The sequence below is a fragment of the Salminus brasiliensis genome, chromosome 10 (genome assembly GCF_030463535.1).
Source record: "Salminus brasiliensis chromosome 10, fSalBra1.hap2, whole genome shotgun sequence".
NCBI lineage: Eukaryota > Metazoa > Chordata > Actinopteri > Characiformes > Bryconidae > Salminus > Salminus brasiliensis.
In genome coordinates, this window is record NC_132887.1 from 10494318 (window position 1) to 10638496 (window position 144179).

The 144179-nt window shown below is 40.5% G+C and overlaps 1 protein-coding gene across 4 annotated transcripts; it reads right to left on the reverse strand.

Moving 5' to 3' along the window:
* Positions 1-52090: 52090 nt before the first annotated feature.
* esrrb (estrogen-related receptor beta) lies at positions 52091-92712 on the reverse strand. Of its 4 annotated transcripts, XM_072690295.1 has the most exons (7): positions 92291-92705; positions 84849-84965; positions 73307-73417; positions 72686-72712; positions 71158-71319; positions 55838-56107; positions 52091-52335 (listed from the first exon to the last, which is right to left on the reverse strand). In XM_072690295.1, the coding sequence occupies exons 1-7, from the start codon at positions 92697-92699 to the stop codon at positions 52091-52093; spliced, it is 1341 nt and encodes a 446-aa protein (XP_072546396.1). In that variant the 5' UTR covers positions 92700-92705. The 4 variants fall into 4 exon arrangements, with proteins under 4 accessions (XP_072546396.1, XP_072546393.1, XP_072546395.1 ...); XM_072690292.1 differs by lacking the exon at positions 72686-72712 and having other exon boundaries at positions 92291-92712; XM_072690294.1 differs by lacking the exon at positions 72686-72712 and having other exon boundaries at positions 71158-71311; positions 73278-73417.
* Positions 92713-144179: the final 51467 nt, after the last annotated feature.

Sequence of the window (144179 nt, forward strand, 5' to 3'; positions counted from 1 at the left end):
AGATGTGATGTCATTTCCAGGGGCGTGACCCAGCAGTTTCAAAATCAGAAGCAGAATAATAAATCAATTTCCCCTTTTAACACTCTACAGCTACAGCTACAGTTTAATGAAGGGTTTAAATGGTATACATTTCATACAGGCTGATGTGAACTAAACCAGAAAGTCCACAAACGCATTGTCTGCCTTATTATTAATTCTTAGTCAAAATGATTTTGTAAGAGGTAAATTTTGGAAAATACCGTTCCAGTGGGATAGCAAATTATGGAGTTACTCCTTCTAAAATTGTATTGGACTTAATATGACATATTTTATACTAATATATTTTAGTAGCCAACCAGATAATAATAGATAGATAGAATATGTGTTTTGTATCTATTTGAGAGACACAGGCCCATGTTCTTTAAATTATTACTAATATTATTATGTTTTTAAATATTGTGCATTGTGGTTAATAGAGTTGATGGTTTTGGAACTGACATTTTATGTTTTCAAGTTTGTTTGTAATCATTTGTGTTATTGAGTTTGTTTTATGGCACCAAATGAGATCATTTATGAGTTAATTTTAAGACCTGTATTCATTCTTGTGAGGTTATATGTCATGATAAATAAGACACACTGCATATTTTGTAGGTTTCAGTGTTTGAACTATAAATAAATAAATAAATAAAATAATTGTAAAATAAAATTAAAATAAAATTGACATTAGGTAATGTCAGCCTCTGATCCTGTTTAAAGCAAAAAAAAAATTAATGTTCTGAATATACCAAAAACAAAAGCAAACGATTAGATGATGTTAAAAAATGTATAATTTAATCTGTATTTGCCATTTTTTCATTATAATATTTAAATAGTCTTGTTGTTATATATGGCTTTGCAATCATAGTAAAAAAATGACAGAGAACATACATTCCCAATCTCACTTTACCAATCTTCCCCCTACTAATATCACAAGTATATTATTATATTACTAGTATATTGTTGGTGTCACACAAAAATATCCAACATGGCAACTTTACAGTAGAAAGCAAAAATCTTCTTAACTCTAAATTTGAAATTTGTCACAATATGAAAAACAATGTCAAAATGTGAAAGAAGGCAAAATGGAGATGACAAGGTTTTTGTGTGAAAGTGTCAATAATAGAAAATTCAACATAGTACTGCTACTACTTTTAGCAGTGCAGACATTCCCTGCACTGGTAGAATATTTGGATAAGGAATAGGCTGAAACTGTTCAATCAGTCCATCAGTTCAATTGTACTCTGTGGTCTCCGGTCCAAATGCTATTGTGCGACATACACAAACAACACAGATTTGATATAAAGCACCTCTATCATGAGACAACCGCATCTGGTCCAAGCATGATAGCACACCTGGACAGTATTCGGATGTATGGTAAACATTCTGTATTTTCACAGCTTCAACACACACACACACACACACACACACACACTGCAGTGCTGAGAGAAAGCTCGTCGCCCCCCTCGCCCTCTAGTCCCAGCTCACACAGGAGCAGTCTAAACAACCCCCAGAAACGACATCGCGCGCTGGCTACCAGCCTGTTCAGGACATGATGTGTTTGTGGTGTATGTTTGATTATGTGTGCATTGCTGCAGCCTTGAGCAGCAACCCTGGCCAAGAGTCACAGAGCTGGATCTGTATTTACGACAGATATCAAGAACTGCAGTAACCAAAACCTGCTGCCAGCCAGTGCTCGCTCTTCTCCAGGTAAGCCTAAGGTCTTCATCCTGAAGAAAACACACAAACTAATACAACATCTGTGCTATTGATACAATGTGCATCGAAAGTTTGGGAACATCTATCATTTCTAAAAGTTTTTAAAATAAATGAGCATTTCTGTCAGTCTGCTGACCCTAATTAATGTTTTCACTATGAATCCATTCATCCATCCATGTGTTTACACAGTGTATAGGACCACAGTTGTTCGTTCAAATGATACAGTTTTTCCCCCAACATGTTAAAGACTAATTAGGTTTACTTGTATTCATATTCTTATATGTAAGGAGTTTTTACCTTAATAATGGCACAAATAACAATATACAATGTACAATAGCTTGAAAAAGAAATGTATAGAAAAGGCAAAAAAGATTTTGATAAATATAAAGCTGAACATTTTAAAAGATCCTTAGATTATTAGCATTATCATGGTTTAGTAACAATACCAAAATAATATACATACAAAAATAAACATACAAAAATATGAGTATGTTTATATAAGAGTATGAATATATAAGTTTTATAAAATAATTTATTTCTAATTTTAACCCATGGCCAATTACCAAATCCCCATTTATATCACTAGCAATGTCCCCAACACTAGGAGGGAGAAGACTAGCACATGTCTCCTCCTACACATCAAGCCAGACACTGCATCTTTTTAAACTGCCGTTGAAGCAGCTTCTCCAGGAGGAAAGCATGGCTCCCCAGTATACTGATCACTCAAACCAAATTTGAAGGTGATCAGTGATGCACATGACCACATTATTCTTGTATTGACTGAGCCCGCTACAATGACCAACTAACTAACAACTAACTAACCAGGTCTGAACAGCTATGTGCTTTGGTAATCATTTGTGATCGGATCACCTGGGACACATGTTAATACCAGCTGTGAACGAGGCCTCTGAATCCAGCTGCTGCTGACAAGCAGCATGACCCAGGATTCAAATTAGCGGCCCTCAGATCATAGTGGCAGCGCCATAGTCCACGGGACCACTCAGAGAGCCTATCATGACAGTTTTTAAGGTGTCTCCAAACATGTAATGGACCGTGTTCTTCAGACACTGATACCTAATCTTTGGAAATATGTAGTGAATGAGCAACAGATAATTGGCATTTGAAACATGGGCCTACACTGTAAAAACTAAGTAGGTTCTTTAAGAGCTTCTAGGGACTCCTCCAAGAACTCAAATGTTCCTTAAAGCTCTTAGAGATGGCTGTAATGTGGATTCTCCAGTGTGAAATCTGGTTCCTCAAAGACCTCACTTGAAATAAGACTCCTAGAGAATTTTAGGCTACTATATTATGACTATGAAGAACATTGCTCTCACTGAAATGAATGTTAGGTCTTTGCAAGGGCTTTTATCCTTAAAAATAGGTTCTTCGAATAACCTTTTTGACTGTACCTTATAACACCCTAAGAGGTTCCTCCACAGTGTCAAATGAAATATTATTTTCCTGTTAACAGTGAAGTAGGAAAATGGAACACATAATATTCCTGGATAGAAATATTCTCACAATGTCCAACAGGCATCAGTATACCCAACATGCCAAAAAGGCTTCTTTGGAGCCATGCTTCAGCAGGACCACTTTCAAACCACATAAATAACCTTTCAATTCAATTTAAAGTAAAGATTGGTCTCAAATCAATTGAAACCACTCAACTGAAAGGTTCTTCAGGGAAACAACAATGTTATTCTAGTGGCTCTTAAGAACCCTTCGTGGCACCTTTTTTTTTAACAGTATAGCCAGGCACAGGAACTATTAGCCTCATCTGTCTTTTCAAGCCATGTTCTTCTCAGTCAGTCAGTGTGTTCGTATGACACAGCGAGCCATAAGGCCCTGATGGCGTCCTACATACTGCTTAGCCTGTCATCTCCACCAATCAACAAGTCTGCAGTCGTAGAGCTGTCTGGGTTGCCTCCATCACCCAGTGTCAGCCCGCCGCTGAGGCTCAGGTGCTGTGGTCACTGTCTCGTCTGGTTAAACGCAGCCGATTGCATCTGAAAGGAAGGAGAAAGTAGCGTTAGCGCCACACAGCCAGAGCTGCTCTCCTTCAGCGCCTCCTCAACACCTCCCCAAAGCCCAGCTCTCTCTTTCTTCATGTCTGGCAGGTTTGTAATGGAGATAATTGTACAATAAAAGCTATTCTCTAAATCATTTCCCCTCTGTCCATACAAGATTGATCACGGAACTGATTCTTCCGACCACCGTAATTTTCATATTTAATGAGCGTGACTCCAAAACTATTACACTAATTAGTCAAATCTCACATATCGTTAATGATGCTCGCAGTAATTAATATTGTATTTAATTAAAAAATGACCCATTTCAGTGGCTTGCACGCAAGCAGACAGGCAGGCATTGCTGGCTGAGTAGCTTGCCTGGGGGTGTAGTGTGTGTGTGTGTGTGTGTGTGTGTGTGTTGAATGGGGAGGGGAATCTGAGGGAGAGAATATGATGAAGAATGAGGTGGGATGAGGGGTTAGCTCTGCTCATTTCTTGATTTTCTGCATTGCCTTTACAAATCTCCACTACCATTTGGAGCTTTTCTTCAATTTCCAGAAATGATAATTGGGCCTTTTTAGGAGTTACCTGTGCAGGTCAAAAACATGGCATCTGCACGGCAAATGTAGGTTTAACTGAAAGTGAATAGCAAATGCAGATTACCCAAAACACAGACCTAAAAGTGAACGCTTTGGGTCGATTACACTCTATAATTAAGGCCCACTGACAGCCGTGTTCCTCTAGATTGTCAACTGGCCAGCGGCCTCGGCCTGTCTTAACCTGTCTCATGTACCTGAGAGACCTCTCATCGAAGCTTGTGAAGATGCTGCACAGATCCCCCCTCAGCCTGAGCAGTTGGCCCGTCTGATTAATGGGACCCCCCCTCTCTCTCCACAGAGCACAGACTGGAAAATCTCCAGTTTACACAAGAATTGCCTGAAAAATGAGATCTGTGACTACATTCTTTTCATTAGCGGCCTACGCTAGCGTGGTGCTCACGAGAGAGCAGCAGCCTCCTAATGATCTGCCGTGCCGCAGCCCCAACAGCTGTTAACAGCTCTGCTGATTACCACCCACATTCATGCCACAAACAAACCCACTCATTCCATTTAGACAACAATTAGAGAGAGGGAAACAAAGTTGGTAAACTTGAGGCGCTCAAGGCAGGGGTGGAAGAGAGAGCGTGAGAGAGAGAGAGAGAGAGAGAGAGAGAGGTGGAGGGGATTGAGACGGAGAAAGAATTAATAAACACAAACACTCCATAATTACAATGCCAGCTGTACATCCTTCTGAGGAAAAACGTCACGTTCCAGATGGAATATCAGGATTCTGGCAATGCTATTTGTTTACATTTCAACAGGAATGAATCTGTTAGCTTAAAGACTTCAGGGTTTATTTGCGAAATGCTGAGAACACGATTATGAAACTGTAATCTAAAAATTAATGCAATGTAAGACTAACATATAGTGACATACCATAGAAAAAGAAGTTTCCCCCTCCTGTGCAGATCCTGCACAGGCAGCGAGACCCCACTGCTGAACTGCTGTTCTAATAGCGATATTTCTATTAATACTCAGGTGGGCCTAAAACCACCCTACTTTCATCTTATTATTTTTATTTTTATAACTGTATCAATATAAACATACACTGATCAGCCATAGCATTAGTACCACCTGCCTAATACTGGGTAGGTCCTTCTACCCATGAAGCATGGACTCCACCAGACCTTTAAGGGCATCCTGAAGTATGTGGCACCAAGACATTAGCAGCAGATCCTTTAAAATTCTGTAAGTTGTGAGGTAGGGCCTCCGTGGATAGAATCAATGAGCTCCCCCATAGCACTAGCTATGCTTCTGACACTAGGAGGGTAACACGTCTTCTCAGATACATGCCAAGCCAGCCACTGCCTCTTACAGAAGTGCCGACACACACTAAGGAAAACGCGGGATCCCCTGCTCAGTCGCATCAGCTAACAGACACCTGTGTTGGCCAACATCCCACCCGGAGAAGTCTTGGCCAATTGTGCTCTCTCTGACTCTGGCTGCTGATGGCAAAGCAGCATGGCTCGAGATTCAAACTCATGACCCCTGGGCCATAGTGGCAGCGACAATTAACATTAACGCCAATCCAAAAATATGTTCCTGCCTCTTTAGACAACCTGAAGTTTAATGCACCAAAAACCAATTCACTTTTCAGCCTAACAAAGGTTTCATGGGAAAAATACTCCAAAACAACTTGGACAAAAATATTGTTTTCCATCTCCTGTAAAGTTGCAGTTTCTGAGATAGGAGGTTTTTCAGTGATGGTGACTACATGTTACATAGCTATAAAAATGTGTGTTTAAGGTATAACTAAGCTAGTAATATTAAACGCAGTGTTAAAAGGTGGACACACACCCCGATCTGCTTCCTGCTCATTCACTGCATAACGTTTACAGTGTTGCGTTCAAAATGGAAAATTACTGCTTTTTACAAAATAAATTAAATACTGACATATGGTGGCATACCACACCAAAAGACGTTGTGCCCTCCTGCCACCCAGTGTTGACCCTCTACAAGCAGTGAGACCCTGCTGTTCAGTTCTTTTATCTCAATACAATTTCACCATTGTTTAAACCTATGGCTGCATCAGCACAGCACAGCACAGTACAGTACAGTGCCTGAGAATAGTGTGTGTGGATGGGGGACCTAGGGCACCTCATTTTATCTTTATTTATGTCCTCCACAGTGGAGCTGAGGGTGCTGCTTATGTGTGTATATGTGTGTGTGATCTAGGCGATGCACTCAACAATGTAATTGGGGTGATGAAAAATTATCGTGATTGTGGGGGGAGGGGTGAGGGCACCCCTTCCTCCTCTCTCCCTGCCTCCCTCACCCCTTCCTTCCTCTTTTTCACCCCCCACCCACCACCACCTCTTTCATACTCTACACTATACCCCCCTTCCCCCCTCTACAGTCCTCCCCCCCAGCAGCACTGGACTAGCAATAATATCTCTGGGCCCATCTGTCACCATCTAATGTGACAAAGTTTTTATCGCGTGTATTAAGGCGGCCAGATTAAAAAGTAAATACGGCAATCTCGCCTGGGCCCCTTTGGCTGCTGGGTTATGGCGCATTTCACGGTGGCCTGAGCACCTCATCAGCGGCCCCGCCTGCGGCCACCCTGGCAGGCGAAACAAACAGGGCCCGAGGGAGAGGGACTCCTGTTTAGGGGGAGGGGGGGCTGGGGTGGGTTGGAGCGGGTTGGAGCAGGGTTAAGGAGATGTTAAAGGATACCATTAATGTTATATGTCTTCCTCCCCCAGAGGCAGGCACATGCAGCAGCAGCAGCCGAGGCAGAACCTTTTTTTTCTCTCTACAGTGCTTCTCTTAGCCTTTTGTCGCTGGATACTGCTGGGCAATATATGGTTTACACTGGTATGCTGACACTGGGAGAGTAACTTTCAGCTTTAGCACTACTGATAGCTAACAAGCATTCAATTCATGATAATTTATTAGTTATAAGATATTCCTATTTCTGTTAAGTAGTGGTAATTCTTAACATGTTTATTCATTTATTACAATTTGTTTCATGTACATGGTGTCCAAGACCAGACAGTTAGTTCACTGTAGGACCAATTCTAAAAATGGGGGGCCTAAAAGACATCCAACTCTTCAATTATCCTTCATTCTTCTTTTTTTTGTATAAAAATGTTAATAATAATGTCTAATTTGAAAGCTGCTGCACTAACATAGGAAAATGTGTAAATTGTATTGCAACACATTTGCTAATGCTTTTTAAGTTAACAGTGCATGACTATATAGAGCATTTAGTAATGAATACGTTTATGCCAATCCAATAAGATGTTCCTGCCCTTTTGAGAACCCGAGGCAGGTGTTCATATGCTGCAGTCTATAGAAGTTCTTCCCAGCAGCAGCTCAAAGCTTGGGACAAAACCGCAACACACAAAGTAAAAAACAATATCACTGCCACACAAACAGCTTATATTTTTGCCATTTCTCAATTTTTGACTTTTTTAGTTTGAATCTGGAAGTTGTTCTTCACATTGTGTACATTAATTGTCTAACATGTCCAGTGCTGTGTAAGCTAGTGGCAACTGCTGTTATTAATGCTGTGGATTCAGTGTAAACAAATCTACTTCTGTACAGTGAAATATCTGGTTGGTGCTTGTTCATGATTATATAATAAAAAACTTGGAATCTCTAGTACTATTTTAGGTTAGTAAAGGTTTGGTCATGTTGTGGAGAAAACCACAGGCAAAGGAAAACACAGGCCATCTTAGATTAAGTGCTTTAGGTGAATGAATATAAACAGGTTGATGGGTTTTTTTGAAGTTCGATTCATTTGAATATATATATATATATATATATATATATATATATATATATATATATATATATATATGACAGTGCACTGGCTACAACCAACACATATGGCTTCATAAGTAATGCAAATAATATTGGATAATGATGATAAATATGGTGATATATTAACACACGGCTAAAAATAGACCTGTTAAAGCAACAGTTCAAATTTAGCTGATCAGCCAGATAATGTTTGGTGTCTGGAGTTAGTTTTTTGTAATTATTGCTAACTTAAAATCTTTTAGTAATTTATTTAGTAATAAAAAATGTGCCGCTAAATTGTAACAATACTCCAATGCCCCACTGTCCTGCATTTTCAGGTCAACTGTTGATAAAAAGCAGATGTGTTACTTTCTCCCTCTTTTTCTTCCTCCTTAACGGTCTCTGCTTCATTAGAGGCTGCAGAATTTACTAGGTTATGCTTGTATTGACTGTGTCAAGCCTGCAAGCTCACACGAATCAAGCACAACAGGTCCCCAAGATCTGCACCCTGGCTTATAAGGGAACGTCTGCATTTCACACTTTGTTGGACGAGTTCCCCCGAGTGCCTCCAGAAGCTGTATTGCTCAGGTTATCATGGGTGGCTTCTCTTCACCTGTCCTCCTGCCTCGCGGCGGGCTGCTTTTCTCCTCCATTTCCTCCGGCTCTGCTTAGTGGATCCGATCAAAGCTCCTCTGCTCCATCTGTGCTGCAGGAGCAAGCTGAGCATCTCTTGATGAAGTTTTGGCAGATGGAGGAAGTGAATGGAGAGTGCCTCTTGTATTGGATGGCTGCAATGGCTCATTGGGGTTCCTATGAGGAGATATTAGCACATGTGTTCAACACGTCTGTGCTCATACCTCAAGCTTAGAAACGTTAGCACACAGAGTGCACTGGCTATATCTAACAAACCAACACATATGGCTTTATAGGTAATTCAAATAATCTGTCGGATGATGATGATGATGTTATATATGGTGGTATATTTTAAAAGAGTGCAACAAACACACGGCTAAAAACAGACCTGATTAAAGCAACAGTTCAAATTTAGCTGATCAGCCAGATAATGATTGCTATCTGGAGTTTGTCTTTATAGTTTTTAAATGGAGTTAATAGACTAACATAGCTATGAAGTGAAGCTTATATACACTAATTAGCATTGTGTGACACGTCTAAATCATCACATGTCCTCACAAAGAGGCCCTAGAATGGAAAAGTATGTATTTGGCATAGTTGAATAATGAGATTTCAGTACATGGAAGTGACATACCATGCATAAACCTGCATAAACAAAGACTACAACTACTTTGTGACTACAGCTTTGTGTTATGCCAGTAGCTGGGAAAGTGACACTGGATGTTTTGAGCGAGGAAGCGAAAGCACAGGAAATGAGCAGGTATTCATGCTAGGCTAAAAGCTAACCAGATCCGAGCTGCATTCCAGATAAGGCCATTCAGCTAGCCAACAGGATAGTAGTGCTGGTATGACCCACAATGGCAAGAATAATGACAGAAAATTACAAGTTTGCTAACGAGTAGCACATGTCTACCCTTTTTATATTATATTATTTTATTTATTCAATAATTGCTCTTTGGGTGTAACTGGGACCCAGAGATCACAAAGTCATTCCACCCCATGTACCACATGTAATGCTAATGGCAATAAAGTGTCCTTTATCCTTGATCCTTATCCTTTAGACATGCAAATTCTCACAAACCGTCTAAGCAGACATCAGAGAACAGTAATATTATGAATAAATGCCTTCTGTGGCAACTTTAAGTGATCTCAAATAGACTTGCATATGTAGTTTATGACACAGTATATACAGCTATCTGTAAAAAAAAAAAGACAAAATTATATTGCACTAAAACCATTTTAATCATTTAGGTGCAAGACTGCATTAATCAAAATGGACCTCTTGATATTTTATATGTATAACTGGGATATACAGTAATTTATATATATATATATATATATATATATATATATATATATATATATATATATATATATATATAAGATACATAAGATTTAGGCTCCTATTAGACATATTAGACATTAAAAGCTCCTTATCTGGGCAGTAAGTGTTTATTTCCTCAGTAAGACACTAATATTAGGATAAATACTAATAACATTCATACAAAAAGTTGTTGGTTTACCTTACTGCATTCATTAAAACATCTCCAAAGCTCTCCTCATGGTCATGGTCCGAGTCTAGTATTATTAATAGTGATCATCCAACACCTGGATTGGTAAATCGGTGCTTAATGATGGTAAATCAAGTGAACTGCTGATTGAATTGAACAGATCAATTCCACTGGAGAAACCTGGAAGCTTTGTTCTTCAGACTAGCTCACAAGATCTCAAATGCTTTCTTCAGAATGAGAAGTTTGTGTTCCTTTATATTGTATTTATATTGTATTTATGTTTATATTCATCTGTTCTAATTGTGTCTGGAGTTTCTACAGTAATACAGATCAATAGTTTTAAATAATGTGTTTAGGTGCCTGAAACATCTGCATAGCACTGTATGTCAACCCCAATCTGTTTCAAGCAGCAAAAACACTAGAAGTTAGGTCTAACAATTTTCTAGAAGCTTTCCAAACCAACTACTTTATTATATTGTGTTGAATCTTAGTCAAAGGGTATTTTTTCAGAACCAGTTTACGATTATACTCTGCTTTGTGGTAACCCTATTACAACAAATGTAAAGTATTGTTCAGCTTGGAGCGAACCGGTTGAGCATTTTGTTCTATTTCTGAATTCTGGTCAACATTAAAAATCTCTCAAACACAACATTTCCAACTCCAGCTGTTTGGGTTGAAAGCTGAATGGGAGAAAATTGCACATTAGTTGGCACAACTCCAGCATCCGTTCTGTGTCTAAGCCAAGGGATAAGTAAACAGTTCAGTAGCACTGTCGCACACTTCCGTCATCTGAGAGGTGTAAATAATAATCTCTGCTACTTTTGGCAGGGCTACAGTCGGGTCTTCAGCATGCTGCTTCCGGCTGCTTGGTGGGACCACTGGGGCTCCTCGGAGCTGTGGCATGGTGACAGGCTGCTGTGGCTGACAGGCCGCTATCTCCACAAGCCTCCAGTGGGAGAGGCTGAACATGTGTAGCTGTCTCCCTGCCTGTCATTAGAGAGGTGGCTAATGGAAAAGACTCTGCAGCTCCCGATTCACAATTAGCTCTGCAGGAGGCTGGGTGTGACAGGCATGAGGCCAGAGCAGGGCAGAGAGGAGCACTCAGGCCAAGCACGGTGTCAGCACCAACACTGTCCAGCTACAGATCCCAGCAGATGCCCAGGAAATGGAGACTGGATCCTGAGCTGACCTGTCAGGGTGTAGAACTGCAGGAAAAATATTATATATATATATATATATATATATATACACACACACACATGCACACACACACACATACATGGGCCATAACTATTTGGTCCTCTTCCGTATGTGTGTATTTGCAGTTTGAGAATGTTTCTTATCTAAGGGTATGCCTTTTAAGAGTGAAGTAGTAAGTTGTATGATGTGTATTGTTCCAGAAAATAAAGGCCACCCACTGAGCTGAAAAGGCCACAGAAAAAAAAACACTTAGAAGTCAAATCAGCCAAAAGAAGCCCAGGAGGAAAGGTCAAGACTAGGATTCAAGTGAGCATGCTATTGAAGCCAGGAAAGAGGACCCTGGATTTGTAGGACAAAAAATCAATCTGAACTTAAACTATGGCCTTTCAGACATTTTTTTTCTTTATGCTGTTTTCTTTAGTTTCTGTGAGTGTATACTGTGAGTCCTCATCTTTCATTTGACCAAGAAACGGATAGGTGTCTCGTACTGTTTGAGGTCAGTTAGCTCAGCATCTTCTCTAAAGCTGTTAAGTCTGGGGCAGTTTGAGACAGGTTGTTTAGTTGGCTGTACAAATGCTGAGACATGAGACATGACATGATGTTTAGCCTGGTGTCCTGATGCTGTGCAGAGCTTCTAAACTGAATAACATACCACATTGCTGGCTGTTCTTACAGACATGATATCTGGAGCTGCATAAACGACTATTTTAATAGCTGAAAAATCTACAGATTACTGAAACAAATAATCCATGATTTAGATTAATGAAATTATAAATTGCTTAATTACCAAATTACCTGCATGCAGCTACCAGCTTTTAAACTCAGCTTGAGTTTTTTTTATGTATTTTTTAAATAACAATGAAGTCAATAAAGATGAACAACATATTCAAAAATGTACTTTTTTAATGCACTTTTCTGCTCATATAATAGTTTAATTAAACTGATATAAGAATGTGCAAAGTAGCAGCAGTAATATATGACAAGAAAAACAAGTATCCCATAATTATTTTGGATTAGCAAAAAAAAAAAAAAAAGGACACAAATGTGAGATACTAATTTTAGTGTATTTTATTTTGTGTTACTGCTTCATTTATATATATATATATATATATATATATATATATATATATATATATATATATATATATATTATTAGTGACTTTTGTTTGGACACAGTCTGCCTGGAGCCACAATATCATCAAACCTCTTCCGCTCGCTCTTTATCTGTAACCAGCAAGCTAATTGGGTCCCCATGCTCCGTTTACATGACAAACCGCTGCTCCATTGTATTTTCACTGCAGCTCTGCATCAAAGTTGAGGGAATTATTACTATAAAAATAACAGCAGCAGTAAAACTTTATTCCACACTGTTATGGTTAAACTTTGGTGATTAATCTGTGGTTCATGTGCTTTCTCAACCATACTTAACGCGAGAAACACAACTAACCGACAATTAAATTAGCTGCCAACTAATTGCTCAACAGTTGTGTTTCTAGAACAATCTCATCTGTTAGATACAATAAATGTGGTTTTAATGTTGGCTATCTATTAACCAGCATGTATTGTTTATATGTGGGAATACTAGTGTCTTGCTAGTGACAGGCTGTTACTGCAGGAACTCCGATATCATCACCAGGCTTAGGCAACTCCTGTGCAAGTTAGGTCACTTGTTTCTTGAGCATGAGTTTAGGCTACTCTACCATACTGTGACAATACAGGATTGATTTCATGTAATCAGAGCCCTAAGGAATCTGGAATTCTTATGCCAATAACACAGACGCTTTGCCTTTGTGATCCCACTGCAAGGTAATCATCCATCACTACTAAATGAGCAATTGAGCCTTAATTACCTCTCACATTAATGTAAATATGCAGGCCAAGCGGGATTCTTCTTTTTGAGTGGGACAGACAAAGCTAAGGGGTTTAGGAGCAATGAAGCTACCACTGGACCACCTACAGAAGGACTAAAGCAACAGAGACTGCAGAGCAGATCAAATGAAATGGTCTGACATCCTGACGTTGCTAGATCAGTACTTTTACACTGGTTGTGATGACCAGTCAAAATACGATAGCTGCTTTTCTCACTGTTAATTGTCCTTTTTGTGGCCTTTCACGCTCCACTTCCTCACCTGGAAATTCGGTTTGTAACTGACCACTGAAAAAGCTGATTATTTGATATCCTTATTAGTTCGCAATGCAAATATACAAAACTGTCATGTTAGACAAGGTCAACTGTGGCTGCCCCTCTCTCCTCTCCTGCATGGCAATTAAGTGAGACCCAAGGGAGAGTTCTGCTTTTTTTGTTGAGAGAGAGAGAAAGTGGCAGCATCAACCGTGACTGTTACCTGTACCCTCTTTCTCACATACTAACATGAGGGAATTAGAAGCTGGATTATTCGACATCTCCATAAATTGATCTGCATCTAAAACACCCGACAAACTACGTATTATGTGATCCCCCTTTCTTTAGAAACATACCGTGTCTGATTTAATTAACACTTCAATTAGCAGTACTAATAATGGGTGGTACAAACCCACTGCAAGAGGGCAAACATTCAGCATTTTTTTCTCATTATGAAACATAGGGATACGTTATTACGGAAATTAAAATTAGGCATCATTAGCACACAAAGCTGTCAGCAAGACAAACCGTTTAAATTGTACACGGATCATGTTTCCTAAAATTAGCCATGCGCTGTGCATTATATTATATTTAACACCTTATGTCAAACTGTATTTACCTTGGCATAGATTCAGAGGTGAGAGTCAAGAGATGGTTACTCAGCAAACTTACCAGTATTGCATATGTTTTCCAGCTTAACCAGCTTTTCCAGCACATTGACCATCAGAAAACCAGCCTCCAACAAAAGCTAGTTTTGTGCTGGATTTTTCTGCAAGGTGGTCTCCTCCTTCAAAATGCAACAAACTCGGCATGCAACAAAGTGGAAATTTGGGGGAAGAAACAGGGATCTGTGCTAGGCTAAAAGCTAGGATAATGTTTACTGGGGCTAGCTATTAGTCTCTTCTCTCTAACCACCATAGCCGAACCAAACTGAAGCTAAACACTCATCAGAAGAGAAAGCATTGGCTAATTTGTTTAGTAGTCTTGATAAACCCAACCTGGGGGGGTGGGGGGTGACAAGGCTAAAAGCTAACCTGGCTACAATAGTTGCAGTTTGCTAACAGCACCTCACACTGAGAGGACACAACAAGAGGAGACTACACTATTTGGAAATATCTAATATTAATAATGTTACAGTGTTAAAATTATGGTAGAATTTGTTGGATCTGTGTGACGTTGCAGTGACGTAAACCAGCCAAGATAAGCAGTGCTTATCTTTTATTTTTTCCACAAGCCTTCCGCATAAGAAAAAACAGTGTGTTTTATTCAGAGGCAAAATAACAGGGTTGTAAATAGGCTTCAGAGACATCTGGACATTTTGTTGCTCCAACCAAAGTCACATACTTACTACTGATACATCAAAGAACAACTTCAGTACTGAATAAATGCATTAGCTATAAATTATTAGATAAAAATGTCTGTAATTGTTTATATTCAATCATGCAGGGATGAAATATTTTGAATGAAATCCAACAGTAATTTTCTCTTAGTCTTCAGGCAATTAAACCGTTTCAAAATCTTAAATTATGAGACAGTAACTGAGTACAGTCTACACCTGTATGACAATTACAAACGATGTATATTGTCAGAGAATCCACATATGTATTGTGTATGTATGCACTGAGTTTGTGTTTATCGTTGCTTGAGGGTATTTCTCTTTTTATTCATGAGTTTTCGCTGAGCAGAAGCCAGAGAAGACAAACGCGTGGCCTGGTGCAGGGTAGCCAGGCGGCCAGCCTGCACCTCAACTTTGATACTCTTTAGAATAATTGCATATCAGCACACGGTATCACTGCTGCACTCTCCAAACACACACTTATGCATGGCGCAAACCCTACTGTTTGCATAAGCCCATTTATTATGAGTGATAGCGCTGCCTTCGCTGACATTTCGTAAACTGGAAGCACCTAATCTTGTTTGGGCCTGATGCTTATTAAAATACGGGTGTGGGGAGGAAGCCATGCCACTGGCTGTTCTCCCCCCATGTCCTGATAGGCCCAGCGCCGCTTCCTGTTCAAAATAAATACATTTGTCTTGTTTGCGCCGCGCGTCCCTGTCCGTGTCTGAGGTGAGAAGGGTGTCTGTGGCTGCCTGGTTCAATCACATGATTTATGAATGTGCCCACTTCTTTCCTGCCGCTGAAACACTGCCAGTTCTGCGAGGGTTAACAACACGGCCAGACTGGAGAACACTTCGGGCGGCCAGACTGGAGAACACTGTTAAATCCAATGTTTATGTTTTAAACAGTATTCTGTAACACTTATTTTTGGAAGTGTCCATATATTCAGTTGAGCTTTTTCTCTCCTTGAAGACAGATTGCAGAAGGCTTGACCAAATGAACCTAAAATAAACACTATTGCTAACCTAACACCACCACGTTTTAATCAGTACATAAAAGATACCCAATGCTGCCTTTATTGTTGGATGCATTCTTATATCTTTGGGGTGAGTGTGCACATATATTCAGGATAAAATTTAGATTGTTAAGGGTTCATTATTGAGTGTCTTTGGTGTGAAGTGTATCCCCAGTTATTTTCCAGTCCAAGCTAGACACCAACAACATAAATCCACAAACATTCAGCTTTGTTAGGTGACATTCTTGACTTATTAAAGTGCAGCATTGGTAACTTATGTTATAAAAAGAAAGACGATTAAGGGTAGAAATACAGCAGCTGTTTTTTTGCTTCAAATGAAGGGTTTAAAAACAACCAGACAGTGTTTGTTTGACTCGTTTAATTTCTTTATAGAATCAAAACCTGTTCTTCTATGGCATCACTAAGAAATATGAGTGTGAAGAACTTTTAAATTAGTAAATAACCTTTTTAAGGTTTAAAGAAGTCCATGTAAAGTTCTTCACACTTACATCTCTTGCAAAAATGGTTCTTTATGAGTCCAAAAATTGTTCTTATATGGTATCACTCTGAAATGTGAGTGTAAGGATCCTTTTAAACTGGCAAAGAACATTTTAAAGGTTTAAAGAAGACAATTTTTAAAGGTTTTTTGCTCTCAAAGCTCCTTCATAGAAATGGTTCTTTGTGGAACCGGAAATTATTTTTCTATGGAATCACTAAGATATGTGAGTGTAAAGAACCTTTATATTGTCAATGTAAATGTTCTTTATTAATGTAAAGGTTCCTCACACTCATAGGTCCTTTACAAAAGAGGTTCTTAATGGAACCAAAAATAATTTGTCTATGGCATCATTGAGAAATGCAGATGTAAAGAACTTTTAAATAGCTAAAAACTTAAAGACCTTGAAAGGTTAAAAAGGTTACCTATTTAAAGGTTCTTCACAAAAATGAGAAATGCAAGAGTGAAGAACCTTTTAAAGGTTTAAAGAAGTCGGTGTAAAGGTTTCTTACCTATTTAAAGGTTCTCTATTACAAAAACGGTTCTTTATGATGCCAGAAAATTTGTCTATGCAATCATTCAAAGAACCTAAACACTGTGCCATATTTAAAGCCTTCAGAAGCTAAACACTTGGGATTTACAATACAGCCAGCCCTATCCTCCAGACTCCAGCACTGTCAGTGGCACAGGATGCCTGTCAGCCTTGGAGGAGCAGGAGGAGGACAAAAGCAGACAGGTACAGGCTAGTGGGAGGGGTAGCTGATGAGGACAGGTGGAGGGGGAGTGTTTAGGAAATAATTGAATTCTACAATGGCTGGCAGATATCTGAATGTGACTTTGCAGGGCTTCCGATCCTTTATCCCTCTCACAGTCTGCGTATCGACAGGTAAAAACAACAGTCATTATCCGTTAATTACATTAACATTTTATCAGCGGCTTTGGGGAGGGGGTGGGGTGAGAGATAGCTGTCAGTCAGCTGTTTGAAAAGGTTTGAAAAGAGAAAAGGTGGAAAATGAGGGAAGATCGTCTGGGCTGGACCCAAGAGAAAAGGTCAGTTAGGATTTTGCGGATTAAATAAAACTGACCACCACAAGTGGAGATGAGAGTTGCACTATAGACTATAATAAAAGTATGATCTCAGTTATTTACTCGGTCCTACCATCAAGTACCTTAAACACACACAGTCTGTGATTCCGTATGTAAGAGCTCAAGTTAAGCAGTTTGGTCAATTTCACAAAAAGGAATTGTAATAATTGTATTATTAGTATTATACTATATAAAGCAATTAACTGTACATTTGTACAACTCATCCCATGTATTGGATGGAGCATCATCAATTCAGAGAACACAGTTCCACTGTTCCACAGCTCAAAGCTCGAGAGGCTGTTTACCCCACTATCCCACACCTGACATTAGGGAAGAGAGTCATATTCTATTATACTTTTCTGTAGGGACAAGACAAGCTCTATGTGTGTGTGTGTGTGTGTGTGTGTGTGTGTGCATTTGCACAACTGTGTCAGCAATGGGTGCAACTTAAAGTAGTTGTATGCAATCATTAGAAGAGGTGTCCACAAATATTTGGACATATGTTTATTTGTAACCTAAATATAGTATAGTATTTCTAATTTGTCCCTGAACTGCTCTTTCACATGGTGTAAGTTTTGTAATAAGAATGTAGTAAATATTCATATTATCCTTGTGATATTTGAAGCATAGCCATAATCACATAGACATCATTTTAAAAAATGGAGAAAAAATAAAAAGCAAAAATACAAATGTGTTAAAATTAGTAGAATGTAGAATTTTTGTGTAACAAAAATTAAGACAATAAAAATAACATAATAATAGTAAAACATCAAGGCCCAATCACCAAATATCTCTGTCACCCCAAACTCACCCAGACCCACTAGAGGCCCCAATGTATTTGCCCTGACTACACTGTGCTCTCTGCACTCTCTCTCTCACTCAGCTGCCCCTGGCAGGCCTCATGTGGCCCACTGGGGCTAACAGGGGCCAGGCACCTCAGGTGAAACCCATGGGCCTGCATGGGCCATTGTTGCCCTGACCCTTGTCCCACAAGCAAAGGAAATGACTAATGACTTCTTGCTGCCTTTTTTTTAACTGCATCATACAGCTTGCACTGTATGAGGTGCGTGCAGTTATATCACATCAAAACACAGCAACTTTCCCATAAAATTTACCACATTTAAAGACTGCTTGGGAACAAAATGTTGTTAGACAATGTTTTTTAATTCTTTTCTACTGATATTACAATTTTACAACAGTGTAGCAAAGCAGCAAAGACACCCAGGCTTCTACCACGACAGAAACCTTACCCATATGTTACGGACAGGTGCCACGTTTATTCAACTAATTTATTTATATATTTTAGAGTTCATACGATGTACTCTGCTCAATGTCAAAGCCTGTATCCTGCTGCTCACAGATGAAGGCAGAGCTTTAGGTGACTGGTCACTTGCAGTTTGAGCTGTACGGCCCAATCCTGTCCTTCGCCTCAATGACCAAGTGCTCGCTGCTGGCCCTGCCCGTATTTCCTCATTATGGCGCTCATATGTTTTATTTATGCACTCTGTAGTGTGTCCAGTTCTGCCAACACTACCCTGGGCACGGGCGCTGGTGGCAGTGCCAGAGGATGGAGGACAAGAGCGGCAGATGCCAGCTCACTCGATAAAGAAGTTGGCCGCGAGGCAAAAGCTGTGAGTGTTTGATCAGGGCCAGGCTATGCCCACGGAGCTTTGGTCCAGATCCACGCGTGCTCCCAATCCCTCAATCATATTATAAGGGTCCACTATCCAGGGACGTAACCTCTTCGCCCACTGCAGTCATGGGGGCTGTTTATTGATTGGGATCTGCCCCCATAACTTAATATTTCACCTGCTTATTTCCCTGATGGACGCAGCCTCCTGTCACTCCAGCCAGAGGAGGATCAATGCGAATGTTGTCCCAGCAGGAAAAGGACCGGGCTGGGGTCGGCAGCTGACTGACAGGGCTCCAGTCTCTGGCTGGCAGCTGGACAGCCAGCCAGCGGTCAATGAACAAAACCACAGAGCTACGGACATGGCAGCTTTTTCAAGACAAGAAATTACTGGCGCCTTAGAGAACAGAGAACAGCTTTTTTTTTGGACTGAGAAATGTAAAATGACAACAGAATACAGCGGCAGTATAGCATCTGGACAGGGAGAGGTTAAAGAATGAGCCTATGGAGAGAGGGGGTGGGGGTGGGAGGGTACTTGACCACATAGTCTTGATACACAAAAATGCAAAGGACCATTGCTGACAAAGAAAGAGTACGAAAGAAAGAGATATCAAGTGTAGTAATCAAAATGAAAAATGGGCCCCCGGCTACTTTAAACAAGAGCTAATTTATCACCAGAAAGTATGGATAAGTAGCCGAGTTGTTGCCGTTCAGTAAGTACCCGTTCTGCACCAAATTATTCCACCCCTGCTTGCGTGCAACCATAAATCATACACTTCCACACATCTTTTCCCATTAGCGCCCATGCTAGGCATGGGTGCGTGCTCAGCTACCAAACACAGACTAATAGGCTACAACTTTTAATTTTAAGAATGCCCCAAATGCCCCATAGCCACCCCCCTCCCCAATACAAACCTTTGATTTGCCCTCCCCCACCAACACACAGTTCACAAAGGAGCATAAAGCAATTTTGATCACCATCACCCAGCAGTAATTCTCTTCCTGATTGTGGCACAGCAGTGTTTACTGGATTCCTCTCAGCAGAATTCCTGGGTGGCTTTGTGTTTCAAGGGACATTCACCACATGTTAGAAATGGAGTTGATCTCTCGCCATTGGGGACTGAGGGGTCTTTGCCTTCTACAGTGGAGCAGTACCACGGCTGCTTTTGCCAACAGAGGCTGTTGATTAAAACAGTGTTTCAGAGGGAATTGTAAGCTAGTATTTGTGAAGAACAACAGCATTAAAATGAAGTCAAAGCCTTTCATTCAAAATCTGTCCTGAATGGCACTGATTTGGAATTAATATGTGTGAAAGTCACTACTTAAAGAGATTGTCCACACTGGAGTGCATTGTGAAATAGCAGGTCTAATGCAAGAGTGCGACTCCAATATCTTCACTTTGTCTTACTCAATGACCTGTTGTGAAGGCCATGGCATGCACTTATCTGTTTCTTTATGAATGGGTTAAGTAGTGCTACTCCTAAAAGGTCAGTGTAAGTGAGGTGGGATGTGAAGATGTCTTTAATATGTACATTTTTAATACATATATATTTTAATGCATATATAATTCTGTGTAAATCTATAGCTTACTTCGCAGTAGTAATCATGCAGAGCTTGATGCAGAGCAACTTCTTCTACAGTTATTGAACATGTCGAAATATTAAAGGTCCCAAAGAATTTGTTTATTATGCATTTTTATATATGAGTATTGCTTTTTACAGAGGGCTCGTAAAGAAAAAATTATAAGCTCTGCTTCGATTGGCTGGCTTAGAGCACTGGCACAGCTTACTGAAACCTGTATAGTATAGCATAGTAACAAAAACAGAGTTCCAGAGTTTTACTGGATAGTGTTGCTGTCCTCTCTTAGTAAGCTGGAGAGATTGTAGCCGATCAGCTGACTTGCTTCCCTGGGTTTGGCTTTCTCAAGTCTTATCAGTAAAAAAATTTAAATGACAAGATGATAAGATGACGCTTTCCTTCTGATGTGTGTTTAGCTCCAATTTGGTTCAGCTGAGGCAGGTGTCCAGTTTGTTTTTGAGGGAGCCGACACTGGAGAGAAGATATGGCAACAGACACTCGGCTAGTGTTAGCTCTTAGTCTAGCATGGATTCTTATTTGTACCCACTGGCTTTTACTTAGTCATGTGTCAAGTTTGAGTTCCCCTTCTGTGGAGACTGGCACATACATGACAGTTCTATTGATCAAACTCTAGTTATTCAACTATGCCAAGGTAAATACAGTTCCAGGGCCCCTGTAACAGCTGAGTAAGGCCTAAAGTTTAAGGGGTTAATTTTTGCCCATGTATTAAGCAAAAGTAACATCCCAGTCATCAAAGGTTTATAGGCATTTCTGAAGGTCACTGCTAAATATATCTAAATAATTACTGTTACAAACTATGTCTGGCTATTTGATGCAACATGAACAGTGCTTTCCTTTAGTCTCTCTCAACCTCAGCGGAATACCAACAGAAGCCGAAACAATGGCAGCAAAAATAAATTCATCAAAGTGAGCGGTCTTGAGTGACTCTGGGAAGTCCCTTGCAAGACAGTTAGCTACCGTCGAATGCTGCTCTCAGTCAAATGCTAAAGAGCGCTACCATATGATGGATGGAGTCTTTGACTTCCAATAGAAGTGGCATGATGGCCTGGCATCTCTCAGAAGTACTCCCACTCACATTGTGACCAAATCCTGTTCTGTCCCTGTTTCATTGCGGTGACAGTATGAGGAATGCTTGGTTTTGTTCCCCCTACTGTTGCTATCCATCATCCATGGAAAGCTGGGACGCCTTGCTGCACCCCCCCCCCCCTTCCTTTCTGCACACACACTCGTTTATGCACTCTTACACACACACCTTCAGTTCCACAGTCTCATCTGCACATGCATGGTTAAATTAGTCTCCACATTTGCCACACTGCCCAAACTCCATTCCTCTGGCTGTTTTTTATGAGCCACATGAGAGCAGAGTAGGCGGAATACAGTGTACAGCTCTTCCTCTGAGCCACGGCTTGTAAAGCAAGGCTTTTTCATATGACTTCCCTTCTAAGAAGTGGCTGTCATATGATGCTTGTCGATGTGTGTATGCTAGTTATTGTACCCAATAAAATGCTAGTGTTCTAGGAAAAGATAATTGAGCTCCTTGACATTAGTCTGGACAAATGTGGACAAAATGACATCAAAGATGAAAACACTACATTCTAATTACCTGACTGAAAGTTGTGGTCACCTTTCCAGTCATGATCTACGAAGAAAGAAAAAAGACTGGTTAAGTTCAAATGGTCAGATGGTTTGTATTGCACTATATTACAGTAGCAAATTAATTTATGGTAAGTTTATAAAGTGATATGATATAAAGTACAACTCACTTTTAGCTGATAATGCATTTTATTTATAGATATATAGTCAAATAATGTTGATTTCTTGTCTTTTTACTAATTACTGATTGTGTAAAGCTGCTTTGTGACAACACCAGTTATACAAATACATTTTATTTGATCTGATTTGATGTAATTTATTAAAAAGGAATATTCAATTATTTGGATTTTATTATTATTAATAGTTTTATTATCAAATAACTTTTATGTAGTTATCAGCTTTTAAGTTTAGCTTGAGGTTGTTTTAAACATTTGCTACTGTTTGAATAATGTAAAATGTAAAGCCAAGGATGTGCAAGGTCGCAGCAATCAAATATAACAAAAGTAAATAAGCTTTTCAGATCAGCAGAAAAAGGCAAACAAATGTGACACACAAATTTTAGCTTTCAGTTTGAAAGTATATTGTGTTACTGCTTCAGTTGTATAAGTACTGACATGGTCTGGCCAGAGCCACAGTATCAACCCTCTCCCGCTCACAGTGTAGACAAATAAGCTACAAGCTACAGGACTCTACCCAGTGCCATGTTGAGCATTACAACCAGTGACCGGTCTCCTCATTTGTAATGTCTCTGGGTTGACTTACTTGAAGATTTCTCCTTTTTACATTCTAACTCCTACTTACTACAGACTCCCACACCTCACACTAATAGAACACTACCCTCTGGTCACACTGTTATGTCGCTGCAGATGTGTGTATGTTTCCACTGCAGCTCAGTTTCCAGACTGAGGGAATTATTACGGTAAAAAAGTAAACCTGTATTCCACACTGCTATGGTTAAACTTCGGTGATTAATCTGCGGTTCCTGTGTGCACCAATGGTCCTAGTTTGCACAAGAAACACGTGTGATGAGGTAATAAACTAATCAACTATTCAATTATTTGGCAATAAAGTTGGAGGTAGATTTCAGTCGATTAGTGAGATAAGTCGATCAGTGACTGCAGCCCTAACAGTAAATATAAAACACATGTTAATTTTCTGGGTGATGAAAAAGTATTATTATATGGCTGCTAGTCAATTAGGCCTTTATCAGCATCTACATAGGGTTGATTTCAAATGATACACCAAGGTCCATGAACAAATACATATTTTCTTATTCAATAATACAACTTTCACTCATTTTCATAGTGTTATTCCACAATACACTCTTCTTTACCAATTCTTCACACTCACACATCTTACACAATCAGAATTGGTTCTTCTATGGCATCACTCAAAGAAAAGCACCTTTACACTTAAACTCCTCTATATAAACGATTACTGCACTTCTTTTCAGTACTGAAATCAGAGAAGGCTGAACTATTTCAAGGCTCTGAATTACTTTCTATGATGATTTAAGACAGTCATGATTCAGCTAATGTAATAATTTATTTTCTTTATTAATAAAGAATTTATCTATCTACAAGAATTATTCAATATATTGTACCCACACACTTATTAGATCTGCACGACATTGAAAAAAATGACATTGCAATATATATATTTTTTGCAGTGTATATAGGGGTATTTAAAAAATACAGGAAGGTGCACCAGATGTGAACCAGAAGTCAGTGATCCAACATGCCATAATATTAATAATGCCCTCTGTGTATCCAAGACTTGAGTAAAATAAAAGATATTGGAAGGTAAAATCTGCCTCTGGTAGATCTGTCATGGAAAATGAAAACAGTGTGAATGTTCCTTTTGTTTCAAGCAGCAAAACATTTAAAACAATTTAATTTGACATAGCATGTCCTGCCATGTGAACACCGCACATGTGCATATTGCGATAGCAATGCTAATATAGAGACAATATATTGTGCAGTTTTATTTTCAATATTATCTGACAATCACACACATTTCACCAAACTGTGTGAGTCATTACACTACATATCAGGAGTTATGATAAACACTATTAAAAATGACTAAATTATCAATAAAATGTCCACAGCATGATCTTCTGTTTATGCTGCTAGATCAAAGCCAAGCCGGCTTCAGCTAAGAGTGCAAGTGTGTATGACGTGAGCTCAAGTGTCAAGATGTTATCTCATAAAGGAGCTTATAAATGTACAACTCTCTCTAGCCACATAAAGAGCAGCCATGATTTATGGCCATTGATCAGCTGCCGGAGGCTGTGACAGCTTTGTAGACAGCATCAACACCCTTTACACTGTCAAGGTACAGATGCCTCTTTAACAGACACAAGCATAGTTTTGAATAAGGCCTCTACACACACTGAACAATGAAGCTTTAAATAATAGGCACACACTTCAGAGGGATGAGTGTCAGCATGTCACTTTAGGTCAGTGTGAGGTTTCTGCCTCGAATACCTGGAGAGGAAACGTACAGGGAAACATATTCATCTCCCTCCTGACTGCTGATAATCTGGCATATTTGTCACACTATTGGGCTCAGATTCTCATGCAGAGTGAAAAAAAGACAAGGGGGAACATAAGGAAACAGCATGCTTTTAAATTAAAAAATAGCTGTTAAAAAGTCACTGCCCCCCACCTAATAACTGCAACAACTGCAACCAACAACTGCAATCTGGAGGCAAATCCTTACCATTGCTGTGGAGGAACTATGGATCGTCCTCCTTTGCAGAAATGCTTAACTTCAGTCACACTGGAGAGGTTTTGTGCTTGAACTGCCCATTTAAGGTCCTGTCACAACATCTCAAAGGGGTTCAAGTCAACTCAAGTAACTAGGCCACTCCACATTTTGCTTCTTTCGAGCCATTCAGAGGTGGACACACTGTTATGCTTCAGATCTATCAGAAACAAAACACTTGAGAATGGATTCAGAATTTTGTAGTCCCTCAACACCCTATGGTCACCCATTATAATGTCACGGTCATGCGAAAACCTCATTTCTCCATTTTTTGCCACTTCCACTTTCCATTTAACATGTTTGTAAACACCCCATCTAATGCATTCAGCCACTTTTAAGTTGCACCTATTGCTGACACCGCTATACAAATTCACACACACACAGACACAGCTTGTCTAATCCCTGAAGAGATACACTGCCCATTAAATACGACTCTCTGGAGAACCTATGAGCCTATTGGCACCATGTCAAGCACCTAATGCCAGGAATGGGCTGAGGGGTTATAACGCCCCCCAGCATTGCACAGTGGAGCAGTGGAACTGTGTTCTTTGGAATGATGGTTGGAGCTCCATCAAACTTTTGGTGAGTTGGGGAGTTAGAGATAAGATGAGTTGGTGATCATCTTACATCCTGACCTCACTAATGCTCTTGTCACTAAATATTATTAAATCCTCACAGCAATGCTCCTCCAAAATCTAGTAGAAAGCCTTCCTCCCTGGACAGTAGAGACAATTACTCCAACCAAAGCAGGATAAAGTCTTTTTTTAATTCCTTTGAATTCAGAAGAAACTATGAATGAGCAGGTGTCCCAATACTCCCAATCAGTATAGTGTATTTCATGACCAGTAGAAATTCTTTTTACATTGAATTCCATGAAAAGTTAAGACAATTTGCAGATACAAGGTTTTTGCTTGACTGTAATGATAAGCTTGTTTGAGGATTGTAATGATGTCATCTTTTGATGAACCCATTCTTACCAGCCATTCAAAGGTTGCTATCCCTGGCAGTGGTTTCTACAGGCCACCAGCTCCATCCAAAGCATTATGAAGAGAAATCTCTGCCTCTCCATTGGAGCCTAATTGTCTCCCGTGAGAATGGATAGCACGTCCATGGCATAGCTTAGTTTAAAATGCAAAATGTGGACATTATCTGGCACTGAGATTCAGCGGCATCCATCATGCTATGCTAATGTGGCTGGCTGGTTAAGATATTCTAATATAAGCCACCCTGGAGATGTAGAGGAATTAACACAAACAGAGAGGGGAGGCAGGAACACAGAGGGGTCAGGAGATAGAAGGGGACAGGGGAGTGTCGGGCAGACAGGATCACACACACACATACATACACACAACAAAACATACAGATATTTTGAAGACCAAGCCTGTGCATAAAACACTCACAACTGCACTTACCTCTCGTCTTTCTCAATGACTCCACTGCTTGCTCTCCATAAGGGATTCACTGCCACAAATAGAGGTCTCAGGTAGCCTCTTCCCCAATGAAAGGTTCCTCTTGTCTCCTGTTTTACAGCTCAAATCCAGCTTCTCATACACCAGCCTGCTTCTCCAGCCTGCCAGGGCTGCAAGGGAAGGTATTATTATCATTATATTAATGTGACATTAATTGCTTTTACTTTTTCACTCCATTAAGTGTGCTCTATCTCTTTGGGAGCCAGGCCAGATGGTTTATCACTTTGCCGCTGTTGCTAGCGCCATTAATGGGCTAAGACACTGAGCTATAAAATGATTGCGGCGCAGTGTTGAAAATGTTCATCGCACTAATTGAAAAGTAATTGTGGAGGTATAGTGCAACTGTCACTCCATAAAGAGCCTGATTATTGAAGAGGAGGAGGACTGGCGGGCACGAGGCTGTTGTTTGGCAGCAATTACAAGGTGTTCCAAGTAAAAATCTCTCATAGGATCACCCATGCGAATTCCTTCAAAGAATAATAGACTGAGGAACAGCTTTTTCACTATTTCTTCTACACGGTTCAGTTTCGACTCATTGTTACTGTTAGTGCTTTGGTTCAGTTCAACAAAATTTGTGATGTTTGTGAGCGTGGGATTAATATCTCAGTACCTCAGTAATGCTCCCATACACTGTCATGTAAAATGTCTAAAATTTATTTTGGTCGTTTTTCACTTTCACTTTTTTGTGAATCTGCTAGCTGTTCTTTAGATTTCATGATGGATGGACCAATAGAAATACTCCAAATGCTCTTAAATTAAATATTTTTCAATGACTTCCATGGATATTTAGGAAGGTTTTTTTTACTTCCTCTGTAAAGTTGCCATTTCAGAGGTTTTTGCATGACAGCGAAGATATACTTCAGTATGTACACCAATTTCCCTGTTAGAGGGATTATGAGTTTTATCTGTTTTAGTTTCATGCCTGTAAGGCAAGAAGAGCACAGCCAAACAACAGTGCAAATTGCTCTCTCTCTGTGAATGTGACACATGTGTAATTCTGATGTTTCTGACATAAAGAGTCAGTGAGAAGGAGATGAGGATAATTAGAACAAATTTAATGGTTGCATTGTCAGCAGTAGCTTAGTAGTTAGATTAATATATAATGAACTTTAAATATTATGTGCAAGACCAACACGTTAAATTGTTCCCATTACATTGTAAAATACTATTAAATCTGCAATTAATCAACTGAAAATAATTGAATGGAATTTTACAACTATAAATTGTGTATTTCCAACCAAATTATTAATTAGCCTTCATTTAGAGTAACCTTAAATGTCTTTTAATAACAGATTCATACCCAGGAATACTTATTAATTAGAATGTCTTTAATATTCCATGATTAAAAGGAGTGATAATGAAAGTTATGTCTAGGTATTCATCTTTATAATCATTTCATTGTGTTTTGTATCCTAGAGGAAAAATGCAAAACATGTATTTAATTCATCAAAACTGCTACACACACTTTTATACACACGCTATAGAGAGAGATTTCTGCTGACATGCAGTGTCAGCTGTCCAGCACACAGTCTGAGCTGGCTTTGTTTCCACATGTCAGCTGAAGCACAATTGTGTCTGAAGCGTTGGCTTGACTGGGCGAGATGTTCGTTTAAGCCGTCATTACTAAAACAAAACAGTGCCTCACTTATCAGCCCCTAATCGACTCGTCCATCCACCCCTCCCGTACATCCTATCCACCATATTGACACGCATTGACCAGTCTGTGAGAGAATGGCATGCTGAACCTGTTGTACATGGATTGGGGTCAGGACAATGTCTAGGTGTGATGGTGGCAGGCAAGAGCCAACATATTGGTGCGTGGCCATTCACAATCAATGTTGCCGGGTGGAAAATCAAGAGAAAAATAAAGGGGGTGCAACATGTTTGCGCATGTTTGTGTGTTTAGTGGAAATAAAAGTTCAGTTAGGGTTAAATCTGATATCTTGCTCGACTTTAGGCCCGATTCAGACCAGTCAGAGTGTATCCAACATGTTTGATTTTTTCAACCCAACACTGGATGTAATCTAATAGTGCATACTGGTCAATGACTCACTGATAGATGCCACCAACAGCAAATGTAGAAAACTGCTGGCACAGAAACTTTCAAAACACTACTATCTGTGTGTGAAGTTAGTCAGTTAGATAGTCAGTAGATAGTCAGTTTTTTCTTAATATTAAAATATGATTGTCGCTTCAAATTCCTCTGCATAATTCCATTAAATCAGACTGTACATGGAAAGTGGATATGGGCGTGACGGAAAAGAAAACAAGCTGCTACTATCGATTTTTAAAAGGCAAATTGCCTACTAGAGGTGGGCAATGTGACAGTATTGTGGCGTATTGTGATAAATTTTGTTGTTGTGCTACCACTCTCCGCTCAAAATAAACGGCTCCTCTGTGGAGATTAAGAGGACCAAGTTCCTTGGAGTCCACCTAGCAGAGGACCTCACCTGGTCCCTGAACACCAGCTCTACAGCCAAGAAAGCCCAGCAGCGTCTCTACTTCCTCTGGAAGCTGAGAAAGGCCCGTCTCCCTCCACCCATCCTCACCCTCTTCTATAAAGGGGCCATAGAGAGCATCCTAAGCAGCTGCATCACTGCCTGGTTTGGGACCTGCACAGCCTCTGACCGCAAGACCCTTCAACGCATTGTGAGGACAGCTTAGAGGATCATCGGAGTCTCTCTCCCCTCCGTCATGGACATTTACACTGCCCGCTGCATCCGCAAAGCAACCAGCATTGTGGATGACTCCACCCACCTTTCACACAGACTGTTCTCCCTCCTGCCATCAGGAAGAAGGAACCGCAGCATCCGGTCCAACACGACCAGACTCTGCAATAGCTTCTTCCCCCAAGCCATCAGACTTCTCAACTCCAGAGACTGAACTGATGTCTTTTCTGATACATGAAAACACTCTCTCTCTCTCTCTCCAACCATTTACCCTAGATAAAATGGGAAGCATTTTTTGCACAAAGCATTTGCACTAATAACTTTACTACCTCACTGGATTTAATATTTATTACACACTGCATGCCAATTATTTATTATTCTCTGTCTGTACTGTGTTGTGTTGTCTGTCTGCACTTGTTTGTGTTGCACTTGTGTTTTGTATGCACTGTTTATGCTGCACCATGGTCCTGGAGGAACGTTGTTTCATTTCACTGTGTACTCTGTATGTAGTTGAAATGACAATAAAACCCACTTGACTTGACTTGACTTGACTTGACAATATATATTTTTCGGGGCATCTCATGGACATTGTCAATGCTTAAATAACACTGACCAACTACACATTTCATACAAAGAGTGTAACTATACTGTAAAGTAGAAGAGACCATCTGGATGGTTTGGTTTTTGTGCCAAAACACTATGATAAATATTGTGTATCCCGAAAAGTCTTTAAATATCGTGATATAATTTTTACCACATTGCCCACCCTTACTTCCAATCATAAGTAAATATTTCCTATTATATTACAAATAATATTATTTTAAATGAATACAATCGAGCAACTGTCCCACATAAATAAATGATCACGTCTTACATGTTCCATTCGGCTGCACAAACACAATCTGCATGGGAGAATTATCTGAAGGAAACCTGACCTGACCTACTGTCTTAAGTATCATGACAAAGGTCATCATCTGAAATATGCTAAATAACGGTAAAAGCAGCAGCTCACTCGCTGCTATAACTCATAGTCGTTTTGCAATCTAAATCTCCTCCTTGTAATGGGAGAGCGCATGTTTGCATAAGTTGGGTTTGGTTCAGTTCAGCAGCGATCTAAAATGTATAGTAGATGTAGAGTATAATGCTGTGTTGTGTAGCAAAAACCTCATAATTTGCTAAAAACAAAACTGGAGAAATCAGTCAAACAGTGTAAAATACCTAAACCTTAAACATCACAGTCCACATGGCAGCTTTACAGGAGAAGGAAAACCCTTTACTTTCAAAGCAAGTCAAAGTAAAAAAAGACTGTATTCCAAGTCATTTTGGAGCATTTCTATTAGGCCATTCATCATTCAATTTTAACACAACATAAGGGACATACTCAGATCTGCCAATTATGTCAAAAAGTACAAAAAACAACAGGGTAAAAATGGAAAAAGATGGAAACCATATAAAACAAATATATTATGACTGTGAAATTTGGCAGTTGTTACATTTTTAGTTCATAACAGTATAGTATCAGTAGGTCAACCCAAGAGTGTGTATTTTTATCATAGCATGGCAACCACCCAGCACTCTGCTCTCCCCGCATCTCCCATTCTCCCCTACCCAAGGTCAATATCCTCAACAATTAGCCCGAAGAGGAGGAGGGGAATTTTAAGCATGGTTGCCCGCCGTCCTCAGCCCTCCTCAAGGGCTCAGGGGGGCAGCAACAGTATGTCAGGCTCAAATGAAAAGTGTACCCATTCTCTCTTTATGTCTCCATTTGCCACCCTCATTAGGACCATTCGCAGACACTTAGAGGCACCCTGCGTATCGGGATAGCAACCTGCCCTAGCCAGCATTGTCCCCATTCCACCTTCAGCCGCTTAATGATAAGTATACTACTCCCCACCTGAACTGCGCTGGTGTCAGGTGCAGTATGAAGTGCAGATGCAAATAGAGAGGCAGTTGACTAAGGGTAAGATGATAAGGTAGTCTGAAGCCTAAACACACCAAGATATACACACACACATACTGTATACACAGTCCTGTGCAAAAGTCTTAAGCGGTAAAAGAAAATGTGTTAGTAATAAGTGTTTATTATGAAAACAATATTAAAAAGTCACATATTTACATTTAAATGTTAATTAAAAAATACTTTGAAAGGAAATGTGGCAAAGGTTTATTCCTCCAGTTGTCTTTAAACGTAATAGGCCAAATTTAACTCATTACAGTTGGCTAAGCTCAAAATATTATTTACTAACAACCACAGGTTCCTCACAGCTACTGACTGATGTTGTAAAAAAGGAACCTAACTGATGCCTCCAAAATAAGGGAAGTCTAATATACTGATAATCCATACGGTGCTATCCACCTAATATTTTGTAGGTCACCCTTGTGTCGCCAAGACCTCTGAAGGTGTCCTGTGGTATATGGCATCAAGTCGTTAGCAATGGAACCTTTAAACCCTGTCCAGACAGACTAGCCCTCGCTCCATATGCACATTAATGAGCCTTGGGTGCCCATGAACCTGTCATCAGTCGCTGGTTGTCCTTCCTTGGAGCAGGTACCACTACCAGCAAGTACTAATCACTTCATGCGCAGACAATCTGCTGGGAAAGCATTAAAATTAGCTGGACAGTGGGCCTACAGGACCAGGGACCACTAGTTTAGACAACAAAGGAGTGGTGGTGCACCAGTGTTGCTTCCACAAACATTGCATTTGCATGGAATTGCCAGAATGATCAGAAATTCAACATGCCGCCTGATCACAGGTTAGTGTCTGAAATATGCAAAACAATTACTCCATAAGCCAGAGGAATTTAAAAAATATGTGCTATAAGTCAAGGAAGTTAACAATGAACTTATTGGTCACATTGCCGATTATTAAGCATGGGGGTGGATCTTAACGCTTTGGGGTTATGTGACAGCTAGTGGCACATGAAAAAATACTCAAAATACCTGCAAATATGATGAAGAAAAGGAACTGAAGCTAACAGGAGAACAATGTTTCTGGAAAGTTCTTTGGACCTTAACAGTAAATCTTAAACAGGCTGTGCAGACAGACAGCCCAACATACTGCAAAGAAAGTGGGTAAAAATCCTTAAACAGTAATATAAAGACTAAATACAAAAAAGTGGGTGTTACTGCTATTGTCCTATATTTTTAAGCAAATATTGTGTACAGTAACTGTACATTAACATCCACAGAATACCTGTATTTTTCACAGTATATCTGCAATGTTTACTTTTCACTTTCACTTTTCACAAAATCAATCTGAATATGGTCAAGGTTGCCCAAATAACCTTGGGCCCAAATTGCCCAAGGTTTATTCCTCCAGTTGTCTTAAAACTTAATAGGCCATATTTACCTCATTACAGTTGGCTAAATATTATTAAAATAATATTATTTACTAACAACAGGCTCCTCTAAGCTACTGACTTATTTTACCAAATATTTGAGTTATTTACAGAACTGCAAAACTAATGTGCTAACTCATACGTTTTAACAAGGACATTTCTTCTTCCCCCCAAATCACTTACTAGCATTGCTGCTTCCAAAATCTACATTTCCCTGACAATAATATAAAGAAGTACTCACAACAAAAATAACCTACTATAACCATCTGTCTGTCGTTCAGGGGGTTAGAAGTGGCGTGGAAGGCTATAAGCAGTAAGCAGGTGCATAAAATCATATGACAGCTCAAATGGCTCTGGTAGGTCCAGTTAGGCCAAAGATAATGCACTCTGCCCACTCTCCTCTCAGACAATAATGCTGGCCAGACACTGGAGTAAAAAATGAAACATACACCTAAACTCAATTCCACAGAGGTACATCCATGCTCATAAATCTCTCCCTACTTCCCCCCATCCCCCTCTACACCCCCCCCCCTCCCTTTTGCCACAGGCTTGTCAAACCTCTGAGCTCTTCCTGCAAAAAGAGTAGAAAAGAAAACAGAGGAGGAGAGGGAGATGGGGGAGGGAGAGAAAGAGACAACACGCAGAGGTGAGGCGATTACAAGTGTCGAGCCAAGAACAAGCAGTCCCCTGTGAGAGTCAGCATGGAACAGCAGAAAAAAACTCACACACAAACACAGCCATCAAACTGCACTGTCCGACCTGCTCATCACATTCCTTTATTCTCTACTCAGTTCTCCATTCTTTCATAATCAAGCCCCTATATGACTTCTGAGAAACCAATGTGGCAGTGCAGTCAGAGTCAATGCAGAACAGTGATTCAACTCAATTCAGTTGGACTTTATTGTCACTATACTAATACAGGGTTGTATAGTACAACCAAACACTGTTAGGCTAAATCTTCAGTGCAGGTCATTCAAAGCAACCCAGCCCAAATAATAATGTGTGCATTTTTGCCCTTTTGCATAACAGTAATGTATCTCTTATATCCTGGTATTGGCCTCTCCTTCAGCATGAATCAGAGTCTGATGGACACAGAATTTATGAGACGTCCAAGTGTATGTCAGGTGGTGACAGGTGGAATCGTGTTTGTGTAGTTTGTGTGGAAAGTTAAAAAACTAAAAAACTTGTCTGACAAGCTTTTTATGCATTTATTATGCATTTTTCTAATGCAAAATACACATGATTAATCGAATATATTTAAAAATGACATTTCTATTAGACCTAACACCCAGACTGCACATTATTATTTAATATCCAGTTCATGCTGCATCAAAAATGTCAACTTTTGGTGGTGCCTTCATGTGGTGCCTGCTGGTGGGGAACTCACTTTTCTGAAAAAATCTTGATCCTGAAATCTTGAAAGTAGCATTATAGACATATTGAATATAATCAGTGTCACACAAAATCTTTGTATCTCTGTTTTTACCGTTTTAAATTTTTTTGACTATGTTAATCTGGCAGACATAATCATTCTGAGTGGGTGAGTAGATAAATGTCCAAGACTTTCAAATCTTTAATCTTTTTACATTGAAGAAGGTTTTTGCATTGTCCTGTAAAGCTGCCGTTTTGGAGATACAAGGTGTTTGCATGAAAGCAACAGTATGCGTTATTTTAAAATAAATCTAAACAACAGCGTCCAAGGCTTTTTTTTTCAGTACAGCATTCTGGAATTGGCTCTGTGTGTTTTTATTTATGTTCAGTCTCATTCTAAAGCCTCTGTCTCCTCGATGACCTCTCAAAATAATCATTAGATCACTAGTTTAATCAATAGTGACAGCCTGACTTTCGTGTATGAAAACATTCTTCCAGTACGCCACAACTTTTGAAATCTGCTCCCATCTACTGTTTCAAGCGGTCTAACCCAAAGTCCCCAAGCTTGACTCAAAAGCGGCAACACAATGAGTGCACTGTAGTGCTGATGTCATGGATTCCTGGTGACTGAGGTAGACAAACAGTAACCCACTGTCATTTGTAACTCAGGACAGCTGTCCTCTCTTCTCTCTATCTCCCACGGCAAGCTTTAGTGGGCTTTAATTGGAGGGGGTTAAGAAGAAATCGACTAAGTTAAAGCAGAGACTTAGTTTGACAAATGAGGTGGGGAAAAGCGGTGTGGGGCTGTTGGCTGCAATTAGCTTTCACAGAACTTAATGTGACGGGGCACTCTTCCCAGCTCAGTGACCTGAACCAGTCTAGTGTTGGAGAACACTATGGCCTACTCTAATGATTTAGTAGTTCAAACTGCCAAAGGGATATGGCTTGGAAATTTTAATTTCAGTTCCAAAAGGCTTTCAAAATGTTAGTTCATAATGGTTAGGGTAAGTGTTGTGCGTGAAGTCATGTAGAGGTAAAAGTACCTCTAAAACAGCTAAAAGACTTGAATAGAGGTAAAAGCACCTCTAGAACAACTAAATGACTCAGGTAGAGATAAAATAACAAAACAATTTAAAAACTCAAATAGATGTAAAAGCCACTCTAAAAACAACTAAAAGAATTAAATAGAGATAAAGGCACCTCTAAAAACAACATAAGAACTAGAATAGAGGTAAAAGCACCTCTAAAAACACCTAATGGCCCAAATAGAGGTAAAGGCACCTCTAAAACAACTAAATGACTTGAATAGAGGTAAAGGCAACTCTAAAAACAACATAAGAACTAGAATAGAGGTACCAGTAGAGGTATAGTAGGTAAACCTATGAAAAACAACTAAAAGACTCAAGTTAAAGCTGGGCAATATGACAATATTTTATTGTATCATGATAAATGTTGTTATCATGATAACAATATGCTTTTCTAAGCATATCGAGGAGTCTGTTAGTGCTAAATAAACACTAATCAGCTTACAAAGGTCTAATTATATTGGTTTAGTTAGATGAAGAGCAGCAGATGTTGAATACAAAATCACTGTGTTCAGTACAGAAGAGTATCTGAATAGCAGTTTTTAAGAATCTGTTGCTACTGATGTTTTTAGTCTGTGATGTATCATGATAAATATTGTGTATTGTGAAAAAAGTCTTTACATATCGTGATACAGTATTTTTACCATATCACACAGCCCTAACTCAAATAGAGGTAAAAGCTCCAGTAGAGGTAAAAGCACCACTGAAACAGATAATAAAAACTAGCTAATCCAAAAAGGCAGTCTTCACTTCCCTAAAGAACTGTACTGAAACTGTTTAGTACTTCCAGAATCAATCAGAAAGGTTCTGAAATGTTTTATTCTTTTTGGATCCCTGTAGTCTGAAATAACGTGCTAACACTCCCAAAGCAATGCAGAAGCTGAACGAACAGTGCAGATGTTAAAGACTTGAATCTAACTAGTAACTAGAATCTAAAAGTAAAAAAAGAGTAAAACAAACTATAATTTATGTACCATCAGATATTCAGATGAACACACCTAAATGAGTAAATTTAACTTGTTGTAAATCAGTTGATGTTTTTGATGCTTAGACCTCAAAAACCACAAGTTGTACACATGCCTTTTCAGACAAAGATTCAAGAGACAACCAGCATTAAGGAGATTAAACATTTTGGTGTGATAAGTTTTGGTGTAATATGATCTGCTGTTCACAAGAAAACACAAGACACTTACAAACAGTCTGGTTTGCAGTAAACCCCATCTGAACATGGCAGCTCATCACCTTCCCCATCAACACGGCAAAGGGAACTCAAACACAGCTAACTTTTCAGAAGAACCTGAAAGGATGAGAAAGGGAGTGATTTGCATAGAAAAGTTCATAAGCTTGGGACATAAGGATACGGTCATAAAAAGAGGGGAGCAATAAAGATTTAAGTATGACAGAATATTAAAAGGAGGCAGTAAATCTTGAGCAGGCGGGTAGAATGACCCCTACAGACAGACCGCTGCTGGAGAGCGGCGGAGGCTGCTAGGCTAACATGGCTATGCTGAGGAAAAGATGTGCTCTCACTGTACACAGAGAATAAAGCATTCCCCCTGTTCAGACCACTGACAGATACGGCTGTCGCTCACTCCTGCACTGCTGGGGGATAGTTAAGATTTAAGATAATGACACCCCGACTTTCGACATTGATATGCCCGGGCGAAAGGCCTCCCCGTCTTGCCGAAGATGGCTGTCAGGCGTTTGGCAATGAAAGAGTTGAATGTCTTGGCGCGTTTCCCCCACGTCAGTAAGAAATTGTTCGAAGCTCTGGGTCTCGTACACTTGTCTCAACTCATTTATTTCAGCCAAGGTCTACAGATATAAATAAAAGGAAATGTTACTGGAGCATTTTAACTCCGTGGCCAGCCTTGAGACCTGTAATGTAACCCACATATCATCAAAAGTGCTGAATCTCCCTTTGTCACTGGGCGTGACACGCCATTCCTCCAAAACATATTCATGTTATGTCTGAATCTTACAAATGCTAATCAAAACCGAATGAGGGCACAAAAACAAGGCCTGGATTCATTGTGTTTTGGCTACATGTCCTTTTTTCCTGGACATATCCTCTTTTTGGGACCTAAAAACATCCCTAAATTGCCTAAAATTTGGCTTTTAGTTGACATTTGATTTTTTGAAGTCTGTACAGTAACACCCTTCTGTTCTTCTGTTCGCTTCATGTTATTCCTTCTTTCTTCTCTGTCTCTGTTCTTTATTAAGTACTAATTATGTAAAGCTGCTTTGTGACGACAACAGTTGTAAAAAGCGCTATACAAATAAATTTGACTTGACTTGACTTGACTTCTTTGTGACAATTTATTTGACAACCAAAAGTGGCCAAACTAAAATATCCCTACATCTACTTACTTCTCAATTTTAGAATATTTTAAATAATTTTTAAGAATGATACTTTTCTAAATACTTAAAATGTTCCTCATTTTTTCTTCTATTTTTTTTGTCACTACAATTCTTAGAAGTAATCATTTATCTTATATTTTCCCAATCTTGGGGTAGTCTCACATGGATTAAAACAGATTTACAGATTTACACAACAGAAATTAAAGCACACAAACCCTCACACCCCGTCAATTAGCTTTAGCTTTAGCTTTAGTTACATGTCTGTTTGTTTCACTTGCTTTCTAGCAAAAGTTTGGTTTCCTTTCTTGGATTTAAAGTGAATATATTGGGGAAAAATGTTAGTTTTTCTAGGAATAAATAAACAGACATGCTTCAAGAAAGAGGTTTAGCTCGCTAGGTAGCTAGTTGATGGTTCTACAGCAGGTGATATTAGCCTGTATCACCTGGAATTCAAGGCTAGAACTAGAATGACTAAAATATTTTTATTTAGATGTAATTAATGATCACAAAATGAAGTGTAAAATGTAGCTATGCTGTAATGCGAGTAGTATTACAGCAGATTATTACAGTCGGGGAGAATACAGGTTAACTTGGTGAGCTAGTTTACTAGATAGCTAACCTAACTAGCATCACCTGTTACAGCTTCCCAGTGAAGCCCACCTGGGGCACAGAGAGCATGACCAGTTTCCAGAGATGTCTTTTTGAAACGTTGTTTAATTTTAATTGACTTCAGTGAGGTTTTATTTATTTATTTATTTATTTTTGATACATTTGGGTGTTGATTTTGAGGAATGAGAGAAGTAAACAAATTTTTTTCAACATATAATATTTTGATTAAATGAAAACATGATTAAAACACCATATTAATAGATAACATTAAATGATAAGCTCTTTTACAACAATTATTTTATTTGTTATATGTTTTTTTCTCAGTGTCTGTCCTAAAATCCTTCATCACTTTTATTCTTTGGAAAGCCTTTGTCCCTCTCTCTATAGCTGGCCAATATATTTGTCATACTTGAGACTTTAACATATAATTCCTTCATAAATATAAGCAACACTAATACTTAATTAGCACTAATTCTTAAGAAATTCTTCATTTGTTTAATTTGCAAAAACTCATTCTGAACACGGACAGACTTAGTTCTTACATCTCTGCAGTTCAACAGGTGGTCCATAGATGGAGCTCTTCTCATTAGAATACATTAAAGCCTGTCCTCAGTCCACTTCAGGCTGCCCTGAAATGAATAGCCCAACACATTGCAGTGTGCTCAGGCCCAGCAGAGCTCCAAGCCACTAGCCCCTAAGCAAGTGATGGAAGAAAGAAATGCAAAGAATAAACATCTGTTCCATCCCCCAACAGACCTGTAATTGTACAAATAGTTGCCTTCTTATCCTTTAGTTAACACACTGGACTGCCCCAAGTGTGTAAGTGAGAGAGCCACAATTGTCCATGGTCCCCTGCAGCAGAATGACTTAATTTAACTATCCAGAGAAATCTAATTACAATAATGCACAGAGAAGACTCTTCAGGATTCATTCTCTCAGTTGGACAGGAGTCTTACTACATACTGGGTGACAGAGGAGGAGATAATACACACCCAAAGGCAAGAGCAACAACAGTAAATGCTTTCATTGGAGGGGTTTTAATCAGAATTCACAGTCTAGTAAAGTTCTCAGAGGCTGGTGGAAGGTGGGCAGATGTGGGCTCTGAGGAACTATCAGAGAAATGCTTCTTGATCAGGATGGTGCTGTGAAGTGTGTTGTGTTGAATGATAGGATTTAATTTTATGGTAAAGTATGGATTTAAAGCTTCCTGTCAAAACTATGAAATCATTAAAACATTATTGGGGAGGTACAAGTACAAGCCACTGAAATGCAGTTTGCAGCGAAACAAAAGTGAAAAGTAGCAAACATATAATGGTGGTTGGTGTGGCGCAACAGATAACACCACTACCTGCCACTGAGCTACCACACCATGTGTTCGATTCCCAGTCTGGATGACTGTGCTGCGCTACACCAATAAGAGTCCTTGGGCAAGACTCCTAACACTACACTGACCCACCTCTGTAATACGAGTAACCTTGTAAGTCACTCTGGATAAGAGCGTCTGCTAAATGCCACAAATGTAAATGTAAATATAATGTAAAATGAGCAGAATGAGGTAGAGTGTGTACAGGTAATTAATTTAAATACAGAAAATAAATGCAATATATGTAAGCAGTATATGTATATGTCTAAAGCAGTAGACATATTAGCTATTAAAGCCTATGGATATCAATGTCTAGTTCTTGTGTATTCCTGTATGCTGAGTACATGGCATTATACAGAATGACTAGGTTAAAGATTACAATTTTGCAAAACCTGGAGAAACACTGACCTTTGCATTGTGCATGGTCCACCACCTTAGTCCAAAAAAATAAATGATAAATAGCGATACAAAAAATTGTGGTATAATTATTGTGTACTGCTACAAAAATAGTACATTACACATCACTATGTGTAGATACAATTTGAGATATAACTTTATTTATTTTTTTATTTTTTATTCATTTATTTGTGTTTTTTATGTATTTGTGTTTTTTTGACAGTGATCTTACAAAATTACTGGTGACCAACTGCTAGTTGCTGTTTCACAGCCTGCATTCAGACAACAGGGACGGCAAAGTGACACTCTGACATAAACCTGCAGTGACTGCAATGAGGAACAAAAAAGCTTTTGTATTCTCTTTGTTTGTCTAATTGATATTTTCTCGAATAATCCATGCTCCAACCATCCTCAATTAGCTGAATAGTGACAATGCTAATTCCCTGTAAAAGAGGACCAAAATGCCTGCCGATACGTGAGCTTTAACTACACAAAGCCATTAGGCCGGCGCAGCAGCTGCAGGAGGCTGCTATTGATCAACGTGAGGAACTGACAGAGGTATTCTCTGTGTCTCTGTATTGTGGCGCAGCAGACTGACATCGTAAGAGACACTTTCGACTGCATTCTCCCTTTATAAGGCACAAAGAGCCTCACTGCGTCAAGCTAAGTTTTACTGGGACACTGTGACAGAGGGCTGCTTGATTGGCCTTAGTTTTGAGCCTTTGGTGAAGCAAAGTGTATTGGTTGGAAGAGGGGCATCACATTATTGACTTGCTGCACATGCTTTTTGACTCTACACACGATGGAGAGGAATTTAGTGACATGAGAATTTTACCTTTAGAGCATTTGGAAGTTGTGTCTGATCTCTCTGGCATTAGCAAAGTGGCAGAATAAGGATAAGCATATTTTAATTTGATGTGATTTTTGACTAGGATTCGGCATTTTATTGAATTTGTGATAAATAATGCATTACAAAAGTATTGATTCTACAAAATAAAAAAACTATAGTTGCTGTTGTTACAAAATCTTTTAAAGCATTAATATGTAGCATTTGTAGCTTAAAATAACAGCTTTAAAATCATGTGGACGTTCCACTGACTAGTAATAGGAAGAATAGCATCCTTGTCGTGGCTACTATGTGAACCTGGTGAAGCAGACAGGCAGGGCAACACCCGCGAAAACTGTGTAGCGCTACGTAATCCGAGTCATATTAGTGTAATTTCCTGTAATATTACTCCACAGTCTCAGTCTATATGCTTCCTCACCTTTCAATGAGGGATTTGTGTCTCTCAGCTTGTCCAGAAAAGTGTGTTTCAGTTTGGTGATGACTCAAAGCATGAATTACATTTTCCACCTCATCGTTTTTCATTTGTTTAAAATGTGAAAATGCTGGAATTTTGCTGAATGGACCAACATAAATCCCGCAAAATATTTAAACAATGACTTCCAATGAAAGTTAAGAAGGTTTTTCACTTGTCCTGTGAAGTTGATGTATTAGTCTGGCTTAAACAGTTGCTGGATTTATCTCAAATAGAGACACTGAAAAGCAGAATAGTGCACACCTGAATTTCCACAAACTGCAGCAAAAGAGACGCACTCGGAGGAGACTAAAGACTGTATGTTGACACCATTTTAAATGTTAAATGTTAATTTCTTACATTTTTCAACACTAAAACTGGAATACACCCTTAACGAATTCAGAATGACTGGTGTCTATGAAGAAGGTGCATGCTCACCTTCTCTTCCAGCTTCCCTGTGACCCTTTGCACTACCCCCTGGAATAACCCACAGTCCACCGCTGCACGCCTCACGGACGGAGAGCGAGTGCGGGTGTAGTGCATATGCACACGGCACGGCAAGGCCGATTTATGAAAGTCTCTCAGTCTCAGTAACAAGGTCATCCCGGACAGAGAGGAGACAGAAGCAGCGTGCCCAAGGCCATTCCCGTGCAGACGGCGATCATATTGAAATTAGCAAATGGACCGCACACTTCAGCTCTCTGCCCCATTTGTGGGCCCTTCCCTTCCTCAATGATATACAGACGCAAACTGTGACGGAGCATCACCATTTGCAGGACATCAGTGTGGTGAGGGGGAGGGGGAGGGGAGGGGAAGTGTAGCCCCTCTGCTAGCCCTGCCACCCCACGTCCTAAAATAAAATGGATCGACTCTTATTTATTTACAGCATGTTTTGCACTCATCCCATAACACTGTAAATTACTTGCATGGTCAAGGTTCCGTTCTCAGGCAAGGAGAGTATGAGGAGGTGGGGTGGTGGTCGGGGGGGGGGGGGGGGGGAACATAAAGCATGTGATCTATAAGACATTTAATCCAGGAATCACATATGATCTGTCAATTTCCATATATCAAGCTTTATAGGTCATATTTTAAATACAAAATCACTTTTATGAATATAAATGTGTGAATTACAGTCAGCTATGTGCATTATACTGTGGAAAGTGTGTCCATGAGCTTGAGACAAGTAAGCAGGCGGTTATTTCTGATATTTGATCTCTTCTGCCAAAAGAAAACGAGGCTAGCGTTTCCAGTTTCCAGTCTTAGTGCCATTCAGATTTGTATGATGTGCTGCTTTTATGTGCCTTTTACTTTACCTTTAAAAACAGAACACAGACCATCGCACCTCAATTTTAGCTGTTTTTCACTTTTTGGCAAAATGTAAATCTGGCAGTTGTTCTTCATATTGTGTCAAAATCTGATGAAGAATGGATCAATAGAAAATCTCCAAAATGACTTGGAATAAAATCTTTTTACACTGATTTCCATAAAAAAAAAAAAAAAAGGTTTTTTCCTTCTCCTGTAAAGTTGCAGTTTTGGAGTTAGTGTTTTTTTCTTATCTGCCTATGTGCTTCTTTTATGTACTTTGTCTACATTGACACTTTGATCTTTAAGTTGTAGACTACACTGAAACAAGCCGATGCCCTGTTCAGAAATGTCATAAATTCTTTTAGAGAGAGAGAGTGTTTGAGACAGAGAGAAAGAGAGAGAGAGAGGGGAGGTGGGGGGCCCTTGTATGCTCTCATGAATGCCACGCGTGAGCTTCCCGAGGGATCGTGCGTCGGACTCTTGCTTGCCGCAATAAGGAGGATCTCCACCGTAATGGCAAACAAGTGCATTTCTTTTAAGGCCAGTGGAGATTTCTAACCTTTGGTTGACATGCAGAAAAGGTCAGGTCCATCCTGAGCGCCCTGCCCTGAGTAGCCCCTCACCATTTCTGCTGTGCTGCCCTATACTCCGGCCTGAACCCTGCCTGTACCTCCCTCCGCAACTGCACCCCTTCTGAGGCCTTCATAGCATAAAAGCTGTAAAACACATCATGTTTGATCAGACTCCTTAATGTCTGTGAGTGGTCGGCTGGTGGTTGTTTTGACATGAAGAAGTTTAGTCTTTTGGTTCATTTCTGTGTATTTACACACATTGAATCGAATCAAATCGAATATTGATCGGCTTTATAGACCTTGTGCCTATTTATTGTGATATTTGAAGCTGCTTCATAAACAGATTATGCTTATGTAGCAATTTGTGCTACAGTATGTCTTCTATGGGATTGACTATGACACCATCACCGGTTCACCAGTTGTCCTTCCTTGGACCACTGTTGGTAAGTACTGACTACACTGCATACCGGAAACACCCCACAAGACCTGCCTGATGTTCTGGAGGTGTTCTGACCCTGTCGCCTAGCCATCACAGTTTGATTCTGGTCAGAGTGGTTCATTTTCTTATGCTTGCTCATTTTTCCTGCCTTTAACACCTACATCACCTTTAAAAACTGACTGTTCTGTTGCTGCCACTTACTTGACAGGTGGAACAGACATATACAAAGGGTATTTACTGTTCTATATCAGTGTATTCAGAGACTGTCCCAATGATCTAGATCTGGTTCAGGTTCTATATGTCTACAGATCACAAGACCTACCAATGGTAGAGCTCCCTGTATTTTAAGAACAACATCACCTGATGTCCAATCTGTGCTCAGACAAATACAGTAACACTTGAATATGTCCTGAGTCTAAAACAATGTCAAGATTATAAATGGATGTTTAGGTGTCCACTGTTCTTTACACCGCTATATCCGAAAAGTGGAGCTGAACCTCATTCATTGTGTGTCTAACTGAGACATCAAAATCCAACATAAACATGTATTAAAGAACAGGCAGATGTATAGAAACACCAAAAATGAGGTAGGAATGCACAGAGGCAGAGGAAAGAGCAAGAAGCCGGAGACTGATGAGGGAGTGAGGCTTATATTTTATTTCTGTGCCACAAGCTCTCCTGGGACGTTTGCTCGCTCTGTTTTCAATCCTAAGTGTAATTTGAGCCATTGCTTTATGCAAAGTATATACTGCAGCTCAGTTCAAACCCAATCACTCACACTGACATGCAATTCTTTCCCTGGTCATCATCAACACTCAGAATAATGGAGCTCAGTTAGGAAATATAAAGGCCTTGAACACATACTGATGGGAGCTGAAGCCTGATGAATGCAAATCTACAGCTGAAACAGAGGAAAGCCCTAAAACTGCTAACACCGAACACAGACATCTCAGTGCACTGCAGATGACATATTAAACATGGCCTCTTTCACTTCAATGCTTGCTTTTGGATGGACAGTCTTAAAAAATAAAGGTACTACAAAGTGTCATAGAAGAATCCAAGAGGAAGAAACTTGTAGGGGCAGTTATTCTTTGTGTTAAAATTGCAGGATGAATGGAATAATAGAAATGCTCCAAAATATCTTGATCAGGCTGGCTCAGCAGTCTAATGTGCTGCCATTGTGACCTGGGGCTTGCGAGTTCAAATACTGAGCTATGCTACTTTGCCATCAGTGGCCTGAGTCTGAGGGAGCACAATTGGCCACTCTCTCTTTGGGTGGGTAAATAGTGCTGGTGGAGCTGAGGACCTGGCACTTTCTCCTGTGAGTGTCAGCTGCCCGGCAATGCCACATCAGTGGTAGTTTGAAAAGATGCTGGCTTCACATGTATTGGAGAAGACGTGTGTTAAGAATTGCTAGCGCTGGGCGGAGTTACAAACGGATATGTTAGACAGAGTGGCAATGGTAGCTTTCAGCGTGAAGGCCACTAAAACACAAAGATGAGAAAGAGCTGTTGTGCAGAAATTCCCTCCTTATACAGAAGAGATGAGAAACTAATGGATTGCTGCAATTTGAAGAAACAGCTGGAATCCAGGGACTGAAATGTCACGCTCTGAAACCAGGTGGGGGAAAAAACAAACAACATGCTAAATTCAAGTAAGAGAGATAGCAAGCAAACCTGGATTACCCAGGCTACTAAATGAGACAGTGAAAACATTCCTAAGACTATTCACTCAATTTGTGCTTTCAGATATTAAGATTTATCCTCTAAAAGTGTGTGATTTGAGCCTCAGTCAGCTGGATGTTCCTGGCTACACAGCGCATGGTGGGTTTTTTTGTCAAGTTTTGAACTGCCTTTAATTTGAGCAGATAGTAGCTTGTTTCATTCCTGGTTTGGTTGTTTTTCCTAATAAGTGTTCAAGTGGTAATTTGATGTCAAGGCATACCTATTAATAGAACCAAATTGGGGAAAGGGAAACATTTGACAAACAAATTATATATATATATATATATATATATATATATATATATATATATATATATACATATATATATATATATATATATGTATATATATATATATATATATATATATATATATATAATATATATATAAAATCTCTCTCTCTCTCTCTCTCTCTCTCTATATATATATATATATATATATATATATATATATATATATATATATAGATTCATATAAATTAATTAATTTACACACACTTAAGCAATTTGAACAATAATGATGCTACAAAGGGTTCTTTGAAAGATCCCATAGACTAACCACTTTTGGTTATATAAAGAACCATGTTTGTGCTAGAAATATGGGAGGGTGAAGTCAAGTGATGCTTCTTTAGAGCTTAAAAGATTCTTCACACTCATGCACTCATCTCTTTTACAAACAGGGTTCTTTATGGAACCAAAAGTGGTTCTTTTATGGCACTCAGAGAACCTTTTGTAGCACTTGTATTATTAATAGTGTAGATCTCAGTTTGGACACAATGTAAGCAGTGACAGAGCACTGGGTGCAGGTGTTATTGGCACTTGCGTTGCTTTCATGAGCTCAGTAGTTTAGTAGCTACACCAATCAGCCATAACATTAAAACCACTGAAAGCTGAAAGGAATAATGCTGATTTGTAATCTTGTTACAGTAGGAGAAATATAGAATACTAAGACAGATGGTGTCTTAGAGGCTGGAAAAATGCTCACCTTTAAAGATGTGAGTGACCAGGGCCAAATTGTGGAGATCAGTCACCTGGGTCAGAGCATCTCCAGAACGGTAGGCAGGTCTTGTGGGGTAGTCCCTGCATGCAGTGTCAGTACAAAAGAAGGACCACTGTGAAAAATCTCACATATTGGCATATATCTACTGTTCCCATATCACTGTGTCCCTAGTTTACACAAGCTCTGTTCTTGCCTTGCGGACAAGAAGAACAAAAGAGGAGCCTAGAGTAATGAAAGAGTGTTCGCTGTGAAATTTAAATTGTTTTTAAAAGTAAAGCTAATTTCAAATAAAGGGGGACCTAATTGTTCACAGTTTTTATGTCGCAAAAAGAAAATTGCCTCATATTAATTACATAGATTGGGGAATTAACTAATCCCAGGAAAGTGTTTCATTTTATATAGGCCTTAATGGAAGAACATCTCTCCTACTCAGACAGATACTATCCCAAACGTTCTTCTACAATCATTTCACTTAATATTATTCCTGCAAAAAAAAGGAGCGTGTATTAACACTGAAATAGAAATGATAAACCTGATTAGCCAAGTATTATTTTAGTCATCTAATGAAGCAGACAATTTCAACTGCTGCAAAAATGCACTGATTACTGCACATCAGCTGCAGCAGGAGGGCAGTAGTCTTATGGAGAAAGCTGTGTGTGTGTTGCGGGGGCCATGACTTTACTGTCTGTGCTTTACTCTTCTTGGTTGTGGAGCTGCGGCTGCTGTAGCACCGTGCTGCTGCTGCTCCTCCTGCTTCTCCTGCTGCTGCTGCTCACACAATCCGTCTCTCTCTCTCTCTCTCTCTCTCTCTCTCAGGCTGCTGGACTGTGCTGGAAGTCTCTGGAGGCCCGTGCTTCTGATCTTCCGCCACTTACACAGGAATCTGCTCCGCAAGTGGGGCTCAATCAGAGAGGCTCTAAACTGAGTGGACAAGCTGAAGGCCATCATCGCTGCCTGCTGACCATAGAGGCAATGAAGCATTGACAGCAGTCATTCTTTTACACTCACTGCATGCTGAAGGACCTCAAGTGTGTGTGTGGTTATTGCGCAGAGTCTGACACATATAAACACTGAAAGAATGTACGCAATAGCACACACACACACACACACACACACACACACACACACACACACACACACACAAGAACATAAAATCTATTGGCTGTGTGGGACAGAATTCGCAAATTCGCTCATTGCACAGCAATTATTTGGGGTTGTACTGGGAGGAGTTTTGGCTGTTGAATGTGTTTCAGAGAGACAGATGTGTTTTCACTGCTGTAACGTGTCTCGAATGCATCTCAGAGACCCTCCTGAAGGGGTTTCACTGATCTGGTGTCATTGAGTCTTAGCTGTGTTTAAATTAATATTTTGTATTTTGAGTTTTGACCCAGATTGAATCCTGCATAAAACCATTTATCCTGGCAATAAGTGTGTTTTTGGTTTGCAAATCTAACATTAGAACCTTGTATCTCCAAAATGACAACTTTACAGGAAAAGGAAGAAAACTTCCATTGAAAACTTTCAATGGAAGTCAATGTAAAAGTATGTTACTCCAGACATTTTGGAGCATTTCTATTGGCCTATTCATCATTAAATTTAGACACAATGTGAAAAACAACTGCCAGATTCAAAGTAGGTCAAAAAATGAAAAACGGCAAAAATGTTCCATGAGTTTTGCAGGACAACATTGTCATAGTAAGAACTGCTCATTGTTTTTTTTGTTTTGTTTTGTTTTGTGTTATATGTAGTGAGCACCTTGCCTCAGCCTTGCAGTACTGTACATTGTAGATATTCATTCAACACTGAGAGACTCTACTGTGCCAAATAGGCCTCTTTACACAGCGGTCAGTGTGCTACAGTTGTCCCAGGAGAGTAGAGAGATGCTTTGAGGGCATCGGGCCTTTCCAAATCACTGCACTTGTGTTGCACTACCTGCAGTGTCTGGTGTGCACTCGAAAATACACAAGAGGAAAAAAATACAGGCACAGAATGTTGGGAGTATATCTTTTCTTTGTTCCTTTTCTCATTTTTTTGACATCAAAACCAAAAAAAAAAAGAAAAAAAAGAAATGTGACACAGGAATTGTTAAATGAACAATCAGAGATATTATTGTACAGTGCAGCCAAAGTGATATAATACACACAATAAATACTTTTTTTTTTTAGGAGAAAATAAAATCCCTTTTCATTTTCGACATTTGAACACAGTGGGACCAATTCTGACTGTCGCATGCTGGGTGGTTTCTCCAACAAGGGTTTGGAGGAATGGGTCTTGTATTACAGAAGTATTACAGTTACTGACCACACTGAGTGTCTTTCTTTAGAATCATCACTTCTATACTAATACGTTTCATTTGAAGTGTAGGAGTCATGGAGGAGGGGGAGAAGATACAGTGTTTATTAGAAGAACAGGAGTTGAAGAAGCTGAGACTGTAATGTGGGTGGCTAGCGAGAGTGGGTAGTAAGTTACGTGGCATGGTGGGGTGAGCTCTGTGGTGTCTATAATGTAGCAGGTGTAAATAGCGCAGGTGCCAGCAGGCAGTAGTGCTTCTTGATGGTCTGCATGCACTTATATACAGCGCTTCCCACAGAACGTGATAGAAGGCTAGTTGCTACAGTCAGTAACAAAATATGCCAAGCAGCCATAACATTAAATAATGTGTAGGTCTCCCTGAAATCCCTGAAGGTGTCCTGTCTTATCATTAAAACCTGCCTACGATTGTGTAGGACCCCCTCTTACTGACAAAACAGCCATAAGCCATCAAGGCATGGACACCACAAGACCTCTGAAGGTGTCCTGTGGTATCTTGGCACCAAGACGTTAGCAGCAGTTTCTTAAAGTGTAGTAAGTCGTGAGGCAGGGCCTCCATGGTTTACATTAATGAGTCTTTGGTGCCCATGACCCTGTTGCTGGTTCACCTAGCAGAAGTGACCCTTTTTTTGGTACTGACCACTGCATATAGGGAATACCCCACAAGACCCGCCTACCGGCATCTAGCCATCAGAGTTTGGTTCTTGTCAAAGTGGCTCAGATTCTTACTCTTGTCCATTTATTCATTTATTTTAACACATCACCTGCAATAACGGACTGCTCACTCGCTGCCTAATATGCGGACCCCACTCTTTGAGCAGACATTGTAACCAGATAATCAGTGTTATTCACTTCAGCTTTCAATTCACTTTTAATGTTATGGCTGATTGGTTTAACTACTGAACTCTTTGCAGTACAAGTGGCGATAATATTTGTGTCCAAATTAAGACGTACACTATTTTAAAAAATGGTTCCACGAAGGGTTCTTTGAGTGATGCCACATAAGAACCACTTTAAGTTCCATAAAAAAACATTTTTATCATAGAGGTGTGAGTGTGAAGATCCCTTAAACAGGTAAAAAGCAATAATGTCTTTAAATCTTTAAAAGGTTCTTTAAAATGGTTCTTCAATGGCATGCCTCACAGAACCCTTCCTGGTACCTGTATTTCAAAGAGAGTATTTGTCTGGATGGAGGATGAGGTAGTTAACTGGATGTTGCATTTTGTAGTTTAATGTATGTATTCAGGGTACAGAGACACAAAAATGAGTCTTTCCAGGAATAACTGTCTCGCCAATCCAATATTAAAGGCCATGCTTTAAACAGGGAGGTCAAGCATGGTCATTGTTAGATTCTTAGGGTTTGCAGTGTTTAATCTCTTTTTGCAAAAAAAAAAGTGTCATCTGAACTATACAGTAAAAAGGTGCATGATATTAGTCAGAACTGGTCCCGGTTGTTACCCACAGAGTATGCACAATAGAATGAAAAATGCCCTGTATTACATTGTCCGTATCTTGCCTGGCTAAGCCCACTCCATACACAGGACTGTGGCCACTTCAAGTTTAGACAGTTTAGTGGAGAGGCCCACGACCATCCTCCATTAAGTAGCCAATGAGTGTACAGCAGGATGCACCTTGGCCAATGATATAGCGAGCGAGCTGGCCACCATCACCCTTCACTACACCAGTTCCTTTGATCACAGTATCAAATTGTGACAGCGCCACAATTTACAACATCACATAAAAATGACATCAGTAGTATAAGCCATCCCTTCCCGGCGGACTCCCGTTTTTCGAAATGGAGGAAGAGGGTGGCGGAAATCTACAGCACTGAACTACGTTTCCCATCATGCACCACAAAGGTCAAACAAAACAACATGGCAGCTCTATTTCAGAGCAGAATTCACACAGTTGCTGAGATGTTGCGCAGGAACCGGAGCGATGTGGGTGTTTTCTGGCTGTCCTGCGTGGCTGTTCGCACATTTGGAGCCTTTGGCAGGGAGGGTTTAAGGGGGTAATTAGCTGTTTATGTAGATGCCTGCTTCAAAGCCCTTTTTAGCAATCAATGCGTCAGCGCTATTGTGTCAACATGAGGTCGAGAGCCCTCCGCCAGTGCTCACGCTCCACTCTCCAGCCTAGCGCCACCTTTGGAGGCCTAAAAATAAAGCTGGTGTGAAAGACCTGCACCTGCCGTTCACCTTCATTTGGATACATTGCTATAAAAGTGCCGGGCCTATAAAAAGGCCGGGCCACTTCTAAAACGGGCCGAGCAGATGCTGGGCACCTTGCTTCCTCTGTGCGGTACGGCTCTGCCTGCGGCTTAGCGCGCCCAAAATAGTTCCTTTGACATATGGGCCTCTGATTGTTTGAACGTGGAATCTCCTGGACTTCTGCCACTCGGCATAAATCCTTTGATACCTCCTCCACCCCAACCCCACCCCCCCTCACCACCACCACCACCAATCCCAGCCCATCTCCCCCACCAATCCCTTGCTCATCTTTCACTCTGCCCAAATTGGGTCCGTTTGTCAGCCTGCCAGCAAACATTTAGCACCAGCTTACTCGGCCGACCAAATTTGGGTTGGAGGAAAACATCAGCAGCAGCAACAACATCAACAACAACAACAACAAACAGGAGAAAACGAAAACGGGGCCACAGTGCAACGAGCAAGTGGTGCGTTTATTGCCGAAATGCACTCACTTGCAAAACATGGAACATATCAAAGGGTGGGTTTAAGGGTTTTAACGGCAGCAGCATTGAGAAGCATTCAGAGGAGTGAGATCCCCGTTGCCCGTCCCGTCAGCTCCCTTTTATTGCTGAGTTTCACTACAGAGTTACACATCGGACTACCTGGCTACGCTAGTTTGGTTACACATGTTTACCAGCTGTGTCTTCCTGCGCTGTGATGAATCAATGCTGCCTGTGATGAATCGATGCTGCAGGGATCACTGTTCTCAAGAGGTATATATTCAAGGACGTTGAATCTGAAAGAGCTCACGTTTTTCTCTGCGGCTTTGCGCGTCCCCCCATCCTGTCGGGCAGAGCGAGACAACGTGGCTGTTGTTCCCCCTCCCCACTTTTGCCTGTACAGTCATCTCGTTTTATCGCACTGTGATGAATATTTACAAGTCCTGGCTGAGTCCTGGTAACGTCCAGGGGCTGAATCATCACACGTATGAGTGTGTGTGTGTGTGTGTTCGGCGTGAGATGCTCCACAGGTTACCTAGTGGTTCAGATTTTTATCGTGACATGTATAGAGAGTTAGTCTTTCAAAAATTTGAAAATAAAAAAAGCGTCTGACCACCTTTTCGAGATCCATCCCCGTCGGAGAGGTTTCTTCCTTCATACAGAACCACAGACCATAAACAAAAAAACCCAAAAAATCATTACTGTACAAGTACATAGGATTTTGTTATATATTTTAAATTTTTCTTCTTCATTTATTATATTTATACTTTGAAGTTTCTTTTTTCAGGTCTTTAAAAACGTTTCATGTCCGCGAGAGACCGAGGGAGACAGGTTTGAAAAGACAGAGAGGGCAAAGAGAGAGAGAGAGCGGTGAGTTTATAAGAGTTTCTAAGTTGTCTGTCAATCAACAGTGTGTCTCTCCTCGTGCCTCTCCTCAGTTAGTGGGTCTCTAACACGGCCCCTGTCCGCTGTTGCTGCGGCGACGCAGCCGTGGCCGGTCATGTGTAGGGCCGCTCAGACCTTGGCCTCCAGCATTTCCAGGAAGAGTTTGTGCATGGGCACTTTGCCCTGCACCTTGATGCTGTAGAAGTGCTGCACGGCCTTGGTGGCGGTCTGCCGGAGCAACGGCAGGGTCATTAGCAGTTTCCCTGCCCGCCGAGGGTCCTCCGCGTGCTGCCCACTCTCATAGTCCTGCAGGGCCTCGTGCAGAGCGTCCTGAAGCTTCTGAACTGCCTCCACGTCCTCTATGTGCATGGAGTCTGATGGGAAAAGAGACACATTCGTTACAGGAGTGCTGTGAGGAATCTGCAGTGTTTGTACTGAAGTGCTTACTGAACACTACAGTTATGAAATGTAATGAATTAAATAAGCAGTGTATTATTTATTATTTCCAATAAAATAATTTGGTCAAGCACGTGTTGTGCTTTAGACATGATACAAATAGGTAGTACCTATGGCACTACACCCACAGAACTAATTCCATTCTTACAGCATCTTATTTCCATAATGCATTAAAAGAGATACACCATCAAAAAAAAGGGTTAAAAACATTTTACTCAGGTGGAGAAAAAAGACAAGCTAGAACAGAAGAACTAAAGGCTTCTGAGTTTGACTGAACCTTATTTAAATACTGTTCCAGACTGAACTGACAGAAAATCAATATAATCCAAAAATATATAAATAAATAAATTATAGATAAATGATGGACGTACCATCAGATAGCGGAAACAAAAGACTAAGCCAAGACCATCTGAGGCCAAACGAAAGGTATAGCTTTTAACTAAAAATCAGGTACAAACTGAAGGTGTACAATCTTTCAGAAAAAAACACCATGGTTTTGTGATATTGATCATATTTAGCAATATTGATCATATTCACAAAATTCACACTTCTTTAATGATTTATTGAACTTTTTACGAATAGTTTTTAATTTAGAAAAAAATGTTGTCATATTTATATTTATAAAACCGTGTTGTCATTTAATAAAGAACCTATATGAATGCATACATAATAAAAAAATATATATATTATATATAAATATATATCCAAAAAACAAAGGTCATAGACTTTGCAGAACTGTCATTATTATTATTCAGTACAAACACACACAGTACTGTGCAGAGGTTTCAGGCACCTAAGCACATTTTTAAACCCATTTCTCTCAGCAATAAGAGAGTTTTTACTGCAGAAACTCCAGATCCCATTAGAACCTTGGTTCCAGATTTCCCCAGCCAGCACAGCATGGATGGGCTCAATTTCATCTCCAGCTCACCTAATTTACCATCATTAAGCACTGATTTACCAAACCAGTATCCAATTAATAACAAAATTGTATCTCATCTGATCAGACTGGGGATGCAACTTAATGACAAGTGTAAACTGATCAAAATATTCAGATACTATCCAGATACAAAACACATATTAATGTCAGGTGTAAACAGTCTCAAAAAGACAAAAAGGCAAAAATGGAGATACAAGGTTTTTGCGTGAGATTTTCTATCGTCTGAATTATAGCTCCTTAACCAGCAGTTTGTTGCAACGTCACAGAAACAAACTCCACTCACTTACTGAACAGCCTGCAGCTACTTCTCCAGCTCCTTACACAGGCCAACTAATTAAACTGTGTTTCCCACTCACAGTTAGTCTGTTGCTATTGTAAAATCTGCTCCTAATCCTTTCTTTTTAGGTAGTTAGTAGTAGTTTTTGTTTACGTTACTTGTTTGGGAAAAAGGGCTGGTTGAGAAGCGTTGTAAATATGCTGTTATGGTAAAATACAGGTTAGAACACTTCTTAACCAACCAATCAGCTTGCATGGCCAGAACTAAGTTAAGTGTATATATATATATATATATATATATATATATATATATATATATATATATATATATATGTGTGTGTGTGTCTGTGTGTGTGTGTGTGTGTGTGTGTGTGTGTAATTGATTGTGTTACTCAGTGTGTAATTAGTTTAGGCAGCTTCAAAGGGTTAAAACTTAGAGCTGAACCTGACGCCTGTTTATTATCATGAGCTTGTTCAGTGCGCTAGCTGAACAATAATAGAAGTATTCATATTTTTACACTGTTGGAAGCTGATCATTCCAGATCATTCCAATATTCTTCTATAGACCAACAGCCTTTAGTGTTTACTCTCAGTTCAGTTCCCACATGTGCCTCTGAGTGTGTGTTGTGGGTGTGTGTATGTGTGAGTATGTCTCTCTGAAAGAGAGAGAAAGAGAAACAGAGGGTGAAGCGAGTGTGTGTGTGTATTTGCACAAGAGACAGAATGTGTAAAAAAAAACAACTTTGAAGAAACAATTTCCTTGCAATCCATCAGAGAGCCCCCGTCGATCCAATTGATAAACTGCTAATTACAAAATCAATCGCTATGAATTTTCACAGCTGTCAGACAGAGGCGCTCCCATGAGAGCCTTCACACACACACACACACACGTCCTTGTTCGAGCGGCCCGTATACACACACACACATACACGCACTCTCTCTCCTCTCCCTGTCTCTCTCTCTCTCTCTCTACACCACCCCTCTGCTCTCTGCTCCACCTACTAGCAGAAGGTCTGTCAACTAAAAGTAAAGCAAAGCCCACCCTCAGCATTTTCTTTTTTTTTCTAGCACACAAAAAAAAGAGAGAGAGAGAGAGAGGGGGAGAGAGAGAGAGAGAGAGAGAGAGAGAGAGAGAGAGAGAGAGAGAGAGAGAGAGAAAGCTTGCGGGTCTCTGTCCAGACATTGATCAGAGAGGGACAGAGCGTGCTTCTGAAAAGCAAGCTGTCGATATGGGCCCCTCGTCTTCTGCCCCGGAACAAACGAGGCCCATCACTCCCTGATACTCATTCCATTCGACTTAACACATTTTATTGACAGCCCCTGTGCTCCTAATGAAATGCTAAATTTATCTCCTGTGGCTGCAGGGGCCCCATGGCTACTGTTATGGAGATAGAGTGAAAGAGAGAGAGTGGCAGAGCGAGCGATAGAGAGAGAGAGAGAGAGAGAGAATGGGAGAATGGAGGAATGCCACAACACGGAAGCCGTTCAATTAAAAGCTCAGTGCACCCTCCTCCCACTCGCTCTCTCCCTTTCTGTGTGTCCTTCATGTTTATCTCAGCTGTATCAATCTGGATGACCTGCATCAAGATCAAGCAGATTAAAGAACACGCAGGATGCCTTTAATTCTACGCTTGTTGTCGGCCAACATGCTGGTTTATCATGACACTTTATGAAGACAAACCCAAACGTAAATGCGCACCTAGGAATGAACCCTTAGGTAAACTCTTAGGTTTAAAATGGCATTAATCTTAACGCAAAAACTAACGTGAATTATTTGGTAAGCATTTGGTTTAGCATATCTCATGGATCCCACAGGGTTCTATTTTGGGGCCTATGAAACTGATGTTAATTATGAAAGTAATACAGTTACCGGAGTACCAGAGCTTATATACAGGCTAAGTGGTTCATCATTCTTCATGGAACCAAAAGTGGCTCCTCTATGGCATCTAAAAAGCACCTTTTTGAAAGAGTGTAGATTGAACATGCTGTTCTACAAAAGGTTCTTTAAACCAAAAAAGGTTGATCATCTAATGTACAAAACTGATTCTCTGAAGAACCAATCACCGAAAGAATTATTAGGGAACCAAAAGAAGCTCTCTGCTCCAAAGAACCTTCAGAATCATATATGCATATTGGGAGTATTTTTTTAATTTCTACGATTTATTCCCCCTTTGCCAAATAACTGAAGAGTGCTCCTGCTGTACCTGAGTTTGCAAGGGCGATGGCCTTAAGCGTGACAAACTCCTCCTTCTCCACCTTCAGCTTCTTGTACTTGCGGACAAGCTGCAGGATGGACACGTAGAGGTCCAGCAGCCCCGTGAGCCGTGAATGCTCCTCGTCCATCACATAGTCCTCCGCATACACCAGCTCGTCTTCGTAGGGCAGCGAGCGGAACACAATGCTCAGGATCAGAATCTCCATCCAGGCACTCTGCAGAAGACTCATCTGATCTCCTAGAGACAAGCTGGAGAATCCTGAGGCACAAAGCAGAGTAATGATGTTAACACTCGGAGGCCACAATTAGCACCACAGATAAGAAAAGCAAAGAAATGTCCTATTTATTTTATTTAATGAGTTTACTGAATGTTTTATTATGCACACATTTTGGTAGGTACTGACCACTGCATACCAGAAAAACCCCACAAGACCTGCCTGATGTTTGGGAGATGTTCTGACCCAGTGCAATGCCTATGCATTGCAAGGTTTGGTTGCATCAAAACATCTAAACCATCTGGGGGTCCCTTTGAAAGTGGTTTGAGAACTCCTTGCCTTAAGAACCTTAAGAAGAGGTGTGTGAGTGAAACAGAGGTTCTTCAGGGAATTAAAACAAGATCTCCTATGGATCTCGTGTGGATCTCTTGTGGTTCTCCTGTGGATCTCTTGTGGTTCTCCAGCGGTTCTGTATGATCTTTGACAGGAGTAAACTTTGATGCAAGTGGTAAATAGTTCTGCTTCCATTTCAGGAACACTTCAGTACCAAGCATATCTAAGGCTGAGATTTGAGACAGTTAATGTGTTCAGGTTATGTGTAGTGCGGGAGCTGTACAGTAACAGAAGAGGGTAAGGTACAAGTAAGGAGATTCAAAAGGGTCTTGGGTATTGGAAGGTTAACGAAGCCCTAGGCCTAGGGCCTCTTCTTGGCCTTCATGTAATTAGCTGCCTGGTAAGCGGTCACTTCCACACAAATCACGGATGCAGGCTGTGCAGCATAATGAACTGCGCAGCGTTTTGTAAAATGTTGACAACAATGGCTGGATGAGGCAAATCACTAAGGCCTGGCGAGGCAAGAGATTTGAAAGCGGACGAAGACACAGAGTGTCATGGGGATGCTCTGATAGCCATCTCATCCTTTTCTGTTGATAAACTCTTCACATTTCTCTGCCAGGCCCATGACCCCCCCTCCTCCTTCTACTCGCTCCGTGCCCGCTGGGTGCCTCCATTTTGACAGTATATTAGCCCCCCTCGCAGGCTCTGATGATTAAAATGATTGCTTTTACAAGTTTACCAATGCAATCCTATCTGCCCCCTTGTGATTAGGGAGGTGATAGATTACAGTATTGACTGGGTCACGCGCCATACCTGCCTCCAATGTTTTCCCTCTTTCATATAAATGATCTCATTGAGGACGAGTCGAAGGGGTGATGTTTATCTGCTTAACGTGTGACACGTTGGAGTGTTAGCAAAGGGGGGGGGGGGTGAGAGAGAGAGAGGGAAACAGGATGGAGGAGAGAAAGAGAGAGAGTGAGAGAGAAGAAGAGGCGAAGGAAAAAAGGGGGACCTGAGTGTTTAATTTCCCTTATCACTGGCTGTGCGTGCTGGGGGATACATTAATTAACAGATTGTGATCGGAGCTCCAGGGCCCCTCACAATGTGAAAAGGAATCAATAGGGCCAGAGTGGAGGTGGCAGAGAGAAAAGAAACGGAAGAGGGCCAGGACAGCACCCCAACAACAAAGCTGCACACGCAACAACAGAGCGGCAAACCCAAGACTTCACACTTGGACTGTCAATATTGATTACATTAGTCATCGAGTAATCTACTCAATTCAGTTATATAAACTATTAAGATACTTAACTGAACAATAACAACCCATACTGTTTCTGAGAAGCTGAAATGCAGAACTGCAAAAACCTCTTTCACAGTCCCTCAACGCAGCTGGCCACAGACGTTGTTATCTTGGTGAATGTAGGTTGTGACGTTGGATGACCAAATTTCAATGTCTAATGCCCCAGAATAGCGACGACAGTAGATGTCTATGGGTTTTAAATTCTGATGTAAAGTAACCAAAATCCAGCGCCTTCCAAATGTAACATGCCAACATCATACTGGCCTAAAATACCAACACTTTCGGGTAGGATTCAGTGAGGAATGTTAACCAAAAGCCAACATCAGCAAAACTTCTTAACATCCACACAACATGAAATTCTACTGATGACAAGGGTGTGGGTTTGATACCTGGGTTCATCAAGCTGCCGCTGTCAGGCCTTTGAACACAGCACTTAACCCTCTCTGCTCCCAGGGTGCTGCAGCGATGGCTGCCCACCACTCCGGGCTGGTGTGCTCACTATATCACTGTGTGTGTTAGCTTACTCGTGTGTATGTGTATGTTCACTACCAGGATGGGTAAAAGGCAGCGGCCAAATTTCACCTGTGCCCAACACAAATGGTGAATATGTCTGCCTTGGCTTGTCTGGTTTTGTCTTTAAGCACAAAGTACTTCCCCTCTTCTTGCAGTCTCCCTCTTGCTCATTATCAGATGGTGTTATCAAACTCCTGACGCTGCCATGGTTTTGTATAATAACAACGATAGTGTGTTATAATTTATCACAATAAACATTTCATCATATTGCCCCACCCCAATTATCATCCGCCACCTAACAATTGCTGATTTTTCAAGAAAATCAATTTACCTGGGTTTTTAAATGCAACTAATCACCAGAATGATCTCTGTTGTAATGCATTATACCTGAAATCTGCAGGTGATTGACCGCGGCCTGGCCTGTCAAGTGTGTAATTGTGATGCATATGCATATGTAACACAGATTGATCAGCGAATGAGCTTTGCATGGCAATCACATACAGGGCTTTGACTACTACAACAGATCACAGCTCCCCTTGGACCCGACAGGACGAGCGGGAGCGAGGCACATGTTCGACATGCACACAGGACACGCAGAAACATCCCCTGAGCAGCACACATCCTCACACTCTAAACACCCATCACAGTCTAAACACCCATCACACTCGGCAGGCCGCAATTACGCGCCACGCTAAAAGCCCCGCCGTTAATCGGCTGCTGCAGGTTGTTCTGTGCTGTCCAGCCTGTCTCACTCACTCTCTCTCTCTCTCTCTCTGTCGCTCGCTCTCTCTTTTTCTCTGTGTTGAATTATCACTCCAAATGGGATCTTGTGTTTTTTCCCTTCGCTTTTTTCCACTCAATTTAATCGAGTAATGAAGTGACTTCCCGGCTCTCCAGGTCAAACGGTGCTCAGGCCATGCTGCTGCTGCCGCCGAGCCTCGCTGCTGAAGTGCTTTGAGGAGCGGGCGATTCCCACTCTAATGAAATATCAATATTTACATCTTCATTTCCAACCAACTGCCTCTGCATGCTTTGACCAAACATGACACAATATTGACCAAGTTGGGGGGCCTGCCTGCTGTGCCTGCCCCTTGGCACTTTAGCAAATAGAGTGCCTAGTGTCAATGGGCATTAGCCTATCAGTGCATTAGCTTATAGACTGGAGGCAGCAGAGATATGTTCTTCCTATTACTCCCCACCATGCTAACATTATTAGGAGCAACTTCATATAATTCAGCTAATGAGACAAAAAGCTGAAAACTGTGTGTCTTGGAACTCTGCTGACTCTGCTAGGAAGGAAAAGAAGGAAACTGGCACAGATAATCTCAGTGTGTATTCATCAAAAACCTTTGCTGGAGAAGCAGACCCAGTTTAGCTGCCACTATTCCAGCACACGATTGATTTGGACGCAATCTCAGCAGTGCGGAATTAACACAGTAAGCTGGGCCCATATCAGTTTGTCTAAAGGGCTGATTACAGTATCCAGAAACCAGTAGTTAGCTTTTAATTTAACTTGGATAGGAAGAAAAAATATTTAGTATTTAATCTAAATTTTGAGTCTACATGTAGTATGTGATACAAATATGTGTAATACAAATTGCTTTGGAAACTCTAAGGTGTTTACATTTACAGTATATGATGTCTAGCTATATATAATCATATACAGTACTGTGCAAATGTTTTAGGTATTGAAAAGCTTCTATAAAAGTGCTTATTTACTCAGTAAAACACTAGTAATAGAATAAACACTCATAGATAAAACATGGCTTTCCATCACTGTGTTCAATAAAACATCTCTAAAGCTCTTCTTATGGAACTGAACACATTTACGTGCTGGCAGGGGTTGTCCCGGAGAAATGTGGAACCAAGCAAACCTTGGCCTAGCCTTTCAGACTAGCTCACAAAATCCCAATTATTTTCTTCACAATTAAAAATTCTTGTTCCTTTTTACTGTGTTTATGTTCACCTGCATCTGTTGTGTTCACATGATCTGGTGTTATTGTGAAAATGAGTTTTAAATAATGTGCTTAGGTGCCTAAACCTCTGCACAGGCCTGAATATGTGATTATATATGATGTTCTTGGTGACACAGAATGGTTTATGACACACATATGCATACAAATTAAATCATATCATATGTAACCATGTAATAAAACTGTAGTGTATAATAACTGTGCCAAAACAACTTGATACAAATATTCAAATATAGCTATAATGTACGCAACTGCACATTCAACTAACAGGAAAACTAAACAATTTGTGTCATTTCCCAGCTCTAAAACAGAGGCTGGTCATTCTCCTGTGCCCTCTTGTGCTGTCTGACGTGGTCAAACCCACCCATACACTTATCAGAGCATTGCAGAACCTCAGCTGAGACGGTTCTGAAAACTCAATTTATCATCCCTGTGGAAAAATCCCCAGCACGGCCCGTCTTCAGCACCAGTATAAAATGTAATCAGTTTTTAGCTTGTTTTTATGCAGTTCAATAAAGTTCATCACTCGAAACAGCCACTATAACAAAGACAGGCTTGGCTGTGTCTTGGTGACATATTTCATGCCCGTTGAATCGAAGGCAACATGTCTGAAAATGGGTAAAAGCCACAGCTCTCCGAAAAAGGCTTTTTACAGCCGCAGCAGCCCTTTATAAACAAAATAACCATAAAAACAGCAAGTTTTAATCCCACTATATTTACAAGCTTATATTTAAAATTGTATTTCTGGCACATTATTGCTGCTGTCTCCTCCTCCTTGACCTCACGCCCTGTCTGTGAAGTTTGTGTGGAATCCAGCATCGCTGATTTCTCTTTCATTGGAGCCGAGCCATGTGCTCTGGGCCTGGGCTGATGGCGGATGGTACATGTGGCTTTGGGGTTCAGTTTCTTGCCCAGGCAAGTGCACCACACTATCCCAGTAAGCGTCCTTGGTCTAGACTCCTACATTTTTCCACCTCTGTAACATGATTAAACTGTAAGTCGCTGTGGCTAAGAGCTTCTGCCAAATGCTGTAAATGTATGGTTGGTACGAGTGCACTCCACAGCTATTAAACCCAAAGGGACGGGCTGTAGTGGAGAGAATAAATGCTAAGATGAATGTAAACCTCTTAATTCACTGAACAAGTAAATCATCTGGCCTTTTTATCAGATGTAAGGTCTCACAGTGGTGTGGGTTTGTTGTGTTACGGCCAGGCTATGGCTATAGCAAAGCCCTCTCCTGTGATCAATCAGGATGATGGTTCTTTTCATGGTTTGGTCCACCAGAGGGGCTGGAATTAAGCGCTGTGCGTTTCTGTTGAGCGGGAGTTCATATTCATATTAATTTATTATTGTTTCCTTCTCCCTGAGGGCCATTAGTAGCGCTCATAAAATGGGATGTAATTACGAGGTATAGTGGCCCCCTCCAGCTGCACCCCCCTCATATTTCACCCTCAATCAGATACAAGAGAGAGAGAGGGAGCGAACGAGAGAGGGAGGGACAGAAAGGGAGAGAGAGACAGTGTGAGAGAGAGGAAGGGAAAGGTAATGAGGAAAAGAGATGAACAAGAGAGAACTGGAAAAAGGAGTAGATAGAGAAATCGAGAGAGAGAGAGAGAGAGTGGTACAGAGAGAGAGTGGGACAGAGAGAGAGAGAGGGAGAGAGAGAAAATGGAAAACAAGATAACAAATGAAAGACAGAGATAGAGAGGGAGAGTGCGAGAAAGAGAGAGAGACTAAAGAGAGAACTAGAAAAAAATGATAGAGAAGAGAAAAAGACAGAGGACAAAAGATGACAGACAGAAATAAGGGGGGCAGAAATGCAGAGAGAGAGTAAAAGAGAAAGAGAGAGAGAGAGTAAGAGAGAGAGAGATACAAACAAAGAGCAACAAAAAAAAGAAAAGAAAAGGCAAAACAAAGTAAAAGATAAATTGCAGAGAGATAGAGAGACGGGGGACAGGAACGAAGCCGTAAAAGACAGGAAAAGCATCCTTCACTCCAAACACGTCGGGCTTCAGGCCCAGCGCTGATCCATCATGGCTTCTAATCAGAGAGAGAAGTCCGGCAGACTGCTGGCCAGCGGCAGTGCACAGCCTTTTTCATTGCTCTACTATAAGCAGTCAGTCTGTGTGTGCTGAGCTCCTCAATGCATCCCAGCAGCTTGTTTAGGTACAGACCTTTTCACACTCGAAGAGACTGCCACATGCTAAATAAACGTATATGGTACAGGAGGGTCTGTGAGCTGCCCCAGTGTGTGTCAGTGGGCTTCGTAAGAGTACTTGTGTGGGTGAGAGTGAGAATAATACTGAGAGAGAAACTAAGAGTGTGTAAAATCACACAAAAACGGCCTGGTATAAATGCTACACTGCTGTGTCGATGTTTTAAGCACTTCTGCACATTATTTAATAAGACAGTTTGAACAGATGCAGGTACATAAATACAATAGAAAAAAAGAATATCTCATTGTGAAGAAAGTAGGTGAAATCTTGTGAGCTAGTCTGAAGAACAGAGCTTGGTTCCAGGTTTCACCTGGACGCCCCCAGCCTAGCCAGCACAGCGTAGATGTGTTCATCCTCATAAAGATTATTAGAATTTATTCAAATATTTGTTTTTTTACTGAGAAAATGAACTTACTGCCCAGATTTATTCTAATTTACACATGTGTTTAAATCAAGGACTATAGAACAGCAAAATATAAAGACCCCTAGTGAGCAAGCCAACCGTGACAGTGGCAAGGTAAAACAACGGGGACCCATCATCCTCTGGTCAAAATTTATTATTAATGACTAATAAAAACATCATCTTACCACCACATAAGACTGTTCATCTGGTTTGCTGATACAATATGAATATAATCTTATATAACTAATATAAGTAATATAATTATAACATAATTGTAAGAATAATGAAATAATAAAGATAGTTCAAGGTAATAATAGTAATAATAATAATAATAATAATAATAATAATAGCAGCAAACAGTTAGAGCCCATGTAAATTTCACACACAGCCCACAGTCGGCATGCAGATAGCAGTAGCACCTTTTGCACAGTACTGTGTGTTTCATTTTTTAAAGGGCTTTTTATGGTTGGGGTTAAGTAAGGTATAAAAACACACCGGTGTGTGTGTGTGTGCATGTGTCTAAATGTGTCTTTGTGTAACTCACAGCTGCTGCCCATGATTCTCAAAGAATTCACATGACAGCATTAGGAGAACCCAATCAATACGTGTCTGCTCATAAATTATGCTGCTTGACATTTGACCCAGGTCTGGTCACACATTCAGCAGAGGTGCTGGACTCTCACACTAGCCTTGCTCTTTCACCTCACCTCCATTAAACTAGTCTGAGACGTGTTACAGTAACACAGGAAAAGCTTTCAGCACGTATACAGAACTCTCCCCCACATATATCCCCTGTTTTATTTAAGCATTAGTGTTTGTAAAACAATCAATAGTCAGATAAAAAATAAAGAATCTAAGATATTTCCCAATTTTTGAATATAGCTTTGACCCTGACGCACAGCTTTTGTTCAAACGGGCCTAAAGCGCATTAAAGCCGAGGGCCCCCTCCAGCTGAGCTATGGAGTATCAGTGCTTTTAAAATGATAAGAGGCCCATTAGGCACGAGCACATGGCAGGGAGATGGGTCATTTGGCCAGCGGAGTGTGAACGATATGAAGTTTTGTAACGTTAAATACAGTAATCCCCTTGTCTTAATCTGCTTTTTCTGACCTTCTGACCTGACTTCACTGCTACTTAGTCCTCCCCAGAGAGCCACAGCCTCCACTGCCCGTTATATATCTCTGTTTAGCTCAGTGACGAGGAAGAGATGAACCTTAATCAGTCATGTAATTACACTTCATTTATTCCTGCTGCCAAGCAGATCCAACGGTTAATGAATAACCATGTCCTATTGACTACTTTTTAAAGGCACTGGCCAAAAATACCATTCTCAGTGGAATGTGTTGAGAGTATGTAGGAAAGTGTGTAAATATCTGCAATGGATTGTATGTAATATTATAAGGGACAATTTAGGTAAACATAACGTTGTTTAATCATTATTGGAATATCAGCCTTTGCAGTATTGATATGTCTGAAGTCTGCAATATATAAATGACCCCAGTGACCAATCACAGTGGGGGATGTGGGCATCTTGAGCAATCACAGTTCCAATGTTTCAGAGCCAGGTTATTTCTGTGGTCTGACAGAAGTCAATTATTTCGTCCAGAAACCACATAAGGTTGACCAATTTAAAATATACTAAGAAATAAACTAAGAAATATAATATATCCAAATATATAATAATTAATGTTATATAAATAATTAGTAAAAACAAACTATATATAAAACCAATATACCTGCAATAGTAATATACATACAATATACTTGTAATGTATATACAGTAACTTAATATTATATTTGTGTAGTTTATATTGTTTATATAGTTGTATATAATTATAGTTATATTGATAATTGTAAATTGTACAAATATAACTATAACTAAACATAAACAGAATTACAATAGCAGAGATGGGACATTGGTGTTGTTTTTTTTACCTTGTTTGTAACTGGACAGTCATCAAAGCATTTCTCTGCTAGTTGGACCATGTATGATGATATATCTGACAAATTAACTTGGCTTTGATTTGATTTAATTATGCATTCCTTTTTTCTAAAGACTGCGAGGAGACAAAATGCAAGCTTGCAGGATGCATTATGTGACCAAGTATGCATGTACATGCAGGCACACAATTCCCCATGCATGTCACCAACCCTCTGCTTTGACAGGCCTAACAGAACAAGAACACCCTGCTCTGTGTATATGTATACTCTGTGTATATGTATACACGCCCTGAGCAGCAGATGTCCCCTGTACGGTCATGTCCCCCCACCCCCCAACCTCACACATACCCCCCTTCCCAAATCTCCATCCCTGTATTCTGCATCAGGCGTGGGGTATCAGGCCTGGGCCTCCACCTGATTGCTCCATCCATCTTGATCTGCGCTGCTAAAGCCTCCGTCAGTGGGTAAATTGAATATACTAAGGCCTGTCTGTTGGTGTCTATATTTAATAAAGGCCGCTGATGAGGTGCTGATTTATCGGCCGGCAGTATTCACACTCCATTACAAGGAGATTACACAGCTCGAGAGGGATCAGCCCCGGCAACACAGTAAGGAGATTTCACAATTTAATGGCAAAGAGAAAACAGCAAGCTGCAGCGTGAGGAGGGGTGGTGGTTGGGAGGCTGGGTGGGGTTGGAGGGGTAATCTAGTGCCTTGAGGTGTGCGCTCTGATGTGATGGCTCTGAGCTTTGAGAGGAGATCAATTTCCATACCTAAAGTAACAGGGAGGTCTATGGTTAGTGGATTTTACTAAAGGGCAATCAGCTATGCTACTTTAGCTATGAGAGACTATTCATCTTCAACATTTGTAGATGCATTTAAATCATAAACCACAGAACAGACATAAAGAAGTAAAACTCATTAGAAATGATGGGATGTAGACGTATAAAGGGATTCAATCTAATTCTATTTAATACAATAAAAAAATACATTATTTCCACCAGTGCAATAAAGCAATAATTTGTAATAATTAATCATTTGAATCCAGTAAATTCAATGTATTATTCTCTTAAGTGAATAAAATTATTTTATAACTTTAATAACAAGAGATGCATTACAGGACGAGAATAGCCTCAATGCGGCAGCGGAGAGATCATGTGGGAAACAATTCTGCGGACTCTCTCAGCCCAGAATTCCCTAGTGGAAAAATCCTGCCCTGCGAATCCGGAGCTTGGAGGCAGGTGACTAGCAGCTGCCTAATGTGATGAAGCAACTGTGTTGCACAAGATGTGGAATGTAAAGCCTTATTCCGACCCACGACATATGACATTCACACAGCCACCACAAAGTGCATTCGTCTGAGTTCTAGCCATCAAAACTTATGATTACGGATAGGCAGATGCAACCTATCAGAGCTCCGGCCTCAAAGGCGTTGTTTCAGAGCAGCTATAGCAAGGTTGAACAAGCTTGGAAACCACTGGCAAAAATCCCATTCAGTCTAATGAATTTAGTTTGGAGATTAGACTCGCTGTATTTGTAGTTTCCAGTTTAAAACGCTGCATTACTGAGCTGGAGAATGTTGGTGCAGCTAATCGAATTTTGGCGAGCTGGAAAGGATCATGAATTTGTCACCTGATCAGTCTTAAGTGTGAGCATTTACATGTATACAAAAAAGTACCATTTGAGGTTAGTTACACAGTCTATACAATCAGAAGCTGGGGTGGAAAATGCCATAGAAGTTTTATATGGAACCATATCTGTAATAGAGATAATAGAGACTGTGAATCTTGAAATTGGTAAATAAAAAACAAACAAACAAATAAACAAAAAACTTAAATCAAGTGAAGGTTTAAAACTTAAGTGGTTCTTCTATGGCATCGCTCAAAGAACCATTGGAGGCACCTTTATTTTTAAGAGTAGAAGAGTGTAAGACATTTCTGATGAGGCTTGGGCCCTGATGCATATGATGCATCTGAACAGCATCTAAATATCTTGGGTTTTCGGGTGGGATTTAAACTTTTTTTTTGCCTTTCTCTACATCAGTATCTCCTGAACTGACTGCGGTGTATTGTGTGTAAGGCTGTGAGTAACTACAGTGAAGCCTCTGTCACTTGGACACTGTGAAACGTGAGACGGAAGAGAACAAGCAGCTACCGTATGTATGTCAAAGGTCTTTAGCACCTCAGGAGCAAAAAAGCCATCTGTCAACATTTCCCACACATGGGCCTTAATAAGCGTCCATGCCAGGCGTCACTCAAACTATTTACAGAGTGTGCTCTCGCACTGCCAGGCCAGCCTGTGCTGAGCTGTTCAACTCTGGGATTAATTATCAATTAATCAGCGGGCACAATGGCTGGGAGCTGACCAAACATAGGGTACGGCCATCTAGGATAGTTCGGCAATGCTGTGTCCTAAAAGTATAGGGGTCTTACTTATTTGAGCAGAGGTCCAACCTAAATATGGGCACAGTTATGTGGGTAGAGAATTATAAAGGAAGTAATAAAAGTTGAATCAAAATCAAATATTCATTTACAGTTAACAGGTAAATACGTACAATGGAACTTAGCCTTGGCATTCAGCCTATCCATGGCAGTGAACACACACCACCGTAGTGGTGGGCAGTCACCTCAGGGCCCAGGGAGTAATTGGGAATATGGTGCCTTTCTCAAGGGCACTTCTGCCATGAATGTTGAGAAATGAAAAAGCTTTGTTCCAACTTTAACTTCCTGCTGGTCCAGGGTATCAAACCAGCAACCTACTGGTTCCAAACCCACTTTTCAGTATTTTAGGCCATGGCTGCCCCACAAATGAAAGGCTAATCAATAAAGAGGATATAGCTGTTAAGCAGGGAGGTGTGATAATTGCAGAATGAAATTATTATTGGCAGAAAATTGCTCAAGAAGAATTATCAGTGTTAGACTTGATATTTCTAAATGATAATTTAATTATGTATTAACTGAACTGTGTAACAGCAGATGATTTAAGCTGCTTTTGTAACTTATAATATATCTACGTTGTCATGCAAAAACATATCTCCATTTCTTTATATAATTTTCTTCACATTGTGTAAATATTATGTACTTTTATATCATTATGTAAATTGCCAATAAAAATGATATAAATTACTTGGAATTAAATCTTTTTACTTTGACTTTCACTAAAAGTTAAGGAAGTTTTTTGTGGACATTTTAGAGACTGAAAGTTTTTGCATGGCAGCTGTGGTATTTAGATGTTGTTCCATTTGCTGTTTTAAAAATGTTTATTAGTGGATATCAGCACCAGCAGATATGTACACTTTATAAGTCGTAACTGTGTAAACTTTAAAATGTTAAGTTTACTGAACTTCAAATAGTAAGTAAAAAAAAACATACATATGGGAAGTCAAAACTTCAGTGCTAAGTTTTTTTTTTTACGGTGCACATAAACAATATTAGTACATATTCCCATATAGGTGACACCACATTATAAGGTTACTGGTAACATCACTGGAATCATCAGTAATTCCACAGACCCACTCAGAGCCAGTAGATGTGCGGACGAGAATAAACACCACCACTGTCAAAGCCTGTCTCTCAATCAGTCTCAGATTAGTGCTGGAAAGGACCACTTCACTGCAAATTACTGCTCTTTCATAACCCTCTTTCTCAAATGTTATCCTCGCAAAAGGGGCAATGAAAAATCAATTGGGGAAGTTAAGTGCCAATTTTCTTGACATATAAATTGTTACCTTTGGACTTTGGTCATTGGCCATCTGTCAATGTCCTAATCAATGTTCCCCACTTCATAATGAACTGTTAATCTTTTTTAATTCCATTGCCGAAGGGCTGAAAATCTATCAGAATGTAATCAGCAGCCCAGCAGTGAGGATGACAGTGCCGTGGCCTGGGCAGTGTGTTGGGTTGTGCTAATCTTCAGCTCATGGGATCTGATACAACACTGATATACAAACTCAAGCAGATTTGAGCTCCACATGCAGCACAACAATGGAACTGAGGAGGAGATTAAAAGGAAAAGGTGATGCAGAACAGATCAGTGCTTCCTTAACATGAATTAATGTATTTTATTTATTAATTACTTTGTTTAATCTAGAGACAACTACTAAACTAATAGGCACGTTATATGGCTGGAAGAGTTATAAGCCCAAAGGAATTATCCATTTAAATATTTAACCAGCTTAGTTACACAGAACCTATATTACAAGAGTTTAAGGCTGATCAGTCACTCTAATCAGTGCGAGGCCATGTAGTTTCCCATGTAGTCGATTGCCCTTCTGTGCACACCAAGCACATTTCCCTATGATTAAATGTCAAAGATTGGGGCTACTAAAGGTGTTAGGGCTAGGGTTAGGGTTTGCGGATCATTACCAGATCATTCTGTGATTGTGCTCTTGATGCTCTTTACTCACAAATAACAACGGCCACTTGCCATTTATTCAGGAATTCACTGTAAACATTAGGAGCTCCTAGGCAGCCACAGTGATTTTGCTGCTTTTCCACAGTCCATCACTCTCTAAATAAGTAGGCCGCTGCTCTAAATAAGGAGGCACACCAACTTTATAATACTGATGTAAGGCCCAAGTAATAAAGCATTCGACCAGAATTACAGTATATATACAACAGTAAACAAGGAACGTTTGGGAACGTTGCATGTGAAGCTATTTATCGCTGCTATTTATTTATTAAACAAATGCAAAAATCTGATCAGAATGAATACAAATAACTGTAATTGCTTTGTGTGTTTACCTGATTATATCCAAGTATGTAATCAATCCTTCATTAATTTAAATCAAATCAAATCCATACAGTGTCTGGAGTGTCTAGAGAAGTCAGACTCTAAAAAAGACTCTAAAACAACAGTTACAATCATGACACTAATAAAGTATATCACAAATTATACCACAGTTAGTTTTGACCTCGGAATGTGATTGGCTGAGACACGTTATAGGAGTGCCAATAAGGCACGAAAATAGCACTTGGACCAAAGCGCATCACCTTTTACTCCACCACATACACACATAACCTAGCAGCGACGGCAGGGCTTAAAAGACAAAACACCAGCCAATTAATATTAACAAATAATGATCAAACACATCATTTATCACACCTGATATTAGTGCCTTTACTATATTTCATCTGTTACTGTGGATGTATCACAAATTAAAACTAACAACCAAACCAAAGCTAAACGCTGGTTATATTCGCATGGAGTCCCAAACACAAACACTATTGGTTTAGAATAGAGCAATACTCATTAGAAGTGTTGCTAGGTAGGTAAATATGTAGGTATGTAGGTAGGCAGTTGTGTGGTTGAGACAAGGGATCAGACCAGCCAATCAGAGGATGCATGATCTGCTGAACGGATAACTGTAATACAGAGTGATAACCCTGATGATTGTGAAATTGTGAGCTGTTCCTCGACTATTCTGACTGAAGGACACAGTATGATGATGCTGTTTTAGCAGCGGGGTGACTGACATAATGGGAATATTTTACCTGGCGGAACAACTTGTTTTTTCTGTCCTCCTAATTTAAAAACACGAATAATAAGCTGCGATAATGGAAATTTGCTATAATCTCAAAAACACACTTGAGCTTCGTGCTATAACATGAGATATTGGCACTGGGGTACTGAGCTTCAGCTACAACCGCAGTACACCAGTGCCAATATCTACACAACGCCCATGATTTAAGAAACCCTATAACCTGAATATTTTTAATTGCCAATTCAGTGTCTGTGTGTGAGAGTGGGAGAGCTGTAGCAGGACAAAGAAAGATGTGTGTGGCATGTTGAAGGGACTGTGTTATTGGGTCATTAGTGATCCAGCCATGGCTAAGCTCCTTGCTTAAACTCTCTCTGCGCTGACGCAGCGCTGCAGTGTTTGTGTGTGAGTGGATGGATGCATGGGGGTCAACATTCCCCTAATCTCCTTACTAGATAACACTTTACCCAGCTTCTGATTACCATCTTTGCCAAAATCTTAACTGAGTCTTAGGGTTTTTGGCTCTTTTTTTGGTCGGTAGCTAAAACACCAAGTGAGAATAGGCCATTATGTCCATACATCCAGCATGATAACTATCACGCAGACAATCTTCACTGCCTCTGACATGGACAGTGCGTTTGCTGAGAAACACAATTTTTGTACCTGAAATTTAAAACTTGCTGCTAATTTCTTCACTGTCCGTTAATAAAAAGATCAAGATAAACTAAAAATGATTTTATTATTATTTGTAAAGTTGTTTTAAGTCATTTAAGGATGCACTGCGTTCAGTTCTTCTTATAGACGAACCAAAAATACATCTGCTGTCGGCTCCCAGTTAACAAGAGCACTAAAAACATCTGGGGCGCTTGCCTATTCGTTCTGTTCCAGAACAGTATGTGAGTGACAAAGACCGCCCAGACAATGTGGACTGACCTGGGATATGCTTGGCCCAACCGATGATGACCACCAGTTCACGGTCAGCCAGGTCGCACAGTGTGGTCAGTGCCTTGATGTCACTCTCAGGCATGGTGGGGTCTGGCATGGCATAGATTTTCTCTGGCTCCGCTACCAACAGGTGGGACACAATCTTCGTCACTGAGGAAGAAGAGTAAGACGGAGATTAATATTCTCATTTACTAAAGTATTAAATCTGATCTGAAAAATAAGAACAGAAGGTAGAAATATTCATATAAATAATGATAAAAATACCCATAATCACATCATATTTAACAAAGATGGTTCTGGCCTGTGTGTATTCTACTGCAGGTATGCATATCTGCTGATTTTATGAACTATACTGCCATCAAGTGTGTTATTGGGTAATTATGCCAGGAGTGCAACTGTAAATATGAATGGCATGTCAGTCGTAAAGGTAAAACACTATATAATAACAAAATAAAAATATGACTGTTTATATTATTTGTATTTTATTTTATTTATATGCATTTATATTATATGGGGGAAATATAAAATTAATCACATTCATAAACACATATAATCTAACTAACAATAAACATATCTGCCATGGAACTTGCACTACAGCCTGAATCATGTTAAGAAACAGTGCTAGACAGTGGCTGGTTGTCTTGCGTTGTGCTGTTAGCAGTTAGAAAGGGATAACTGATAACCAGTGCTTTACAGCCCAGGCCTGTACAGAGCAAACAGGACAGACTGAGTATTGATTCAGACAGACTCGAGACTGGAACACTGTTTGCTGCATGTTTGCCTGTGAAGTTTGGCCTGATGGGAATAAAGGCAGTCAAACAGAAAAAAATCACCTGCTCCAAAGTCTGTGTTCTGCTGTGTACACAACATTCAGGAATTGTCAGTGTGTGTGTGTGTGTATGTGTGTCTTTTCGTAATTCCATGGACTGGGCTGTGTTGCTCAGGGTGAGACGAAGCAGGGCAAAGTGACACGTAAATCTACACATCTGCACATAAGTGTGTTTATATGTGTGTGTATAACTCATTCACATTCCTTAAGCTGTAAATGTGGTGTGTGAATGCGTGTGGATGTGTGTCATACAGAGCTTTAAGGCTATCACCACTGGCTATACTACTAATGAAATAATTTACTGATTAATAATTTGCTTATCATTAATCCTGTAATCAGATACAATAACAAACCATAGTCTTACAAATATGTTAAAGATATATTGTTGCTGTCATGCAAAAACATGTATCCTCACTGTCATGCAATAACCCCATAACCTCTATTTTTTCACTTTTTTACATAATTTATTTGTCAGTAATTTGTCAGTTGTTCTTTTCATGATATATGGACCAATAGAAATGCTCCAAACATTATTTTTACATTTAATTCCATTCAAAGTTTTTTGAATGAAAGCGACACTCAAACACACCAATCAGCCATAATAACATTAGCACCACCTGTCCAATATTAAGTAGGTCCCACATGTGACGCCACAACAGATCTGAGCATTCGATGCACAGACTCCACAAGACCTCTGAAGGCATCCTGTGGAATCTGGCACGATCCTTTAAGTCATGTAAGCTGTTTTGACTAAGTCATGTGGCCATCACAATCAGGCTCTTGTCAAAGTGGCTCAGATTCTTATGCTTGCCTCTTTTTCCTGCTTTTAACACATCATCACCCTCAAGAACTGACTGATACTAACGGTAGATGAAGATAATCAATGTTTTTCACTTCACCTGTCATGTTATGTTACTAATGTTATGGCTCATTGGTGTGTATTCGTATTTATAAAGCCATACCATAGTTATATAATAATACAGTCACTGTCATATTAAAATCATCTTCTTTTTTTCATCAGATGTTCTGTCCTGATGAATGGATCAATCAGAACAGTGGAAATTACTGGAATAAAATCTAATGTTAAAACAGCCTGTTTTGGGGTTCTCCTGTTTTTGGGTTCACCATTTCTGAGACGGTGGTTTTGTTTAAGCAGCAACGATATATAAGCACTGTGTGGATATAAATGTGTGTGTCCTATCAGGCTCTAAACATGCATTATCATCCTGCAAGCTGCAAACTAATCACTGCACATTTTAATGGAGTTGCTGAGTTTAACTAAGTTATGAAGAGCCCTGGAGAGCTTACATGGCTTCTTTGCTGGAGGTGGCAGTGTGAGGCCCAGGTAAGCACTGTTCTCTGTGTCAATCCTCCTCTTGTACTTCTGCCTGCCTCCTCGCACGCGGTCCAGGCGAACACCTGCAGGAGCACAGCGACAAATGTGATGAAATATAAAATATTAATAAACAAGGCACTTAAACGTTTATTATTATTGAGTAATTAATATCAGGCCTTATTTCAGAGTATGTATCACTGTAAACATCTGTGTAGGTGATGCAGGTATGAGGTGAGGGGGTTATACAATTGTTCACGTCAGAAAATCACTTTAATCATATTTAGAAAACAAAATCATGAAAGTACTTTTAATAGCACGCGAATAGTCTTCTCTCTTTCTTAGCACACACACACACACACACACACACACTTAAAATCCTCTAAGGTAACAGTATCAGAGTGTAAATAAATAATTTCATCTCCTCAAAGGATATTTAAAACCAAAGAAAGATAGAGAGACAGACATACAAACAACCTGCACAGACACAGACTGACTAGTGTGTATGCAAGAGAGACAGACACCAAGGGAGATAGAGAGAGAGAGCGAGACAGAGAGAGAGAGAGCGAGAGAGAGAGAGAGATAGAGAGAGAGAGAGAGAGAGAGAGAGAGAGAGAGAGAGAGAGAGAGAGAGAGAACAGATAGACGAGGTGTCCAGCAGAGGCAGGTTGTGTCGGTGTGTGTCACAGCAATGGCAGTGCTCCATATGTGAGAGCTGAGCTATGTGCTGCTTCTGCTCCACTGTCACACTACAGAGCCTGCACCTCAGCCTGCTGCACAACAAACACATGAATATTTAAACCAGGGTCAATGATCTCACAGACTGGCCCTCTAATTATTTAGCTTTTCAGCAGAGCCGCTGAGCATGCTAACCAGACACTCACTCATTTCATACACACACACACACAGCAGCGGCGGCAGCGGCAGCAGAGCTCATACACTAGAGCATGGTCAGCCACGCAATTTTACACACTGTACTGTAACAGACCGAGTAAGAGAGTACACACACACTCTCTATCACACACACACACACATTCCAATAAATCAGCCTGGTTTTATTTAACCAACTCCAGCAGGACGAGTGCAGGAGCTTATCAGAGTATTTCTCCCGCTAGGCCTACCAGCTTCACTCCTGAGCTAATACACTGCAATAAATGCCACAGTGCTCATCACAACATCTGTTATTTATTAGCCAATTATTTGATAAGAATGCTTTTACATTTTTACATTTCACACAATGCAAATGCATAACCTCTAATATCTGTGTTATTCATATACTGTTTTGTTGAAGAAAAGAAAATACACAAAGTTCTGTTTATGTAGATGAAATATGAAGCTAAAAGCTTCTAAACTGTAGAAAAATAGGCTCTGAATTACACATTATGTACCACAAAACACAACATTTTATCAGATTTTCTAAAGATATGATTATATATAGCACTGTTGTTCAATGAAAAACTTGTATCTCTATTTTTGTCCGTTTTTAGTTTTCTCCATGGTTTGAACCCTGTAGCTGCTCTGTCCACTGTGTAAATAATTCTGGATGAATAGGCCAATAGAAATGCTCTAAATGACTTGGAATAAACTATTATTTTACTCTGACTTCCATTCAAAGTTAAAAGGTTTATTTTAATAATATATATATTATTACAATTATAGATTTTATATATGATTATATATCCATATTTGCACTTCTATAATTTGCATTATTTGAATCTGTCAACTGCTCAAATTGTGTCACAATCTGAATCATTTAAAGGACTAATAGAAATGCTCCAAAATGACATGGAATAAAACCTTTTTTACACTGGATTTCATTAGAATTTAAGAATATTTTTTTCTTCTCTTATAAGAGTTGAAACCGACAAAAGCCATGTTTAAAAAATACTACCAAAACTGAGTGCAATGATTAAACTGAGTCAATCACTCATTGACGCATTGAGGCGTGATTAGTCACTGTTCTTTAAACTACACATTGTTCTATAATCTGTACCAAACAAATCTGTGATGTGCTGTGAAAAGTAGGCTGTGCCCACTTTTCATGTTATTAGTCATGTCATTAATTAGTCATGATCACAATAAAACATACTGCTGTACATAAAAATACAGTTGCATCCACCTGTGGGGTCTGAGGACTGAGATCGTGCAGACACAACTCTCTGCTTTAAAGCACACCCATGCTAGTTGAAATTCTCAGCTGTCGAACGGGGGAGCACTCGCTAAGTGATTTCATCACATTAGAACCACAGAAGCTAAAGCAAATGAGGCTGGAGTGTTACTACTGAAAATTACACTAATGTCATTCCCTTCTTTTAAAAAAAGAGATTTGTGGTACACAGGAGAGAAGAGAGGGGGAAGAGGATGAGGAAACATGGGATAAAAAAAAATCTCTGTCACACTACCTCCTAAAATCTGTAGCTACTGTTGTTCTACAGAATGTTTATTAATTCAATTAAATTAAATTGTTTTTCTAAACTTTTCCAACAAGCCCCAAAATTCATTCATCAGTCATTCAGCTTTCCAAATGAATTCAGAAAAATCACACGCACAACAAAGAGCAGCTCAAACAAACTGCTTTATCGTTCTACCAGAGGAATGAGGAGATTTCTGCTTCTTATATAAATTATTTGATTCCCTAGAAACAGAAATCTGATTAGGATTGTCTTTCAATTTCCTGACACTGACAACCCACTAACCTAATTACCCACTGGTCCCTGTGGTCCCTGCCTTCCTAGCAAACACTGGGAGATCATTTGATGGTTGTTAAATCGCAGTAAAAATCTCATTTCTCCTAACTGCAACTTTAATTTCACTACAGATAATCATGGAGACAAGCAGCAAACAGTGAGAATTAAAACGATTTGCATATCATAGCACATCTGTATTTCAGAGCTGAACATGCCTGCGCACTGTTCCACTATAATCTGATATCTCAAGCCCTGTGTTTCTGCTGCATAACGTAATGGATTTTTTTTTTACTTAAATCAAGCTACTAATATTTACTATCATCAGACATTTTTGTTCTGTAAAATTTCGGAAGCATTTTGGTGACCTACAGTATGCTGCATCTGTGTGCTTGGGGCTCTCTGATGCAGGCGGAAAATTCTGCTGTGTTAATTCTGGTGTCATCACTTTCCACTGTTTCTTCTCGTTCCCCTGTAATTTTCGAGCGAGGCTCACCAAGCGAGAAGTGCATTGTGAGCCCATTTCTCTCTCTCTGTCACATGCTAGTGTCAGCTATGGCAAAGCCGATGTGAAGATTCCGAGGTACATGGGTGCCTGTTTTAATTAGAACAGTGCCTGCCATAATTAACAGATGCTGACAGGAATTAAAGCTTGGCACTAGCCAGTCTCCCTTACACTCGGCGAGGGTCAGGGTGAGAGTGAGGGATAGAGAGAGAGACTTTGAGAAAAAGAAAGAGTGAGAGAAGGTGAGCGCTCTGAAGCAGTTCATGGAAAAATAGACACTTGTCACAGGATCTTTATGTCACCTACACCTCTCTGAAGTGTTCAGATATTGTCCCTTTAGCTTGTTGTAAGCTTCCAGCCAATCTCTACAGAACAGTACAGAACAGTACAGTGTTCAGTAACAGCAAATCCTGAACTACAGCATCAGTAGACAGGCCGTAGGTAAGGCCATGAACAGAACACACTCTGCGCCAATCATTACAGCCGCAATGCCATAATGTGACTTTATCCAATTGCTAGCACTTACCACAATCTACATTTAGCATGTGAGAGAGAATGGGAGTCTGGGCCTTCATGACATACTAAAATCCAAATGAGGAACAGAGTATGTCACACTCTGAGTGCTTCTGAAGTACACTTCCAAGAGTTCCTCAAGCATTGCTTCACAGGGATGAAACCACGGTCACTACTAGCTTAATCAACAGACATACGCATGTGTGTGCGTGAGTGTGTTTTACAGCTCTGACCGCTGCTGCTGGTGCGGAGAAGATAGCGGTTGGCTCTCGGGTGTCAGCTCTTCAAAGCAAGTGGGGTGCCGGTGGAGAGAGAGAGGGCTCAGGGCCAAAGCGGCTGGCATTTGCGTGGGGATTAGCCCTGGGCCTGAGGCTGCGCAGGGGCCAGCTGACCCCGGGCTCCTCTTTCTCTCCAAAAACAATAATAATCCCCCTCCGAGCACGGCCCCTACAAAAGGGCCTGTCCCCACTTACTTTGTGAGGGTCGGGCCGGGAGAGCCAGGGAGGGCTGGCGGGGACCCTTATTTTTGGTTCTCTCACCTGTTCTGGGTGCCTGTCCCTTGGGAGAGGGGAAAGTGTCAGCATGGCTGGGATGGTTGGCAGTGCCAAGGGGAGCTTAGGCGGACTTGTTTTTAGCTGGGAAAAGCACAGGGCCATGTCCCAGGGCCACGGCGAACCCTGCCTTTCATGGTTGCCGCCACTAACCCCCCCGTCAGCAGTATTTCACAGGGCCGCTGGCTGGCAGCTCCTCATGCTTGCAAGTATGTCGAGGCATTCATCCTCACGAGCAGTGACGAGAGAAGGAACTAACCCCCGAAAGATCCTAGTCAGAGCAGATCCCACAAACCTCAGTGGAAGAGTGTACAATCTTAGCCTAATGAACTGGTGGAGTTAAGACTGGATAGTGTTGCCCTAGTACGTCAGTGAATGATTTCAACGGCCTGTATAGGTCTTCATAGATCTGAGAGCAGCTCCATCCAGCTAGACTGGCTGTCTTCATATTTCACAGTGACGAGTATGCACTGTCTTACCTAATGGCACAGTTTCGCTGCCCTGAATATACCTTCTAATGTCACTTGATCATTCTCTACTGAATTCAAAGTGTGCCTGTGTATTGCCTCTCTAGTTTCTTGCAGACGTGAACAGACAGGCATGTGGACCTGGGCTGTGGTTGGGCAGTCCTTCATGTGTCTGTCTCCCAGTACAGATGATATACAATGTGTAAGACCACATGAAGAAGTGGGCCATGCTGCCTGCCCCTCTACCCACCCTGGTGGAAAACACGTGTTCTCACCCGTTGTAATCCTCTCACCTGTTAGGCTGAGGAACAGGCTGGCCTCCAGAGAACTGGCTGCCAGACAGACAGTTCACACACTCATCCACGTCTCTTTAAGCACAGGGAGAGAAGGTGCTGCAGACGGTTTACAGCACCTTCTGAAAAGCTCTTGCGAACTGGACTGCTAATTTTGCACAGGCATGAACATAATGATGGGAAACCAAAGTCTGGGTGTGCACTTATGTGTGCCCAGTGTCCGATAAGATGTAAAATACTGTACAATTAACTAAATGCGTCTTGCCTCTTTATGGGCTCAGTTGTCTCTGGCACCTCGAGGATGGATACAATAATACCTTGACTGATAGGAAGCATGCAAGAATGTATTACCACCGAGAGCAAGGAGTCAGGTCATTTTTTTGACCAGTCTGTTGGCAGACAGGATGAAAGCGAATACTTACTCATGCTTTCTTAAGGTTCGAGTTGCATGTACTTTTGTGCCTTCTGAACCCCTGGAACTAGTAGTGGGTAGAAAATGGCAGTTACGACCACTGCTTTCTGTTGCAGACTAAATTAGGAAATACAGGCAGAGTTTGACTGCCTAGATGATAACCTATGCTTAGATGCAGAGAGCTATCAGGCTGGGCAATTTACTCAGTGAGTGCCATACTGTACCATACCTTGAGTGCCGTGTCTCACTAAGCAGCTCGCTACAGTTTCCAGAGCACTGCTTCCTGATAAAGTGGACCTCATACAGCTGGGCAGAATGTGACTCTTGGCAAAGGCAGTTAGTTCCAAGAAGGGCTGAATCTGTTCTACAGCAATCGTGTCCCATGAGCTGGCAGAAATAGCACCGCTCCTCTAAACAGTGCATGAACCAACGTTTGGGTGCTCACAGATGTGGCTTATCCTTTTACTGCGCTTTTTGACAGGTGTGTCAAAGAATGGGTCAAAACATGCAGGCTTTGAAACTCTGCAATCTGGCTCTGTATGCATGCATTGCTGAAAGAACTACAAATGCCTTAATGCCATCACTAATAAGGACAATTATCCTATGGATCTGAGCTGAAAAATGTCCAAAATCTTCATCTTCATCATCTACAACACAATATAATCCAATGTACATATGAGAAAAATCACCTGTTCCACCAATACATCTATTTTCAGTCATGTGCTCCATGTAATACATTGATTCAAGACTATATATATTAGTGTATGTATAAGGCATATATTGTTACTGAAAGTGGTTTAATATGGTAGCGGTTCCTCTGTGGAAATGTCTACAGAATATACCATTTAGCAAACCAATACCAGTGCCTTAAGAACCTCCTGCGCTGTGTAAACTGGAAGATCTATATCCATTGATATCCACTGATGTCCAGTCTTACCACAACGGTCCCATCTCTGCCCCTCACTGACTTAATCCTATTGGACAACTACACCAATATTCTGGTTATTGTGGATACACTTTCAAAATAATGTCAACTAATCTCACCACTGACATTTGTCCCTGCAGCTTTCCACACCGCAGTCCCTGTTGCTTGATTCCTGTTGCTTGCACCTTATTTGAGTTTGCAGGCAGACTTTCATTCATTTTCACTGTCAGCTCCCTGAACACCAAACTATCCTACAGGCGATCAACCCACAATCTGGATGTGCCATGCCATAAGCTCAGTACTACATAAGGGGGTTCCTCAAGATCTTCAGAAAGAGTCAAACACTCTACAAATTAGGCTTGTACCATGTACTGCAGTATTTAAAAATGTTGATGGTATCTCAGAATGAGGACAGCATTTCATAATTACCATGCGTCTGATGTGTAATTTTCTGGTCTGTGTGTATCTAGTAAATGACCAGGAAAAGCTTATTCCCAATGTGCACTTAAGAAAACCACAGGGTAAGAGCGCTGTGGGTGCTCACTGATTGGCGATGTCATGCTCTAAAAAAACAAGCCCACCGCAGTTTAAGTTTAGCAATGCTGAGATCAACTTCAAGGCAGAGCATGGATGAATCAGTCTACTCAATATGCAGTCGAAAACACTCCAAAGGCCATTCACTCGACTTTGTGCTCTCAAAAATGAGGCTTTTTCCTTTAAACGTGTGTAGCTAAGCCTAGATAACTGGCTATGAGTCTAAACACAGGAGAACCCGGTCTCATTTCGCCTGTCTGTTACTCCCAACACAATATTTCACTCTCTCAAGTTTTTATTATCAACACTTAATGAATGCCAATAAATGCAGTTAGCCAACAGCAGCTGCACTGGGCACATCTGATACTCAGTGGAGCTGTAACCGAGCCAGTCAAGCAAAGGCTTTCTAAGCAAGTGAGCTATAGATGTGGTCGGCAGTGTGTTATCCCGCTAATTAAGCTAAAGCTAACCAGCTTCTCGGTCCAGATTCAGAGCAGTTTAACATTTGCAATTGTCAGATTGACAGAATGTTGTATTCAGCACTTGGTTTTTCATCTGGTCATCAATACTGCCCTGCTCATTATCACCTATATATATATCACCTCTATAGTTACATAAACTCTGTCCATCCTTTTGCTTATTATAACGTCTTTCCAACTATGATTTGATTTGTTTGGCTAAACATACATTTGTAAATTCTGTCCGCTGTTTTTACATCACTGAAACATGTAAGTCATGCTCCGGATGTCCACTTCCCCCGTGGATAAAAGAGAGTCGCCAGTGAGCTAGTGAGTTAAAGGGCAGTAGCCATTGGATTACATCAGTGTAATCTCTCAATAGTATCTGTTCCTATCCTCTCAGCTCCGATCCTCTTCCATTGATCAGAGGAAAAAAACCTGTAGTCCCTGACATTTGAGTCCCGCTATTGATCACTTCCTCTTTTATACAGACGGGGGGAAATGAAGCAATTTCACAGGAGTTTCAGGCCAACTTCTGCTGCATATCTTTCATCTGAGAACAGCAGGCCCATTACACTGTCTGGCATTTCTGGGTATGCACCAAAACACTGCCAAATATGGGTATATCACCTATACAGAACATTATTTTTGCATTATTGTTTTTGAAATGATCCTTTAAATGTTTTTATTCAAACTTTGCAAGAAATGCCGGCTGTCTTCATGAAAAATACAAGCTAAATATGGTCATTTACGTTCAATGCCCTCAACACAGATGCTGAATGATCTCAGCCATCATCAAAGACACTGCTAAAACATACATTTGCCAGAGCCTGTGACATAATCCTTGGCATCAGAGACATGTTCATGTTACGAGGACAATTAAGTAGAATGGAAAGTTTGCGATGGTCTACGCTGCACCTTCTCCCTGCTGTAAAGTTATAATTAGGGTGGATGGTTTCCATTCACTGCATGACCTTTCCTCTTCTAACCCAGCCCAACGGCTGGCCTCAGCTTGAGTGTGACTGGAGGCGGCCTTCTCCTGAGCTGAGACACAGTTACCCAGAGACAGGCAGGAGTTTGAGAGAGAGAGAGAGAGAGATGGACACGGCTCCCTGTGTTTTGTTCTCGTCTCCTTGAAAGGCCTGATTGATTTCGCGCTCACGTAGCGTAGGCAGGGAGACAGACGCCCGACCTTGCGTTGAGGAGAGATACCAAATGCAGACCAAGATGCCTTTCACGTCTTCATATTCATTTGCAAAATGTATTGACTTATTTTGATAGTGTTTGGAAATGGTAGGTGAAGGTGAGAGTGTGGAGTGCACGGTGGCTGGGATAGTTCTGACATGGAGCTTAAGAGCCTCGTGTGTTAAATGCTAAGTAGCACGTGCTACTGGTCACATTCATAACTGATAAAAGGGCGCACGGAGGACACTCGGTAAGTGAAGACACATTGAAGGAGGACATAGGTATATGCAAGCAGAATGAAGCGAGGATGGGGGACATGACCTTTTTCTAAATAGTGCAGGACTAGAGGAGAATTAGAGAGGTGTGCTGCGTTCCATACGGCAATGTTCTCTGGCACGGCACCCTGGGCCCTATAAATCACCCACTTAAAAGGCTTCTATTAGCTCATGTGGTAATGTCTGACACATTTAGACATCCAAGTCCAGGGGGCAATAAACTATTCTGAGCACTGTTTGGGGTGCATTCATAGAGGAATCTTATGGAGAAATAATGCACACCTGGACAATGCTATGTAAACAATTACATGTAGAGTTCATCCAGATTAGATCAGCCGATCTCATCAGATCATACAAATCAGCTCAACATGCATGCACTATTATATACTGTCACTCGAGTCACACATTTTGGGCGACATAGTAAAAAATATCACATAGCAATTTTTTAAAGTCTTTTCCATGTTACATTCCGGTTAAACTTGAGTAATTACACAGTTTGTAATGAAAAGTGCAGTTGATCAGTGTTCTTTAGGCACTGATGATATCCTTGATATGCTTAGAAAAGCATATTGTGTATCACAGTACCCTAATTTATCTCTATGCGATAAAATATTGTCATATTGCCCAGCTCTATTTTGACGTTTCACTTTTTGACACAATAGCAGTTGTCATTTATTTTGCGTCAGAATTACATGATGAATGGATCAATAGAAATGCTCCAAATGCTCCAAATGACTCTGAATAAAATCTTTTTCCATTGGCTTCCATTGAAAGTTTACCTTCTGTAAAATGACCATTTTGGTACAGTACAGTACATGAGAGTGACATATATCCTTCCCTCTGTCCATCCCTCTGTTTCTTCTGTAATTCTTACTAATCCATGCAAAATTACATTTGAAATATTTTACAATATTTCCAATCATTTTAATATTTAATAGAAAATATCATTTTCTTCACATCCAAAATGCTTTAAATACAAACATGTCTTTTCCGTTTTCCTGGATTTACCATCTGCATGCTGTGATGTGCAGTACACAGTGGCGTAGTCGACTGGCCCTCTACTCTCGTGTTTAAGCTTAGCTTCATTTTTGTCCTGACACTGGTGATTCATTTATGACCATCTCTCCCTATTTTCTAGTCTCTTATTCCTCTAGATAATATATTTCCATTAATTTTTCATCAGCTAGTAATGCGATTACTCCCTCATTCTCCCTCTCTCTCGCTCTCCCTCCCTCTATCTCAACATGCAGTTGAGAGATTCCGTTACCTCACTTAGCTCCATATAGATTGCTCTCTGCTGCTTTGAGGAAGAGCCTTTTAGAGACACTAAATGGATGGACTGGGTGTACTATAGACCACTACAGATATTCTATTCACCTGTTCTAAATGTATGCATGTAGCACTTCCTATACACACACTGCTCCATGTTACTGTTTAGTGGAGCGTGTTACGCAGTGTTCTTCCTATTTCACTATCAAGAAAGGAAGGATATGAATATAGTAATATCACTGCTGTCATGCAAAAATCTTATAACTCAATGTTTAGAAATGTGTCGCTCTTTGACATAATCTGGCAGTTGTTCTTTACATGGTGTCCGAATCTTGTGATGAATGGAAAGGTTTGTCCCATCTCCTGTAAAATTGCTGTTAAGAAGATTTTTTAGGATTTGTAAGTTCAACCAGAACGAACAGCTATGTGATGTGTTTTGTTCAAAAGAAATGTTGTGACACTACACTTCTTGTAACAAAAACTGTCACACGTCGCAGGTAAAGCAATGGCTAAAGCAAAAGCCAGCAAACACAGCCCTCCAGAGAGCTCAAACGGAGCAAGAGAGAGAAACCCATCCATGAGAAGGAAAAAAAAAAATCCATGGCCAGCATGTTTAATTGTCACTGAATTCCCAGCTGGCGTGACTTTAAAAAAGCATCCACAGGAAGGGAGCTGAGATGTTCGGAAAACATTTAGCGGATCAATATGCCGGGGAGAGCTGAGAGCGGCTGGAGTGTGTGCTCAGGGACCGCGTCGAAGCCTTTCCAGTCGGAATACTGTTACACTTCTATTAGTCAGATGCAGGGATCGACCTATTCAGCATATTTCTGTCCCTCTGCCCAACAGGCGCATTATTTACTGCTCCGTGGCTGGGACATGGGGGGTGGACAGCCGGGCCATGCCAACAGCCCCTCGAGCCTGCTCTGGCCTGGCATCAGCCCACCAGCACGCCAGCCAGCCACATTTATGACACCAGCATCAGATGTGTGTCTTCAACAAATACAGGCCTTCATCTGCTGCACACGCTCACTACTGCTATGCTGTTGGTGAGGTGTGCCTGACAGGCTGTGAGGACCACAGTAAATAGTTGCAAATAACTCTCACGCCATCTGATTCTTTTAAAGGCCAACATATGACATTATTAAGGGAAAAGAAGAGCTAATAAAAGTAAGACTTTGACATTGGACGCTTGCGAAAGGTGTACATAATACCAAAGCAGTAGGAGAAGTATATTCCTAGTCTTGAGAATTATCTATCAGATTTCCGAAATGTTAGCATGTCCGGATTCGAGTTGTGACTTAGGCTGGAACACAGATAGGATGTTGTACGGAGGAGCTGAATGGAGATGCTTTCTTTACGAAGTACTGAAAGAGTCAACTGAACAGTCTGGCAAACAAATAGGAAGACAGTCAGGGTGTAGGTAGAGATGTCTGATGAGGTCCTTACCTTCCTTCAGCATGCCGACTTTCAGACACTTCATGAAGCGGCAAGCTTGACAGGATTTGCGTCTCCGCTTTGTGATCTCACACTCGTTGGTGGCTGGACAGCTGTACTCTATGTTACCTGGGCAGGAGAGGAGATAAAGAGGATTAGAACTACCACTCTATAAACATAAGAATTTATTTATCTGCTTGTTTACCCATCCTTCAGCGTACCCAGGCTCCCAGCTCTGCGCAACGGTTAACAGACGCCTGTGCTGACCAACATCAGACAGGGAGTGCGGGGAGGAAGTGCCATCAACCCACCAATTGTGCAAGGCGAATTGGGTCCCACATGGTGTGGTAGCTTAACCCATGGATCAAGAGAACTGATCCCAATTCTCATCTAAATTTGGTTGACTTGTTGACTACCAGAGTGACTACGGGAGCAATGACTTTCTCACACAGGTCCAGTCAGTAGTGGATAACGTTTTTCATTTAATAAATAAAAAAAGCAAAGAAATCAGTGATGAATAAAAGAGAACAGAGAATCAGAAAAGTGCCTCTTTCTTAAAAGCCTTGTCTCTAAATTGGTCTCTAATAGTTAGCATCCCCCAAGTCAGCAGCATTCTCCAAGCCCTTCCACCCTCCCGCAGCCAGATCCTGCGCACCAACCCAGCCACTTTACATTATGCCCCACCAAACCACTCATTGCTGCGCAGCCTATCACTATTTACATACAGTCCGACTGGGGCACTGATACATTATTCAAGTCAAGCACTTCAGCGCTTGATTCCAATGAATAGGAGTTTCATTGGAGGACAATAAAAGAGCTGTTTCTGCTGTATTGTGGGACTAACAATAGGTAGAGTACTTGATATACGATCCCATTCTGCTTGTGTCCATGTAGATACATTTAACTGTAGGGAGGCATTTCAATTAGACTGTATATGGGTAATGGCAAGGGGTGGGGGGGCTGAATTCAGAATGACAGTCCACTATAAATGGGGAATGATGAGGAGGCACACCTACAATACTAGACAGCTCTCGCTCTCATGCACAGGCATGTTTTGAATATCTATACCTGGGGTTCTCTGTCTGAATTTATATGGGCCTCTGTTGCCATTGTGGTCAACTATCCTACGAATCTCTGACTGGTCTGGTCTGGAGGAACATCTACGCAATGGCATGTTCACCATCTCCATATTCCAAAGAGTGGCGCAAACATCTTGACTACAATTAGATAGCATCTTGCACAAAAATCCACTGCATGCATTATCATATACTAAACCTACGTTCAGGCATTACTCAATATGCTTCTCGTATTTCTGAAATACACCCGCAAGAGGTAACGTGATATATTCAGTTGATAGCCACGCATTTACATTGCATTCCTTTGACCCGGGCTCTGAGTCGGAATCTCACCGTGATACTCCTCCATCCCTATCCCTCCATCCCTCATTCCCTCCATCCCCCATTCCCAACTTGGGCAATTATGTTAACATTATTGCACAGATCAAGTGGAGGGTCCCTAGATATATTAAATAATTAGAAATTCCGCCTTTTATCTGGGTTATACAAATCAGTATGCAAATTCCACAGATCTCCTTGGGTTTGGGGTAAATAAAGGTGTGAAAATGAATGTGATGAAGTCTGATTGCTCCTCATCCTGTTTTCCCTCTTGTTGATATGAAAAACAAAACAGTTATAATAAATTATATTTCCTATGCGCTGATGGGTGGGTAGAGGAGGAGCCAGGAACCTTGAATCAATGAATATTAGCAGCTTCTGAGTCTTTCTAGATCTCTAGATCTAGAACACGTCTAGAATACGCACACATATTTGTGTTTGTTTATGCTGGATGCATGCATATAGATAAAGTCCAAAATACCAGCTCACTGACTGAATTCATCTTCACCAATAAAGCAGATAAGAGTCTGAAAAGGGTCTGATCTCAAGGGAGAATTTATTCAATATCTTCCTAAGAATTTTCCAAAATTTGTTCTTGATAAATGTCCCAACCAAAAGCCTACTTCAGATTAACAATGCATGTTTAAACCTGCAGAAGTCATTTCTTCTTAAGGACTGTTGGTAAATAAGGCCCATTCTTCTTTGGCCTTCGAGCATTGTTCGATCAGACGACTGACTTGGATGTGGTGCTCAGGGATACCTGAAACATTATATTTTCTATTCTTTTTGAGTCCGACAGTTTATTATAGAACGGCTCTCGGATTGCGCTGTTGGTAAATGTAGCTGGTATCCTGGCTGTGTGACTGGCACACTCTGTCAGCAGAGGAGCAGACCCTGCAGGTCCCGCAGGACGCTCATGTTTATGGGCAGTCTGCAAGGGGTAGGGCACGCGGTCCATGTGCACCCGTTACACCTGTGGGCTCACCGAATGCAACTGGGAAGATGCACATGAATGCATCTACGAGTGCGCTGGGCTTGAACACCCATACTTGCACGCATACACACTCACAGACCATGCAGATAAAGCACAGACATGTAAACACAGTAGTTTCCACAAGGTCAGAAATATGGAAACAGCTACACTCTTAAGAATAAAGGTGCTACGAATGCTTGTTTGAGTGATGCCACAGAAGAAGCACTTTTGGTTCCATAAAGAACCATGTTTGAAATAGAGAACCTTTTAAAGCCTGTGTATCACGATGTAAAGGTTCTTTACCAATGTAAATGTTAGTCACAATCTCAACCTCATTATATTATAAATATAGTTTTTATGGAACCAAAAGTGGTTTTGACACCCTTGGAAAGCAGCAGCCGTCATTTTCTTGATAAATAGATGACGAATAGATGTAAGAAAATCCTACAATTTCTCACAGGAACATATCTTAAAAAATTGTTTTCCTCACTAAAGTTACTGTTTTAAAAGTAATGATACAAAGGAAGTCATTTTTTCCCTAGCTAAAAAGTTAACACAGCTCCCTATTGAAAACTCCAGCACTTTGGGTTGATCTGGTTCAGAATTAAAGGTTACTTTATTAAACATTAAAAAGAATTGGAGTGGAAAACACACATAAAGCAAAGAGTTTTATCTTCTCAATATTTATCTGTCTCAATTTCTTTTATGGCTTTTCAGGACCTGTGCCAGGGCATGGTTTGGGGCAGACTCGGGGCGAGTAAGTAAATTACAGTAAAATGGCATGTATTTCTCATCAAAATCTAAACTGACTTTTACAGGCTTCCTGTCAGGCTCTATTACTCCATAGGAGAACGTGGGGGCCAGTCGATATGGCTTCGGTTTCATACAATTCCACACTTGTGTTCTAAACGACGGGAAAATGCGGCTCAGTAGGCGATCTATGGGGTTTGATTGGTGGTGCACGCGAGGTGTTTTGGGGCAACGGGGGATGAAGATGGCGGTGGTCCGGGATGGATGGTGATCAGACCTGACGTTAATTTGGGGCTTGGCTTTGACTGATGTAACTATCTCCATGTGCAAGTTCAAAAGGGCTTTACAGTGGATGAATAGGTGACAGGAGATGGATTTGCCGTCAACCTCTGTGTTGAAAAGGTAAGGCCAGTGGGGTCTTTGTCTGTAGGGAGGTGGAGGGTAGGGGGGAACTGAACCGAAAAAGAAAGCTAAATGAAGCTAGGAGAGAGGGGGAAAGAAGGGGAATAAAGAATAAGGAGAAATGTCTGCTGCTGCACTGACAAGGCATTGCTCTCTCAATTTCACCAAACTTTCTAAATCTAAGACACACAAATACTGAATAATTGGGCAGCAAATTCTGCAGTTCTTACTACTGGATGATATTTTCTTTGACCTTTTTGTTTCAGCTCCGACTGCTAGCGGAGCTACACTGTTTAGAATCGCAAGCGGCGTGACAGAAAGTCATGGCTCAGTTGTGGAAGGTGTGGGAAGAGATAACGCTTATGAAATATGGAACAATAAAAAGTTTAGTGTTGGTTTAGATATACAACATGCATCAATGCCTTTCAATGGCTGAGAACGCAGTGATGTTTGGAGGGAAAAAAGGGAAAATAGCATACAGAACTGTATACGGAATATTTTCTTCTCTACAGCTTCTTGGCTTCCCAAGCGCTTAAATGCCTGCAGTCCACCTACTATTCATCGGGAGGCTTTAGATCACTCTCTTTTAACAATGTTGTCTGGGTGATAAAGAGGCAAAAGCAGCGTGTGCAGCTGTGACAACTCATTTTTCAATAAGACGCGTGAATGGGGAGAAGGTATTACATGTTTGGCAGTAAAAAAGCCATTTTGCAGCGGCGTTAAGGCTGAATGGAACTGATTAAAATGACGAGGCAAATTAAATGCCACCTCTCCTGCTTTGTCCTCATTAAAGGGACGCCGGCTCACACTTACAACCCTCGTCAGCCTCGTTATTTACTTAATTAATCACGTCTAATTCACATCACTTATCCTGTTTTTCCTTCAAGAGCTCTTTGTCTGCCCATTCTCTTCCCCACTCTTCCTCCCGGCCTCTCGTTTTTTTTTTGTTTTTTTTTTTGTCCTTTTTCTTTTTTCTTACTTTCTCACCCCCCCGCCCCCCCACCCCAAAAATCTTCCCGTGTTCAGCCAGGGACTCACGTCTGCTTATTATGCCATTAGCCCGCCTCTCTCCCACTCTTTCAAAAGAGCAGACGGGTCCCTCTCCAATCTAAAGAAAGTCGGCAGCGCCCCCCCCCTCCTCTTTTTCTCATCCCTTCTTCCTTCCCTTTGCCGAAATTACCCAGCGACGCGTGCCTGCGTTTCTAATTGCGGCGGTTGTCCCCGGAGACAGACCCCTCCCCTTGGCCTAATGAAAAGCCTCGGCCTTAATTACTCCTCCTGAACGCTGATTGTTATTGACAAAACTCCTGTGGCTCGGACAAACGGCACAAGATTAGGTCCATTACAGGCAGCCCTCCAAGAGGAAGAAAAGAGCAAAACAGAGGCAGAGATAGAGGGAAATTTCAACCTGACGCACCGAAAGAGGAGAAGAATAAAAGAAGAGGACTCTGACATTTTCTGGGGGAGGGACCCGTTCATGGAACCCCCCTCTTCTTAATTGTTTAGGCCATCACTCCACTTAAGACGGCTCATTATTTCAAGGGTCTGATTTTTTTTACTCCTCTCCATTGTAAAGGCTTTTGTGTGCCTCTCAGTGACTTTAAGCGTGGGGTTAAAAGCCTGCGTCTAAATATGTGACTTGAGGGAAAATGCTCATCTTTTGTCAACAGAGGAGATTGCTGGCCGAGTGAGTGTAAATAGTGGGGATTGGACAAAGGCAATTGTTTGTCTGCAAAAAGGTACATAGACTGTTTAAAGCCGATAGGAGCACTGGGCCAATATCAACAGCCCCGACAGAGCAATATTCAAACACCTGAGTAACATGAGGCTGCGCAGCTGAGGAAAAGAACTTTTCCCCCTGTCTTTTGTGAGCGTAGACCGTCCCACAGCGGTGTTTAGTATGTCGAAGGAGAGCTCATATCTGCTGGTGTGATAAGGGCAGTCAGTCCTTGAGATATGCATTAGCGTTAGCATGTTGTTAAAAGTTTACGATGGCGGAGCAATGGGATCAGGTCATAATTGCTGGTGTTCACCCTTCCTTTCTTTTTTTCCTGCTCTTTCTCTCTCACTCTCTTTTACACTCTCTCTTTCCCTCTGTCTCTCTCACAGACACACTCACACACACACTTATACCTGTGTGACTCCATCTGATTAATATCTGGGTCATCACACACTGACTGTTCTGCCTGTGCCAATCCAATGTGACCCTGTTGTACCTGCAGTGTCTGTACCAGCCAGCAACACAGCACACAGTATATCCACACTGAGATGAATTAGAGAAAAAGGCTCTTGTGGAAAACAGCTGCACTGAAGGCCTGAAACGTCTTAAAAACATCCAACAAACCTGACTATAATCATCCACTTAAATCTGTTAAGAGATGAATTCATTGGATTGACTAATGCATGTCATGGAAACCCTAAACTCATGGCACTGTCAGTATTTATGGGAATAGTGGTGAACGTAATGCATTCGATCTGAAGCAATGTAGGACAGAAAGCAGCAAAAGCTGTTCCTCCTGTCTTTCTATTCCTGTCTGGTCAGTGTGGTCATCTGATCATGTGCCAGTGTAACAATATCTGCCTTTTAGACAATCAAATGAATTGATCCCAATGATGATGTCACCACTGGCGCCAAACGGAGCACTGGTCAGTGTGTGTCTACTGTGACCGGGTTACAATTGGGGTTGGATTGTGACCTATTGGTCAGTATAAATTTGGGTAGGTCTTCTTCACGTATGGCTCTCGGTATGTCAGGGTAGAAATTTGTAACTTGTAATAGACATGCTATAGTTTCTTTTCCACTCTGGGGATGAGCGGTCAGCAAAGCCACAGCATTCCATGTAAATTTGTTCCTCTATTTTGCTGCTAAATCAGAAGTACAAGAAAACAAAGTGACGGCAGGAAGTGATGCTCGGCTCTAGTGATTTGTTTGTGTTTTTTTCATGCTGGATCAGATGGTTAGCACCAGTGTATCCTCCACTCCCCACAACACGGGCTCAGGTAATTCATTTGAGGTAAAAACAATGTGGAAAAGATCAAGTAAAACACTGATATTGAATGATATCGGAATTATAATTTTTGTTATCAGAAATTTGACTCTTAATTATATATTTATGAAAAAGCAGGATGTTCAGGTGACATTGCTTTTTCTCTAGAAACGTCCACTGGCTGCTTAGAACGATGGATGGCCAAATGGCAAATAAACAGATATGGCCTATGGCATGGAAAATTGTATTTTGTCCATGTTTTATTCAATGTCATTATAAAGAAATTGGCCAATGTGTTTTTTGTCTTTACCTGAAGCTCACACAAACTAGCAAATTCCCAGTACTTTCTATTAGCCAATATTACAATATAAATAAAACTATTTCAATTATTAAATACAAAGAGCTGTTATGTCAAACATAAGAGGCAACTTCAGCACAGATCTGCCCAAATATAACTGTACACTGTCTAACTGCCGATTGTCTTGGCCAATTTCAGTTATTCCAAGTAAGACTCAGAGCGCATGATATGAAAATACTTGTCTTTTACTGTGGTTTGTAAACAAACCCAAATCCAATAAAACCCTTGATGCACATTTAAAAAAAGGCTACAATGATATAATGGACTGTCAACCTATCAGCTTGTTACTTGTTACTATATTGTTTATTCTAATACTATACATTTTCAGCAACAAGGGTTCTAAGTCCTTAAAAAAGTTTTAGGAGAACTTTAACCAGGCAATAACCCTGGAATAGCCCTTCTTTGAGTTGTCAGTGTTTAATATAGAACTGCTGCCTTTACAGTGTTGTTGTTTAGAGGTCCTCTTTATCTGCTACAGAAGTGCTGACAATACCTGTGATATAAAAGAATATTGTAACCTAATGAATCACAACAGCCCAACAGGCCCAAACCCTGGACAAGAAGATCCATAAAACCGTGTGTGTCGGTACCTTGTATCGTCCTCTTAAAGAAGGCCTTGCAGGCCTCGCAGGAAGCCACACCGTAGTGGTAGCCCGAGGCGATGTCTCCGCAGACCAGACACAGGCGTTTGGGGATGGAGTTGAGCATGTACTCGCACTTGATGGGGCCCGAATCCTCCAGCAGCGTGCTGGAGCAGTCCTCGTAGCGCTTGCGGCAGGCGCTGCCCGCGGCCCCCAGGGGCCCGGCCGGCGTGAACATGGGAGGAGAGTCCAGGCCGTTGGAGTGGCTGTTGATGGCGCTGGCGTAACCGCCGCTTGCGTCCGAGTGGGCTCCTGGACTCGGGTGGCTGGCCGTGTCCACCAGCGAGGAAGGACTGGATGGCTCCGTCTTTATGTACGAGCCACAGCTGGACGGCAGGTGCCGCTCCTCAGCGGCCATCCTGTTCAACAGCCTGAGAGGGAGAGAGAAAGCGAGAGGGACAGAGACGTGGAGAGAAAGAGATTCAGCATGTGAGACTGAGATATATTCAGTATGCAATAGTGATGTAATATCAGTCATTTAATAACTGAACAGAAGTGTCAGGCCTATTAATATAATACTGATAAACCAAAAAGCATACGACAGTTCAGACTATGCTTATGTCATCACTGTCCTGTAAAACATGTGCATCTCCATATTGGCAGTTTTCACTTTTTGACATAATGTGAATCTGGCAATTGTTCTTTACATTGTTGTCAAAATTTCATGATAAATGAACCAATAGTAATGCTCCAAAATGACTTTTGGAATTGACTTTCCTTTTTCTGTAAAGTGGCCATTTCGAATATACAAGGCTTTTCTATGCAACAGCAATGATACATCTATAATACAAACAATAACAAAATCTGTATGTACAAGCTTGTCTATGCATACAGTAATTAACATCTGATAAGCCATCCATTAATGACAGCATAACAACAATTTGGTATCTTAAATGATATGTCTTAAAAACTGTCTGAACATATCCTACATTTCTATGAACATCTAAGTCATAGAAATCGAAACTAAGACTTAAAAATGAGAAAGAGGTGAACTGGGCCAAAAATGAGGCAGTCCAGGGTCCAGCACTGTTTGCAGATTTTCCTGCTCTAACAGACCTACTGAAACTGTGCAGGAATCCAGCCCTTTGGGACAGGAAATTGCCCACTCCTGAATTAAAACCTCTAACCACAAGCTTGGCTAGCTGTTGTAACTAGTTAACCTACTAGAACCACTAAAAGGAGATTATTTACTTTGGAGAAAGCAAAACTGTGCAAAACTGTGCAAGGCCACTTTGAAACATAATGATGCATAAGTAGTGAAGTGCAGCTGGGCCGGCCTACGCAGCACACACTGTCGCTGAGAGCAGTGCTGCTGCATGGCCCTACATTACCAGTTAATAAACCTACAGCTGCCATCCCACCCGCAGCAACTCAGGGACACTGGTTATTCTAAATGCTGTTATTTTGTGATAAACAGGCAATTTATAATAAATAAGATGAATATTGTGATTTTTAACATTTACTTTCTTTGCTCTTGCTCTTGCTCTCACTCTCTCTCTCTCTCTCTCTCTCTCTCACACACACACACACTTACTCACAGTGAAGAGCACTCTTAGCAACTCTGCTGCAGGTTCACTCATCTGTGTAGGCTCTACAGGAGAGACACTTTTTAGTGACACTATTATGGGCATGAGTGTCTGTGTCTGAATTTAGGCCAAAGAGGTAAACCAGAATATTTTATATATGAAGGGTTTAGTTGCAAAATGCATTTTGCCATTTTTTTAGTTTTAATTTAATTAGATTTTCAGTATAATAAGGTGTTTGAGAGGTCTTCACACACAGGTTACTTCAGAGCTATATGTTGCTTCATTCTACTGTAATCAGAAAAAGAAATTGTGTGTTTATTACAATTCATATCTAATAGTTTATAAGCAGCACAATGGCCGTCAATGAACAGACTACACTCTCTGGAAAAAAATTTACCCCTCTCGTCACTGGAGTGGTACCCCTCTCGTCACTGAGGTGATACCCTCTAAGGTATGTTTTCAGTACTTTCAGTAAAGGGACTTAATTGTACCGTGTTTAAGTGCAGTTGTTTTTCCTCTACTTTTAATGCTAACAACTGGACCTTAGGACTACGTTGTATTACTAAGGGTACATTTTAGGGGTGTGAGAAAATAATATACATACAAATAATAAACATACTATGGGACTATTTCCATTCCAATGTAAAGTAGCTATTGAAATGTTACCCCTAATGTTAGGTAATGTTACAGCGTTAGACTCTATACAGACACGCAAACAGGTACACACAGTCTCGTTCAGTTTGCAGGGCCTCTCTCTGCGCCCCTCTTCAGCATGGTGAGTTTGGTGGGAGATATGTAAGATGTTAGGGTCGCAGAGAGGTTACTCACACGTTAGAATTAGGTGAAGGCGACAGGGGTGATAGGTCAGACACATTGGCTCACATTAATGAAATTGAGCTTTGCCTAGCTTTATGCAAATGTGGCTGCCGAGGTTACACTTTGAGTGGCAGGCCCACACCCCAAGCGTTTTGCTTTAATTAGCATACTGCTAACTAATGGCAAATATTGACATACAGGAGCTTACATGTCACCGCTTGGCTTCCTCATCATCAGCAACGTGAAGGAGCTGTTCTTCACTCTCGGACAAGAAATATGAAATGTAAAGAATGTGAGGAGCGGAGAGGGAAAGCAGGAGTAAAAGATCCCAAATCGGAAGAATACGCCAGTGAACTACGAGGCGGGCCTGAAACATATATAACCCCCCTTCTGTCCCTGGGCTGTCTCCCTCTCTCTCTCTCTCTCTCTCTCTCTCTGTGGCTGATTTAATTGTAAGTGTGGGTGACTGTAGGGTTCAGGCCCAAGGGTCACTAGGTCAACCTTATTTTCTCACCCCAGCTTCCTGTGCCCGCGGAGACAGGGTCAACGTGTCAAATTAAATCTCATTGCTTGGTTTCCCTCTCTATTCGCCCGCCATGTATATTCATCGCAGCTCCAGCTGCCGCCACCTCTGGAAATTCACAAAAAGGTTAACTGCTAAAATAAATAATAAAAAACGCCCCCTGTTAAAACCGGTGACCTTGTAGAATAAGGCCTTTGCCTGCGTACTCCATTTTATTTTTTTTAGGCCAATATAGCAAGACCGGACACATTTACATTGAGACTAAAAATATATTTTTCACTCAAGGTTTTCCACTAAACTCAACAACAGCCATACAAAATGTAGATTTCGTTAAATCGACACTGAGAGAAAAAACAAAAAAAAGCCAATACGACGATCTGAACCCCCGACGATTGGTTCCCCAAACGAATGCAAGAACCAGACGTCATTGGCAGCCGGCTTCTGAATACAGATGCATATGCATGCACCTTTTCGCACCTTCACTTGACTTATTAAAAGCCATATATTAGAAACGTCAGCGTACACGACAGTTCCATTTAGCCTTTATTTCTCAAATTCAGAGCGAGCTTAACCCTAGTTCAAAGGTTACTGTGGAGGTGACACTTAGCATAATTGTATAAGTGTGTTAACTGTTGTGCTCCCAGCTCTGTGTTCATATATAATGAATACAGGCTGCCGGTATCCCTCCTGGCCAGGGTGACGCATTGCTCTGGAGCGGCGCTCCATACTCAGATTATTTCATTGAAAGAATTAGGCTAATACCACCATGCTAAGATCTCGTCTCCATTCAAATCAATCAGTTCTATTCTTCTATTTAACCTGCCAGCTAGACAAATCCTGAGTTTAGCTTTACAACAGCAGGACATGATAGCCCATAGCAGTACAGTGGATATTACCTTTTAGGAGGTATTTTTACTCACTATTACATTAAAGCAATTAAAACATTGCAATCACTGAAATGTGCTAAGTTTTGGCTCAGTGCTTTACTGTGTTAGGTACAGCCAGCACAACAAAGACTTCTTCTTTTACTCATTTTTTAATCTTTTACCTCCTTCTTTTGTTCCCCTGTGCATCCATTGAAATTCATGCTGAGTGTTGCCCACCAAGCATAATGTTCAGTTTGAGTCTAATCTGATTCCTCCTGGCCGTCCTAACAGAATTTCAGCAGCTGTAATATCGTTGTGCGACGGTGGCGGTGCTGGAGATTAGCTGCTCTAATGATCCTGTGCCCTCGTGCTCTTGCGGGCCATGGGACCCACGCTCAGTCTGTCACCCTCCTTGCCACTGCATTTCTCTAACCTCAACACACCACAGTGCTTCTCAGAACACTGCCACAAGCTTTACAGAACGGCCGCCCAAGACGAGTCACTGAATTGTCCTCAGCACTGTTAATGTAGCTGTTCTGTGCTTATCTAAATAAATTCGCAACAAATATTCTGTCACACCTGTTTCTCAAATATTCTGCAACAAAATTCTCTCTCTCTCTCTCTCTCTCTCTATATATATATATATATATATATATATATACCTGAAAGAAAAATCACAAGAAACCTCTGTTCCAATTTCAAGAAATGCACAGAATTCTGTATCTAAAGAAATGTGCAAACAAAATTCTTCTATACCTATCTCAAGGAATTTACAACCAAAATTCAGTACCTATCTTAAGAATTTCATAAAACTTTATTTTGTGAATAAAAATTTTGTTATATATAGAACATTCTGTACCTATCTCAAGAAATTTGCAAACAAAATTACAGATATATATGAGGAAATTCCCAGCACAATTATGTACCTATCTCTGAAATTCACAATAGAATTTGCAATACATTCACAACCAAAGTTCTTCTATATCTATATCTATAGGAATAAACATATTCCTTTATATATAGATATAGAAGAAATTTGCAAATTTGAAAAAATCTGCAGACAAAATCTGGTGATTCACGAGCTGATATATGTGTGTATAAATAATGATGAAATTCAGAGTTATCTAAGTGCTGTCTCTGTAAATAATTCCTCCAGACATTTACCATGAACAACAAAGACATTTTTTTTTGTCGAGTGGCTGGGGTAAAGTCCACAGAGCCCTCTCACTTCCTCTCTCTCTCAGTTTTTCTCAGTCTCTCTCTCTCTCTCTCTTTTACACACACACACACACACACAGTGAGCGCAGTACGAGCGGGAAGCCCTTCGCAGACAGGGTGCTATCAGATGGCCCGGTGTGGAGGCGGGGGGATCAGAGAGAGGACCCCAGGCGATGGGGCTGATAAGGGTCTGGCCTGGGAGCAGCCATTGGAGGAGGAACTCAATTAACTCATGACAGGCACTCACACTCCTCTGGGCTCAGAGGCAACAGTGAAGCCTCGCGGGCAGGTGCCACGCTGCCCTCTTCCTCTGGAGGCAGTCAGCAGTGCAGAGAGATCACACTGAGGCAGGGCAACATAGCAGACTAATTTACTAAACACGGCATGAGAAGACTGCTGTGAGAAGAACAGTTTACATTTCCCTGCTGCTGTAGTCTCTTTTTTTCTTTTTTTCTTTATCTGTCCAAAAGGGCTGCACAATATATCGTTTTAGAATCGTTGTGATGTGCACATGCAGAACAATCATATCACAGGACACGCAGTGTAATGTAAGGTATGTTAAATCATGCTACTTTTTTGCTGATGGATAAAAAAAGGAAAATGTAAAATGTTCTCATTTTCCATGACATATTTTTTTCAGAGACTGATTATTTCCAATATCTTTTTTATAAAATTCTCTACATATCTCAAGAAATATATACATGATTTGTTTTACATAACTCAACTAATCTACCTAAAAAAAAAACATTCTGTAATCTATCTTAAGAAATTCACAGAAATCATTACTTTTATAATTAATCATTTTTTTCTCTGCTTACCTCAAGAATTCCCAAATAAATTGACCTATCTTACTAAAAGTCAATATAAAATTCTATTTTTAATTCTATCAATCTCAAAAATATTACAATTAAATGTGTTAATTATCTCTTTTGCAACTCTCTATTTTTATCTAAAGAATTTCATTTTTATTTATTTCACTTCAATCTTGGATACACTTGCATTATTAATATTAATTAACATTGGATCATTTACCATTTCTTCTGATGACTTCTCATGAAAATTCCTGTATTTTTCATATATATATATATATATATATATATATATATATATATATATATAGAGAGAGAGAGAGAGAGAGAGAGAGAGAGAAAGAGAGAGAGAGAGAGAGAGAGAGAGAGAGTTTTCCGATATTTTGCAGCCCCAGTATGGATGCGCAGACAACATACTGTCTGAACTCAACACCATGCAAATTAAATGGGGCTTTTTTTTTTTTTGGACTAAAAGCACTCTCTAGGGGGAGGGGGTACTAGCCAGGCCGGCCCATTGAGGACCACTAGGAAATATGCCTAGGAGAATGCCCCTTGCCTAGCCACATAAATGCTTTGGGTTAACAGCTACCAAGGGAATATTGGGGCCCCAGACCTAGGGGGCAATTTAAAAAAAACTGTGTGAGTGTAAGAGAGAGCGAGAGAGAGAGAGAAATGAGTGTACACTGAAAGCATCACCAGTGAGGGGTGCAAGGGTAGCAGGCCAGCAAAGGTAAGTGTCACTTGCTGTGCTCCGCTAGAATCCATCTGAATCTGTGGCCGGAAGAATCCCCTAATTTTGGACTTTTGTTCATTAGTATTTTTATATAGCAGACAGTGACAGAGAGCGAGCTGGAAGTGAAGGAGGACACTGTGTTATAAAGCATGAAACACAGCAGCCCTTCACGTGAACCCGACAAAGATTTATGATCAGCTGATTTGAAGAGGCAAATAAAAGATGAGGGGAAAAGGATGCAGAGGGAGAAAGAGTTTAACAGAGGGAAAAATAAGGGGAAAAGATGTTAGGGCTGAATGAAACTGCAAGAATTTTTAAAAATGTTTTCCAATATAAGGAGGTGTAATATTGTTGTGGGACGCTGGCGGTACTGGAGATTAGCTGCTCTAATGATCCTGTGCTCTCTTGCCCTCATTGCTATTGCTTTTCTCTAACCTCAGCACATCACAGCACTTCTTAGAACACTACCACAACAAAACGTCTGTACCTTACTCAAAAAATTACAACTAAGATTCAATTCAAGATACAATTCATATTTTGTACCTCAACCTCAAATTCTTAAATAAAATTGTGTACCTATCCCTAAAACCACACCATCAAGAAATGTTTTAATTAAAAATCGTTAACTAGCTTTAAAAAAATCATAAAATTCAGTACTTTCTCAAGAAATGCAAATATCTGCTTATTTCGAGAACAAACACTGTACTGGGGTCTGCACTAATCTCAAGAAAGTTGCAGTCAAAACCTGGAAATTCATGTGCAGACATAAGCATGTTAAAATAATATTTACAAGACATTTTTTGTTGGCTGGGGTGGAGTCCATAAATGCCTCTCTCACTTCCCCTCTCAAGTATTTGTTTTCCATTTAAAAAAATGTTAGGCAAATGAACTATTCTCAAATTCAGCTCTAATATCACTGTGGCAATGGAAAGGATGAGATGTGGAAAGTACGGCAGCAGTTCAATTTTATGGTTAAGGCTGCATATTACGGAATACATACCATGGTGCATCTGTATTTCCTGCTGTAAACTTCCCAGAAAACTAAATTATATTAGTAAACTGCTAATCTGACATGGTTACGGCCTGGGATTGGTCGGGATGCTCACAGCTCACAGTACAACATTCAGTGATTTAGAGGGTTAGAGCCTCATTTCCATATTCCACACAGTCCCGATGTTGCGAAAATGATTCAATGGAATGATATATCGTCCAGCTCTACTGCTAGAAGCTGAGAATGACCTGGATGAGGCTGGAAACCGCGGAGCAAAGCAGGCCGAGTAAGAGAGAAAAAAAGAGAGAAAAAAAGAGAGAAAAAGAAAGAGAGATAGGGCAGTGGATCAATAGTTGGTGTGGCCTGCTCACAGTGGCGGCTGGTGCTGGGTTACCATGAGGGGGACGGAACCCAGCCCAGCGGCCCGGCAATTAAGCTCCTGCGTCTCCAGCCCAGGATTAAATTTAGCCCCTCTCTCCGGCTTCTCCACTGCAGGCTTTATAAAAGTATGAGCTCACTCATGACAACAACATGAGCCCCCGACCAGGCCTGCGGCCCCCGGGCCGGCCTGACAGCACCGGGCCAGACGCAGATCACATCTATTGATCCTCTGCTTCCTTCCTGTTTCTGAAGGTGGTGGTGATTGGGGGAGGGCGAGAGGGGTTCAGATATGAAACTCTGTACAATGACGTAAGCTCTACCAAGCTAAACCCAAGAACACCAATCAGCTGGGAGATTTGCATGATTTAATTGTGTGATCTGGGTTGCACAAATGGGGGCACAAGTTATTTAGCAAGGTTTAGTTTAAAGCTGCATGAGCACAATATTAGAGTAAAGGTGGGTGACATGGCCTAATTATCAGAATACTTTAGAACTATTCAATATGAATGATTTTTATTCAGTATTATTAGTACATACTGCTCTGAATCCAGTTAACCAGAGCTAATGCTTCTGGAAGTACTGATGTGCTTCATGATATAAGCAGGCAAATAAATGCAATGAACATGTACAGCATGTTAATTTGGGAACATTAAATAGTTGCTTTGTTAAAGCAGTACTATGCAAAAATTGGTATTTTTTTGCTACTTTTCTCCCTCTACAGGTGCGGAGTGTAATTCACTTTAACCCCACTGCCAAAAATACAAATCACAATTTGAGCGACCCCTCATGGACAACTATAAACAATCTGAAGGATTGGTGAAGTAAAAGAAGCATGTGGACTGAGGCAGTACAGCAATGTTACAGGATTTCACGCAAATATGACTTGGGTTAATCAGGTCTTGTGCAGCTCCACTAAAGTTACCAGACATTCTCCCTATTACAGTCAGTAGAGCTGCTTTAAAATGCAAAATAAAGGTGTTTTAGTTAGATTGTATTATGTACCATTCATAATAACTCATTCATAATAATCTCAAGAACTAATTTAAAGCTATGCATTTATATATTATCACTATTGTAACAAAAACTAACATTGCTGTCATGCAAAACCCTTGGTATCGAAATTTTTAATAACATAAATCTAATAGTTATTCTTTACATTGTATCCAAATTCATCCAAAATGATTGATAAAATCATCCCAATGGCAGTTAAGAGGGTATTTCCCTTCTCCTGTAAAGTTGCCGTTTTGGAGATGCATTCTGCATTACAGTGGTGATTCTCCGCGCTATGTATACTGACCACTGACAGTGGTCTGCAGGTATTGCAGCATTAGCATGATCACCACACTGGTACAGCTCCTATCACAGAAGTGGCAGTGAATGAGTTAACATGTAACTGTGTAAGCCCAGCGGTAAAGATCCCACCTGAATTGAACAGCTCATCATATGGAAAAAGTAGTTCAGTCCTCGCTTGGCACACACAAGGGAGGGTTTTTTAAATCGTTCCCTTTTTTCTTTTTACACTAGAAATAATGTATAATGGTGCTTTTCCTGCTAAATAATTAGCTGACATCAAATATATTCTGGGCCTCAGAAATAGAGTGAAGCGAGAATGTGGGTGTCCCTTTTGCAGAAATCATTCAGTGTGTCTCTGGTTTATTAAGGAACAAAAAAAGCCCCTTTGACTCAACATCAGTCTTTGTGAGCAGCTTCAACATCGCTCACTGGACGGGCTCTCAGAATCTCAGGTGGTGTGTGAGGCTCTGCTAGGGAGCTGTTCTTCACTGAGCTTTTGCTACAGGAACATCTCTCTTTTCCTCCAAACACACCTACGAATCAGAGCCGAGAGTTTGTTAGAGTGTGTTAGATAGGTTGATTGATTTCTGTTCAGATCGTTTTATATTCACATGAAATATGAAAGATAAGAACTGTGCTGGGATCAAAAAATATTTGTATCTTTAAAATGGCAAAACAATGGTCTTAACTTTTAATGGAAATCAATGTACAAGACAACTGCCAGATACATATGTCAAAAAGTGAGAAATGGCAAAAAATGGAGAGACAAGGCTTCTTGCATGACATCTACATATCATCTACCTATAGAACCGTCAACTAGAGGTTTCCCTTGTAGATGAAAAATAATTTAACCCAGGAACCACTGAAGTACTCAAATAGTTCTTTAACTATATAGAACCCCAAAAGAACCCCCCTTTTTAAGACCCAGACTATTGCAGAAGCTCAAAAAGCCCTACATGTGTTCAAAGGAACTCTACTGCAGCCCCCAGACACTAGCTAACGTAACGAAAGCTCAATGTAACAATTACAATGTTACAAAATTCGTAATTCAAATGGAGTCAAACGTGATGGTCTCTCGATATAATACATGAATCAATATAACCAAAAATACGGTGTTCCTGAAAGGGTGCATCATATATGTTAACATGTCCACTTCTGATTGATCAGATTGATGAGTATTTAACATTTCAAAAGTACTATATTTTATAACAATGAGCTTGCAATAAGCTAATATGTTAGCCCAAGCTACTGTCCGCTAGAGCTGGGCAATTTGATGATATTTTATCGTATGGTGATAAAAATATTTATTGTGATAACAATGTGCTTTTCTAAGCATATCGAGGAGACTGTAAGTGCTAAACAAACACTGGTCAGCTGCAGATTTCATTACTAACAGTGTAATTAGACTGGTTAAATTAGATGAAGAGCAGCAGATGTTGAATAAAAATCACTATTCAGTACGGAAGAGTATCTGAATGGTAGTTTATAAGAATTTGTTGCTACTGGTTTTTATTCTGTAATGTATATGTATTGTGATAAATAACATGTATGGCGAAAAAAGTCTTTAAATATTGTGATATAGTATTTTTACCATATCGCCCAGCCCTACTGTTTGCTTAACAGGAGTGTGCTTTTCCCCCCAGCTCTTGATTTCAGGGTAAAGAGAATGGATGGCCTACCCTCACTGTGGGCTTGTTGTTTTATTTTTATTACTGCGTGCAATTTAATCAGTATTAAAATGAGGGTTAAAAACTTTATTTGTCTGTTAAATGAAATTAAGTAGATTATTCTTATTACTATTGAACGATGCGATACGTAGTACTTTTACACTCCTACCAAAAACCTTCTGCTCTAGTGGTCAAAGAAAATGCCATCAAATCCATAACTAAAAGTTAAAAGGATAACTAAACACACAATAAATGAATATGCAGCACCTCGAGAGTTAACGGACACACGCATCATACTGAGCCACATCCATTCACGACAGATGGACGTAATATTGTAAAGGTACACCATTCTGTGTATATTACAGGTCTCAGTGCGTAAGCTGGGGGTAGACGCAGACAGAAGCAAAGGAACGATGCATGAAATTAGTTCATTAATCTTCCTCTCATAGGCTGCCCTTGTTTAGGGGGGAACTCTACCTGCTATGAACAAAGAGCCTGTCGCTCCATAGTCATCAATTACTCTCTTCATCACAGGGAATGCCCAGTGGAGAACGCAACACACACATCCACTGCAGGAGAGATGAAAAGATCCACCTGGCCAGCCCAGTGCACCTGACAATTACTGAACAATCAAACGTATGAACGTCTGCATCTTCACGTAGAACTGCTCACACACAGAACAGAGAAAACAACAACAACATCGGCCTGAGAGGATGCCTCGCCTATTCTTTACAGTCTGATACTAATATGAACTGGTTACATAGGTTCTAGACTCTAGACAATCTTATACATTCACAAAAAGGAGGGTCTGGCAATCAGCTTAATTCTGCAAGCTCTCAATAGAGTAGAACTGCTTTGCTGCAGCCCATCTTCTCAGCATGTTCTGCTTTCAGTGCATCATGTTTCACCAAGTACTTTTTATGGTTATAGTGTAAAGTAATGCTGGATTATTAATAAAGTTCAATATCATAATTTTCCAAATATATCATCACAGAAGTTTACATTTGACCAATATTGTAAACTGATGTTGAATTTAATGGATTTAACTCCAGAAGAGCTGGATTTTTAGGTATTTGTAAATTATATATTTATTAGTATTTATTGGGTTGGTATCAGCAGTATGTATATGAAAGATCTTGGATATCAACACTGACTAACAATTCCCATTTGAGTGTATCTCCACGCTATACGAACCATCTGCAACATGTTTTTCTTTAAGAATTAAAATGATTCATTTACCTTTAGCCTTTAAGAGCTAAAGAACCCTTAAAGAACCCCTTTTAATGGTATAGTTTGGAACAGTTAAATCTGAAGCACCCAGCAAATTATATAAAGTTCAGTTATCACCTTCTCCTTAGCTTTCTGCATGCCAGTGTCATGCCCACAAAGACTCCTTCCCTAAAGCCCACTGTCTAAACAGCCTTAACTGAGTCTCACTTCACATTCATTGAAACTAATCTCACTGAACAAAGCAACCGGTTCTGGAAAAGACCCAACAGCACCTTCGCAGACCTCAGAGTAAACATATTATGCTGTAACAAACTATAATAATGTAGTTTATATAGTTTATAATAATAGTAATGTGGACAAATACATAGCTGTGTATGAACATGAGAACTCACACCATCATCAAACACTAGTATTCAAAGTGTAACACAAGAACCAGAGACGGGACGATGCCCCTTTTTTTCCAATATCCAACTGAAACTCAATCCTTCAGTATTGACTGATATTCACCTTAAGTCGAGCTTTAAAATAATCTATTTTAAGAATCTCTTCACTTCTCCAAGAGGAACATCTAAAAAAAGGGTATCGTGCTCAAAGTTCTCAAACACTCCATACTACTCCACAGGAATGAGCATGCCGCTAACACATGACATCATTGTGAGTGTGTGCTTTTTCAGGCTAGATCTGCTACAGGATTCATTCTTTTTTCCTCTCTGAAATCTGATCCAGTGGTTTCCAGTGATATCGGCCTGATACCAATATCCATCAATACCGATCAATATCCATCAGTGCCGTCTCAACCTAAAAATGAGACTTTTAATCGATTTCGGCAGTGCTTACAGTTTCTACAGACTCAAACCCACACTCGAAAAGAAAAACCACACACACACACACATGGCAGCCACAGCAGGAGTGTGTAAATCACTCTTCCGATGTCCAAGCTCTCAGTCTGCCTGGCTGCCACGTTTATCCAGCAGCACTGGCCAAAAAAGTTGCAGTGCTGTGTCCAGTGCGGCTCGTCCCCTGACCCCCCCTCCCAACACACACACACACACACTTGCTGTACCTCAGACCCAGAAGCAGGGCCACTCACTCGGCGGCCAGCACACTGGCTAAAGATTTACATTATAATGCACTCGGCTTTTCTGTGAACACGCTGCTCGTCATTCACAGGTCAGCACCGGAGAGCAAGAGGAACAAAAGCAGCCGTATAATGGACTTTGATTTACGTGGCGGAGATAACACACTGACACTGAATTAAAACAAAAGAAATGAAATGGACGTGATAACCTTCCTAAAAGTCAGAAGAGGGAGAAGTCTAAAGGATAGCTAACCCAGCCTGGGTGAACCCCCCCCCCCCACCCCCCACCCCCCAAAGTTTGGGGCGTGGGCTGCTTTATACGTCTTTTCTGCCTTCTGCAAAACAGAATTAATGGAATTAAAGGTACTTGATAATTGTCTACCTCATCTAGCTTAACTGATTCTTGTATGTCTGAACAAGCTGAGATCTCTTAATGATGTATTAATATCTTGTATCAATGAGAAGAGGATGTTTTCACTTCTTTTCCTAGTCTGAAATTTCAATTGCACAGAAACACAGCTTGATACACTAGCAATTTTGGCTAGACAAGTAGCTCTCACTGTAGCAGTTATTCAATGTGTAGCGATTCGCAAAACTCCTTATCTGATTCGAAACGATGCAGAGATTTTCTGATACAACAGATTAGAACAAATTAGAACAGCCTTTAAAAAGTTCTTTACACTAATATGTGGATATGTAGTTAATTCTATTTATGGTAATGGTATAAAATTACAATATTTAATCAAAACAAATTGCTACATGCTAATATGATACTTACAAGGAGTTTGATTTTTGTCCCAACTTTTGATTTTATGGTAAAGATAATGTTTTTTAGAGGAAAGGACATTTTGGCCTGGTTGTTTATATTTATAACACTGTATAAAATGTAGTACTACTAGGTATTAAAATAAGAACCTGATTTGATCCTGGTCTGTTGAACTTTGTATTGCTCGATATGTGTTCATACTAAATTGAGAGACTCACATCAAATGCTTGATGTATTGTTACGTCAACTCCTAAGCCTACTCTTCTGAGTAATTCACCATATATAGATGGAACGATACTCTCAACACTCACTATCAGTTCCTACAACACATGGCGGGATCCCTTGTGAACTTTTTTTGGAGTTTCCATGCTGTTGCTTGCTCTGTGAACGAGTGTATGTGTATGTGTGTGTGTGTGTGTGTGTGTTTGCATGTGTGAGATAGCAGGCTACAGGCGTGGTGCGAGCGCTTACAGGGAGAGCCGCTGAGGCTGGGCGAGCTGCTGGAGCCGCTGCAGCGTGCTCTCAGTTTGGCTGTCAGGAGGAATCAGAGGCAGTATTGTGACGGGCCGTTTCAATATTGATTTCATAAATAAACAGAGCTAACCATCGATCCTAATGTTATTTTGCATTTCAATTACTGCTCAGAAACATAACCTTCAAACGACTGGCCGTTCAATACCAATAACATTCTCTGATAAACGCTCGCATAGCCACCCAACACACGTCGCGCCTCACTTTGCTCCCCCTCCCTCCTCCTCGCTCCAAAGTGTAAATTAGTGGACTTAGCATTTTCCCTCCATAAACATTTAATTAGAGAGCGAATCAGAAAGCAGGGTGTGGATCGTTTCCCAGGTGTCTGTGCCATTGACAGTGTCACGGATGCAAATAGAGATGGAGCGCTGTGGACAGCACCGCCCTGCTGCTGCGAAACTCATATTTCCATTAAAGTGCATGGGTAGCACTCACACACTGACATCTGTCACACTCTATCTGGACGCAACTTCCTCTCAGCTTATCATGTGAATTTTAAAATAAATGAAACAAAATTATGAATTAAAACCAAGAAATGAAACAGAAATTATGGCATTAAGTCATAAAAAGCCCTTTTAACGAGCACTGGATAAAATCTTAGAACAGATCTAACACACCCAGCCTCTACACACAGATCCACTATTTTGTCCCCCGAGTGTGAGTGTGTGCGTGCAAATACTGCATGTGTGTGAATCCTGAGTGCCCTCTCGGTGTTGGAGCAACAGGAAGATGTGCTGACGCGCAGTGTCAGTGATAGCGGTGGCTGTGGGGTGGAGGCAGGATGCGAGGCCCTGGCCCCGTCTCAGCCAGGCATTATCCCCAGCGCGCTAATGGACCCCACTTTATTTTTAAACACACTGTCACGGTGCGGCTAGGATGCCAAGGTTACCTTAGTGAGAATGAGGCGGGACGGGCGAGGTGACGTGGGCTGCCTCGGCCGCTGCCGCAAGGGTGTGAGAGTGCTGAATGAGGGAGTGAGACTGCAGCACTCTGCTGGGAGTGGAACAACACCTAAAGCTGGAGCTGTCCTCCACCAGCGCCCTCTAGAACAGACTGACCGTATCGGGGCTACACATGAGAGAGAGAACTACACCATGTACCACAGAAACTGCCAGTGGCTACGGGTGAGATAGCTCAAAATAACTAAAAACGAGGGAGAAAATGACTAAAACTTGTAACTATCCACTTTATAAGATGCTTTTTGTGCCTCTAACCTATGGAAGTTGGGTGTGATGTGTAAGAGAGGTCGCTAGATACCGCAGGTGTACTCCTGCAGCCCAGCTGTTGTAATCCAGATGATAGAAAGATAATTATAACATGGACTGATTGACGAAACTGAACTATTTAAAATTAATAATATTCGCTATACCCATTTCTATGGTCCGCCCTATAAAAGATGAAGCAAATGGCCACCTGATGTGGCCAACACAACATAAACAGACGCACAGCACACAGTAGCTACTCTTTATATCCTTCCGCTCTAAATTTGCAGCACCAGCTACTGAGGAAATGCCCCAAATCCTGGCGGGGCAGAATTTATGTGTGTGTTCTGACTGTGAGAAAAGAAAAAAACAATACTATTGAAGCATGTGCAAGCAGTGCCTGTAAACACAAACACGCATCACAAAAAAGAGAAAAAAAAAAAGAAAGCAGCAGTGGGACGGTCAATACAGAGCGCATCCCAAATCACCCCGGGGAAGGCTGGGCTCCCATGTGGGCCACGCGGGTGCACGGCCACTAAGTGAATTCATTTACAGTGCATGGAATGAGAGTGCTGTGCAGGGCTTACCAGAAGTGAGAGGGCTCCAGAGTGGCCAGTGGACTGAGTAATCGGCCTAATGAATGGGACAAGGAGGCCCTGTTGGTACAAGGAGACGCATTTAGAAATGGGGTGACAGAAATGGAATTTAGATCAAAAAAACAGTTTTTTCCTGTTTGTTTAAAAAGAAAAAAAGGCATCCAGCCGCCCCATCACTGTGCCGCTCCGCTGAGGGCAATGGAAAAACAGATAAGGTGTAAAGTGAGAGAGATATCATTTGTGATTAGACATGTGCTTGATTTGGATAAAGGTCAGCGACCCGGCAGTGGTCACTAGCCGGGCTCGTGTGCAGGGAGCGGGGGCCGAAGCTTCTCGGTTTAGGGGAAAAGGTGGGTCGAGCGTGGCCACAGGCAGGCCTCTGTGGGTAATGTATTCTGAAACCAAATTACCGTAAGCCGATCCCATCTGGATAGTGTCGGAGTGGGGGCTGCTTTGGTTACCCACGATAGCATCTCCACGCAGACAGCAAAAATCTGATTAACCCAATAGCACTGAAACACTTGGTCAAAGAGCAAGGAGCTTTTAACTTAAGATACACTAATGCAATTCCCTCGCCTTGTTTTCTCAAAAGCTAATAGAATAAAACGGTGGAGAGGGGGGAGAGGGAAAACGAGGGGAAAGCGGCGGAAGAGATGTGCATTTTAAGCGCTCAATGCGCCAACTTGGGAATGAAGTCAAACAAATTTAAATGCAATTCATCATTGAGTGCGTACGGAGGTTCACCACAGAAATACATAATCCAACTGTCATTGCACTAAAGAGGGGGGGGGGGGCTGGTGTGAGTGGGAAAACAGGGGGTAGGCTTGTCGGTAAGTGAGGAAAAGACAGAAAAGTCTTGTCTCTTTTCATTCTGGCTCATTGCAAACGTGCCAGCGAGCCCCAGAAAACAGAAAGTGACAAGTCACAATATTGCCAGATTTCTGAATGGCAAGGAAGCACCACAACAACTCGAGAGGTGCAATAAACCCAGCCGCTTCCCCCCAGCTGCTGCCCTGCACCCTGGCAACCCAACTTAACAAAGAAGACACTATAAAAACAAACGTAAAAAAAAAAAAAGACAACAGGGAATTGCCACATGTGGCCAACGCAGTGCTGGTGCACAGTCTTCTGGAAAGCCAGACCCGCCAGCATTTGGACTCTTTTTGCATTATTAACTCTTCTGTGCCGTCTGACATGTACAGCGCTGACGACTCTACATTTGACACTAGCAGGCATATAGTGTTCACACTTTCAGTGCCAATTCAGGACAGTGGTGCACGCTGAGGTCAATCTATGTGGTAGCATGCATACACACCGAAGTCACCAATACCACACTAATGGAATGGCCAGTACAGTCCCCTCAACATAGCAGCGACATGACAGCAGCTCTCATTCCTCTCTTTAAGCCTACAGATCAAACTACCTCAGAGGCACTCAAAAACGAAACTTGTGGAATTAAAAAAAAGGATATTGCACCTATTTTACTAATTTGTGTTATTAATATTGTAAAACACAAAAAATAATAAAATATATTTGTATCGAAATACATAACATTCAAATGTATTACTGCAATTATTTCTGCGACATTTTTAATTGTGTATAATTACAAGCTTTGAGGTGTATTGTACATAAAAACCTAATAATCATACACATCAAAAATGTAAATTCTAAAATATGATTAAAGTGTAAAATGTAATCTTCTAAAACATACACAGATCTCACACACTCTTCCTCCCCCCCGTGCTATACATACAAACACACTCACACACACAGAAAACACAAATCTCGCACATGTACTGATGTGGCAGTGTACAAATAATGACCTGTAAAAAAAATGATCTGTAAATGCAATCTTAAATGATACGAACAATTTTTTTGCATTTGCTCGGACTTTGTAATATTACTGCACATGCTGTTGCATGATACTATTGATCAATTTATCATGTATGATGTATGTGTGTGTTTGTGTGTGTAATCGAGTATATACAGCTCACTATACACTGTTTAAACACTGTGAAGTGGTGCCCCAAGCCCAGAGTAAGTCCAGGCTTTTACTAAAGGAACAAAATTGTGGCGCTTCATCTTCATTTAAAAGGACTCTGCAAAGCTTTTAAAGGTGATTTCACAATAGTAGTGTTGCTGGTTTAATCTGGAGTGGAGAAAGCATTTCTGTGTACTCATGTGCTGTTGTGTGGTGTTATCTAGCTGAGGGAAGCATGGTGTATTAAAAAGAACATTTAAAACTTCACACCTAAAATATAGTATTTTTTCAGTGTAAAAAATATGATTATTCAAATTTAAATAGAAATATAGGTACATAAATGAGCTGAAATATAGATTTTAATAACAACCAATTCAACAATTTATATATAAAATAATCAAGACAAATTAGGAATAGTTCAAACACGCGTTTGATTTAGAATCTAATTATTAGCTTTTTTTTACCAATTCTTAATTACAATGCAAATTAATGTAAAAAATTCTCATCATTATTTTTAATGCTGTGTTCCAGATGTACTATAAAATCTGGACAATACAAAGTTCACACAAAATTTCCCTAAAATGAACAAAACAGGGTGGGAAATATTTATTTAATATATATTATTTAATATATATTTACTTACTAAACTAATTGATCATATAAATAAAACACACACACACACACTCACACAACACAGAAGTACTAGCATATGCATTTAAACACATACGCATTTAAAGTGTGTTAAGCTACCAACTTTATGAGCAATTACATAAAAATGAAGTCTGTGTGAAGTGTGGCGGTTTGGGCAGCGGCTGCCCAGTGGTGGATCTCAAAAAGCTGAGCTGTATTGAAGGGTTGTAATCCTGCTTAGTGTTAACTACAAAGCAGATTAAAATATGCGTGGCTAAGGAGTTAACGAGCTCTGCAGTGCACAGCGTGGTCAGCGCCGGGCCAGGCACACTTCCCCAAAAACCCACAGACACACACGCCGGCCGGACTGCAGCAGGAACTGATGTCATTTCAGCTCGATTCGTACCGTCCCCTCGGTGCGTCTGTAGGGTCGTAGTGCCTGTGTAATCCTACACGCCGTGGCCAGTGAAAAAATCCATACAGCTGAGCTGCTTCACCTTATTCTTTTCAGGCATATCAATCTTTCCGCCTGCCAGGCCGCAGATCTTTTTATGATAATCCGGCCACAACAAGGCGCGCATTTGGGTGATTGGATTTTTAGCGTGAAAGGAGTTATTGTTGTAAATTAAGAGTGCTTTGAATATGGTTTATGATTGCTCCTCTCAATGTGATATATATCTGTACATCACGGTAAATGCAGAGATTACACGGTGAGCGGAGGGGGGAAAAAAAACTTCTGACGGCTATAAATTCAGAGCAATATGTGAGAAATACTGCTGAAGGAGAGAACGTGCAAATACTAATAAGAACACAGGCTGCGTGTTCTGATAAATAAATATACGCATAGGTTTCAAATTAGCAGATTTAATATAGAGAGAATTCGGTTTTAAAAAAGGAAACCGGTTCAAAGTAATCGAAATGTGAACGGAAAATAAATTATCCAAATTTGTATTATTATTATATAGCTGAAATACAGTTACAGCTGGTACGGACAGTGAGTTTTGGATCTTTGAAGTAAACAAGAGGCTCTGCGTCTCCCTTCTCAGGCTGGTCAGAAGGAGCCGAAGCAGGACAACGCAGTGGTGAGAGAAAGAGAGTGTCCTGAGCGGCTTTGCAGCGATGCCCATCTCCAAACTAGCACTGTCCTCGTCTATTCTGCTCTGCACATAACCTGAATCTCTCTCTCTCTCTTTCCTCTAACAAATATTCCCACCATGTAATTCAGCCTGTCCAATCCCCATGAGATCTCCTTAATCTTGTCTCTTTCCATTTAGCCCAGTGCATTTAAGAGCGGGTGCTGATCTAAGCGCGACTCCCCCTTTATTCACTGCTTTTGTCCAGTTCGAACAAGTACCTTAAGATTTGTTTTTTCCCTTCTTCCTTTCTTTCTTTTTGAAATGCACATGCACACACTTACGCACTCACATACAAATGAAGGGAAATCTCACTTGAGGAGCTACTAATTGATTGGCCACGCACTTAACGCAATGTGCAAAGAGTTGCCCCACACACACACACACACACACACACACACGGCTAACAAGCGGCTTTCAGGCAGGGCTCTTTTTTTCAGTGTTCCTTTCTCCGTCCCGTACGGAGCAAGCACGGAGCACCTGCCCTGCTGCTGTACTTAATAATCTGTTCAAGCCTCATTTAACTCGAAACAGAGAGAGAGAGAGAAAGGGAGAGAAAGAGAGAGCGAGAGAGGGGATATGTGTACGTGTGCCTGTGTGTGGATGTGAGTTCCGACACAGCCGGCGAAAGTACAAAGCCTGTCTGGAGTAGCCCTAAAAAGCTGGACAGCCTGAACCTGAGCTTAAAAAAAAGGCAAACAAGAAAAGAAAGAGGAAGAGCAAAAGCAGGAGAAGTCAACATGCTACATCCAGAGAAAAGAGCGAGAGAGACTTGAGAGATTTGAGTAAGAGAGAGAGAGAGAAAGAGAGAAGGGTTAACAGAGCAAGAACAGAAAAAGAAGAAGAAGACAAGCAAGAAGAAGATGCACCTACTGGTTATGATAGCTGAGAGGATCAGGGATGCAAAGTTCGGAAATGTCCATCAGTCCAGTTTTAGCATTCCAGGAAGCAGAGACGGAGGAAAGAGGAAATGAGTGACCCCCTTTACTTCTCCCCCCAAAAAGCGAGAGACGGATGAGCACCTTCAAAGGGAAAAGGTAGTAGAGGGGAAAAAAGCACCCTCCTGCACAGCACACCCGTGGTCTACACAGGTACAAGACTGTGTGTGTGTGTGTGTGTGTGTGTGTAAGTTAAGAAATGTGTGTGTGTGTATGGACGTGTATGAGAGTTGAGGTTGGGTGGGGGGGTGAGAGGTAAGGGTGGGGAGGGGGTGAAGGAGGGAGCGAGGCAGAGGCAGCAGTGGAGAGTGAGAGAGAGCGAGAGCGAGCGAGGGAGCGCTAAGATGGAGTGGCCGTGCGAGAGCGAGCGAGAGAAATGACTCTTTCCATGCTCAGGATAGGGCTCTTTAAGACTGAAGGGCTTGATGAATATGGAACAGCTGCTGTTGGCTGGCTCCGGGGGGCCGGACTTAAAGCGACAGTGAGAGAGAGGGAGAGAGAGAGAGAGAGAGAGAGAGGCTGGTGGAACACAGAGGAGGGGGTGGGGAGAAGAGGTGGTGGTGGTGGTGGGGGGGGGGTCTTAAATGCCCACACAGACAATCGCACACACTGCTACACACACATAAGCGCACACATACACAAACACAATTTACTACAGAACTCCATGTGAGGTCTCCAGTGATAGCGTGACAATATACCACTAACCGTAAACACAAGCCTGACCCTAATCTTAGCCATTTACATTGGCCAGGACTTGCTCTTTTAGTTTCTTGTGGGAAAAGAACTGTTTCAGTGAAACAAATGTGTGTAAACTTGTGCAACCTCACAACCACACACTTCACATCCACACACTAGACTTGTAAGGACATTTGGTCTTCATTGGTACACAGAAATATGAAAATACGTGCACGTGCATATATTTGTACACATTGACAGATACACTCCAGCAGGTTTCACAGCTACAGTCATTTACAGATGTGAAACTAATGTAAACAGGCGTTCAGTTATATTTTTTAAGAATTATAATTATTTCAAGAAGGAATTTCACTTCAAACTAGGCTATTTGCTTTATAGATACTGTTGTCTTCTAAGAAGATGCATTCTACTAAAAAATCAAGCCTATATAATCAAACATGGGTGATGTAGTCCAGTAGAGACAATCTGCCAGTGTTATAATATTTCATGTTTCATGTGTCCCAATGCTCAATTTTTATTAACACTGTTACATTAATTGATTTATTTTCTGGCTTTAAAGGATGTCCCAAGACCACATTTAATTAATCTTGTAAATAAAATAGATGCAATTTATTTACATGCCAGTTTTTTTGTTATTTCTGATGTTATTAGTAAATAAATAAATCTATCAATTAATTAATTAATCTATCTGCATTTATTGCTTTAAATAAGCATTTAAATATAAGAAAAACAAAACTCATTCCCTGTTGCACCATAAAAACCATGTTTACAGACGCTTAGCTAAAACGTCCTAAATCAACAATGAGAGCAGATCCCCCGGAATAAATCAGTGGAGTCACATGAGGTTTTCCTTTTTACGCCATCGCTGAGCAACCATCTTGTGAAAGTTTCAGCACAAGTGTGAGAAATGTTTCGAGCCATAACTCAAACTGGACACCCATCAGCTTCTAAAGCGGCGGAAAATCCTCGCCTGTCTTCAGTGTCCCGCGGTTTTAAAAACGCCAGTGTCTCACTGTTGATCAAGCCTTAGAAGAATGCAGGGAATGCAGATACCATTTCACAGTTGATGAGGGTCTCCATGTTACTGTATCCCATTTTATAAAGCAACGGCACACCACATCATCCAAAGGGAGCGCTGACAAAGCCATGGATGACCAATGGGCGATTTGAACAGATGTAATGTGCAGGGTCTCGCAAAACCCAAACTCTATAAAACGCACAAAGCCTCTGCAGCAACTCTGCAGAGACATACCAGACAAAACAGCAGATCTGAACTCACGAAGCATTCGGAAACGTTTCACGACCACAACAGAAGGCACAGCTGAAAGGCCACACTTGTTTCGCATCTGTTTAAGCTCTGCTTCATGCCACCACTGGAACACGCTGGGCTCGTCACTGGACGGCTTCAGCCTAAACTTAAGAGAATCCAGCTCTGTTCTATTCATCGGCTCACGTTTCCATAATCAATACTAAAACATCTTGCAATCCTTATTGATCATCACAGGCCACATCACTGAGGCTCTACCGCAGGCCTTCAGGTTTGCTTTTTTGCATTGAAAAAAAAAACACTCATTCATCTGGAAATTCATCACAGCTATTTGAAAAGGCTGGCTAGTATGATATAACAGCAGTTAGGAGTCGAAAATGTAAAGAGCAAATTATTAACAAATTCTCTAACATCATTTCAGAAAGATGAACAAACTAAATATTGTAATATATGAACAGATGGATCCAAATCAATCGTGCAGACTATATTGCTTTTCTTCTTAAAATACAGTTAACACCCTCAATTACTTCACAACACCCCTATCTGGTTATAAAGTTAATATATGAGCTATAAGAACAAACTCCAAAAAAAGCATCAAAGGCTCGTCTGATCCAGCATGCATGTAAAAGGCTCATAAGAGCCCCAGCATGTGCTAAGCTATTTTTAAGTACATCAACATTGTGCTTCATATCGAGTGGATGATTGATGTCTGAGAAATTCAGGAACATACTGTAATTTAATTGCAAAACATGGGATTAAAGGTCATTCATCCGAGATTCTAATCCACCTGATTTGGTTAAAGGGGAGGGGAACGATCCCTTTGGAATTCTTATTAAGTGGCAAGCAACTGGCTCTGCACACAATCCTGCACACAAAACGCCACCTCATTCATCTTTTAATGCCTTACACACATGCAGCCGGCGCAGCTCACTGATAGAGTTAATAATAATAATAATAATAATAATAATAGAGATACCTTTTTTTCACAACCAAATGGAAATAAACAGCTCATGTCACTTGTCAATAGAGCATAAATGAATATATGTATGGTTAAAAACACACACACACACACACACATAAATGCCCTATTCAAAACCATGTATGTCCAAAATGGTGGTTTTACAGGACAAGGAAAAACCTTCGTAACTTTCAACAGAAGTCAATGGAAAAAGATTTTATTCCAAGTCATTCTGGAGCATTTCTATTGGCCAATTCACCCAGAATTATTCAGACATATTTAGAAACAGGCATAAATGGGGATACATGTATATATATATATATATATATATATATATATATATATATATATATATATATATATATATATATATTTCCGTCTAAAGCTAAAGAAATACATAAATTGATTTTAATACTTAAGAAATACACAGAAAGTACATCTAAAATCAATTTTTTTAAGAAGTCCAAATAATAGAAAGCTACAGTGTGTATCTGTGATTAGAAAGACTGGAAGAATTATGATCTGCCTGATAAACATAACACATAGAAACTGATTGCAGTGTGTTAAGTGTAATCACACACACACACACACACACACACACACACACACACTAAACTGAATATCTTTGCCTGGTCTTTGCCCTTAAAGGTCAGGTCAGTGCTCTCTCACTGTCGGGCTTTGGTAAGCCCATGGCAACTAGTTGTAGGGTAGGCTACTACTGTGGTAGAGAGAGAGAGAGAGAGAGAGAGAGAGAGAGAGAGAGAGAGCATGTGACATGACACTGCTCATTAACGCACCTCATTTTAATTGAATGTTAAGCATTTAAGATGGTTTAAGATGGTTTAAGATGGTTTAAGATGGGGTGAAGCTGCTGCTGATGGTAAAAGCGCAGTAATGCAGTAATGCACACACTGCATCCACGTCACTGCGAGTGTTTACAGGTTTTAACCCACGTGGTAAATCATCTGAACACTTCCACAGCCTCATTTAGCGCGAGAAAAGCAAGTGGGACCTCTAACGCCAGCCGGACAGCCCTCACCAGCGACCAACGCCACGTTTCTACATGAAGGCAGACGAGGCGAGACGGCATTAGCAGCCCCTGAAGAAAAGAGGACAGAGAGAGGAGGAGAGAGCTACTCTACCTTCTCACACACACGGGTCATTTCGAGCTCCTTCAGGTGCGCCCGTATAAGAGAGATGTCTTCAGCTTCCTCTGCCTGCGTTTACCTTTACAAACTGACTGCTGCCTCCTTGCTGTTGGACGACAGGTCTGTCCACCTCCTCCTCCTCCTCCTCCTCCTCCTTCTCCTCCTCCTCCTCCTCCACCTCCTCCTCCTACTACTACTACCACCACCACCGCCGCCGCAGCTCTCCCCTCGCTCCCTCCATCACACCTGCTGTCTAACTCGAGACTAACTAACTGCTCCAACTTCCCTCAACTCACCTCAGGCTCAAGCCTTCCGAGTCAGCTGGAGGTTGAAAGTGGTTGAGTAAAGCACAGACCCCCACCACCTCCGTCCGTCTGTCTCCCCTTACAGGAACAGAGGCAGGGACATGTCAGGTCGTAGCACTCAGGTCTTCACATGGAAACACACAGCTGACAAACCGGGTAACTCCTGAACTTCTGGAAAGGTAAAGACAGACAGACAGACAGACAGGCAGACAGACAGACAGACAGACAGACAGACAGAAGGAAAGGTGGCTTTGAGTCGCCTCTGATGAATAAATGAACAGACAGCAGTCTGAGGCGAGGCGAGGCGAGGCGAGCTGGGAGTGGGTGTCATGTAGTCACTAGGCTGAATTCAGGGCTTCAGTCCAGTCTGTGAAAAGTTTTACAGTGTAAAACTCTCTCGTTTTATTCAATGTAGACAAACTTCATTTATGTTATTTTCCTCAAAACATCCAACACTTTACTTTTAGTTTATTTACCTGAACATTTTTAATGATTGGACTGAAGAAAGTAACATCACTTAGTACATCTTAATGTATTTACCTAATAAACAACTTTATTTATTTTATATATTTGCCTCAGAAACTTTACCTATGTACCTAAAACACCTTTAAACATTAACTTATTTACCTAATAAACAAAATGTCTTGTTTTATTTACCTCATAAACTTCACTTATTTACCTAATAAACAACATTTCTTGTTTTATTTACCTCATAAACTTCACCTAGTTACCTAAAAATCACCTTTACTTATTTTATTTACCTCAAACCTTTCACTTATTTCCCTAAAAACTCCTTTACTTACTTTATTTACCTAATAAAATTAACTTATTTACCTAATAAACAACATTATTTATTTTATTTACCTCAATAAACCTCACTTATTTACCTAATAAACAACATTTCTTATTTTATTTACCTCAAACCTTTCACTTATTTACCTAAAAACTCCTTTACTTATTTTATTTACCTGAAAACAATCCACTTATTTACCTAATAAACAACTTTACTTGTTTTATTTATCTTAAAAACATCACTTATTTACCTAAAATCACCTTTACTTATTGTATTTACCTCAAAACTTTCACTTATTTACCTAATAAACAACTTTACTTGTTTTATTTACATCAGAAACTTTACTTATTTACCTAATAAACAACTTTACTTGTTTTATTTACATCAGAAACTTTACTTATTTACCTAATAAACAACTTTTCTTATTGTATTTACCTCAGGAATGTTTACTAACAGTAACCCATGTTGTTGAACCTATAAAAGCTTACTAGCATTTACCTATGTTTAACAATATAAAGGCTTATACTAAATGTGATATGATATGTTGCCATATTACTGAGTAATTACTACGAATTACTCCATAACTACTACTGTGAACCTAACATGAGGAGCTGATGAACATAATTCCCAGGGTTAATGGTGGTCGGGGGGGTGCTACAAAATCTCTCCTACAGTAATCACTTCTGTGCAGCCTGTGTCTAGGGCTGGACAGTATTGATAAAACTCAATATAATGATATTTTCTAAACATATCACAGCGTAACTTAAATACTAGCTGAATGTCAATTAATAGGGTAGTGTTAAGTGTTAATAAACAGTTGATACGTTTATTAGCACGTTGTGATTGAAATGTGCTGTTTTTTTTTTTCCACAGCAACTTTAAACACCATAATGTACAGACATTTTTATGGATTGGAAACTGTTCTTTCAAATAAATCTGAAGCTCCCAGCAAAACAGTATCAACATCATAGCATCACACATGATATATCGCCTAGTCTTTCCTGCATCCTATTCTAGTGTTGTAAAATCTACAAACAAATTCTCATGGTCCACACTTTAATTTTCACTTTACTAATTGTAGGACTTTCCTATTAGTTTGATAGTAGTTATTTTTTATTGTTTAATAATCCGCAGTAGTTAAATAATGTTAAAAAAAAACATTAAAAAGCAAATAGCATCTGAGCCATGGTTAAATATCTGATGAACTGGAGTAGTCTGTATTAATCTATACAATATTTAATTATTATTTGGACTTTTATTTTTGTACCTGTTTTTATTGTATTCTGTAAAAGTTGTTTTTGCAGTCTTTCTCTTCACAGAGCCAGACATATAAATGATGTATACATAAAGACTGATTAAGGCACCCCACAGTCATTTAGGATCATTTCAGCAGTCCAGATGTTACTGCCTCCACTAGAGGGAGCTCTGTTTCACAAGAACTGAAAGCAGTGAAGAGGCTGTTTATTTATTAATGCAGGTTCTGATTTTCTTAGTTATTCATCTTCTTTCCACAGGGAACATATATCATCAATGCAAACTTAACAAGAAAGCATATTTTTATTGAAATTAGAATAAGTTTTGTGTGCACAGACAAACACTAATACCGCCAGCAGCTACACAGTGCTTTACCACTAAATTAGTCTAATAAATTAGTCACCCTTTGGGGCGGAGAGAGGCTTTAATTGAGTCCAGTTAATTGCAACAGTGCGTTATTTTAGATGTATAGCTGTTTTAAAATTTGATGCAAATCTCGTTTATGGAAGGCTTTTACAAGTGTGTGTATGCTTATTTATCTTGTCTGTGTATCATTAGGTTTGTTTAGCAGTCACCAAAAATCAGACATTTGCTTTGCGGTAATACACGTAAGCCTGTTTAATGACTAGTTCATTTCAGTGGTGATTATATCAATGATGGGAAAGCCTAGTAACTGATTTTACACCTTGATAATATGCTCAGTGGCTTCCCGCAACCCAGTGTTTTATGTGAAATTACTGTCATAAATAAATGAACCACACCACCACAGATTTGTCACGTAAGCCTCAGTAATTAGACAGCAGTTGATTTTCCTAATCTTTTCTCTCAGTGACTTTGGGTAAGGCATAATTTGCGAAGTCATCTTTCACAGGCTCAACATCTCCCCAATGTAACATTTGATCCACACAGTTTCAATCAGTTTTGATGGATCTGTGTGGGTCTTGTTTATAGCGGCTTGCTTTAAAAAGCAGTATACCTAATTATTTTTTGCCCTCCGCTTGTACGCTGCTCCCTAAATGAATTATGACATAATGGCAAACTGAGTTAAAGTCACTCACATTTGGAGTGGATAGACAGTGGAGGAGCCCTGGTAAAAGATGTTCTCAGATCAAAAAGAATCAAGCATTAATCTAAACTTGCCCCTTTGAACATTGCATAATTCAAAACCCAAACATTTTTCTTTCCAGCGCTCAAACCGAATCAGACACCAGCCTCTCCTCTAAACTCATTCCTCTGTCCACTCCTCTCAATCCTCTCCAGCCCCAAATTTCATTTGGAAGATGCTCACGCTCACGCAGCTTGCTCCATGTTGGTATCTTGCTTCACTTCACCTCATGCTGTAGAGTTACTCGGTTAAACAAAATGGACAGGAGACTCTAAGTGGTTTTTGAAATCTTTGAATGGACTTTGGAGTGGATGTGCAGTACCATACTGGACATAACCTCCTCCTCCTCCTTTATCCATCCTTGCTGCTCTGTCTCTCCCTCTCCCATTCTTTCTCTCTCTCTCTCGCTTCTTCTGAAATGGGGCTGTATCAGGCGGGGATGTGTGAGAGGTGGGGTCCAGAGGCGAGATGAGGATGTCTCCTTCATGGGATCTGACAGCAAATCCATACACCGCAATGTTTATCATTGAGCCATTACCACACGGCCAAATGAAAGGACAATAATCCAATAATTTAAGCCAGATTTACCTGAGGAACATTCACAGCTTTTTAAAACAGAGTGGCAAATGACACACGGAAGAAAACAGCACCTGTTACTTCATTCCACAACTCTGTGGTGGTCTCCAGCACCTGGAGAAAGAGAGAGAGACACAGAGAGAGAGAGAGAGAGAGAGAGAGAGAGAGAGAAAGCACAAGCTCAGAGGATTCAAGAGCTCAAATTAACACCATAATAAAATTAGCCGTATTGACTCAGTCACACTCAAACAGGAGCTTGCAGTCTATTCTCAAATATACACTACTTCTAGCGCAGTGACAGAACGACTAAAAAGGAAATTCTGTACTGCTGTATCAGAGGCTGGGTTTTCCAAACAGTATGATTTAATCGTAAGTTTTATGGAAAATGAGCGATTAAATGATTTAAAGTAAATGTTTGGTAAAAAAAAATAAATTTACCACATTTTTCCTACCTCAGATGTCCACCAGAATACATTGTAAGATGAAAATATGAAAATAGTCATTTTGAATGAATCCTGAATTTTGCCTTTTTTGTCCATTAGGTAACAGTGTGTCAACACAGTCTCAGGAATTACATAACCAAGTCTGTTTGAGATTACTTAACGACTTAACCTAGTTTGAGGCCAAACTGTTCCAAAATGGTTCTGTATAAGACTGAGAATGGATTCTTTAACTATTAATGATCCTTTTTGGTGCTATATAGAACTATTCTTTTAAGGGTTCTTCAAAACCATCAATAGAAGACTTTCAACCAATGTGAAGAACCTTTTAACCAGGCAAAGCCCATTTCCCTTCAAAAGAACTCTTGAAAAATCTTTTTTGTAAGTGTAAAGTGTTAAATGCTTGGCATAAGCAGCAGTGTGTAACATTGCATATTTCTTATATGTAACTTAAATGAACAGTTTGTATATTTAGAACAGTACATTGGCATGTGTATTGTATGAGTATTACGATTACTATTACTATACTGTTATATTTTTATATAGTGTATTTTTTATTTAGGCTATTCTCTGTTAGGGACCGTTTTCACTCACCCCAGTGCCTGATTTCATGTGACTTGACAAGTCTGAATTATGATTGAGGCTTTCTTCACTTTGTAGCTACACTGCTCTCATGGTAAAACCTTGGATACCACATCTGACTGACTACATTCAAGTAGTTTGGATTTTTCACTTTTTTGCTATTATTTTATACATCAACACACTAAATACAACGTAATAACATACACAGTTCATGTTTGCATACAGAGTGAACTCATAGATAGCTTGTTCTAATAGCCTTAGAAGAGCCACTTCTGAGCAACTGGAGCCCCCATTAACCCACCCTAACCATATTATTTTGTATGACACAATAAAATTGTATAAATACTTTATTGATTTTAATCTGGATAAAAAATCAATAAAAAAATGAAATGAAATAAAGAATTTTTTAATGAAATAATTTCATTAAAAATGAATATCAAATAAATTAAATGTAAATAAAAGTATGGAAGGAAGGTCTTCCTGAGGTATGTTTATGACAGCATTATAATTGACCAAACAATATATTTGAAAACAATATATTTGCAGATCCCTCCTCATATCATGCAGACCTTAAGCAACTGCTTACACCACAAAAGGGCCTGTGTTCATTGCAGAGCTTTGTGAAACTATGTCCACGTGTGTTCACCATGCAGAGCAGGAGAAGGCTTTTTAAAGTCATTTAAGAAACTCAAAAAATCAAGTTCTGAAAGATTTTTTGGGGTGTTATACTGCTCAAAACTAAGCCACAAGAATATTTTATTAAGATTAAGCTGGTTTTACTGAAAGTTGGGCAAAAAGACAGACTTGGTCAATGCCAGCTCCTTATTTTAGACTCTATTAAATGGCCTTTTGTAGAAAACCTATAGAATGTAAGAAGCTCCCAGCACCAAAACCATTTATTCAGCACTAACAAGCTACTCATTAGAAAATCTTTCATGGACAGTAAGCAAGGCAGCCCCTTTGTGTGAAGAGGAGGGGTGAAAAAAGAAGGTTTATCTTATTTGGGAAAGTGAAGGGGGCCTGGCCTTATCTGTCAATAAACAGTAATTAGATTTTGTGGCCGATAGCGTCGATTGGTTTCTAATCTAGCTGTCGGCTGGGATGTGTATAATTAAAATCCTGATTGATAAAGGGGCTCGAGACCGCCTACATCACCACGTACTGGCTCCCCCCCACCCCACCACTCCTCAGCACTCTAACGGACACGCATAGCCTGACCCGACCCCCTACGGATGGAAGAAAGCGTGGAGATATGAAAGAGGGCCAGGGCCACGGAGAAAAAGTGGGAAAGTGCAGCTCTTATTGATCAGAGCTATCTGCTTTCCTATCTGTGGCCTTTTCTTACAACAGGCAGTCCCCAACAAAGGGTTCATTTGCAGCTGTAGCTTGAGGGGACCTTCATCCACTCCCTGCCGGAGAGAGAATTGCAGGTGATTCAGTTCCGCATAATAGCGACGCTAAATCAAATTCTTCCAGCTCCTTTTGACTGTGATTTCGATTATTGCCCGGTCTGTCGATAGTTGATAGTTCTTTTATTGCAGATATGATCATGGGAGGTAAAACTATGTCTCTATAAAACACATTTATAGTATTGATTAAATTGTAAATCTCACTCTGAGAGAGAAAGAGAGAGCGGGAGAGGAAAAGAGAGAGAGAGATCCTCAGATCAACTCTCAAACAGGGATAAAACACCAGCACAACTAATTAGGGGACGTTTCAGTTGGTTTCATGCAAGCGGTGTGAAGACAACCCTGAGGGCATAGAGAGGAGGGATGAAAACAGAGTGACACACCTTCATCTACTCTAGCCGCACACACCTTCATCTGCTCCATCCACAGCCCCTGAGCCATCGCCAAAAGCCTGAAAACACACATGTGCCACACACAAAGGATAACACAAGATAACTTCTTCTTAGACATTTTATGGTCTATATGGTTCTGTCTTGGCTTTTATATTTATTGTATTGTACATACTGTCAGACTTTCAGGCATGTTGTCCACTGTTGTATACCTGTTCTACTGTAACTTAGCAGTCATAACAAGGCCTTGTATCTCTGAAATGGTAACTGTACAGAAGAAACATCATGACTTTTCATGGAATGTATTGTAAGAAGTGATATTTCATCACTTCTACAGGTCCATTTTCATGAAATGCTCTCACAATATGAAATGGCAGTTGGTAGACTATACAGTATATCCAAAATTCTGTAGACCATGTTTAGTGAATGCAGCTAATCATTGACTTAGGTACAGTTAATTACTGCATTGTCCAATTGTGCACACACCGATTGTATGTATAGCCTCCACAGAAAATTGCTGCCATTACAAAGGGACAGAGTAGCCGCACATGTGCCTATGGTCACTGTACCCAGTGTTAGCATTGGGTCCATGCTCCAGCATTGGGCTGCAGAGCTCCCCGGTGTTCCCTGGTTGGTGAAGCTTCATGCGATACCTTTGGGATGGGATGTAGTGGCCCTTGAGATGGGAAACTATCATTCAACCTCAGTACTTGACCTCTTTAATGCGCTTATGGCTGAACGCAATCAAATTCTTACAGCAATGTTCCAGCATATATAGTTTAAAAGCCCTCCAAGAGGAGCAGAGTCTGTCTGAGTAGTACAGTAGCAACTGCACTACAGCACTTAAGCGAGGAGAAATGTCCTATAAAAACCTGGATGAGCAGGTGTCTGCAAACATTTGGACATATAGTGCTCTTTAGATTTGGGTCTTTATGTAATTTACTTCTGCCTCTTGCGTTCATGTGATCACCTGCACTTTTACTTGAATGAAAGCTATGAATCACCTCAGGTTAGGCCTTCTCTGCTAGGCAAATATCTAAGACGGCTCTGAGGAGAGAAATACGATTGTAAGAGAGATGGATGGAGTGGAGGACGGAGTGGAGAGTCTGCTGGACTGTGACCTTTACTGTCTCACTCTGGTCACCAAACCTGTCACATGCAGAGCTGAGCTGGCCCATCAACATGAATGATGGCTGTAGACGTTTTCACAATTTTTTAACTCTCCCACTTTCAGTCTCTCTGAAAACAGGAACACAGGTCTATGAATACGCAGAAGCTTCCATTTATACATACATGTTGTCTGCTGTCCTCACAAGAAGCTGGGGAGTGATCTCTCGCCATTACACAATATACGATTTGCTCTACAATGACATCTTTTCTAGACACACTGACAGCACACACACTGGTACTGGTACTGGAACTGGTACAGCAAAAAAAAAAAAATCCTACCCTTGCCAATCCATTCTGCCTTTACTGGAACTTAATAAATCACAAATTAATCGTGTGTGTGTGTGTGTGAGTGTGAGGAGGTCCTGGGAGGGGGGTTAATAGGAGCTGGAGCAGTGGTCCAGTACTTAATTTGCTTCTTAATGGAAGGCAAAGTTTCCAAAGGAAAACTTCCATTGGGCACAAAACGTCTTTCTTTAGTTTTTAATTTGTGTGCCTATGAGAGGGATTGAGATTGATACATGCTGGCGTTAGCCCCTCAAGCATGCCTTCCTTTAGAATTTACCTAATTTAACTGATTTGCATCATTTCCCCACCAAACAACGTCATCTGTTAGACTTAATCTGACGCGAGAAGCTGAATTTGCACTGAATGCACATTTGTCTACATTTTTGCTGTGAATATTTTAATGATGGTGAAATTGTTTGTTGAAATTGGCTGATAATGACAATCGAAATTGATCAGCTTCACTTGAGCTCTTGCAAATTCAACAAATTTGTAGATGCTTTGGATGTTTGTAGAGATATAGATGATCATTATAGCCTTAAATGAAGCAATATAGCTTTAATGTTTCATGTACGGTATGTAGCCTAGTATGTGCTAAGTACCAGTGGTTTCCACTCCCTTCCTTCTAACAGATTGATATATAAACTTTAATAAGCTGAGACTGTGAGATTGTGAGGTGGAAGGTGCTGCCCTACAGAGTCATGTTGAGAAGTTACAGCTGTAGTTCAGATTTACACAGCTTTCCCCTTTATACTAAACAATGTCAAAGCGAGGTCCAAAGCTGCCATTGTTCAGTTTTCTACTGGAGCTATGAGGCAAATGTAGCAAAGGACTAGTTAAGCATTACACCAGCTGCATGCATGCAAACTGATCACACTGATGAAGCCATGTCAAATAAGCAATCTTAAACACTTCAGTGTGTTTTTTCTTATCCCTGTGTAACATACCGCGTTACTGACAAACTGACAACTACATTTCCCATACAGTAAGCGGCCACCTAAAAACCTGCAATCTCTCCATACTTTTTGTAGCAGATATGTTATTTGAATATGGTCCATTTTTAGAGATAACAGTGTGTCACTCAGTACAGTCCCTTTCTGGGCAAGCATTAATACATCATGCCAATAAGAGTTATTCCACAAGACTCCTAATGCTACCTTCACCTCCCTCTGCAACATGATTCTACTGTAAGTTGCTCCAGATAAGAGCTTATGCTAAATGCCAGTGATGTAGTTTATAAAAAGCTACAGTCTATTTTGTGTTAAAGCTAAATCCATTATGCTACATTAGCCTACTTCCATTACTTGTTAGCTACATTAGCCTTTTACCATGACTTGTTAGCTACACTAGCTTACTTCCATTACTTCTTAGCTAACACAGCCCACTCTTCTTATTTGTTTGCTACATTAGCCTACTTCCATTACTTGTTAGCTACACTAGTTTACGCCCATTACTTGTTACCTACATTAGCCTACTTCCATTACTTGTTAGCTACATTAGCCTTTTACCATTATGTGTTAGCTACATTAGCCTTTTACCATTATGTGTTAGCTACATTAGCCTTTTACCATTATGTGTTAGCTACATTAGCCTTTTACCATTATGTGTTAGCTACATTAGCCTACTTCCATTATGTGTTAGCTACATTAGCCTTTTACCATTATGTGTTAGCTACATTAGCCTACTTCCATTATGTGTTAGCTACATTAGCCTTTTACCATTATGTGTTAGCTACATTAGCCTTTTACCATTATGTGTTAGCTACATTAGCCTACTTCCATTATGTGTTAGCTACATTAGCCTACTTCCATTATGTGTTAGCTACACTAGCCTTTTACCATGACCTGTTAGCTAAAGTAGCTCACTACTCTTACTTGTTAGCTACCATTAGCCTACTTCCATTACTTCTTATAGCTAAAGTAGCTTACTCTTCTTACTTCTTAGCTACCATTAGCCTTCTTCTATTACTTGTTAGCTAAAGCAGCCCACTCTTCTTACTTGTTAGCTACATTAGCCTTCTTCCATTACTTGTTAGCTAAAGTAGACTGCTCTTCTTACTTGTTAGTTACATTAGCCTACATTGGTACTAATGGTAGCCTACTACCATTACGTTAGCCACCAGGGCACAAATAAAGAAGGGAAGAGTAAAGACTGGGGCAGTGGTGGCTCAGCGGTTAGAGCGCCGGGATATCGATAACAGGGTTGTGGGTTCGATTCCCGGGCTCGGCAAGCTGCCACTGTTGGGCCCTTGAGCAAGGCCCTTTACCCTCTCTGCTCCCCGGGTGCTGGAGTTGGCTGCCCACCGCTCTGGGTGTGTGTGTGTACTCACTGCCCCTAACACGTGTGTGTGTGTGAGTGTGTTCACTACCAGATGGGTTAAATGCGGAGGACACATTTCGCTGTACAGTCCACACTGTACAGTGACGAATACGTGCACCTTTATCCTTTACCTTTATCCTTTAAGACGTCTTGGGGACATTTTGAATTGGGGGGTGGTTCGATTTTTTTCTGTGCTGATTAGATATCTATAGAGCTATTCGTTGAAGTTGTCCTGTTCTGAACCCTTGCAAGTAGTTGTATAAAAGGTGTCCACCTGCATTTTAGCATACAGTGACCCGCTCATCTAGATAATGAGACTAAATCTGGACTTGGCTCTGGTCTGCTTCACAGATCTTCCAGCACACACTTTTTAAGCAAAGGCTGGTGCTGCTAGCGGGATCAGCGTGCTCGTCTTTGAGGTATTCAAGAGCATCAGCGGAGGACTCAAAGGAGTGTTAAACACACGGAACTAAATCTCCCCGCTGATTAAAAATGGATGTTACCATGCAGAGCCTCTGGTGTGGGACTCGGCGGTAAAGGAACTCGTTAATATTCCCCCCCATGTCTTGCTAATGTCTTAAAGTGATAAATAGCGGGGGGTAGGGGGCTGTTTGATTGTTCTTCACAGGCAGCCACAGAGCAAGGAGCGATTGGAGGTGGAGGAATATTCTCTGAGCACTCAGGCACCGTCCATGTAACGTTAATAGGGTCATTGTATATGGACATGCTGTAGTGACGTGTCAGTCACTGTAGCGTCTGTCACGGGAGTGGACACGGGAGTTGTACAGATGTACCTGCTGGTTCCACTCAAAACATTCTGAGTGATCAGATACACTATAATTACCACCCTATTCATCATGGTGCCACGTCTGTGTCAAAATATCTATTGTTAGCATCCAAACGAGCGGCAACTGACCTACAGTCACCAAGCTGTAGTCCCTGAGCATAAGCCCTTCATGCATATGCAAATCCAGACACGTATTCATACAGAATATGTAAATCCTGACAGTGATATGCGGTGCTGGATGTAAACGTGGATGTAAAACCATGAGGTGAATTGAGTCATTTGGCTGCTACACAATGACTTCAGCCCTGTCCATAATTCTACATCATATAAGTCCTTCCTCAGCAGCATTAGGAGGGCTGTGTTAAAGTAATAGGTTGCTGCTTTCTCATTACTGTTGAGTTTATACAGGGCAACTTGTCCATAATTACAAATATGTGCTACTATCATATCGCTTTTTAACAAATACAGCTGTGAAATGATGACCGATTACTAGTATAATCGTGCTTATTAATAAATGTTATCTTTTTATACAGAATGCATACATTAAAGGGTCCCTATACCATACATTGTTTTTGGTCCACCTACAGTCCTGTCCAGTGCACATTCCTTTGTTAAGTTCTATACAGGACAAGGTGAGCACAGCCTTCAAAACTTCCCCCAGCCCTGATGTTAGAGGATGAAAGCAGTGGGGTTTGTTCATTCAGTGTCAAACGTGTGATACTTTCTGTACTTTCTGTATTTGTAACCATTAATAGGTATATATATGTCACGGTGTGCAGTGCAGCCCTTTTGTCAGTGTTGCTATTGGCCTACTTCACTTGTCACTTAATTCTTGCCTGACTTTCCTAGACCGATATCCCTCTCACCTTCAAGGGCCGCAAAGACAAAGCATGCAGTGGCAAGGGCCCGCCACAGACACGGACGGCAGGCCCAACTTTAACAGAGCATTTTATGAAGTGCCCTTTGGAATGACATTGCAAGAAGCATTGTACAAATACAATTGAGTTCAATTGAATTGAGTGGAGCCCATCAGAGGGCCGTGGTGGAGTCCGTACGGACTCATTCCAGTCACAGCCTACGAGTTACTACCATGATAAAGCACATACGGGACACCAGGGAGATTTAACTAGTCTGTGACATGGGAACGGAGGCTAAAATGTAGGTGGCTCACACACACACACGTGTACCCATGCACACACACACATACACACACACACACACACATACACTTTATGCTCAGTTATAGGATTTTGTCTGCTTATGTCTATAGAGAGCCATTACACAATGGCAGCATTTAATGCCACCAGAGGTGCCCTGCTAATACATTTTTCCACTTCTGTGTGTGTGTGTGTCTCTCTCTCTCTCTCTCTCTCTCTCTCTTTGCCTTTTCACGTCTTCCTATCAACCAATTTTTCAAATATAAATGATAAATGATGATAAATTGGAATTAATCTCTAAGTAAATGCAATGACAAAGCTTCTACATCTAAGGCCATGGATGTGTAGTGAAGTCATTGGCGCCAGATGGAGGGATTTTTACACCTATCTTTAACGTCCTTCTAACCCATAATCACACTTTCTAATGGTAAACTTAACTTCAACCCAACACCTAAAGTCTGATCCTGCCATTAAAGCAGTATTATGAGAGAATTTATGTTTTTGCTCCTGTAATACACTGCAGTAAATGTAAATCACGCTTTTATGGTACACATGCATTTGTTGGCAAGCTGAGACATCAAACTGTTACACACTGAACACAGTGCTAATAAATGAGACGAAAATGCTAAAAATGTGTAGTTTAGGCTTCGTGAAAAAAAGGGCAGGAACACTCAGAAATTGAATCTCCACATAAATAACTCAACTGCTAACCTGCAGAGTTTACTCCTTCTGTGAAGAGACTTATCATTAAGGAAGAGCAATATTAACAGTTCCCGTTCAGCACCTAGTTTTTATATACATATTATATAACATATCAATAACATATCAATAAAATCAGTTATTCTAATGTTGGATAGTGTTTGTACATGCAAGAACACACTTATGAGATTAATATTTATAAACCTGCCTAAGAGGTTTAAAACTTGAGTAGTATATCGCATTCAACTGTAATTTATTGTGTATGTACACTAGTAGCCCACTAGCAGTGTTGCATGGTCCAGTCAAGTCTGCTTTTACATTATTTTTATATTGTACATGAATTTTTCAGTTTTATATATTTTTAGCAAAAACTCCCAGGCAGTTTGACCATTTGAGGTCACTGCTTAAATTTCAATACAAAAATGAACTGGACCAATTAGGGGTGTTGTAGAACATTTGACTGCTGGTGTATGGACTTTATATTATGTATAAAGTGCTGTGCGTATAATAAGTGGGGTATATACTCTCTGTACATAATTCAGTTGACCACATGTTATTGTGAGTCAGCTGAGTTTCACCAGATAGTAGGTTTATGACTTGAGCATCTATCAATAATCTAGACTGTGCAATAAAGTGGAGCTGAAGTCTTCTACCTGATACCTAGAAGAGCTGAGCTGAAGAAGCACTTAGTCTCCAGTGACAGTGCTTTCCCTCAGCTTCCTGCCACAGCTCCCTCTTCCTTTCCTTCCATCTTATCTCACAACACTTACTCTCTCTCTCTCCTTCTCTCTCTCTCTCTCTCTCCCTCTCTATGTGTGCTTCTGTTTCACTCTTCCATTGTGGTTGCTGTGTTATGGCTGAAGTAAAGGGCTGCCCGCAGTGGGAGAGATCCTAATTAACAGCCTTTTTCATTGGAGTGTGGCTTTTCTGCTGCCGCTCTTTTTGCGAGCGCTTGTTTTATGGCTGCGCTGGGGAGCCCCGTCCGGGGATTTGGAGAGGGATAATTGCCTTTGCCGCAGGCTGCAGTAATCTGCTGGGCTAATTCATTATTTTAATAAGTTAGCTTCTCCTAGGGGGCGAGCGGCTGGGCGTCGCGCCTCACAGCCCTGACAGTGGGCCCTCGTTACCGTGGCGCTCTCTGCACGGTGACGCCCGTGCGGGGTTAATAACAGTTATTAGCCCCTCTCCTCGGCCCCTAATTTCTCCTTTAACTGGGAGCATTCAGACCGCAGCCTCTGTTCAGCGACTCATCATCAGGCCTACTGCCTCAACCTGGAGAAAATCCTCTTCCAGGAGCTCCTCCCTCCACCTCCCTGCACCCACCAGCCACCTTCATCCCGCTCCCCCACCACACAGGCCTTGTCCTCCACGTTGTTTGTTTTCCTGTTTTTTTTTTTTTCTCTGCCATGCGTTTCAATTTCATTTTGGGTAAAATATTCGTCCGGAGCGGCAGGCAGATCAATCCGATTTATCCAAACAAGCGCTTACTCCATGGGCTTTGCGTAACTAATGGCTTCATTTTAGAGACAATCTTCTGTCTGGCTTGCTAATGGACTGCTCAGCGCGTGTGTCCAGGTTTGATGAGCGCAATTCATATGGACATTTTACACAGCTCCTGATTAAAAGGCATGTCATTTAACCAGGGAGGGAATGCAGACGAGGACCTGATGCATAAAAGTATTGGAAAAATCCAATAGTGGAGATGATGGTCACTGCTGGGCATTTGATAGGCTCTGCAGTTAAAATCCAATTAGAGACACGGCTCCAAAGTGGTTAAACGGCTTTCAGCGCGGCCTCGGATACATAATTCCTACTCTGAGGAGCAAAAATGCCCAGATGAAACAGGCTGATGGACATTGATTGTGCAGTATAATGTCCACTCAAACTGTGCGGCCAAGTACCCAGTAGAGATTGTGTCCTGATCAATCTCCTGAGGGAAAAACAAGTTTCATCACATATCCAACCACAATTGCTTTATGTATAAAAGAGCATGCAGGAGAAGAGTTAACGGAATTGGGGTTTAATGTACATATGTTTAGACAGCACTTTCAGCAGGCCTACTGTAGAGATGAATCTGCACTTTTATAAAATAGTATGAGGGTAAAAAGAGTTCTTCATAGGCTTCTAGGGTGAGGGTGAGGGTCTAGGGCATTTTCCAGTTATTCAACATTTCTGCCTAATTTATCTGTAACAATATCAACAAATTCATAAATTCATAGAAATATCAGTGGGTTTTCAGCATTGGTGGTGATAGGAACCAGAGGTCGCAATGTTGTCAACACAAAATTAAACCACTGCTTTATTTACTATCCCAAAACACAAGCCAACCTTTATGTGCCTCCTATGTTTGTTGATAATAATACAATAGCAGTAAAACTAGCCAAAATAAGTTTTCTTCCAATTCTGTTTTCTCATAATACCATTGAAGGAATGGTGGTGAACATATAACGTATAAATCCTCTACATACAGTTTTAAGTTTTGCAATTTGATAAATAACACAAATAAACAGTAGCTGCATTCAAATGAAGTGTGTTATAAGTGTGTTTTCTGTTAAGGATGTGAACCTTTTTTTACTAAATGTGCACAACATATCATTTGAGCATTGCCCAAACTGTTGCATACAATACTTCCAATACAAACGGATTCTCTTGAGCAGATAAACATGATCCTACTGGCACCATTCCTGAGCCAGAGGGGTACAAAACTGTGTTCTCTGGAATGGCGGTGTTCCATCCAGTAATTATGGGATGAGAATCAATCAAATCCTTACAGCATTGCTCCAAAAGCTAGTAGAAAGCCTTTCCAGGACAGTAGAGACAGTTACTCCAACAGGATAGACTCTGTTTTCATACTTTTGATTTCAGAAGAAACAAGGAATGAGCAGGTGTCCCAATAATTTTGTCTGTATAGTGTATTTAATGGATATGAAATCAATTAATAACATTGTAGGCTAAAACATTTGTGAAGCAATATCCCAGACTATCATCAATAGGTTTCTCTTGAATGACTCATCTTAAATCTGACCACTCTAAATGGCTAGAGTTATATAAATGTATATCTTATTCAATTATACAGAAATGAAAAGCAAAATGGTAAAATACACTGTTGACACCATTACACACAGTGAGATGACACAAAGTAGATCCTCAGTTCTACACTGTTGGCTGTGTTTTCGGGCGCTCCCTCTATGCAGTAGCGGGCCTGGCAGAGTAGAGAGTGCTGAATGGAGCGTGGCACTCAGAGTGCTCCATGCCTAGGGCTTGGGGTCATGTTCTCCTCGGTAGGCTCAATGGCCTCGCTGTCATCATCCAGCACTCTGCCAGCTTGCGTATTAGACACAGAGCTGCTGGATATTAAAGCTGCTCTATCTCTCTATCTGACTTCAACTCTGACGGACATAGTCTGAGCTGGGCCTTCAGTCTGTGATTAAAGAGCCTCGGCTAGAATGAAATGATGAAAGATTACGGTCTGAAAGCATGCGTTTAACTCAGTACTGTAGACCAACTGTATATCACCATGTTGTTATGATTAGAATGGGCAAAATGGAGCACTTAGTTATGGTGATGAATGAATATACATCCTAAGATCACTTATACTGCCAGATGTATAGATACAATAAAAATATGTGTCCACACTTCATTTTCCTCTTGTCATAACTTTATAACATATATATTAAATTCATTCATTCAAATAATTCGGGTTGAATAATAAGACAATGTCTCAAGAAGTTTGTCTGTTTTGCTTCTGGTATAATTCATGTTTTGGGCATTTATTAATCATATATTAATCAGTTATTTCATCTGTACTGACTGCAACATCTGCCTGTTTAACTCTTTACAGACACTCATTTGGCTTCTGCAGCAAGAGATGCTACTTAAAATGACACATGAGCTCACAGACCACTTGGACCGCCAAACTATATGTACGCTATGTGTCCAAATGTTTGTGGACACTCCTCTAATGAATGCAGCCAGTTATTTTAAGCTGCTCACCATTGCTGACATAAATGTGCAAATGCACACACACACAGACCCATAGCTTGTCTAGTAGACAGCTTGCCCTGTAGAGAAGTGGTGATCATCCAACATCATTAACACCTATTTCGCTGAAAGTAATCAAATCTTCTTAGCAATGCTCCAAAAGCTAGTAGAAAGCCTTACCTGGACAGGACAGACAGTTACTCCAGCAACTCATTTTTATACCCTTGATTTAGAAAGAAACAAGGAATGAGCAGGTGTCCCAATACTTTTGTCTGTATAGTGTATATTTTAAAAGGGCAAGAGACCTGAATGGTTAAATTCAAATTGACAGGTAATTAAACCAACCTGTCATTACTCTGATTGTGAAACATGCAAAGCACTGTTGTTTTTTGATTAAATCTGATGGGTATTTGATCAGTGCTGTGCTGTACGTGTGGATAGATCAGGATTTAAACATTAAAATAGAAATATGTAAGTAACAGAGTGCTGATAACTCAGTCAAAGAACACAGTGAACACCCATCTGTATTATTTGGTGCCATTCAGTCGCCTCAGTGTTCAACCAGCCAAACCACATGAAAAAGATTTCTAAAAATTCTAAAACTCTAGATGTGAAAACAGCCTAAAGCACAGTACTCAGTTGTATGGCTTGCTGAAACACGTGATAAGTATAAGTATTAAAATCTGCTTATACCATGTTTCGGGAAGTGGTGTCAGGGCCTTACCTCTATTTGTGAACTGAACACAAAGGCCTTAGGGTTCAACCACTGTAAAAAGTTAAATAAATAACCAGGGAACACATGATATTTGACAAAGGAATAAATGCTACACCAGTGTTAATGTGGAAAGTTGGTTTCCAAATGAAGTCATATAGACTGGCGTATTCTCATGACTGATTACTCAATGTTTGTTCAGGCCTTAAAAATGTCTATGAATGAGTTTACACTGGCATAGACGTGAATCTGGAAGTTCAGTCATTGGCTCTAAAACGGTGGATGTGGTCCATAAAACCCCACGCGTGATATCAATAAGCTAGTACACCATTAACCAGTTAATGTCCACAGTGGGCAGCCACATGTGGAGAGGGGGGTAGTGCACAGTGCACATGAGACAGCCTGAGGCACGTTAGAGGCCATCTTTTTTCAAATACGCACAATGCCATCTGCTATTACGGCTGCCTGTTGACCTGGCTGCCATTGGCTAGAACTGTCTGACTACCGAGTAATCAAATGCCTCTGGACCATGCATATGCATGTGAGAATGACTGCAGCACGGGTCACTTGATATAATGGTTACTAGTGCTAGGCTAGGCTAGGCTCGGCTATGTACCGTTTACGCTGATAATGGCTCACGATTTTCAGATAATTTGCTTGTGTGTTTGGTTAACTTTTACATTACAGTGTAAAGTTTCCTTAGGCAACTGTGTTATGCATGTTACATTTGGATAATACTGGCATAATTAATTTTATCAATACCTTCCAGCTCTAATGGAAGCTGTTTTGCATAATTACGATTCTCACAGTAGTTTTATAAAATTAATAAAAGTTTAAATTTTTTATATGGGATGAAGAAACCATTAAATTGACCAATAACTATAAAAGGTGTCCTCATATGTTCTTTTATTAACAAGAGTGGGCTAACAGGCTGGCAGAGTGGTGAGTTTGCATGGTGCACTGACCCATGGATGGCCTTGCAGAGGAGTGTAAACCCTATCAAGCCCACAACTCACTATTCCACACACATTAACCACACCCCCCTTGCCTTAATCCATTTTCATTAAGGAAAATCATTACGTGGAGCACAAACTTTTGGCCAAATATTCATCACTGTCAGCCACAAGGCACAGTGGGAGGACACATATATGGAAAATTGCAGTTTTAAGCAAAAGTTGTGGTCCATATTTAAAAAAAAAACAGTCAATTATTAGCTCCTTAACATCAATACTAAGAATGACACAGTATGAGTCAATAAACCCCACAGTAAAGTAAGCAGAATAGATAGCATATTGAGAAACTGCGTGCGTATTCACTCTGACTCACACTTGATGAGATGCATGTAAGAGTATCCTATATATAGCAGCAGCTGACCGCAGGTAATGTCTACTTTGCTGGCTAAGGTTTGTGTGGAGGTAGACAATATAAAGAACGATAGTGGTCTCTTGTTCGCAGCGGCAGGGGCAAAGGGGACTGATATTTTGGCTCGGCTGGATTAGAGGTCATGTGATGGAGCAGCCATTTTGTTTCAGTGCCAATATCATTGAGCTTAGCTACGTCACATTGCATAATGCACTCAAAGGCAACGAATTCCCCTCCGCTACCAAAATAGCTTGTGGTGCATCATTCTCATCCAGGCCAAGGGATCAATACCTTCATTCCCATTTCAGCCTGACCACTCCGTCCCAGAATAGTACAGCTTGCAAAACCCACGCGCCGTGTCAGCTAATCACAGCCCCACTGCTTTGGAAAGACATCTGTGCCATGCAGTCCAGCTCTAACAGACTTGCCGACAAGCAAACTATAGAGGAGATCACCCAGAGGTCACCAGGATCCGAGTCACCGCCTTGCCATCTGATCTAAAAGAAGTCTCCAACTCTGGCTTTGGTTTGGAAAGCATTAGATTAAAAGGGGCCGAGATGGAAAGGTTTGTGAAATTAGAGACACCCTCCGACCTTAACAGCTAGCCAATTTTACAGCATGTTTGCAGAACTTTGCATCTCCAAACTGGAAACTCCATTCGAGAAGGAAAGTCTTTCTTAAAGCCACTTAGGTCACCTAGGATTTCTATTGACCTGTTTGACTTGAACTGTCCACAGCTGTTCAGCTGGTGTTTTAACCAGAGATGTAAAAATTCAACTGTATTCTAATTTTATACATTTAAAAGTAGTAAAAGTGAAAGTATATACTAGTACCAGTCAATTAAAAATGAGTATGATTGTAGGAACCCTTGATTTGCACTGATTTCATTTTGGCTGAATGGTTCAATAAAAGCAATAAACATTCAAAGTAAACAAACTCCCCAAATAATAGTAAAAAAGACCATTATTATACACCCCTGTTTTCAGACAGTGTAAAACATGTGAGGATAAAGAATCCTGAAATTGTAAAGATTGTGTTTTTAGGTTTATAATTAATATAATTAATAAAATGAAAAATAATATTATTAGAAATAAATAATTTAATAAATAAAAAGGAATATTAAATATTATGTTTAAATATTTCTTATAAAACAACTTTTATTTTGAAGAAATTTGGGACATTTCTATTAGTCTATTTGTCAAGAAATGTTCATCCATTCATCCATTCATCTGTTAAAGCTGTAATGCTGGTGGTTCCTGATTTTACGGTGTGTTCTCCATCAGTCAGTGTTCTACCTGTCAGCTTCAGCGGAGATCTGTTAATAAGTTACTACAATTTAACCACCAGCAGGAGCTTTTATTAGTCAGAAATGATAATTTGGTCTTCATTAACATATGAAGTGACTACTTTCACATTCCAAGGCCTAAGCAATATTGCCTTCGCATGTGCAGCATTGTTTATGGTAATGTGTGTAACTCATTAACAAAAAGTGATGTGTTTTCTTTTTGATGTTCATAAGTGTTAATAACTCATTAAAATTAGTTGTGCTATAACAGCTTATTAATTTTGTGAATCTGTCAGGAGATTAATTATGTCTAGACAGTGATATTCTAATGAATAATCATTATTAAACAACATTAAATGATTCATAAAACCTTAGCATAGGTAGTCTTATTTTAAAGTGGTGCACAAAAGAGTTTTTTTGTGTGTGTTCGTTTTACTTTTAACAATAGTGGAACCTATTTTTTTTAGGAACCATCTACAAAAGGTCCTCTTAGAGAACTGTTTAACCAGACAAAGAACTATTTAGCATTTGAGTGGCTCATTGAGTTCTCATTGTTCATTGTCAATGTATGTATTGTTCTATGCCTTTTATTTTTTAACAGATAATATTCTGGTATTTTTACCAGGATTATATTTACCAGGATGGTATCTGTATAAGGTATGTTAGATTAGTGTTGGAGGTAACCTCTGCAGGGCAGTAGAATACCATGACCAGGACTGGATACCCCTTAGGTGCATTTTCATCCAATTTACCCTTTAATTTTAGCCCATTTTCTACCCAATTTGGAAGGCCGATTACCCAATGCCCGTTCCTGTGAATTTACTAGCAATGCCCCCAACAGGGTGAAGACTAGTGCATGTCTCCTCTGACCCATGTGAAGCAATTAACTGCCTTTTTTCAAACTGCTGCTAATGCAGAATCAGAGAAAAGGCATGGCTCCCCAGCTCCGATACAACAGCTAACAGATGCCTGTGCTGACCAACATCACACTAGGAGTAATGTGTGGAGGAAGTGCCATCAACCCACCCCTGAGAGAGCAAGGCAGCATCGGAGGAAGGCATGGCTCCCCAGCTCAGATACAACAGCTAACAGATGCCTGTGCTAACCAACATCAGTGGAAGGAAGAGCCATCAACCCATACTGGAGAGAACAGGGCCAATTGTGCTCTCTCGGACTCCGGCTGCTGATTGCAAGAAGCATGACCCAGGTTTCGAACTAGCAGAAGCTTGGATCATATTGGCAGGTCCCCAGTCCACTGGACCACTATACCCATTTTCTTGCCCAGAAGAAGATATCTGTACTTCTTCATAACTCAGCTGTTTTTAAGTAGAAAAATAAAAAGCCTGGAGTCAAACAGAGTGTGTGAAGGGAATGTAACTCTAAAAACACAAAGGAAAGAAATATAGTAGTTATGTTTTATGAAGAAATACACTGAGGAATAATGCTTGTCTAGACTCTTCCAAGTTCTTCTATAAAGTAACTGTTTAACAGAACAATTGCAACATCCACAGTGAACACCCCCCCCCATTTTTTCATCTCTAGACTCTGCCAATTGGCAAACTTTCATTTAAGACAAAACAATCCTATAAAACAATGGAACTTATGAGTCAAGTCAAACTGATTCCTGGAATCTCTGAACGGGTCATATGATCATGTACTGAAACACAATGGCATCCTTGACCCTCTGGCAAACCGCACTCGCACTGCATTTGTGTGTGTGATTCTCCAGCAGGGAGCACAGCCAAACAGTGTTTACCAGCGCAGGTGGTTGTATTTGCACGGATGCATGGACAGACAGACTGCGGTGCATTGTCTCTGAGATGATGCACGGGTGAAACTGACAACTCTGTGAGTCAAGCATGACGGTTCGCACTTGATGCAAAGAAAGATAAACGTGCTGGGATACACACACACATGCACACACACACTCACACCCACATGCAGTTTGGGCCAGGAGCCATAGCGGGCAGCATATGATGCCCCGAGGCTATAGAACAGTGGAGTAGGCATCAGTGGGTGCCCTGAAGGCTGCCACACACACAATACAAACACAAGGTGAACTCCTACTGCGAAGATAAGCTGCAGCACACTGGGTTTGTTCCAGTAACAGCACAGCAGTTACCTTTTTACCTGGAAATGTAGATTTATCATACTTTATATAAAAAATAAGCACAGTGTTTATGTAAACATGTTGCTGGAGAGTTATTAAATGGTTATTAGAAACACACACACACACACATATATATATATATATATATATATATATGAATATATCTAGATATTTACCTACATAATGTCCTGTTTACCACGTGATCCAGTTTTGTCATTGTAGTTCAAACTAGCCTACAGTAGAGTACATGCTCTACCTATAAATGCCAGAGTGCTGAAATCCCATGCAAACTAATGGGAGATGTGATATACTGTTCAGAGGCACTACACTACTTACCACAAAGTTCTCCAGTTTAAAATGATGATGTTGGGTTGTCTTGTTATAGCTCACTAAAACAAGTTAATACTGTACTTTACCCTCTTACTACAGTCACTGACCCTGCTCCGGAAGACCTACCAATCTAGCATCCAGCAGACTTTAGCTTCAACCCTAATCAGCCTCAACAGATCCATCTAATTACAGCCTTCAGAAGTCCTCGATTAGCTGAATGAGGTGTTCTACATTTGGGTTTGAACTTGAAACCTGCAGGAAGGTAGATCTCCAGGATGACGGTTGATGATCATTGATTTACAGAATATATGATAAAATATAATATAAAACATAATGTATATTTTTAAAAAGTGCATAAAATATTCCATAATATATAATGTTTTATGTTTTCTTATTGAAAAATATATAATTAATACACATTTGTTTTTTAAAAAAGCAAAAAAGTATATTAGCTTTCACAAACAAATCGTGTGGTTTGAGTGATCCGATCAAATTCCAATCACAATGTGCCTCCCTCTGTTAAGTTGGTCATTTGAAGACACAAGGTTTTATCCTGATAGTGATGATAATTTCCTGATACTTATGAAACTTTTTCAAAATGAAAAGGAAAATCAGGACTTTTATTTTGTAAATGAGTAAAGAATGTTGTACATTTTTGTAATTTCAGTAAAGAATGAAAGAGTTGTCTGCTACAGTTTCTCTTTAGACTGAATGGAATTTTTGCCAGTTTTTTGTAAGGCTTGTCCAACCTTGCACAGTAAGCAGGCTCGGGAGGTAGGTAGGTAGGTAGTGAACTCTGCAGTAGTTCTAAGTAAGCTGGTTTAATTTTACCACAGGGGACTCTGTAATGTATTTCAAGGGAATTTGACTGGCTGACTCATACAGGATAAGTATGTATGTATTTACATTTCTGTGTATTGTTCAAAATTATGAAAAGATAAAATAAATGACAAAAACAGAAACATAACAATAAAGGCCAGCTACAAAAATGTAGACAATTTAATATAGAATAATAAATTAGGAACTAAAAATAATGACCCAACTGACTCCTAAACTAGAAAATATTCTCTCACCTGTAAAAGCTATGCATATTGCAGATTCATACAGTGGTAAACGCGTCACCACACAGATCTCCCCAGGTAAAATCACTCCAGCTCTGACAGGGCTTAGTGAGACTGCAATACGAATTATTCACCCTCTTCATGTTGTCCTAGTTTCAGTCCATTTAATGGCCTCTGGTAACTCCTAAATCCTCTCCCCTAAGATTTGTGAGAGGAGAGTGCGGACATCCCAGTGGGAGTCAGACCTTTGTGGACATCTGACCAGCCTCCATCACACGGCTTGTCATAACACAGCCTCTGGTAGCACTATTATCATTTATGTAGGCCACACTCAGGCCAAAGTGCATGTCTATCTTCCTGGTGATCAAACCAGCCTGATCTCTCTCTCCCCCTACCTGATTCATAGATCCACAGAAGCCCCCCAGGGAGGGGTGATTAAACTGGAACAAGCATGAGTCACTTTGGCACTGAAGTGCTACGCTAGCCCCTCTGTACCCACTCAGTGTGAAAGTACAGATAGGTAGAGGAAAGAGTGGAAATGGGAAGTGTGTAGCTTGGGAAGGGTGAACTGCAGTGTTATGGTGTTACTAGGCTAAACAGTGTAAAGTTGTAGTAAATAAAATCTTCTTTTTTCTGTTTTAACAAAAATATATTCTGTTCAGTGAGCTTAAATGTTTCTCTCATATTCCTAAAACACCTCCTACTTTTCTGTTCCCAAGCTCTGTTAACAACACAGCTGAGTCAAAGTTACAGCTGAGTAGAATTCAGTCTACCTGGTAACAGAAATTATGTAATTCATGTCTTTGTAAACGAAAAACTCCAGAAAAAGTTTTGTCTTCAAAGTTGACTGAATATTTTTTACAGTGTGAGGTTTTTACAGATTGAGTACAATATGAAAAACTGTCAGTGACCAAACCAAGGCCTCTGGATGCATCCTAACAGAGCAAAGAGGCGGTAGGGGGGCAAACTACAGTTGAATTCTCTTCTGTTGAAGCTGCATTTTTACAACATTTGAAAAACAACAAAATAAATACATGATATAATAATATAATATAAAACATAATATAATATATATATAATATATATATAATTGTTATTGAAAAAGATATAATTAATACACATTTTGTTTAAAAAAAAGCAAAAAAAAGTATATTAGCTTTCACAAACAAAACGTGTGGTTTGAGTGATCACCATTTTGGAGATACATTTTCACTGGACAGTGAAGATAATGTCACTGGCATGAAAAAAACTTAATCTTCTAAATGGTAGTTTCACAGAACAGAAACACTTAATGTTCTTAATCTTCAATAGAAGTCAATGTAAAATGATTTTATTCAGTGTTGTTTACATTTTCACACATTGTAAAGAATAACAGCACATTCATATTATGTCAAAAATCAAAAGTTTTTTGTGGTTTTGATCAGGTTTTGAGCAAGACACTTAATACTGCTCTTTCTGATCTGGGGTGTCTTAGCATGGCTGACACTGGCTTTCTAAGCTGCTATATGTCATGAGCTTTGTTGTACTTAATAAGTATAATGGCAATAAAGGTACTTAAGATAGCTTCTAACCAATTAATAGACACAATGTACAAGTGCACACATTTTTTTTACATTTTAGCAATTGCAGTGTGAAACCAACCAAAAAAAAAATCCTCTGGTTAAGTAAAGAAACTAGGTGTGGAAACTTAAATTTTAACACCTAAACATTAATGTCATTAATCTCAGCCTCACTCTTTCACATGATACTGTTTACTCTCCAATGCTAGGCTGCAATTTACGACCTGGGTGATAATTAATGAATTTTTCGAGTGGTATATCAATGCCTTGGTCTTATCTGTCTCCTCCAGCAAGATATCATCAGACAGTCTAAACACAATTAAATGCTGTCCCAGCTTAAAAGCTTTGCATCTTAAGCTTTACGTTTTACATGTATCTAAACCTTTTTTATTTGATTAGTTGATACTAATTAATTTACACTTTCTAAATCTGCACTGATAAAGATTACAGAAAGTGAGAGAGAGACCCTGTCCCTCTCAGTAAAATCCTGCTTTAATTCTGCCTGTTTCCCACTTCAGTTTCTACCTCAGCCCCCCCCCCCCCCCCCCCCTCCCCCCATGGGGGCTTTAACTCTTTCTGCTGTATAATTTTAATCGGATGCTTTTCGTTAAATGTTTAACTTAAATTGGAGCCCTCATAAATATTCCAAATCACTCGCGCAGTGTTTGATGAGGAAATGAGCCTCCTACCCGCCGAGATTCCCCAGGCTACGAGATGAAAAAGAGAAAAATTCCTACAACTTAACACTTAGAAGTAGCCCTGTGAGCCACGCTGCCTGGGCACATTCTGATGCAGGGAGCAGACTCAACACAGTAAGGGATGGCCGTGCACACAAATGATGATTAAATATCTTTTCTGTAGCACCAGCATGTGTTGTAGGCATTGCCCAATTGAGTCATCACTTTGAGCTTTGCAAAGAGAAGGATCGCTCGCGCTGTTCCATAAGCAGCTAATGGAGTAGACATTCAATGATCTTAGCTCAACAGTGCTACAGAGGAACGTTCAGCGTCGCTTTTTGGTTTCATCCTGCTTTACGTTTCGTCTTACAGGAGATCTGTACTACCTGTACTAATCTCACCTGGTCTGAAGTTGGAGCGAAGGCTATATGTTTGCTATATGTTAAATGTTATACATGTAGAACATTGATCAAGTTTGCGTCTTTCTTTAAAGAAGATGTCCCAAGGATTGATTAAC

Excerpts from the sequence above, each read along its gene's own strand:
- esrrb (XM_072690295.1), bottom strand. The coding sequence starts at position 92,699 with ATGGCCGCTGAGGAGCGGCACCTGCCGTCCAGCTGTGGCTCGTACATA. Across the intron at positions 72,713-73,306 it reads ACCTCCAGCAAAGAAGCCAT|ATTCCACAGGATGCCTTCAG; the intron begins GTAAGCTCTCCA and ends GGATCGTGCCAG. Across the intron at positions 56,108-71,157 it reads TTGGGCCAAGCATATCCCAG|GATTCTCCAGCTTGTCTCTA; the intron begins GTCAGTCCACAT and ends TTTGTGCCTCAG.